The sequence below is a fragment of the Strix aluco genome, chromosome 12 (assembly GCF_031877795.1).
Source record: "Strix aluco isolate bStrAlu1 chromosome 12, bStrAlu1.hap1, whole genome shotgun sequence".
In the NCBI taxonomy this organism is placed as follows: domain Eukaryota; kingdom Metazoa; phylum Chordata; class Aves; order Strigiformes; family Strigidae; genus Strix; species Strix aluco.
In genome coordinates this window covers 26,722,519-26,853,957 of record NC_133942.1, presented here as the reverse complement: position 1 = coordinate 26,853,957, position 131,439 = coordinate 26,722,519, and the positions used below count along the sequence as shown (strand labels likewise).

The following is a 131,439-nucleotide window of genomic DNA, read 5'->3' as shown; positions in this document are numbered from 1 at the left end:
CAATACTCTTTTTGGACTAAATGCCTTACTCTCTAGTGACCCGCCCTGTTTACAAAAGAGCAATGAGGCAGAATAAATTAGGAACATTTAATGAAATCTGCTTCGGTCCAGTGGCTCCCTATAATGCAGTATAGACAACTGAGGCACTGAGTGACTATATGTCTCCAAAATGTTTAGCTTGAAAATGCATTATGAAGCCTTATAATATTATTTTCTACAGTCTTAAGACATGAAGTTGCTGAATCTCTCGAAGTATTGGGCCTCCTAGAGAAAAATATGACACTCTTAATCTCTTAAGCATCTTAAATGGTTTTATCAGATGTGATACTGACTTGACTAACGTGCTGTCTGGTTGATTTACAAGTATTTTCTGTCATTTGACTTGACAACAAAACCTTAGCCCAGATCTGGTAGATTATCTTGGCATGTGTTGTAGATGCTCAGTGCCTTGGTTTGTATCTGTCCTAAATCTTTTTTGCCTTGGTGGTAAATATGTTGAGGTCTGTCAGTACTGTTGTCTGCTGTGAATAGGACAGAGCTTTACAGATTGGGCAAATGGGCCACTTCTGTTACCCCATCAGTGTCCTTCCTTGCCTCAAGCTGGGACCTGATGCATGTTCCCTGCAGCTGTAGTCACCACCACCAGTTTCATCCCTTAACTACCCGGTTCACCCCCACCACCCAGTTTTAATCCTTAACCGCTTTTGCATGTCCTTTTACTCACCTTTCTCTACCTCTGCGTTCAAACACCACTCTGCCTTTAGCTGATTCAGAAAATGCTGGCCTGTGGAAAGCCACATAGCTGATGAATTATGAGATGACTGCATCTGTGCTGGTGCTGCACAAGCTGGGGTGAGCGCCTGTGCAGCAGCAGGCACGGTCTGTTGTAGCAGTACTACCCCTCCTGTGCTCCAGCACCTGCCTGTAGTGCAGGTCTGCACTTGCACAGACAGCTGGGACCTGCCTCTGGGAAGCCCCTGAAAATAGCCTGTGTATGGCAGTTTGAAAACCTTTACTCTACACCACTGCAAAACAAAGATATTATTCAGGACCTTAATTATCACAGCATGCTAGAGTATATGTTTATTATGTCTGTGAGAGAAGTCTCTCAGAATTATGTATACAGTGGAACTGGGGGAGGATGCTAGGGAGGCCATTCATTAGAGCAAGAATGAGATAAACCACTTCCTTTCTTCCAGGAAAATGAGAAATAAATACATTTATGAAAGCAATTTTTAGTTGTTTGTCCATAGCAGTTTTTTCTCTTATGCAGATGCAGGTCTCCCTCACAAAGTAGCATGCAGATACCTCTTAGTTTAGTCTCATAACAGGTGTGAAGGCATTAACGCTATTTTTCAGCTAACAATAGGGCAATAACATGTGAGAGACAGAAACCCCTACTCATTTGTCCAGGTCATGTTGCTTTTCTTATAATAATTTTCTGCCTTTACAGGGTGGAGAACTGACACAAATATGTATATTTTACTTTTGCTTTCTTCAGATTTTCTTCAATACTTTATAGAAATCATATGATTTAACTCCATTAATAAGCACTGTGATGATAAGTTAGACCAAAGGTCCTCCTCAGCTCTACAACCAGATTCAAGCAGATACTCTAAGAAAGTATAGAAGAACAGACTACGTAGGGGATGATTGCTCCCTTGGTAGATCCTTCCAGCTTTTGACAACCGGCAATTTAAAGTCACTGCTATACTTTGGAATCATTTTCAAATAGAAAAGGAGACAAATTTGAATTGTTTCTCCTTGTATTCAGAAAGAGGTTCTAAAGACTTTTCCCAAATCTAACAGATATGTATGTAGCATTACAAGAAAGACAGGTAAAATGTAAAGATAAACACCAAAAGCTTTAACTACTAACCCATGTGATCCATGCTCTGTGATACTGCCTTTTAGTCACATGCAATGGACCACCTGGTTGAACAATGGAAAGAAAATCTATGGTGATTACTGTTTTCTACTGATCTCCCTCACCTGGGCCCTGCTCCCAGAGTCATAATGGTAAGGATACTGGCAGTGCCACATATAAATATCGACAGCTGTGTCGTCTGAGGGGAGAAAATGCAGACATCCTTCGAAAATGGAAATTTTGTATAAGCAAGGAGCATAAAAAGAGAATAAACTCTATGGTATGAAATGTAGAACCACAACAGAGATGACCAAAAAGATTTTAAGATTTTTGCCAAGGCTGTGGAAGTAATAATATAAACTTTTTCAAATTCCATCACCAGAGGAGTCCTGCAAGAGAGTCAGGAGTCAGTAAAGCTATAGAGGATGGAAGTGTAGAAGAAGCATTCAAGGTGACTCACTCTGTAGCTAAAAAGCTGAAAGAATTATTTGCGTTGCTAAAGAACCAAACATTAGGTGGGCTGAGCATGAAGAGCTGTCCTAAAATTAATTATCAGTAGGAAAGACTTCAAGAGAAATTGATAAGTTAAACAGTAACTAATTGCTGGAGCTGTGAGCGTTTCCTCCAAGGGATTCAAATGTTCAGCTACTGAAGTGCTAGTGCCAGTGGGTTGTTTTTCTCTGAACCCGATCCTAATGCCAGCAAGATAGAACATAGGAAACATACCACTGATCCACTGGTCTTTCAAAAGAGTCCTCCAAGGGTCATCATGGGAACTACAAAACTGTCAATGTGACTTCTATGGCAGGAAAATCAGATGAAATGTTGTAAAGAATAAAATCAACTGACACACAGGTAAAGCTGATATTCTGTAGAAGTATCAAATGGATTCTGTTAAGGGACGTTATGTCTCACAAATCTATTGGCATTCTTTAAAGACATCAAAAAGCCCATTGATATTATTGTTCATGCTTGAACATGTGATCAGTGTAACCTTAGGTTGCAAGACTAAGACCCTTGGGACCCTTACCCCAAGGCAGTCTGGACAGAACTGTTTCTTCTCTTCACCTGGATTCAAGCAGAGCAGGAATTCACACAGTGTATATAACCTAAGCATTTTTATAGTAATCTTCACTCCTATAGAAATAGCAAAGTAGGGAATAATACACATAGCTCCCACAGTTTAAATCCCATGGGTAACAGTATATACTGTACTGAATTTTTAATAGCACATTATTCAGAGTATCACATAAATTGCTATTACTGATGTAATAAAACCTAAACCAACACAGCTGGAGAGACTAAGGCTATAAATACACCATATATTTTTTTTGTATTGTAATAATATGGGCCAAATTATTTTTAAGTCTAAATCTGATGATTTTAGTTGAATTAGACGAAGTCTGAATGTGTACATCTACTATAATTCGTGTCCCTGGTCAAATGCCTTTGCCTAATTTATATTTATATTTTCATACAGAAACCGCTCTATGGTCCTTAAAGGACATTCTCTGTTTTATGGATTGATCCTGCTGCTGGGGAACTCAAAGAAAAAAATTCAGGTGAGGAAGATCTGAACACACTGTAATTCAGCATTCTAAGCTTTTTGAGTACATAAGAAACCTATTTCTTTAGTTCTTGTGTTTTCTGATCATCCCTCTGTCTCTGCTGTAGCCCCTGGTGAAAAAGTGCTCACGGGGGCAAACATCAGCAACGTGCAGCTCAGGTCTAGCTGAGCCCACCTTGGAGGAGGGGCAGGGCACACAAGGTGACCCCTTGAGAAGTTCTTTCTTCTCTGTTTCTGTAATCTCAGTGTCCAGATAAAACATTTCAATCGAGATCAAAACCACACCACATATGTGTGTGTTTCAAGCTTTTGGTCAGTAATCTTTAAGGCCTGATTCAAAGCTTATTGAAGTCCACTGTTGCTGACACTGATTTCAAGGAAAATTAAATTGGACTTTCTGTAAAGTAGGATCCAAAACTTTTCTTTGTTCTTGACTGGCTGGGCACACCATTAGGCCTCAGAGCATAACTGATGTTACTATGCACACATATATATAATATATAGCTATATAATTGATGATAGTAAATTTTAAAATTTGCTGTTACGGACATGTCTGTATAATGTAGGCTCTGAGAGTTTCCAAGCCACTTTAATCTCTGCGATAGCCGTGCTGGCATAGTGGGGCACAGATAACATTCCACACCGAGGGGCTCTGTGACAGGACTGTCAGTGCTGGCAAAATGTGAAAGTGTTAGGGAAATGCCGTACGTGCACCAGTGTTATCTGCTGTGCTAGGCTGTGCCTCCTGAATGTGCTGGATGCAGTTCCAGTATAAGCTTATCTGGTAGGTTACAGTATGGGTAGATCTGACTTTCTGAATGAGTCCAGAAGAAGACTGTTTCAATACGAGAAGAATTTTGCTTTTAAGGAATAGATCAATTTAGTACAGACAAATGCTTTGTTGCAGCTAATTCCTTGGTCTTTTTTTTTTTTTTTTTTTTGCATATTGCCTTTTCTCAAACAGTTAATGCACCCGAGAAGTAAATGTAAGGGAAGACTGTTGACAGCATTTTCTTTTTAAAATAACTCTTTCCTCTTCTGAATTCTTTATAAAAAGCCTTCAAAATGGAAATCAAAATTTTAAATTCAGCTTTGCTGTTAAAACCAAAAGATATCTTGGTAAATATGCAGCATGAAGAAAACCTCCAAGCATATCCAATGGGCTTTGCAGTGATCTAAGCCCTATGTTTTCTTAACCTGAACGGTACACATTGTCAAAACCTTTCATCTTTCTACAGGGCACAGATTCCCCACAGCAGTAGACACCCTGAGCCTTATTATGGCTACCTGGAGACCTGAGCCTACCTAACTAAGAAAAGAGATTTAACATGAAAGCCAAAAATAATGACTGCACTGACACACAAAGGCCAAGTAGTGTGTTTGGCAAACAAATAAATGTAGCTAAATAGGACAGACAATTACTGGTTCTGAAACCTAATTACCATCAGGAAAGTGGCAGTTTCCTGCATGTGACTCACCAGCCCACCTATCTGCAGCTGTCTCCCGCTTGGCGCTTCCCCGAGGATGCCGTCCAGCCAGGCTTTGATTCTCTGTTGGAGAAGTGTTTTCTGTAAGAGCTGCTGTTCCTGGTGCTTTGCTCCCTCTCTCCCACAACAAGGGCATTTGTTTTGCCTCCATGCTCCAAACACTCATCCCTTGTCCTTAAATAGGTGAGGTGCCAGTCTGCCTGTTTTACTTTCTTTTCATTCCCTTTCATTCAGAATGATTCACATTTGAATGTCTAAATCCTCTGTCTTTCCAGAAACATAAGCTTTGCTTCTGGGATTCCTTTTACATATTAAATATTAACAATATAGATGATAAATTTATCTCAGGCTCCTGTATAAGAATATTGGATTTCCAGGTCCAGTTCCTTTGGTACTCCGCAATCAAGATTTTTTATGGAAAAAAGTTGTTCTAAGGTTCATAGCAGACGCTTTAGAGGGGGTACTTAGGAGCAGACCCAGGCAGCAATCTTTTGTTACTTCCATACGGTATCTATATTCATTAAGGTAATGAAGCTATTAATTGAATATGTAAGTTCAAGTAATTAAATACAAGAGTTATTTCTTTAGTTTAAAGGGTAATAATAAAAAATTTAAACTTGCAAACTAGATCACACATTTAGTGATGATAAATGTGATCTGGAAAGTGCAATATTCCAGTATGAATTAGTTAATTGCATCCATTCATTAGGTGATACACATTAGCAGAAGGTCAATCCATTTGAGGCTTGATTTGTTTTACAAATAATAAATTCAAACAGGTAAATTGAAGAGAATTTAAAAATGTAAAGGTTTTCTATATATTTAAATTCAGAATAGAATCCCTACAACCAGGAGCACACTGGCTGTATCTTCACAGTTCGCAGCACGGTTCTTTGCAGCGCTCCCGAGGCACTGCCGCTCACTGCCATGTGTGGGAGAAGATGGGTGCTGTTCTGCAGGGACGGGGCTAAGCCACCCCGCGGCTGCGTGCCGCTGGGCGTTGCTCTGCGCAGGGTGCTGACCAGCCGAGGAGCAGCTGGAGCTGGATGGTTTCAGGAAGGCTTCACACTAAAGGAGTGACACCTCAGGCTCACTCCACAACTGTCAAAAGCAGCTTTCTGCTCAACTCTAGTGAGGGACATGGTACATTCCAACTGTTGACTTAAACTATAATACTAATTTTTGAAACCAACCCAATTATAAAACAAGTCAAACACTGACAGTCTTTCCAAGCATGTACTGCTTTATCACTGTCACTGAATTATTTGTGTCTTACTTAAATCCTTAAATTCAAGTTTCAATTTAGGACCGCATTTACCATAGCATCAGTTAACAGTTCTACTGGGTATAAAATGGCCAATATCACAGGTAAAAAAACGGATCCATTTTACTCATTTTTAGTAAAAATTATGTTAAATCAAGTTTTCTTCATTAGCCATTCCTGGATTTTCAGTAATAAAAATGGTTGTTCTTAATATCAGCATTTATTTTATTTTTTATGTTAAACATAATGTAGAAATAAGGAAAATAAAAGTAGATTTTATTTTGTTTCTTTAGAATTTAAAATACATCCAGACTCATTCTTAAACAATTGTTAATAAGATTTATAATATTAAGACAGTTAATTCACTGGGATATTTGAAAAATTTCTGAAACAATATTTTATAGGATCATCACAGTATTGCGGGTGTTGCTTGATAGATAATATTGCTTAGGTGTATAACAATAATTTTACCTTATATGTATAAAATATCTTTGTCTGGAGCAAGGACTGATACCATCCTGCACACAATTCAAGGGCCATAATTCTTAAGAGATTTCAAACAGTAAGCCTCTTTCAAATGATCAGGCTTAGAGACATTTAGAGAATTGATTCAATTAACCTAGACGAAAAAAGTGCTATAATGTGTGATTTATGTTTGCAGATAAATTAAAATACAAGTATGTCCTGAAGAGCATTCGCTGCCATCATGGTCAGTAATGAAAATAGCAGGCAATTAAAATAGGACACCTGAGGCTGAGGCTTTTACTGTATATATCAGAAAATGAAGTTCAGACTTCATAAGTGGAAACCTGAGCTGAAAAATAACTTAGTGGAAGTTTCTGTTTGGTCCCTATTTTTCTTCCAAAAGTGATTTCTAAAGCAATAAGAAATAGGAAGGGACGTTTACTGAGGCAGGAGGCAAAGCCTACAGAGGAGCAGGCTCTCTCAGTCAATACTGAACTTGTATGACGAACCAGGGATATCCTTGCTAAATGGTAGCAGGACAGCTGAGAGAAATATATATAAAAAAGAACTTATGAGTCAGATTGAAATAATTTTGGGGCAGGTTTTGAAGTTGATCTTGAAATGAATCACTGGAAGTGTCTGACAGAATGATGTGATTCAGTTCCTTCATGTGTGTGACAAAGTGCTTAGAGTCTGGAGCTCACTAAGGACCATAAGAAATATTCACCGATTTGAAGTAGTAAGTACAAAGACCCCCGTGTTGTTGGAGTTGCTGTAGCCACTGCCCATTTCAGTGCTGTATCTGTACACCAGCTTTGGTACTGCTACTCTGCCCAAAATAGGTATTTGAGATACAAATAGTTCCACCCAGTCCTCTAGTTTTATGACTTCCTTTAGGCAATGGAGATGTAGTATAGAGCAGAAAAGTACCAGTACTCTGACTGAGCAACCCAGGAATGCCTTTATTACATTTGTATTGTCTTCAACTTCACAGCTCTGTCTTTTGCACCCTCTCTAGCTACCAAAGGTCTACCTTCCATCAGAGGCATTTGTAGAAGCAACATCTATGTCCTTGTCTATAAATAATATCAGTTGCTGGGGGTGGGTGGAGAAACTGAGACTTGTAAATGAAACAAAGGTATTTCTTCAAATTATACATTCAGATTGATCTAAATATAAAAATAAAATTCTTCAGGAATGATTTTGGTCTTGGCTACATACTAGCCTAAATTCTACCACTGAAGTAAGACACAGAGTCACTTGGTTGTTCTTCATTTTTTTGACATCCATTTCTTCACAAAGTGTGAAGACAGTAATATCTTTGTCATTACAATCTGAAACAGAACATATTTGTTTCCTGATTTGCTGTCTAAGTAGGAGTTTAATTAAAACCCATTCATGTGAGAGAAAATAAGCCAGTCTGACTTAATTGCCAGTTGATTTAGTATTTCCAATTCACAAAAAAACCCCAGAAAGTACATGACTGCAATAAGAATAAATGGTTTCTCTGCCGTGGGTAGGTGTTTAGGGACCGCAGAACTCAGCCTGAACCTAGGGTATTGTTTCTCTTCCTTCTCTTCTTGGCAATGTTGGACTCGCTTTTTTCTTTCACAAATTGATTAGTTTATTTCTGTATTCATTGTTATTACTGAGTTATTGTCCTAATGTCCAAGGCAATAAGGGTAGTAATCCCATGACTCAATTTGCTATCATAAAGTAGCCAGTGTAGTGCTGAATCATGGAAGCAGCTCAATTCATCAGTGTGTCCAGCATAGCGTTAAAGACCTTGCTCTTAATTCTGTTCTGCAAAGCTACTGCTGTACTTGATGAGAACCCACCCGTGGTCGTGGTGCTAAGGCCTACATCATTGTCTTCCCAGGTGGTGGAAAGGGAACTGCGGTTGGTCACTTGCTGTCAGGAGGAGCAACAGCGCGTGTCCGCCGTGTTCTTCCGGGAGCCGTCCGAGGCTGGCCGCGGAGCAGGAGCCTGCAGCGTGGTAAGTGCAGTGCCACTCTCCACCTGAGCAATGCCAGCAAGGCCTAGGTAGCAGTTAGTCTAAAGGTGGCCAGCTCAGAGTGCTTTTGCAAACTGAATTGCTTTTAGATGGAAGAGGAATAATGTGGTTTGTATGACAAGTAGCTGATGAAGGTCGCTTAAGCAGCTCCAGATTATGTGGGTTTGAACTGCATCTCCACATGCACTGGAATCCCTTCTCGTCAAAATCTCCTGAACTTTATTGACTTGATTTAATAACGGAACTGTTATACAGTTTCCTCATTCCCGAAACTTGTTTAAATGAAGTCCCTTTTTAAAGGAGCACATCCCCACTCTGATTTATTTTAAAACAGCTTTTAGAAGGTGTCATCCTTGTGATGAAGTGTTAGGTCTATGTTGCCAGTGTGCCATTAAAAATTGAATTTCTGACGTTTAAAAGTCTCACTCATCCCAAGTGTCACAGTTTGACAGCTCTGCATGTCACATTACAGCATAGTATTATGGATCCATTTCCTCTGTCAGGGGAAGAAAAAAAAAAGAGAAAAATGAGAGAAAGCAAAATCTGCAGTCTCCTTCTTCATCATTGAGCTGGAAATTTACAGAAATACGCATGTTACCTCTGAAGTGACCTAAATGTCACTCTGTATCTTGTGCTGCCTGTCTGTGCAGAAGCAACCTTTGTCCCACGTTCCTGAACAAACACTAAGAAAGTGCTGGGACAGTCTTTTCAATTGTCTGCAAACTTGTAAAACATGGAGCAAGGAATAACTATGGAATCAACAAATGGATATTGTAACAAAATCAAGACATGGCCAGATCCCCTTGTTTATTCTTGACTAGGTCACGTGGTATATTTCTTGCAGCTTTGTTTTGCCAACTTTAGACAGCTGTAGCTTTGGTGCCATTTCTCTGTTTATCTATCTGCAGTGCGATAACTTCAAAACATGACATCTGATCGGTTTCAAAATGTTGGGGGTGTTTGCATCAGTAAGCGGGACTATTGATTTTGTCTGAGTAACAAAAATGGCCTGGGCTTCCGACGTTTTCTGCCTAGACGTTTTGACCAGAGAGAGCACAGGGCTTTGCCCGTGAGTTTCTGATGTCTGTCAGCCCGGTGAGGGTGCGAGCTCCAGCCACCCGCTCTTTCATCCAGCAGCCCAGGACCGGTGGCCACTGCCCCTGCTGCTTGTTGTGCCCTGCTGAGGTTGGGCCAGTCAGTGGTGGATCTGGCTGGCCGGCCGCTGCCTGCATGGTGTGCCCAGCCTCTTGCATAACGTAGCCCCCCTCTGAGAGGACCCCCAGAAAAGGTTACAGCTGGGAACAGGTGCCTGTTACCTGAACAAATGATTCAGCCCTTTAGACCTCTTCCTCTTGCAAAGAGCTTTCAGGAGAGGAGAAGGCCCTAGCTGGGCTGACGGCCTTGCCGTGGCAGCGAGCACCTGCTCCTCCACACCGGTTTCTTTCCTCAGAGGAATTTGGAATGAGAGGAGCGCCTGGGTGCCCTCGCAGCACAAGCCCTGAGCCTCCGGGCTGCCGCCCGGGCTGGCCCTGCCTGCAGCAGCCCCGGGCCCGCCAGCGGCGGGAGGGGCCGCAGGGGCCGTGCCCCCACCACTGGAAGATGGAGGCTGTGGTGGAGGAAGGAGGAAAGGCGGGACTGCGCGGCCCAAAGGGACAAGGGAGCGCGTGTGGGACCTGGCGAGGGAGAAGCGAGGAAAGGGGTGCGGCGCTCTTCCATGAAGGGAGAGGAGGAACCCCGGCCATGCCGGAACCCCGCTTTGTGGAGGTGGCCCCCGCAGACCAAGGGGAAGGGCGCTCCAGTCCCACGGCAGCGCAGGCCCGAGGCGAGCGGGACAGGAGCGCGCGCAGCCTGGCGGAGAGCGGGGGCCTCGGCCGGGGCCTGAGCCCAGGAATGCTGCCGCGGCAGGGGGCACCCGCGCTGCCCGGCCCGGCCCCTGCGCGGGAACGGCCGGGGAACTCGGCGGCCATATCGTGGGGGAGAGGCTGCGGGAGCGCGGGGTGAGGTGAGGGGCGCGCGGGGCGCGCGCGGGCGGCGGGAGCCCCCTGGCGTAGCGGCGGGCGGCGGCGGGCGCGCGGCCGGCAGGGGGCAGCAGGCGGACGGGGATCGGGGATGGCGCCGCCGGGGCGGCAGGTAGGGGCGGGGGGGGGCGGTAGTTCCGCGCGTCCGTCACTGTCACCGGGGACGCGCAGCCACTTTGATGTCAGTTGCCGCAAAAATAAAAGCGAGGCGGTGCGGGGAGCACCAAAGCTCCGCAGAACGCCCGGCGGCTGCGAGGGAGCGCGCGTCCGGCGGGCGGGGGCGGTGGCAGCGGCCAGGTGCTGCGCGGAGCCCCGGGCCACGGCAGCGGGCGGCGCAGGGGAGGCGGCGGGAGCGGCCGGGGAGCGGCGACAGCCTCGCTGCCCCGGAGGCGGGAGCTTCGCCCTGGCCCAGCAGCAGCGCTGCACCGCGCCTCGGCCCGGGACCCGTGAGGGGCCGCCTGCCCGGCCGCCCCCGCCCCGCCCCGCGCCCGAGGGGCAGCCGGCCGCCCGGGGCCGCGCCGTGAGGCAATGCCGCTGGCGGGGCGCCCTTCCCCCGTCCGTGTGTGTGTCCCCCGCCCCACCAGGGCTTCCCGAGTGCGGCCCAGCCTCCGCCCGGCTCTGCCCGCCCCCCCCCCCCCCCCGCCGCGGCCGGGGGTCCCCAGGGGGTGGCGGGCCGGGGCTCCCCACGGGATGCCCCGGGCGGGGAGGCGCGGGGCCGGGGCTGGGCTCTCCCGGACGCGGCGCCTCCGCGCCGGCCCCCGCCCGGCACGCGGGAGTCGCGGGGGGAGCACGACAGCGTTAGTGACCCCAGTCACTGGGTTCCCCAGTCCCGCTCCTCGGGCGGGAGGCCGCGACCCGCGCCCGGGGGCTCCGTCCTCCCGCGGGGCGGGCAGGGGAATCCCCGCGCCCGGGACAGGACGCGGGGGCCGGGGGGGGGGGCCCGGCGGGGGCCTGCGGGGCGCCGCGGCTGCGCTGCGCGAGTGAGCGGGGCTGTGCCGCTATCGCCCTAGGTAGGACGGACCTGCCCCCCTGCCTCTGCCCCCATGTCCAATAAGAAGAGACCCGGCTTGACACCTGCCTATATACAGAGGACGGGAGCAACATCCTCAGCGCCGGGCTTTGAAGGGGGGTGGGGGGGGGAACCAGCCCAAAACACAACACAGCATCAGGTCAGAGCGGGGGGCTCGGTGGTACTATAAAACCCCCCCAAGACTATGACTTCCAGTAAAATTGAGATGCCAGGGGAGGTGAAGGCAGATCCTGCAGCTCTGATGGCATCTCTGCATCTGTTGCCTTCTCCCACTCTCAACCTTGAAATCAAATACACCAAGGTAAGTTGTGTTCGTTTGTTCTGGCAGGGAAATTCATGGCTTTCCCTCTAAAGGAGAGATTTTGCTTAAATCAGTTTCTTTCTGCCCTAACCAACTTGAGCGTAGAGATAAAAAACTACTAAAAGACTGCCTTGAATTTGTAATAAAGGAAACAGATTTTTACCTTGTAATCATCTGAAAAACCACAGGATAATAGAAAAGCAAATTACATCTGTTGGGACTGGCTTTGCCACTTCTCTTTAAACATAGTATTTTCTACAGAGCTCTTGGGGTTTATTTTCAGTGCAAAATCAGTGATTCTCGAATACATTTCAGTTGCTTTTGATGTACTTCAGAGGAAGTTACTATACATACCTGTATATCTCAATCAGAAAATAAAAATGTTTTCTTTCTTGAATTACCCTGTGTGCCCAAGGGACTCTTTTACAATTCCTGGAGGACTCTTTAATACTACCAGGTTGTTACAGCACTGGAACAGGTCTCTCGACTAACTTCCGTGATACTTGAATACACCCTTGAACAATATTGCAAGAGGGCATATTTTTTCTTGCTAGCCTTTAAGACTAATTTTCATAAAGAGGGGGTTAAGAACAAACCCGTTGGGTCAATATAGAAAAATCTGCTGGTTTTCTATGGTGTATTACATGACTAAGTTATTTTTGTTGATTAAAATGGGCTTTAAGCACAGTCATTTGTTTGTAAATGCAATTTGAATTTTTAAATTCGTTTATATACTTTGAATCTTTGCATCTTTAGTATCTTTACTTAAAGAATGTTTTCATTTCTGTTGGAGAAGTTTCAAATGTATTGTATGAACAGATCACAATGTGTCAGACTTTGTTTCTAATTACCAAGTAACTTAATAGGAAAATAAGCACATCAGTGCTGGAAAAAGGTGATAACATTTTTATCTACTGGAAATACAACTTCAGGAGCTTTAAAGCTGATAGGAAACTCATTTTGGCTGATGTAGTGTAATTTTTTCTTCCATATCATCACTTTAAAAGCTTTTCATCTTTTCTCTTTTTTAAGTGGGTGCCAAAACTAATTTGTCTTTAATTTGTTACAGCAATTCCATGTTCTAGAAGAATGTTTCAGAGGAAAGTCAACTATTTTAGATTTCATTACATTTTAATGCAAACTGCAATATGCAAATTAAAATATGCATGTGGTTTCTTGCATATAATTTCTCTGAAAGTAGTTTAAATAAATAAGGAATTTACTTATTTGATGTTGTGTGGTGTTACAGTTTGGGAGCAATCATGCTGTGCAAATAGTATTTGGCATGAATTTTGTTTATTGCTGGTTTCAGTGTAAAATATGCTTCTGGAGTGTTCTTACTTGAAAGTAGTATCACTGTCAGTTTGCATAAATGTTCTTGTGTTTCTCTGTTCTAAAACTAGATAATTGGTTCTAAAAATCTTTGAGAAAGATAACAGTCATCAGCAATCACATCTTCCTATCAGTGAGAATGTAAGCTGGATAGTAGCACTTAACAATTCAGAATACATAGTGCCATCATTTCAGAAATATGTCAGATGTTACACATTTTATACTAATGTAACAAGTAAAAGAAAGTTATTTTATTTCAATATTAAGCCAAAACCAATGGCCACATGTTTCTTCTAAGCTTCATTTTGAGATATCAGGTAACTCTTGGTTGCTTTTGAGAAATTTGGTTTAGGACAGGTATTGAATATTTCTCTTGGCATATCCTCTGTCTCTGTTTTTCTGTCTGTCTCGCTCTTCCCTCCTTTTTCTCTTTCTCTGCAGGAAATACAAGTGATTTATAGATAATTGGAGTCTTCAGCTTAGAGTCTTGTCTTGGGCAGGACTTTTATCCAGGATCCACTTTCCCACCTATTACAAAGAAAAACAATCAAAAATGAAATAATGGATTGTAACTTGATTCTTTCTTTTGGGGGAGTGGTCACTTCATGTCTTAATGACAAACAACTTCCATAAACAATAAATAACATTAGAGTAAAGCACTTTAGCAAAAAAAAAAAATCCAACAACCCCAAACCTTGTAAAATCAGACATCTGTAAGGATTCCTAGCAGCCTCTCTCCTGCTTGTTAGATGAGAATTTTAAATACAGAACCAGGATACAGGATTCCGGAACTCTTTATTACAGCTGTCTCTGAATATAAAATCTTAACCATTTGGGAGTTAATTCTTTATGAAAAATAGAGGTACCTGTGAACATTTAAGCTAAGTGAAGTAATTTTAAAATAATGTTTTGCCAATTAAATCTCACTTCTGGAGTTTTAAAATTGAGAAATGGACAGTTTGGTTAGGATAGAACATGTTAAAATTCCTGAACGAGATTTGTTAAAGCTTTGTAATATGTACTGGAAAAAAAGTATGTTTATTAATCATTAATCTTTAAAACACTACATTATCCTTGGATTTACTATGAAAGCTGCTGCCAAGAACATAGATAAAACAAATAATAGTCATGTAATTTTCATGTGTTTGATTATTTAGCAGAGTTATTGAAACCTGTCAACTATTCCTCTGGTAGGTTTACTGAAGTGAGGAGAAAACTGTGTGTTAAGTCCTTCCGATCTGTACACCTGATGTAGCACACAGAGGCAGTGTACTTTTTCATTGGTCAGAAAAAATATATTTAGTGATGAAAATTACATGATGCCATGTTTTTATGTAAGATGTGCAGGGGTATTGTGACTTCAATATTGGGAGTCAGCCTGTGCTTCTTTAAAAAAACAGCCATTAGAAAAATTTTTCCTAGCTTTTTAATACCTTGGCATGGTCTCTGTGAAAAATGAAGTGGTTTAGACATGTGTAATAAGAATCAGTGAATAGGATGTGAAGCAGACGTGAAGGTGAGTGTTCAAGCACATGGGGTTAAGTTTTTCTGTATGGCTGGCAAGTACTAAAGCTGCTGCATGCAAGATTATGTCTCCTTTCGTTGTAATGGCTCTTTAATTCTCTACTTCTTCACATTAACATTTGTGGAGGGATTGCTTCTGCAGAACAGGGGATCTTCCAGTATTGCATGGCATTAGGTTATTCTGCAGCCCTGTGGCACAGCAAGCCCCGCTCAGACCTGTCAGGAGCGTGCTGGCAGTGCTATGCTCTGTACGTAAGGGAGCATGTAGGTAGGTAGGATGGGGATCCAGCCCTCTCCCTGGCAACAAGTCATACTTCTACAAATGTCAACTTTATGCCAGAAACTCTCCCAGAATGGGCTGCTCCAGAAATATCAGATGTGTGAGATAGGCCGTAGCATGATGTCCAGTAAGGACAAGTTATTAGCATGTTTTGTACAGGAAGCACACCCCTGAGTTGATGGCTCTGAGAACCTGATCGCTTCTGAGGGTGATCAGAGGGTTCTCCTCTTGGTATGATATTGATGCCTCCCTCTTTCATGCTCTTATGAAACTCCATTCTCCCTCTGGGACTTGAGCATCTCCCAAGTACCTGACATGGAATCAGCCCAATGGATTGAGCCTTTGCAGCTCTCTCTGTTTGAGGGGCTAAAGGTGTTTCTACAGGAGGTGGCTATCCTTCCTTTGTTATGGCATAATCAAGTCTGCTTTACAAAGTATTTTCATGGTTTTAGAAAGTCATGCTGACTTTAAAAGACACCTTGGTATAAAATGAGGGCCCTAGGGTTCTGTCCTGTCCTAGCTCTGTTGCTACATCATGTAACTGAGTGAACGAACATTCTCAGTTTGCATCATGTTGGGGATGCTAATCGGGCTGGACGTTTTGAGTTTTGTTTCTTGCTTGCCAACTGATTTAAGTCTGAGAAAGAGTTGAAAAACTTTAGCATAAGGAAAAGTTGAAGAATTGTGGTTTTGAGAGCTTTGTATAAAGAGGTGCTCTAAAAGGGAGAAGTTACAGCACTGTGGCAGTGAAGAGATACAGAAATGTTTCTGTAGGAATAGCCTGTGAATTGGTTGACACCCATATTTTTTTGTCTTGTGTAAAAAGGTTTGCCTCTATTCTTACACCACAGGCTAAAACCAGGTCAGTTGCTAAACACAGACCAGGTAAACCACCCAGCACTGCCACAGAAAACTGTGTACAGCAGTTTGTGTTAAGTGTAGTCAAACTGCTTCTGGGTAGACAAGAACTAACAAATACATTTCAAATTCTCATATGATAAGCATTTGGGTTTGAAGTGTTTTGTTACTAAGTTTCTGTATTTTCGTTCCCATTGTGCTTTCTTGGCATTGCCCAGAAATGAATGCTGCAGAACACTATTACAAATTCTTTTCACCAAAATTTTCAGCACATGTTTTCCAGATAAAATTCTAGACTGACATTAAGTCAGGAGGCAGGAAATACATTTTATTTAGAATAATATGCAGAATCTTTGTTATTTTTTGAACTGAAGGCAAGCTTTGGCAAAACTCAGGTAAGTGGTGAATACATGCTATTTCCCACCTGTCTTTTCCTGAATGAGCCTGCTACTTTGATGCCTTCTGAAGTCAGATTCAGTGACTGATACTTGAAGAAATCAGCTAGCCTTCCAGTTAAAAAAGATGGGGCACAGAGAATTAGAGATGTTTGTGTAGCGAGACAAATAGAACAGCTACTTTTCCCCTTTGTGGAATGCTTCAGCATCTGATGCTGACGCTAGATACGTCCCTCTGTATCATCATAAATGAAGTCTTAGGGTATATGCTGTATTGAGATTCACTGTTGTTTAAATCTACAGTTTGAATTCTCTTTCAGTGTGTTCCATACTTTGTGGTTAGTATTATCATCAATCAACCCATATAGCAATTGCAAACTATTTATGCACTTGTTTCCAATTAACAGCCTGAATATAGGATTCTCTCTTTCCTCCCAAACCTTTAAGGTTTTCTGCACAAACCCAATTTACCCAGGTTTTGCATGAGGGATCAAGAAACAATTGTAGTCTTACGCATATCCAGGCCCCTGCCTTTGCTTACTCCAATACAGCTGCTATTACCACGTTAATTCAAGAGCATTAAAAATACAGAAACTACAAGGCTGAAACTGGCAATAACTAGATACCTACAGCAGATAACTACTGTATTACTGAATAGGTAACTGTTGTAGCAGTGACCTCTTAGTATGCTGAATTTTTAGGGAAAGACTGAATCTTCAGGGAAAATGTAAACTGGTTTAATGCATCAAGCTGTACAATACTTTATTGCTGGCTAGGGGGAAATTTTCTTCTCTTTGTCCAGTCTGTAATGTCAGATGATACACTGAAAGACAAGAGCTATGCAATTAGTGTTTTTTTAATCTTTGAAAAAATGTTTATGATTTCAAGTATTCCAATACAAAAGATGCATACATTTATTTGCACACCAAAACCAGAACGTGAGTAGTAATCGGAGCACTTGCCCAAGCTGAAGAGCAGCCAGATTCATATCTCTGCTCTGGAGCAAACAGAGCAGAAACTTGAATATGGATCCCTACTTTCTCATGGTGGATAGGTCCCAATTTTGGGTGCTATCCACCCTTGGCAATCATTGGAAAGAGTCTCACGTTCTCTCCTGTTGGATAATTCACTTGTAAATATTTATGAGGCCTGAGAGATACCAACTTGATAGCCCAGTGGGCAGGACACTCATGGAGGAAAAGTAGGATTCATGTCTTTGCTTCAAGAATGCTCATGCTGTTGGACAGAGCAAGGATTTGATCCAAGATGCTGTCTAGGCATTGACCTATTGAACGATTGAATTGGGGTAATGGGTCTTGAACACACACTTTCATTCTGAAAAAAAAAAAAAAATTCCTCTTTAATTCTCCATTCCATTCTGTCCTTCAGAAACATTTCCCACAGAAGTTCACCAATCCTGGTACATTTCCATATTAAATTTCTGTTTTGATGTATCCACATTTTCTGGTAAATCCCAACAGTCCAAAAATTCTTGATGACCTCTGCTCAGCTTGTCCCATCTCCCTCTCCATGCAAAGTTGTTCCCCACAGACCTTAATGGACTCTGCCAGTTTGAAGTTATTTGCTGCCATAAGCTGCTTTGTTCTTGGGAGCACCACACAATGGAACCACTGCATCTGTTTGTCTTCCCTTCTTTACAAAGCACATTAACGGTTGCCTTCCATAAGCTGTCCATAGACATTGCAAGTCATTGGGAACATACCAGCACCTAAAAGTAATTTGAACCCTTCCTTCCAAGAGGCTTTGCTTTGCATTTACTACCTTTGGCAAATTTCATCTACCCTTGAGTTTCCCCTCATGCATTTTAACTTCAGCCCTAGTGATATTTTCTTCAGTACTAATGAATATTTTAATGTGCAAACTATGTACCTTACTATTAATGATCTGCAAAAGCAGGTGAACCAAGATATCGATTGCTCGTCGCAGTAATGAAGGGGCACCTTGCTATTAACCTCTTTCCAGGGAGAATTATCCATTTATTTCCAGTCTTTTTATCTTATCTCTTAACCACTTTTTAATCCATGGCAGGACTTTATCTTTCACCATATGGTTACTAACTTTCCTTAATAGCCTTTTGCTAAGGACTTTATCATCAAAAGCCTTTTAAAAGTCTAAATAAATTATATCCACTGATTCATCTCAGCTCCTCATTTGACTAACTATCTTCCAAGGAATCTCACAGGTTTACAGAGATAAATGACAAAAGATGAGTTCAGTGGTCCATATCATAAATTCTTAGTCAGATCCTGCATAAAGTCACATTTCTTCTTTTACAGTTTTGCAGCTATCTTTTCTAAGACTGAACTGTAATATTTTGCTATGTATTTTTTGGAAAGTGTTTAATTCTCTCCACTGCTAAAAAAACCACTTCTTATGTTTGGTTTTTTTAAAGAGGAGAACTCACTCTCTGAAACAAGTAACCAAAACATCAACTTTAGTTCAACTGAAAGAACTGAGAGACAAAAAATGCATTTATACAGAGACAACATTGTAAGGAAGCTATGTAAATATGAGCACAGATGTGTAAAGGTTTGAAAAAGTCTTCAGAAAGTTGCAGTTCTATGCAGTCTTCTAATGAGGAATCCTCAGACAAGCGCTGGCATCCCTACACAAGCGCAAATAAGTGCATAAATAGCTATGGGAAGACTTACTACTAAGTATTATATGGAGAAAGATGAAGTCTAAAAAATGATTGCCATCTAAGGGCCCAATCATTCATTACTTGTGTGCTCACTCAAACGAACAGAGGAATTCCTGTTCAGACTGTGTACACCTAATTGTTTTTTCTCCAAAACACCAGTTCCGTATTTCAGAATTTGCCTAAAAACATACTTCTACTGACCAGCATTTTCTGTTACTTTTAATAGCAATCTGCCTTTGTGACATGAATGCAACACATCAATTTAAAGTTATGCAGTGTAACTAAGCTTCAGGAGCACTTCATTACTAGAAGTATGATACGTGAAGCCACATCAAAGCGTTGCTGCGATAGCATTGCTGAAATAGTCTCCAACTGACAAAAGAAAAAAAGGACTTCATTCTTGTTCACTTGAAGTCAGTTCCTTTCCCAGAGAGCCTAGTGAACTAGATTTTTACCTTATGACTTGAAACATAATACATTCCAGCTTTGTTGGACTGAAGTGGGAAAATACTTCAGAGCAGAGAACCATCCACATCAGATTCTGTGACCCAAATGAAAATGTTTAAGGTCAGCTCAATCTCAGTTGACCTTAGCTGGAGGTTAAAACACAAGGACCGCAGTGCCCACGAGAGTATATAGACCTTAATCTGTGAGGGATTCGTAGGTAATGAAGAGGTTGAATTGAACACAGAATCTAAAGGGGTGCCAGCAGGACAGCTGTGGAGAGGCCTAGAGCAGGTGGTGTGCTTACAGAAAGGATATACTTTGTTCATTTCCACACGGATTTCCAGTATGCCCCAAGTCAAAATAAGTGAGTTAAAAAAAATCCATTTGGAAAGTTACAAAGGCATAAGAAGTGTTGCACAGAACAGGCTGCTGCCTCTTTGCTGAACTCGGATGGGAAGAGGAGGCCAGGGAGACACTGTCCTTTTATCATGCTCTGTTCATCTAGCAATGGTGACACAAAAGCCCTTGGTTTTGACTCAGAAACTATCAGAAAGTGCCTTTCCCTACAGTATTCACACAGGTGAAGGCCTCACTCTGAAGTGAAACTGGTTTATTTGCAAAGCAGATCTATTTACTAATTCAGGTAAATACAGGTATTATTTTACTGTCATATAAAAGCTGATCTTATTCTCTTGTGACTAGGCCAGCACACCTTAAATTCGTCCTCAAGTGACTAGAGCTGGTCAAAACCTCAGGTCTACATTTCATCTGAAATAGGTCCCTCCAATGGGAAGGTCCCTCCAGGTCTGTGCTGTGGCATTGTTCTCTCATGCTTCCGTGGGAAAAACACCACTTAATACATCATCATCATCATCACACACACACACCCTCCCCCAGTATATCCTTAGTGGCTTTTGTGCAATTCCTGAAGCCTCAGCTTTTGAAAACTGGAAGAATTGAGATGCATTGGCATTTGGGATTTCTTTCAGGAACTTTATTTCAACTCTTTGCAGCACAGTTGGTACTGAAGCACCCTCATCTTGGACATGGCCTTTAAATGATCTTCAGTGTACTGCTGGTGTGAGATTTTTAGGAAAGATGATTCCCCAGAACAAGTATTTTACCTGTCATCTCCTAGTGTTCAAACTAGTGGCTCTGCTTTTCTCACTTTGGCCCTACAACACATGTTACATTTTGGCCAGAAATATAATCTACTTTGATATAGCCAAATTAAGATCCCCTCAAATGAGCAGCCACTTCTGGAAATATCTTCAGTCTCCCTTTTATACCTTTCATAGCCAGGTTGTTTTCGGAATCCGCTGACTCTCCCTATAAATAAATAAGCCTATATTTGCTTATTTATTTAACTTAGGCCTCTCTTGGCTGTTTTATTTGCGTTGCCTTTTTGGTATTTCTCTTCAGAATATTTAGTAGCAATTTTTGATTTTTATTTTGTGTTTTGCAGTCTTTTAAAGTTAGCACTTCGTTTCTTTTTTCGACCTACATCTCTTCTTCTATTCTTCCTGCTTAGCCACCCCATTTATTTTCTTGCCCGTGCTTCCCGTTTTTAGCCTTGGGAATGCAAATCGTCTTTGACTCTTTCACATTCTTAAGCCTCCATGCTGATTCTATGGATTTTAATTTCCTAGCTTCAAGCAGGGAGTTTCTAAGTTACTTCCTCTTTTAAAAAAAATCCGCTTCTTGAAGTTTAGTATCCCAGAGAGTAGGGCTTCTTCATGTGTTTCTCTCCTGCAATGAAGCTGAAATTATTTATGTGGTAACCATTTCTCAGGGGTTCAGACACAATTTTTAGTCCTTGACAGGACTATGTCAAATGTTGTTTAGATTAGGATACAGAAAACACTATATTCTCTAGACACTCTCTCAATGCAGCTCTCACTGAACTAATATGCAGTTACTTTTGCACCAGTCTTACTGCCTTCATGTTCTTTTTCCACTTCAGTGCCACTTCAATGTCACTTCAGTTGCTCTTATCCTGAAGTCAGTACTACACTCCTGCTAGTATCCCTCATGATCTACACTGCCTCTAATATCCATGGGTCTACGTTATGTCTTATGTTTCTCTTCCAAGAAATATCCGTGCAATTCCTTGCACGCAGAGCCACTCCCCCCTCTCTGCAGCCTGACTTGTCCTCCCTATGTAGCTTATGCCTAGAAATCATGGTATGCCTCAGATAATTCTCATCCCCTTATGCTCAAAAAATGCTAGTCTTCTTCCTCGCTGTGATACAGTCCACACTTAGATTTCTTATGCTGGTTTATAGGCACTTGTGCTTTTATTTCCTAACCATAAGATGACCTAGTGTGATCTAGTTAGTTGAAAAACCCTGTAAAGTCTTTTCAGCTCAGCCACTAAAGCACTTTCCATGACATTGCACCTCACTCCTATTTACCACTCTGCTATTGTAAAAGGTCCTTAAAATAGAAATTAGTTTTAAACTGGCTTTAAAACTTCTTTACACTGTCAAATTGATTTGAGAAGGCATTTATGTAACTGCCAGTTGCATACATAGATTTTTTTTTTTTTTTTAGGGAACCACTTCATTTTGTTGTTTGAGACATAGTTGGAGTTTATTTTAAATGTTCTTTGCATCCAGGCATAAAAGCACTGTCCTGATTACACTGAGTATTTTAAAAACTTACCAGTATACCGTAACATATGCATTTTACATTTGCTTATGTGGTTTTTTTTTCAGCTGTTACAGAAATAGTTTAAGTTTATTCTTAAGTAGTTAGAAGCTACCAAAAAATTACCACCTGCCTTTCCAAATCAAGGGGTTTATAATATTCTCTCCAGTTTCTTCAGTTGTGACTTAGTGTTGCAGCAGTGCTGTACCAGAATGGCCTGCACAGATCTCGAGAAGCATGCCCACGCCTTTTTCAGGACATCTGGCTAAGCCTTCACCCCCTTTTCCATCAGGCTTGATGTTTTGTTGGTCTTCCTCTTTTTGTCCTTCTCACTTTCTTTACCACAGCTACTTAACAGCCTTTTCTGTCTTTTCTGATGTCTCTAGGATGGTGTTTTCCTGAGAGGTGAGACTCAAGCTCTACTTTTTCACTTGTCCGTCTGAAATTGTGATATGAGACCAACACTAAATGGGTTAGCTGTGCTGCTGCTGACCTAGTCTTGGTGGTCCAACCCTTTGATAGTGATTTTAAAATCCATTTGTTACATTACTTAAAGACATTTTTAGCTAGCATCACTCAACTGCAAGTGTTAATATTCTGCTCCTTCCATCAAAGCATTAATTGATTCGGTCTCACTGTAAAACTGGTGACAAGGCTCCTTCACAGATGGGGGAGTTTAAATTTGTGGGAGTGTAACCATGACTAACTCAGACAGTAGGTCAGTGTCAGAGGCACGATCTCTTGCTCAACCAGCCAGACTACTAGAAGATAAAACCTCTTTTTCTGTACATACTATTCTGGGAAATGGAAATACGGATGAATTTCAGAACCAGTGTTTACATGTGGATGCACGTCTACAATTCTGTATGATATTAATTGCACACTTTTCTGTGCACTCACCTATACACGTGCACACAGTATAGATGAAAAGAGCTCTTCCTTTGTGCTCTTTGCCCATGTTCTGTGTCACTTTATCAGGAGTTGTCTCTGCTGTTACTCCTTTGAGTGTTGCCTGGGAGGCAGTGCCCTCCTTGCTGGAATATCTGCATAATGAGTAGTTCAAATGAAGCTGGAGCTTGCGGTGTCGCTCCCTTCTGTAGTTTTCTGTTAGGAGGAGGAGTATTTCCATTGGTGCAATGCAGTGGCAGTACTGGAAGTCCAGGTGGTTGTCTCTGGTATTGTTTCTATTCACTTTTCTAAGGCTTTGCTTTACTAAGGCGCTCCAACACGGAGGGAGAAGGAAAGCCCTGCTGTTTAGATGAACATGCCCAGCGGCTGGTGCAGCACAGCTCTTCCTCCCATCAGCCAAGACGATTGCTTTTAATGTTTGGATTCTAGCTGAAACACGAATGTGTTCATGCTCTTGCTCTCTGTCTCAGTTCATTTCTCTCCTTGAGGGAGCAACAGGACAAATCCTTGATAGCTTATTTCCTGGTTAGAAGCCTTTACCTGCTTTCCTAGAGTGGTTCCCTGGGACTGGGAACCTTTGTAGTGAGCTCTTCCAGCTGCTTGCCTAAATGGTCTTCAGGGAGACTAAAAGCACTGAACCTGGAATAACAACATTTGACTTCAGCTAGGTCCCATGAGAACTTAGTTATTACTTAATGGATTGAATTGGCGACGTAGCTTATACCAGATAACTGCCAAAGGTTGCATGAAATTAACCTTCACAAATGGCTGGTTATTGGTACACTCCTTGCAGAAAGCTGGGCATTGGGTGACATATGTTCACTGTAATTAATAGTGTTTTTCATACCTTTACATGCCAATAGTATTTGCTACGTCTGGGTGAAAAAATCTCTCAGATTAAAGTCTCGATGGTGATTTTAGCCATTTAGTGATCATGTGTCATTGTGTTCACTACACTGAGCATAAATCCTGTCTTGTAAACAGCAGGGAGACTAATGAGGTTTGCCTACATTCTGGTATCGTTACAAGGGGTTCCAGCAGAGAAAAAGGGAATTTGGTTAGAAAGGGGAAAAGAAACAGGTATTTTAAAGGAAATGAGGAAAAAAAAAATAATCTCAGGACTGCATATATGAACATTTGTTCTTAAGGAAGGCTTTTTATTGACAAGACTTATAACCTACCTTGCTCATTTAAAAAAACCTCTGTATAGTTAGGTTTTGTTTTTGCCTTAGTCCATGTTTTTAATGCTGCATGTTTGGCAAAAGTTGAGGGTCATGTTTTTAATTTACACACTCGAAGTTATTAGTCTGCTTCTATTTAAAGGTAAATAGAAGAGCTCATTTTTCATGCAGGCCTACATCTCCATACAGAGTAGCTTGCCAGTCATATATAAAAATGTTAAACTCTATTAACTATTGGCATTATTTTGCTATACCCTGAAGTGTTTTATTTGCTTGGGACTGTAATCAGCTCTTGCAAGAACGCTTCACATCCAATTTTAGTCTTAGCACCACAGTGTACTTTGGGGTGTAAATTTGTCAGGTATCCAAGCACAGCAGGATGCTTTGACAGTTTAAGCCCAGTTCTCCCCAATCAGCCTGATGAATAATAAAAATGTAGAATGACCCATTCCAGTTTTGTATATGCAAAGTCAATGGCTTATCAACAGAAAGAACTGGAGAAGTCAGAACTGAACTCTGAGGAAAGGGAATCTAGCTGAAGGTTTCTTCTCTCCAGAAAAAAAATTCTAAAGTAAATAAACCAGTATTTCCCAAGACCTACTATTGAAAAGAATTTCTAGCCTGAGAGATCTCATTGCAGCATTGAATGAGAGGAGAGGTGTTGGGTTCCTTTGCATCTTCTTGAAGAGCAAAAAGGGTTTATAAATCAGACTTCTGGGAATTGTTATCTCACAGCTTCTTCCAACAAACGCAACAATTTGTTTTAAAGGCTTTCACCAGAGATGTCATAAGTGGTAATCCCTATGTTGTAAGTGGGTGCTTAATGTGATTTAACTTAATGCTGACGATACAAAGCTATTCTCCCCCAAAGCCCGTTAAGAACATCCAATTTTCTGGTAGACTAACACTCCTGCTTACTAGCGTAGAGATAAGTGACTGTTTAACCAGGAAAATAAGGAATAGTTTCAAACTAAGGCCGCAAAACTGAGTGGCCACAAAACTGGTCTTTGTAAGTTCAGACTTTGAATGCAAATGTCACAAGCTGGATCTTTTTTTTTTTTTAGGAGTAGTTTGAATTTCTGTATGTACGGACATGCACATACAGGCACGTCCAGTCACCTTAATGAGCGTACAGGTGAATATCGTTATTGATGATATTAATAACATGGGTCTAGGTAGAAAAGGGACAGTGCAAGCATTTATGTAAATTAAATAAACTGATAAATACTGAGTTTTATTTCATGTCGTCCTAAAGTGCAGAAATTCTAACAGTTTATCCAAGCTAATGCCTCTCATACTGCATGCTTATTTGTGTGTTTGACTTTTTGTGGATTCTGTACGTACAGAATAACATGAGAGGAAATGTCCCTGGCATCATTTAGCAAAACATGCTAACAGTAATATTTGAAAATATTCAGGATGCAAAGTAGAAGTGAAGGCAAACTTTCCAGGAGCTTAACACTGCTCACTTGGGTCTAATATAGAGTTAGCACTTTGCAGGTCAGTGGCTCTGCTATTTGTCTCTGACCTAACAGATCTGGAGTTCTTCACATCAAAACCAAGTCTTGCTGAGCTGAGATCAAACGTGTTAAGGTAAGGATCTTGCCAGTGATTTATCGTGCCAGGGAGGGTGATCAGGCCATAAGGGGCCACTGCAAATGAAGTTGACATTCCAGCAATTTCTCATGTGTAGTTATAAGGTAATTTTCTCAGACAGAGCTTTTAAGTCAAAATAAATTTGCCCATTGTATTTTTCTGTGTTGCCTATAGTGTCTGAAATCCTAGTGCGAGTGTTTATTTGTGCAGCATAGCTAATTTCTAAGTAAGAACTTGCTCTTTGGTGATGAACATTTAAAATAGCAGTTACCTACAAGTGATGATCTGCTAGATTCTTTTAAATGGCAGAACATGTTTCCCATGTACAAATAAATAGATCACGCTGTTTTATGTCACACATAATAAGCACATAAGACTTGCAGTGCCACAGACGATGCAAAACACCAGAAAACTATACAGACTAATACTAGTCTTGTTTGTACAAACCCCTCCTCATTCCCACCTTTTCAAATGAGTGCTCGTGGAAGGGTTTCAGGATCAAGTTCTTAATAGCCACAACCTCATTAAAGCCCAGTGACAGCCCAATAATTGATTCTGTAAACAAATACTCCCTCCTCTCCACTCCCAATTTAACAGATTTGTAGAAATCTTTCATTATTTCATTTTTTAAGGTGCAATAAGCGACATCAAGGATCATACTCCATAAGAAACACTGCCATCTTTACCCAAATCATTCAGTGAGGGCTTTTCTTTGTTATTAGTGGAAATGTAGGGCATACTTAATTTTTCAGTCATCCTCACTTCAGAAACAATGTTTTTTGGTGCAGTTAAGCAACACAGTAAATGTTCTTCTCCAGCAATTAGAGAGCCCCACAAGTGAGAGGGTAGGTAAAGCTTAGGAGCTTAGTTTCTTAGGAATACATGAAATACTACCTGAGCTATGGGAAAGTGTTATTGCTCCTGTATTGTGCTACTAACAGCAGATAAATTCTTCATTAACTGAAACCAAGTAGAAATTACGTTGAGGAAAGCCTTTATGTGCTGTAAGTAAAGTTTCTTCCCACAGGTTTAATAAGGCAGCCAAAAGGAGTAAAATGTTTGTGGTGTGTATAGTTCAACAGACAATACAATCTTGTTTCTTGTCTTTAGATTAATTTTCTTGAACAACCAGGCGCAAAATAATCCCTTTAATGAGACTGAACTGAAATAACGGATGCTATATCAGCATGTGGCACAGTGAGAAACTAAAATAGAAAAGGGTATCATCACAGTTTGGCAGCCTGGGTTTTAGGCAGGAAATACTTGGCGGGGGGAGGAGGGAAGTAAGCATGCTACTGCATGTTGTTAAGACATTTAATCTTCTTAACTAATTACTCACACTTCCTAATTCAAAATCATACAAACAAAAACGTTTAGATAAGATGGGAGTTTTTTCAAATGGGTGCCCCCTACAGCTCAGAAAATAAACATGACAGGTTTCCCCTGTCTGATGTGCTGCCATTTGCAAAAGAACAGACCCAGCTCCCAGAAAGACAGAAGACTAATTAAGACAGGAACATAGGCAGGTCAAACATTTGGTGTGAGGGATTTGGGACAGGGGGGAGAAAAAATCATGTTACATTCCACTTTCACAGCAGACTGACAGGAAGCTTCAAGCCCTTTCTCTGATTCCATTTGCTGCTCAGAGACCCTGGATCCCCCCAGTTTCTCCTCCCAGTCACACCCATTTCCTAGCATACCATTCCCCAAACCTATACTAACTGTGAGCTGGCTCAGCAGGGGCCTCGCCATATCTACCTTTAAGCACCTAAACAAGGTGTCTAGATGAGTGGGCAGTGCAGCAGCCACTGAGAGACAGGCCCTCGGGTGTGACTGAGCACACCTGAGGTGGCGGGTGCTGCCCTAAGGAAGTGCTGCTCCCCCTCCTCCCACCCCACCAGGCCTGGAAAGAGACTGAGCTGCTGCATTCAATGCCACCATTAGGTGCTAGATCGTATGAATCCTCCTCCAGCTTATGTCTGCCACACTGAAGTCTGGCTTCATTAACACATGCTGAAATGTCAGTGAGACCTTGATGTATTCAACCTATTTTAAATACTTCGCTTCTGATCCTAAGTCCGCTGGTGTTAAGGACTGTTTTTGACTTTAGTAAGCTTGGCTCAGGCCTTGCTCCCTGGAAGTTACATCCAGAGAAGCTGAACTCTCTAGTCTTATCCAGACAGGTACCCTTGGCACAGGACTCAGGTTGTGTAAACATAATTCTACTAGATTTTGTTGTACTGCTGTGCTGACAGTGAAACTAGAGCAGCCTCATTCACTTCTTGTGCATTTTATTTCTGAGTCCACTTTTTTGATCTTACTGCTGTAGTATGTTTCTAAATGTTTAAAATTCTCCAGCCCTCTCAGTATACGCTGAAGTTTGGACTCTGGAGTTCTTAAGTGAAATTTCAAGCTTGGGTTTAAGAAGGAAACCCCCATTTATGGTAGACCATGTCTAAAAGCCATGATATTATCCTTCTAGTTCTGAGGTCCAAATGCATTTTAAAAAAACTCAAACACCCAAAACACACACAGCTTTAGAAAAGAGCTCTTCTTCCTTTTCAAATCTTTTTCTTTTTTTTTTTTTTTTTTTTTTTTTTTTGAGGTGGGGGGAGAGTGTGAGGTAAGGAGAGGGAAGGAGCCAGGACAATCCAGCAGCCAAAGAAGAAAAATAAAAATCAACATGTTCTGGTTTTGGTTGGCCCTTGCAGACCTCACAGACTCTAGAGCAGGTGTCAAGTTTCCAGTGAAACAGCTTTGTCTCCCAGTACAAACATCCCTCTGGAGGCTGTTGCCATTGCTGCCTTTTCATCAACTGGGGCCTGATTCAGCTCCCACTGAAACCAGTTGGATTTTTCTTTTTATTTTACTGTGGGTGGGATTGGACCTCTAGTGGCCGAAAACCAGCCACATCCACAGGAGCTTGCTTCCCAGAATTAAATTTAGTGCAAAGTTCAGGGCTACACACGTACAGTTCACTGCTACTCTTAAAACAATTACGGTTCCTCCACAGTTGAAAGGCATCTCGTTACAAGAACCAAAATCTGGGTAACTTCTGCAGGACTAACACTGCTCTGTGGTAATAACTATAAAGAACAACATGATAACCATTTCTGTTTGTATACTGAAGCCAGCCAGCCTGCCTTGATTTATGTAGGCGTATCGTTTGGAAGCGATGCAGTCCTTGGCGCTGCCCAACGAAAGGCTCATTCGCAGAGTGCCTTGAGGAGCAGGAGTCTGCACTGAGCATGGTTGGGGAGGTTGGCCTCAAAGTCTGGGGCTGATGATTTGTGAAGTGCCAGAAGGAGCAGTTCACCTGAAAAAATCCCCTTCTTAAAAATAAAATAAAATGGCACTGATGATCAATCGCTGGCCAGTCAGCAATCGGTCTGATGGGGCTGGCTTTTGCTTTCCTAGTGTCTACTTATAAACCAGGTTTTTGCTGATTCTGTAGCCAGCTGTTGGTTTCCAGTCACTCCCAGGAGTGCCCCGTGACACACTCTGGCTAGAATGTGAGAGATTTGTTGTATCAAGACAGCCATAAAAGTGAAGGAAAACAAAGCTTGAGAAAATAAACAAGCTGCACTTCTGATTGGCAATCCCTTCTACTTCATTCCCTTACGATTGTACTAATCGTTAGGACTCTTGAAACGTTTCCAAAGGAGAGGAAATGAAGTTGCCGAGATGGGAAAGGATATGAAATTTCCTGACCAGACTGAGGCACAGGTGCCCGGTATCTGTGATGTTATGCAGTATTTACCAAGGGAAATGCTGCTGCTGGAATTTTTGCATGCCTCTAAAATTGTTGTGTGTCCCCCCCCACCAAAAAAAAAATGCCATTATGTATTTCTTAATGCCTCCAGCTACGAGAAGATGTGAGGGCCCAACAGCTGTGATTCTTTTATAAAGTACTTTGGCATCTCATGCCCCCTCCCCCATCCTTGCAGATTTAACGTCAAAAGCTCTCTAAGGAGAGAGTCACATATGAAAAAAAGATCTTTGATGGAATGAAACTATAACCAGCTACTAAATCAATTGAGTTAGGAAATTCCCATTCCTTCCTCCATTCATCCAGAACCATATCTCCTGTGGGAAGCCATTATTATTTGGATGTTAAAATCCTCTTCCTGTACCAAAAAACATTTCTGGAGCTGCAACAGCACAAAAACATTGTTTATTAAATCCATGGGAAAATAATTCCACCTCCAACGAGCTGAATGCTAGGCCACTGTCTGTCCACTGGCTGAAGTTCTTACTTATACAGCTGGGGAGCCTGAAGAAAATGTCTGATGACATCATCACTAAGCAATATCAAATTAAGAATGTAGATCATCATTTCACTCACACATCATTTGAGAACATTTTCAAGAAAGGAAATGAAAAGTTACATTGTTGCCACCTGTGTTGATTACTCTTATGAATTAAAGGGGCCCAAATTACTTTTTTTTCTATATGTTTTAAGGGAAAACAATACAAAAAAGAGAGGCAGCGAGCATTCAGGAATCCCAGTGAATTTAAAAATCAGTTCAATTTTCCAAATCCAGGACTAGCCCCCGGTGAACATCAGAGGGAATCTGTAGTGCCACGAAACCAAATCTCATTCAACTACAAGCTGCAAAGGAGGGATTAGTTCTGTGCTGCCTTTTAATTAATTATATTTATACACACCCACCCACAAAGATATTTGTTTTGTACTTCCTCAGTGGTAAATAGCGATGAAAACACAAAATCCTATGTATTTTCTCCCTGCTCTAAATTTTGCTACTGCTGCATTGCAGATTAGATTGTTCAGCCTGGTTTTGTACACATCCCTTTCTCTTTGAATACTTATCACTCCAATTACCTGCATGGTTAGAAATGAACATTAAGTTGCTAATTATTAGTAAGCCAACTGGGACAGATGGCTACTTAAACAAGATATTGTAGTTGTTTATTTGCAAATCTTAATTTGCTTTGCTTTATGCTAAAAACATTTACTCTTGGCTTGATTTCAAAACTGATGAGCATCCAAAAATGCTATTGAACTCAGTGCATAATGCTTCTGAAACGCAGGTCTTATGCAAAATGCAATATATGATTTCCTTCCAACTACATGTCAGTAGAGTCTCAAAGTATTTTTATATGACAACTTTGAATTTTAATTTTCCTTTGTATACTTATTTTGTATGATCTGGTACGTCAAAGGCTCTGAACAGTCATGTGCCCTGTACGATGGGTCACACTGCTTCCTTGATTAGTCCTATGGAACTCTGTCAACACTGGCTGTATGTAATTAACCACAGGCAGAATTTGAACCTAGCAAATATGTGGTGGGACCATTATCTTACAAAGTTCTGTCAAAAGGTCTATAAGAACATGTGTGTGTGAGGAAGAGGTTATTGTCAGTACCAAGGGGGAGCTGCCTGTTCTTTTAGGAAAATGCCATGCCCTCTCCATCTTTCCTTTGGAAAGGAACGGAAATTATCAAGAGACCTTTATGATGATATCTCATGAGAACGATGACACTCCAAGGGCACATTCACAGGGGCAACCAGGAGCTTCCAACCACACCTACTGCACCGTGAGGCCTGTTTGAAACTTGCCCATCCCACACACGTACACACCTCACCCACCCGCTACCTCAGCTGCTGCCCTGGTCCGCGTGTTGCCTTAGGCGGCGTTGCTGGTGAACAAACAGTATTTTGTTTCCTCCTTAGACCATTGTACACCAACTACAGCCAGATTCCTCACTTAGAAGAGGCACTGTCTGTTTTTCAAGTTGGGTTTGTTCTTGGCCAAATCACTGTACTGACAGAGACAACAGGAAGGTTTGTGTTTTCTCCTCCTGCTCTGACATGACTGCAGTTATTGGCTCTACTGAGAGTAGATGGCAAACTGAATGTTCACATGTTCAAAAATTTTTCAAGTGTTCCCTTCTTCCCTTTCCATTTTGGCACAGTTTTGTTGATAGCACCCAACAGGCCAGATTATTTAACTACTCACAATACCGCATAGCAAATACATGACATACTATATACTTGTCCTTACTGCAAATCACAAAGGTAACACTAGGACTCAAACAAAAACAAATTACCTCAGTAACTCCTGGAAAACTCAAGTGGTTAATCAGTTACCTTTTATTTACATATATATGCTTAATGCTGAATTAAGTTGTAAAAACCAAAGGCTGATTTATAGCCCCAGTCAGCCTTAATTAACATTGATTCCAGGGGAATAGTAAACGTGAATAGCCTTCGCAATTGAGGTTGAACAATGAACTCACTGGGTGTTGTCCAATTTGTAGCATGATTTACATGGAAGCAAGCCCTTCTTTTTTCCAGGGTTACCCCTTTTTCATCTGGTGTTTAGGATGGGTTATATATAATCCATAGATAGGAACATTTGCTGTCAAATATTCTCCCTGATTTAGAGTTAGCCTTTACCATGGTCACTATAAATAAGGCAGAAAAAAACCCAATTTGAGGCTTTGCAGGGATTCCTTGTTCTTGCAATGTGTCATCGCTTGTCCATTTCATGGCATTTTTACGAAGTGGCCATAATGAAAGTCAGATTAAATGTACAGGATATATACGTTTAATCAACAGCCATTGGAGTCAGTAGTGCTGGAAGAGTTATAAAAGCCCCTGTGAATGCAAATTTATTGCAAAAGAATCTGCGTCTTGGTGGTAGGAATATCTGCTGAATGGTACTACCTGACACAGAACACCTAAAACTTTCAAAAGTGAATTATTTAAGTGTAAGGTTTTGCTTGTAAAGCCGCCAGCTGCTGGATTTCAAGACTTGAAACTGTTCCAAAATATGGGACTAGGTACTTTATTTGTGCACTAGAGTAAATACTCTGATTTTACTGCCAATTTAAATGTGCTCAGTTTACAGTAATGAGCTTGTATAGGCAATACCTTGTTTATAGAAAGTGGAACAGGAAGAAACTAACATTAACCATTAACAGTAGCAATTTCTCTTGCCTTCAACTCTAACTCTATGCCAAATAGATCCTTCCCGCGTCCTATCTGAAATATTTGCTATTACTGGTCTTTTTCTAAATCTGTGGGATAAATCGAGCATTCAATAAAATAATACACCTTATAGTTCAGCCAACTTGAATTGCAATGCTCTTTTGTAATTCCAAGGCACTATTTCTTATTCCTATGGTGAAATGTATTTTAAGAACAAATACGTGTCCTGTGTACTAGCAAACCTGATGATAGGTGCTCATCCCAGCAGAACGTAGTTAACATGTTTGTAACCTTTTTAGAAAAGAGCAGACCACTTCTGTAAGGGAAGAGTACTGAATTGCTGTTGCCTCCACTTCTCAGGTTCTTCTACTCAACCTAACTTTTATTCTTTCAAGGCAGATCACACGAGGAACCTATGTGTTTATGTACATACTGTAACTTTAAACAAACATCCTTACATCTCCTTTGGCCATCTGCTCCTGAAGCTGTGAAGCTGCAAAGCTTCCTCCCTTCCCCTCCCTTCTCAGTGCACCCCCCCACACTCTGGGCATGGAGTTAACTCCACTGAACTAACTCAATGGAAAGGATGACAGCAAAATCCTCCTTCCACACAGGTCTCAGATCTCAGAGTTTCTTTGTTTCACTTACAGTCTAAGAAGTGACAATGATACACCAAAGGGTTTCGGCTTATGGTGTTAGTCACTAGAGATCAAACTGGTGATTCTTGTATGATCTTGTTTTGGATGGGTTAGCTCCAAAATGTCCTAACGGGGACCAGTACTTCAGTTTGCAAAGCAGTGTAATCACTGAGCAGGAAGACAGCACCCACAGTCTGAGGAGCTTACAGTCCAAGAACATGAACACCTTCAAGATAAGTACCAGCGTGCAAAGAAAGCAATAGATGGGTAATGGTGAGGTAGGTCCTGGGTTCAGCTACCTCTGAAAACCAAAACAAAAAGGAGGGAAGGACAGACTGAAATGGATGGAAGGGCACACAGCAAAGTGGCTGAGGCTAGAGGCACAGGGAAGATGAGGAAACACAATGGCAGCCCATCAATAAAAGCAAAAGCATATGTAATTGTTGGTTTCTGTGCACAGCTATTATATCGCCAGGGTCTTTCCCAGGCAGGCACAGGTTCCTTCTGCCCATGTCCTCAGTCAGCCGGACATGAGTCAGCTCTGACCCAGAAGCTATGTCACTGCAGTTAGCGTGGTACTGAGCCTGAGCTAATAAGCCCTGCTGAGAGGAGCACAGCTACATGGCTCACTTTTGGCTTGGAGAACAGGTTGAGCAAGCTCATGTCTGGTAACAGAAAACTCTACAGACACGTCTTCACCTTCATGTGCAAGTATGAGTGTGCAGGCACACCAAGTCCTCACCGCGTTCCTTTATTTTACAGACACTTTATACCCTTTGGTGTTGCAGTTGTTCATCTTGAGCCTTCTGACTGTATTTTCTCTTGGCTGCTTTTTTTGCTAGAATAGAGTTGGATTTTTTTTCCCAGCTTAGTTTCTTCTCATCAATTTACGACTAGCTCTCTATGGTTTTCCTTCCTTCCTTAAAGATATGTTAAAGCTTTGGTGATTCTCTTTCCGTAAACACCCAGCATTTTGATGCTGATGCTTTGTTTGCCATCAGACAAGTTGTAAACACTTAAGTTAGAGTAAATTTTAAACTGGTTGGCAGGCTGGTGCCGCTATCCTCATTGTACTATTCCAAGAGTAAAAAATCATCAGCTGATCTATAATCATATCATACTATTCTTTGACTAGAAGAGACAAGTATTACATTCCATTCATTTCCACATGAAAAACATGTAAATTTTTTGTCCTGGTGTTGCCACATCAAACTTTGCTATAAAGAAAACAGACAAAAAAGGAGCCAACAACCTGATGTCATTTAAGCAAAGTCCTTACACATGAGCTGTCTTCCATTGTCTCCCTGAGCTCATCTGGCTGACCTGAGCCATGTACCAGTACAAAGGTAACAGCTTCTTTATTGCATGGTAGTAAGACAGCAGAAAGGGAAGACTAAAAAGGTGGTAAAGTACTACTCTGGCCAAGTTGTTTTGATGTTTAGTCTGCCTAATCAGTGGGACAGATTTTTGTGCCAGCGTCTGTGGTGGTTCTGTGAGAAAACTGGACCGATACCATTATATCATTCTTTCTTCTTCTCTAGCCATGATCTAAAAAGATAGGCCAGTTCCTACCACCTGAGTATCTCTGAGTGGAACTGAGCCTCAGGAATCTTTCAGAGTCCCTTGGCTTCCCACTCATCCACAGTTGTAGGTTCTGTATGGGGTGTGGGGCTTTGCTTTGCTGCAACCAGAGAAAGGTCCCTGTCTCTATAAACACAACTTAACCCCTCATGCAAAAAAGGGTGGTGAACATTCCTTCTATCTAGGGGTGAACTCCTGCCTCCACTGAAGTCAGTGGTAGAATTCCCATTGATTTTAATGGTTGGACTAGATGATCTTCAAGGTCCTTTCCAACCTAGTTGATTCTGTGATTCTGTGATTCTTAGAAAGGTTTCAAGGACAGGAAGAGTCTGAATACCTGTAAAACCTTTCACTCAGTCATTTTCCTAGAGTGACTTCTTTCATATTTGCTAATAAATAGTTGCATCCTGTTCTTGAAAGTCATTCAGTAGAAAATAACTGGCATGTATGCAGCTACCAGTAAAAATCTACTTTAAATAAACTCATTTGTCATTACCTCTCTCAAGACAGCTGTTGTCAGCACCATTAAAATTCAAATTTGGTTTGCCCATGACAATTAAAATGATGTCAACACTGAAAATTTAACAATTTCCATTGTTCCAAGCAGATAAGCAAGTTAATTCTGTGCTGCAACCCATCACTGTAGCTATAATCAACTGACTGTGTATTGAAGAACTGTGATGTTTGAGATTATTCAGCCTTGACTGGGTTGTATCAGTGACCAAATGTTTACTTACTGAATTGAATGATTACTTCTTGTCTTGTCTCCAGCAGTTTCAAGGCTTTTTCTCTGATATTTTAGTTTATTTGTTACAGTTTTTGAACCAAATTTGAACGTCAAACAAGTTATTTAGAGCTTGATGTTGCTTCTATAGTGACACTGACACAGAACACAGAAAGACATCAGGGACTGACCCTTAGCCTGAACTCTTGAAAACTGTAATACATTACTGTTTCTTCATGCAGGAGGACTGATGACTTTTTTTCCTTTCTAGATTTTCATCAATAATGAGTGGCAAAATTCTGAAAGTGGGAGAATATTCCCAGTATATAATCCAGCAACAGGAGAGCAGATCTGTGAGATCCAGGAAGCTGACAAGGTAATGCATCCTGTGAATGGGTAGAAATGTATAAACAGATCAAAGCAACAGGTCCAGAATAGCACTGTTGGACAGTTCTTTTACTAATCACAGTTCCAAACCCCGTCATGTGACTAAGGTTGTACCAACAGCAAATTTCATAAGCCTGGTAATGCTATTTACCTCAGTGCCTTTGGTTTTTTTTTCTTCCTTCTTGACAGGTTGATACGGACAAAGCAGTGAGGGCAGCTCGACTTGCTTTTTCTCTAGGTTCAGTCTGGAGGAGAATGGATGCATCGGAAAGAGGCCATCTTTTGGATAAGCTGGCAGACTTGGTCGAAAGAGACAGGGCAATTCTTGCTGTAAGTGGCACATGAAAATCAACAGTCAAATCACATGACAGTTTTACATTCTGAGAGCAAATTAGTTCATAAATGTGTTAATATGAATTATATTTGAAAACTACACTCAGCTCGATGGCTAAAATGGCTGACTGTCTACTTAAGATCTGATCCAAAGCTTGTAAAAGTCAACAAGAGTCTTCCAGTTGACTCAAATGAGCTTTAAATTGGATATCAGACAGATGAATGGGTGTGCACACATGTGTATGCCTCTTCTGCACGCTTTTAACTATTCTAAAATAAAAAATGGAAGACTGAGTGATTTGTGCAGATATTAATGAAAGGGCAGGTGAAATGCTTACTGACACTCAACTGGTAACATGAATTTTGGGTACTGCACTATTTTGTTCATGTATGAAGTCATCTAAACAGTGGCATTGTTAATGTTGTTTTCCACATGTCAAGTGCTTTGAACTAAGCTGGTGAACATCTTAATTCCAGCTTTGTCAACACTTAAATCATCTTACCACCAGTGTATACTGTAAAATCGCCACAGGGAGAAGGAAGTGCACAGCAAATCAAGTTTACTCTGCCTGTCATTTGATTTTTATTTCTAGAGCCAAGTTCTTTACTGAATTGCACTGCAGGCGATGCCATTAATTGCTCTTGGGGATATAAGTCAGTGCAGAATTAGGCCTCCATTCTTCTCTATAGAAACTCATTTGATGGTTGGTGTGCTACACATGGGCGTACTTTGCCCATTCTTAACGAGTTCTATTAGACAGCTATTGAGAATGAGTTAAGCTACTCAACATCTTAGGATATTTTATTGGATTCTTTTTGCTAAATGATCTTAGGAACCCCTAAGAGGATAGCTTATAAGATACTTTAAAAAATAGGAATATTAACTCAAAATAAGGACATTAGCTTGTTAATTTATGAGCTTCCCTAGAGGAGAGTTTGTTTATTTGATGGCAATAAATAAACTGGCTGTACAGTATAGATATCTCAGACCTCAGCAGGAGTCTTGGCAGCCATATAGAGAAATTTTTATATTCACATCAATTATATAAAGAGGGATATGTCCATTCTTCTCTTTATGGATTCAGATCATTAATACGGGGTTACAAGGAGCCCCTTCTCAGCTGTTATCATTAACATAACAGAACCTAGTTTGACAGGCATTTTTATCTTGGCTCCTGATTAAAGCAATTTAGCATTTATATATCTGGACCAAGCACAGTGGCTATTAGGTCCAAAATACACATAGGCACATGTACATGCATGTGGATACACACACAAACCCACAAGACAGACAGACACACAGACATAAACACACACGCACGCACACATTCTTAAAATCATAGTCATTCCAGAATATTCCAGAAGGAACCAGATTTTTTTAATGGAAAATGCTTTTTGTTCACATTTGTAAAAAGAAGTAACAAAGGGGATCAGATACTTGTTCTGAACCTTCTGAGTTAAGACTATGCCAAAGGTTAGTCTTCATTAAAATCTTTGTCGTGATTGAAGAGCTATTAAGACAGTGAATACTTAAGTACAATAGTCTAAAAATGCTACTGTGCTTACATCTCTTTATTTTTCTTGTCCTCTAGACTATGGAATCACTGAACAGTGGCAAACCTTTCTTGCAAGCTTTCTATGTAGATCTTCAGGGAGTCATAAAAACCCTGAGGTATTATGCCGGTTGGGCAGACAAAATCCATGGAATGACCATTCCTGTAGGTAAGGGGGATCAAAGCACAGGTATGCACCTAAACCTTCTCATGGCCAAATGGATTAATAGATTACAGCTTCATGAAAGGTAGAAGAGAACCTTGTTTTGGCCTTATAGTGTGTAGTATGTTGCTGAAGCAGATGTTTGAAAGTCAGCAAGGGCTGGACTAGATGAACCTGCTATTGTTTTGCCCTGCATGCACATCCCAAAGAGTGTTTTGTTTCTTTTGCATGTGTCCATCTGAGAAGGAGATAGCCCAATCCCTACATTTAAATATTGTTACACGTAGAAAAATGAATGCGGTATAATCCTGCCAAATACCTTGGAACACATGAAAATACTGTTATCTGCCTCTTTAAGAAATGGTATGCTTACTTATATATCTTGTTTATATGTCTTCCTACTGCCTATGCAAATCATTTTACTTGGGACTAAGAACACTGGATCCAAATTCATTTCTACTTCGAGAGAGTTTGTAATGTTACTATAGAGAACTCCACATATGTATCGGATATATTTTGTTCTATATGCTTCTTCAAATTATTCAGTGGGATGAGTTCTATATTGTATGTATGAAATAAATCTTCATACATGCTAGGAAATCAGTTATTCTGTTCTTGTATTTTGCTAAAGAGATAAGAAAAAATACTTACCATTATTTTTATTTAACAAGTCTCTTCCTCCTGTCCCTCCCTCCCAGCTGTTTAACAAATACAGGCTGCATTTTCTGTTGCGAATATATTCATTTGCCCTCTGGACTAGATGTACTGACAGCTATAATTATGCAAAAAGGCACATGATAGCAAAGAATGATTTTATGCAGGTGCAGTTGTTAAGATAAATATACTCATCTTTTACCTGATTTATTTTGTATCTTTGGAAAAACAGTAAGGAAAACCAACATTTATTCTATGGATTCTTTTTGGCTTCCCGGTGCACACTGTTCATTGCGCGTGCATGTTTATTACACTTTAACTGAAGGAGACCAGGAAGGCACACTCACAAATAAATGAATTTTGCTGTTGCCCATCTATTTCCATAAAATGACTTTATGTAACATGATATCTACAGTACACTAGCTTGCCTCTGTACAGCAAAGCCCCAAACTATCAAAGTCAGGCAAGCAGATGAAAATGTGGCCCCAGAATTTTCAGGAGGAAAACAGATCATGTAACTCTTACTGCAGCATTACTCATCATGGTGTTTCAGCTTATTAAAACTGCAGTGTGTACTGACTGACGTTTATCATCACTAGTATATTTTCACCAAAGAAATGACAATATTAATACTGCAGGCGTAGACTCTCATGTAAGGACTTTTGAAGATTTCCACAGTGATTTAGGCTGAGATTCATAAATCCTGGATTTGCTGCTTGCACTTCACATCTAAACATGCAAAAGTGCAGCGCATGCCATAAATTCATATATTCAGCAAATTTCCTGTGCCCTGATCTCTTTCTCCCTGGTCAGTGAATGCCTCCTTCTCCCTCGTTAGCCCCGCAGGTACACAGAATTTAGATCAGTCACCAAAAGGCATTGCCAGCTTAAGGAGAATAAATATTCTCTGCTTATTCTTGTCCTCAAGTAGTGTTTGAGATGAAAACCCTGATTTTTTTTCAGTGAGGTGGGCTACGCTGGGGGAGAGGAAGGCACATTTTCAGCATGCCTTCCTAAATGCAGACTTCAGTGCTAACAAACACAGTTATCAGTAGCGTAGAATCGTAAGTCCATTCACAGATTTGCAGGGTATCAGTTAGTTCTTCCTCTTGGTTTAACACTCCTCTGTATTCCTCTAGTTTCACACCATAAATTTGTCATTCTCATAAAGCTATTTTAGAGCAAGGCCAGTGTTAAACAATGGTGCTCTTTACATTCACTTAAACCATCAGCTCATCAAAGGAAACCAAACAAGACAACAAAACCAAAATAAAAACCCTATTAAATCTCCTTCTCTTTCTGTTCAGTGTGATAATAAATCTGAAACCTCCTAATCTTTCATCTGGTCTTGCTGAGTTTTTCTTCTCCTCTAAAATAAAAACAGGCAAGCGATAGACAAGTCGAAGAAGAACAGTGCGTTTTACAGTCACATTCCTTTTGGTCCCAGAGCTGCTAAAACCTTCAGACTGCCCTTTGCTTGATCCCACGTGTAAAGCCTTGATCATTCAAATTAAAACAGAATGAGGCTAGACTAGAAACTGTTAAACTAATAAACTGAATGCAAGCAATCAACATATGATACACAGCTTAAAGAACCAACTCGGCTCTCACCCACTTCTTTGCTGTGTCCTGCTATATGAGGCATGTGACTGTATTTTGATTGTTATGCAAATAAAATATCCGGGATGGAGACTCCTGATGGAAATCTGAGCAGACACATCTGTGGAAGGTATTGCTGTCCCAAAGTGAGATCCCTGGATAAATGGGGCTTTCTTTCTGATTAAAAAATAAAAATCTTTGGGCCAGGTGCTAAGTAGCTGCAAATTGATCTGGCTCTATTAGTATCAGTGAGGACTGAAGAATGCCAGTTTACATCAGCTGAGAATATTAAAAAAAAACTTTTACGACAAATTTTTAGACTGGATGTGGGATCAGACTGTCAGATCCCTCTCAGGCAATATTCTTCTGGCTGCCAGCTAGTAGAAGGGAAAGAGTCACAATAATCAGCAATAGCATCTTGGAGTAAGTGTCATTAGCATGACATATAAACTAATCTTAAATTCTAAAATGTTTTAAAAGTCTTTTTAATTTCTGAGGATGGGGGACCTTTCTATGCTATTGTTCAGAAAAACTGATTCACTTCATCAATCTTGAGTTATTTTGCCATGGTAACAGCTTATTTTATGTTATGGACAAGGCAGCTCTTAGATATATCTTTGGCCTGTCCAGAGGCATCTGAAGCTTCTAAATAACTTCAAGTCACATATGCTCACAAAGATATTGTTAGGATGCAACCTCAAAAATCCCACCTTAACAGTAAGCCTGTGGATGATGAACTTTGGAAGTAGGTGTCAAAAAGGGCAGCTGTCTGGAGTCTAGTGAAAGAAAGCAGGGCAAGCAACTCTGCATGGGAAGTATTGCTCTGTGGAAAGAACGTTCTGCCTACGTTTGGTAGAATTAACCACCATTTGTCTGACTTGGCAAGCAGGTTCAGGTTATCTATAACTTTATGTTATGAAGCACGCAGACATGTGGTGATGATTATGCAGTGGCAATCTAAAGTCAGACAGTGCTAACGTAACTGTGTTACTGCTATGTTGTCACCAACCTTCTGGCTGAGAATCCACCTCTCACAGTACTACTGAGTACAAGCTGGTATTTTTAGCTGACTCCTGGGTGCCTCTTGAGCACTTAGACAGTTTTGCCTGTATATACTTCTCTGTATTTTGACTTCTACTTTACCTCTGTCTGGTCTGATGATTCTTCCTATGGTCTGTGAACCACTGCTAGCATCTGTGGAAGATAACCTAGAAAATCAAACTGATCAGCTCAATTTGTGAAACAAATATTCTCATCTCCACTGGGCAGTTGCTAAGCCTCTAGAGATCAGAACAGTGCGATGACATTTTGTCAATGCAGAGCAAACCCACTGAGCAACTATTTTCTTCCTCCTTTTCTTGATGTGAATCTCTTTTCTCTCTCTCCCTCCCTCCTTTATTTCCTCTGTTCTGCCCCTTGTCTTAGTTGCAGACTATTGTTACCTGTCTCATAATTATTCTGTATCTGGACCCCAGCTGATGCATTAGCTACTCTAGCTCAGGTTTCTACTGAGCAAATCCTGTAAAGTAGATGTACAGAAATAAGCAGACCTGAAAATAAGTTATTTCTAATCAAATTCAAGTTGAAGTCTTTACTTAAACCCAAGAAGCTTTATGGATTAACCCATTTATTGTTACCAGATGTATAGTACAGGACATTGCAGCAGGTTCCCAAAAGGCACTCTCCGTGGGGAAGTTAGGTCTTGCCCCGATACTGAACAAGGCTGGCGGCAGCTCCGGACCGAATGGGGCAGAGGCCACAGCTGCTCGCAAACCACGTGAAGGAAGGCACATACCCCTGCATTGGACAGTGACAATGGGAGCAGAAGCACTGTAATCCCCCCTCCTCTTTATTCCCTTCCTCCGTCTGACCATTTCCTATCCTGGTAAATCATCTCCTGTGATTGAGCCTAGGTAACCTTCTCATCATTCTCACATACTTAGTTGAAATGCTTTTTCTAAGAGATTCAAGTTTTTCTAGATGACCAAGCACTACAGGCCAAGGGGCACATTCAGGTCATGCCTTTAGCATAGCCCTTCCCTCAGCTGTAGCCTCACTGAAAAACATTTGACCTAAACTCAGAGGTGGTTTGAGCCTGGACTAGTTTATACGGCCACAAGACTCAATTTAGGTACAAAAGTGCAAAGGATCTACTTTGCACAGATGCAAGCCAAGCACACTAACAGAGCTGATAGACAATACCTTAACGGGTCCCCATACAACGCAGGTCATTTTCCTGCCCTTTATCAACTGGGAAGAAGCCTACATCACATCACAGCATGTCTAACCTCAGCATGTACTGCCAGACCACAGGCAAGGGCTGAAGGAGCAACAACCGTGCAGCTTTGTGAAAGAGCATGAACTCCCTCAGCCCTCATGACAGTCACTTATACCAGCTGTGCAAAATGAGCCAGCACAGAGAGCTGCTGCTCTGAGCAGGCCAGGCCATCTGAAAGGTTCACACAGACCACAGGCCTGACCCCACCTTGCCGATGTGTTTATTTCATGACCTGACTCAGGCTGCCCTGAGCTCAACAGTGCTTTAGTTAAGGACTGCAGATCCAGTGCAGCACTCACTTTAACTAATGGTACCTCTCGCCCCTGGAGTTTTTTGCCATTTTTGTTCATCAGAACCTTAAAAATAATTACCAGATCAGAGAGTTATTTAAGTAATTCCCTTTAGCCTCATACCATTCACACCTGCTGCTTGTGAATAGGCAGTCTGCCTTTCCTGCATCTTTATTGTTAGGATCTTAGTCCATATTCTTATTTCTGTCAAAAGTCCAGTGAGAAAAGCCCATAATTTCCAAGTTCTCAGTGACCTGGTCCTTTAATTTATTTATTCACTTCTGCCTTGCCCAAAAGGTTTGTGAAAACTTCTCTTGTTCTCTGTTGTCTTGTCTTCTAGTTGCATCCAACTCTTCCTTGTAAGCTTAAACTGCCTGCCTGTTTAGCTCGAGGCCATTTCTGATACAGGCCTTGTTCTAGAAGTCAGCACTCAGAGCATGGCTCTAGGATGACCCCTGTATTCTCCTTAGTGTTGTCTTCTGCAGTAAATCATGCTCAATTACACGTCAGTCACAGGCTTCACCTCTTCACTCCACATGTACAGTTTGTGGTATATAATTCCATTACTTCAAACTGCCCGTGACCTCAGTGGAAGATGAGTGAGATGTATGTTACTCTACCATCCCGCATCTGCTTGTATATGTACCTTTATATTGCTGTTCCAGTCGTGCCTTTCAAGAAATTGCCTTTGTGACTTTTCCTTTGCTTCTCTCACCCCGAAATCAGCAGAGACAGTAAGTGGCTTCCTTGCTACTGCCCTTTTTTGTAGAGCTTGTCCGCTTTCCCAGCAAACAAAGCAGGTTACTTTCTGATGGGATGCCTGCTTCCTTTGTTCTACAGAAAGAACAGCTAGGTTGCTCCTGAACCTAGGTTTCCCATGCTGGCTCATGAAAAAACATTTCCATGACTTCTTTATTTCTTTTACTGCCATCAAAGGCTGATCCTTAGAGCTTTTTTTCCCCCTCTATTTTTTTTTTTTGTTCTGCCAAGTCAAACTGCACTTGAGAGTAACCATGCTCATCTGTTTCAGATGGAGATTATTTTACGTTTACAAGACACGAACCCATCGGAGTGTGTGGACAGATCATCCCTGTGAGTATCTCTACTAGCGCTTTCTATTTATTTTCATTTGAACCAGCTCTCTTTAAAGACACATAAAACATGGTCCTCAGCTATGTGTGTTTTCCATTACGAAAAAAGCTGAGCTCATATTGTTGACATATCTTTAACAGCCTCCCTGCAAATGCTTATTTGAACATGCTAATAGGGTTTAGGCTCTGTTATTAGGAGTTAAGTTCTCAAGTCATAGAATTCTCATGATTAAAACAAGCAAAGCAAAACACAGTGTTAATATGCTGTCAGTGGTTATGGATGTTCACACAACTTATGGAAAATTGATGCTTTGCTGTGGTAGTCTTTTTATTTATTTAGTTTTTACTGTGATTTAACAGGCTCCTCAGTTCCTGGGAGAATGTGATGCATTTTAATTCCATTCTTTCCTGCTATTTCTTTTACAAGGCTGGAGGAGAAAAGGAAACTCCAGGAGACATATCATTACAATTAACATTGTGTAGCTAATAAAAGACATGACATGTTTGTTTTATTTGTTATGAGAGAGAAACACAGCATTTCATCAAATCTAATACTCCCCCTCACCCCAATATACATCCTTGAAGTACTCTTGCTGAACACTGCATGGGAATTACACTGAGAAGCTAACTTTTTCAGAAGAACCAGTTAACCAGCTTTGGCAGAAATTGCAATGGGAGGCTCACATATAGCTATTAAAATATTGTGTGGAAGCTTTTTTCCTTGACAAAGCACTGGGGAACTAATCAGGACATTCTCTGAAATTTTTGTTGATGTTGGTTTTTTATTTTGTTCATGTTAACCACAAAGCCACTAAACAGCAACATGCAGCAATTCCGTTAAAAGAGGAGCAGCCAGAAAAGATTACTTTAACAATGTTAAGCCCTTTTTCCCTATTTATATTTGGTGTTATTTCATGTCTTTGTTAGGGGGTGGCTATTGTGTTTGGTACTCCATAGAAACTCAGAGAAACATGCAAACGACTCCGAGTCTGTGGCTACACCCATCCTGCAAACACCTATGCACTCTCCTAACTTGACTCAACAGTGATCCTTATGAATGAGGGATTCCACAGCTCTGTCCCCATTCTTCAGCCAAGCACTTGCATAAGCATTTGCAAAACGACAACCCCAACATCTAACCCCAAAGTTGCTGGACATCTCTTAGGCTTGTCTCATTGAGCTTAACTGACAGATCTGTTGAAGAAACTTGGCCATGGGCTGAAGATCAGGCCAAAAGCTGGATTTATTTAGTTTAGATTTGTAAAACTCTTTGTTCAGGGTACCCAGCCATCTACCATAATTGTTCATTCTTCCCCCAACTTTGTTCTTCAAAACTTCAACATGGCTGTCATACGCATCTATTCTAACACTGCTGCTAAGCTCTTACATTATTTTCCCCACAGCTACCAGTCACGGAGTACAACCCCTGGGCTGCTGCATGCACTTAGCCATTACACTAGCAAATATGTTATTACAGAAATAAAATTAAACAGCAAGCCTAACACTAAACTCCTCATCCTCTTTCACATCCTAGCTTCCATCAAAACATAGGCTCTTTGGCAGCTCTGTAGCATAAACAGGGCTATATACTGCCCTATAAAACTCCTCAGAGCTCTCCTTGCAATACCATTAGAAGTGCAGGCTGTCAGCACACTGTTGGCCCTATAGCTCCCCTCCCAGGTTTATATACTGGAGATGGAATTAAAACATCACTTTGTCTCTGAAGTTTATAAACAACTGAGGGAGTAAAAAATTGGGTGTTCAGTGAAGGAAAGACAGTTGTGTATTTTTCCAAGCTAGCCAGGGGCTAGAGAGATGTCTGTGAGAGTGGCAGCTGATATGCATCAGGCAGTAATATGTTCTGGCCAGTGGCTGACTCTTTGTGACTGATATTTTCTACTTTCTTTCCAAAGGAGATTATTATATGCATTTATAAGAGTGATTGTGCAAATGCAGCTATTTTATTACTCTGGCATTTCCACTGAAACCAGTGGGACTATCCACTTAACCTGTTAGGATCAGGTCTTGATGCAGAAAGGCCTGTTACTCTTTATCCACAATTTGTGCATCAAACTAATATAATTCGCTACATCTTCTGCTGCAGATAAATGAAGTTGAAATTAATGATAATACAAAATTTTGTATCAGCAAAGTGTGTTTCTCAACTTGTTTTTTACTATTCTTTTAATGTCTTCCATATAAATTCCTCAGTAATAAGTTTTCAAGAAAATGCAATGCTTTGAGCAAGCATTGACATTTATGGGGTTTTTTGTTGTAATCCCATCAACTAAGGATTATATAATTTTGAGTAGAGATTTTATATTTTAAGATTTATTCAGGGATAGGAAATTTACATCCAAAAATGCTTCAGCATGAACAGACAGTTCTTTCCAAATGTATGAGAAGCAGGAACTATTTGTCAGGGGGAATTAAAATGCCAATTGTAAAACAGTAAATGAAATAGAAGTTGTGACTAAAAAAATTAACAGATACCAGAAGATTCTTTTATGAAGACTGTGGGTGGGGCTGTATTTCTTTGAACAGAAGAGAAAGAACTAAAAGGTCACTATCGTCACTTTCTTAATGGCAGTAATTAAAAAAAAATCCTTGCTTTGTGCTGGGAAAGATTTATGTTGAGGATCAGCCTGAGAAGTAAGTGAGGTAGCAGCTTGACATCTTGAAAACAAAACACCACTGCAATATTTTTCCATCTATCAACTTTTATTTTTTCCTACAGTGGAACTTCCCCCTGCTGATGTTTGCATGGAAGATTGCTCCAGCTCTGTGCTGTGGCAATACAGTAGTTATTAAACCAGCAGAACAAACACCACTCAGCGCTCTCTATATGGGAGCCCTCATCAAGGAGGTAAGAATAATTGACAGGAATAGTATCTCTGTCTCTCCTTGTGGGGAGAGAACTACTAGCACATGCCTGGTTTAACGTGCTCTGTCAGTTTTCATAAATCACGCTTCCTTCATTCATTCATTCATTCATTCATTCCTATTTTGACAGGCTGGCTTTCCACCAGGAGTTGTCAATATTTTGCCAGGATTTGGTCCAATTGTTGGTGCCGCCATAGCATCTCATGTTGGCATTGATAAAATTGCTTTTACTGGATCCACTGAGGTAAGAGGATTCACGGATATGTTACTGTAAAATGCGAGTAAATACTTAGGGAGATAGCATTAAGTCCTGGTGCTACATTTCTCACTGTCACTGAGTAAAAGAGCTACATCTAAATAACAGTGGTCTGTCCTTCCCAGCTGAACTTAACGTGCCGCAGTACTTCCAAAGCAGAAATGGCTCCTCCAGCCCCTGCTGTGCTCGGCACCTCAGCACAGGAGATATGCCTGGAAAAATATTGCTGGGATTTCCTGTGGGCTTATGAGGATGTGAATCACATGCAAGTAGGCAGAACATCCCGTGTATATCGCAGCACACATAAATTCTGCTTTAGCATCTATAATTTGTGTATCTTGGTGTACTTGGGGAAAAAGGGAGAAGAAAGGGGCAAACTGGGGCAAATGTACTTCAAATTTGATGCTGCATTCAAGTATATTGAGGAGGAAGAGGAGGTCTAAAAACGAAAAAGTGCAGGGAGAAAAGGAGATTGTCCAAGGTGCCTGTTCCCAAAATGATGGAAAGAAGCTGGCCAGAAGATGAAGGGAGTCAGTTGTCTGCTGGATGCAAAAATGTCTTGCTATGAGTCTGTGACAGAATCATAGAATCATTTAGGTTGGAAAATACTGAGTCCAATGGTTACCCTAGCACTGCCAAGTGCACCACTAAACCACGTCACTAAGCATCACATCTACACATCTTTTAAATACCTCCAGGGTTGGTGACTCCACGCCTTCCCTGGGCAGCCAGTTCCAATGCTTGACAACCCTTCTGGTGAAGAAGTATCTCCTAATATCCGGTCTAAACCTCCTCTGGCACAACGTCAGGCCGTTTGCTCTTGTCCTAGCACTTGTTAATTGGGAGAAGAGATCGACATCCACCTTGCTACAGTCTCCTTTCAGGTAGTTGTAAAGAGCAGTAAGGTCTCCCCTCAGCCTCCTTGTCTCCAGACTAAGGCCCCCCAGTTCCCTCAGCCGCTCCCCATCAGACCTGTGCTCCAGACCCTGCACCAGTTTCATTGCCCTTCTCTGGACACGTTCCAGCCCCTCAATGTCTTTCTTGTAGTGAGAGGCCCAAACTGAACCCAGTATTTGAGGTGAGGCCTCACCAGTGCTGAGGACAAGGGGATGATCTCTTCCCTGTCCCTGCTGGCCACACTATTCCTGATACAAGCCAGGATGCTGTTAGCCTTCTCAGCCACCTGGGCACACTGCTGACATTCAGCCAGCTGACCAACACCGCCAGGTCCTTTTCCGCTGGGCAGCTTTCCAGCCACTCTCCCCAAGCCTGTAGTGTCACATGGGGTTGTTGTGACCCAAGTGCAGGACCCAGCACTGACCCTTGTTGAACCTGATAATGAAGATGTTATAGAGGAGGTTTGGTCTGAAGACAAAGGCTGTAATCTACAGAAAGAGTAATGAACGCCTCAAAACTCAAATCGTGTCTTGCTCTCAAATATGTGTGGAGCTGGTTGTTATCAGGATTGGGGTGGGGATGATAGAGGTACTCCAGACTGAAGTCACAGAAGAAGGGGCCTTATCTCATCGTCTAAAGGCAGACAGAGAGGAATCTCAGTGGGAGTTTCAGGGCTGATTATATTTAGAGAGTGCTAAACCCGGTCCGTTTCAATTCAAAATGTGACAAACTATTGTATGGAGGGAGCTAAACCCCAGGGATCCAGTCTCTCTTTGATATGTTTGACTCCCACTCGTGGCAGTGGGAGGCTTTATGCATCCCAGGGATACTGCTCTTCACAGTGAGTCAATTTGTTTTTGATTTGAGTGGATAAATTCACTGACCAAGCAGCCCTACTAGATATGTGTGGGTATCTCCCTGGTGGGCCCAGAGATTGCAGAGACCAGCTCAATTACTTAAAATAAATGACTCCTGTGGAATTATCCTGTAATCAAGTTTGGAAGTCACCATACACAAGCCTAAATTACCAGTAAAATGTAGCTACAGTCATATGCTTAATTTGCACACACAGTTGTTTTGCAATTACTATATGCCTGTACATGAATTTTTTATGGCAATTTTAGATTATAATATACACAGGCTAAATTCTAAGTCAATGGCAACATCAGATTTCAGATTATTCTGTGGAATTACTCCAGTCATTACATCTCCTGTAACCAATTTATATTAGCATCCTGGAATATTGAAAACTTTAATATGAGCTGATTACCCCCCATAAATTAAGTTGAAACAATTGTTTTCAGAAAGATATGTGGTCTCTGTTTAAGATAAATATTCTATTATACAGGATGTTGCACTGTTTGGAGGAGGAAAAATACAGATGGGTTAGGTTTCAAAGTTGTCTTTTGTAGCCAAAATAAATTTTTATTGTAGTTCCAGACAGCTTTAGTTTTAATAGGCGTTTAAACTCAAAAAGCTGTGGGTTTTATACTAACTCAGTGCCTACCTTTAAAAGTCTTACCAATAGGAAGTGAAAAGCATTACAGAGATGAAAAAGCAATTCTCTAAGAACCTAAAGCAAGAACAGATGGAACGTTTTAATGCAGAGTTAGTGTAAACTATTCCATATTGTTTCTGATTTCCTGTAACACTGAATTTTTGTAACAGCAAGTCAACATTGTAATATTTTAAACACAATGCTGTGGTATGAGCTGTACTATAGAGTCTTTGACTTCTCCAAAACAGATTTCAATTTCTACTGAAATAATAATGGAAATATTTTGTCTCTCTGGTCTTGTCTGAGGCATGTCAACTGTACACTCCAGTGATGTGGATTTCCGCTAGCCATCAGATATGTAAATACCACCATATTGACTTCCATTCCCCCCATTTCATCCAGGTGCTAGTTAAGGCAGTTAATACTTTCAACTGAGCAAGCTGATGATAAAACCTATCAGTACAAAAGCAAAGAGCTTCAAGTTCAGATGTTCAAAGCACAGGTTTTTCTCAAGTTTTCACCTTGAGGTTCTATACCTTTGAAGTATATACTTATGGCTATTTCCTGCAAAGTTTTTTAAAAGGCAGAAAACAGGCTGCTCTCCCTACAGCAAATTTAAAGCTAATGTTTTCCAAAATTTGTAGAACCCAATCCATAGAACTAATGAGCCAAAAGGCCAAGTTCATGACCTTAACTCAATAAAGCCTGACATAGCTACACCAAAGATCCATCCAGCCAAGCACCTTATCTTGCAACATGACCAGTAACAGATGCTTATAGAAGAAGAGAGAATGTGTAGAGTGAACCTTCCCTTGCTGTAGCCTCACAGCTTCTGGCAATCAACAATTTCAGGACTTCCTGAGCCCAAAGGTGTATGTGGACAGTTGTATTTAATAGCAACTAATGGCCTTGTCATCCATGCATTAGTCCAGTACTTCTTCAAACTCCTGACTATGTGAGGCCTCAAACCCATGCCTATGCCACGACAACACATAAATGACTTCTAATTTATGATACCGATTTCTAATTTATGATGCTGGTCCAGTTTGCACTCTCTATTTCGTTCCTGTTTCTTAGATTCTCTAGTGCTTTGAAAATTGTTTTAAGTACTACTGTTTATTTTTCACACCCCCCTCCCAAATAATATGTGAAAAATCATGAAGAGCTTTTTCTGTGGTACCATCACTGTTTGATTCCACTTCTCTCCCTCTTTCCTTCTGACCCCTCCTTTTAGGGGTTAGCTCATGCACATTAAAAGAGTAGTCTGCCAACATTTTCATCCCTTAGCCTGCCGGCTTCTTATGAAACACCCTCCCCTGGATCACCTCCTCTCCCAGTCCCCTACTGCATGGCTCTCAAAACTCTTCCCTCTACAGCTCACTAGGAAGGGTTCTGCAGACACCCAGCAGGCTATGAATTTCACTTTGACAACTGTCACACTGAAAGAAAGAAAACCATACTCAGTATGAAAGCAAGCCTAAAAATATTGTGCCTTCTTAGATTCCAGCAGCTTTCTTGGCTTCTCTGCTTGCTTTGGTTCATACACTTCAGCAGCTTGTTTGGTATGGGCATTTTAACAAAAGTGTTTATTTTTACTATGTTGTTTTTAGTGAACCAGGGCTAATCCATGATCCTCCTTAATGACAGCGATCTCCTCTCAGGCTTCACTGACACGTTTTTTCCTCATCTTCCAGAATCAGATTAAACTGCCAAAACCAATCTTTCTTCCAGCCAATCTGACCATGTCAACACTTGCTCCTATCCCTTTCCCAGCTTCCCTTGAAAGCCCATAATCAATTTAAACATCTCATTATTGTCTTACTGTATTTCTCCTTGATCTTTCTGGTCCCTAGCAGTAGGGTGAAACTCTCACTCACAGGACTTTGGGAGTGGTTCTGTAAAGCTCAGCTATCTCCCACACTATCCCAGTTGTTCACTATACATGCCTTTCCCTTCTACTCTGCCCCTCTCTGCCTCAGCTTCTTCACTGTTCCATGTATTCCTGTCTATTTGAGTTCCTTTAAAAAAATTAGTAGCAACAATTTAATTAAAATAAAACTCATTTATATTTTCTGAGTTTAAGAACAGATCCAAACTCAGGATGTCTAGCTTACGCATGTCTGCTGTTGGGCTGCAGAGCTCAGAAGTACAGGGGAGGGTATAAAAGTCTCTTCTCTTCCCCAGATAAATGAACAGTGGACCTTATTTATTTCCAAGACAAGTGCTGATGAGGGGACAATTTTTAAACATAGCAGAAATGCAGAGAGGTTCTTCATATTACCCTCTTATTTTCTGAAAGAACTTTTGCTAAGTAGCAAGGGTGAGAGTCCTTCAAATAGCAGAGAAGAGCAGCCATCAGAAGCTGCTTTACTCTTCATTTGCCTCTATTTCCACTCAAATCTGTGAATTCAATTCCAGGCTTTGCAAATGCAGCCATTTGGACTCCTGTGAGCTCTCTGGCCATGTCTATGTGTGCTCCATCTGAACAGGAACTGTGTACCTGCAAGTTCCTGGTGCACATGGAGTAGTTGGGTGCAGTATGTTCTGGGCTTAAGAGTAGAGATGATTATGGAAAGCAAGAAGTTACACATTTAAAAATATGTGCATTTAAAGCACTGGCTGGATTAAAAATTGTATTTTGCTTGTTGCAAAAATTTAATGAGTTCTAATAACTTCTGTTCAAAAACAAATGTGTTACCTCCAAATCAGAGTGGCTTAGAACTCTCTCCAGTTGTTAAACGCTCTCAAGATGAGAATTATAGATAGCACACAAAACATTTGAAGCCCTAGCCAACAAGAAATGTATCCTAAGTGGCTGGTTTCCACTTTGTTCAAACTATGACCCATTAAAATGCAGACAGATTAAAGATAGGATTCAGGTCTGTGTTCATGCAGTTCTGTAGAGTAACCCAAATAAATATCCAACAAATTGGTTTGGATGCCTGTGTAAACAAAAGGTCTATAAACAACTGCAATAAACGCCAACAAAAGAGTCTGCATTTTGCTTGGCAGAATGTTTTCTTTATGCACTTAGATTAACAAACCATGATCTCATCATTAGTCAACAAGATACTAGAGAGACCATCAAAGCAAACTACAGGAGAGTCAAGATTGATTCATGCCAAACAAATGTTTGTAGCTAACAGCTGTATTACCACTGATTCTAATTTACTCAGCAGGATTCTCCTTTCATTTCGGAAGTGAGATGAATGTCACAATGCATGATGTAGACAGAATGTCTACCTACTGCACGAACAATGAGTTGTGTTAGCTCTCCTGGATCACACAATCTCTTACTGGTTTTGGGTATCATGAAGAATTACACCCTGGCATTTTCTACTTTAGCAACAAGAATCCTAAAGGTGATTTGACCTGTTCTGAGGAGTCTGTTAGTCTACCATGCTACACATATGCCCTGTTCAATACAGGGGGGACTTAGGAAGGCAACATTATAATTCCTTCCTGCTTCTGCTGAATCTTTTTGATCGTATCTTGGACAGCTTGTGCCTCCTGAATGAAAAGTAGCTGTTTCCCTTTCCCTTCCTTGGTGTTTTTGGTAGAATTTAGGCAGCTGTCCTTGGACAACTGTTGTGTCTCTTTGCCTATAAAAGATACATGCCAAAAGGATTCACCTTCTTAAAACTGAAACAAATAGGGTGGTGTATCAGCCCTGTCAAAGTTAACAAGAGTTTAGCCACGGACTTCCATGGGGCCAGGATTTAACCCAAGGAACAAATGAGCCATTTAGAGTTTAGGATTCTCTCCGGGAATTTCTGTTTGGGATTGCCTTTTTACTTGTGCTGCACTATTCGCTATGCTGTTTTCAGGGCAGCTCCTCACACAGGGCATTGCACTATCAAATAAAACTGCTCTTCTTCATGTCAGTATTTCAAAATTCACTTGTTTTTGCTGGAGACACACCCTGAACATGCCATGCAGTCCTAAAATGTTTCTCTGAAAGATTCTGCATACAATCTGAAATTTTAAAAAAATCAGACAGACTAAGTAAGCAGCAGGATGGATTTGAAGGTTTTGCCAAAACACTGACATCTAATGCCTCAATAGCTGGAGAAAACTGCAATTCCAAAAAAGACAGAACATTTCTGTCTGATCACACCATCTCCCCAAACCTTAATCAATCTCTTGTAACTTAAAACACTTGCTGTTCTCCAGATATTCTCTTAATATCCCGAGAAGTGTATAAATAGCAAAGCTGGGCAGCCCGGTTACTTAAAACGCCTAAGGAACTGAAGATGTATGTCTCCTCTGTCAATTTTTGCACTGTTCATGGAATCTTTTAATCTATGTAGCTTCCTGTGCAGGCTTACCTTCACAGTCTTGTCTGTGGCACTGTGCAAGAAAATGACCCGCTGTTCAGCTAAACTGCTGTTCCCCTACATTCAGGTGTTCCCTAATGACTTAACCTGTGTCTGTGATCAAAGAAAGGTTCAGAGCAGAGGAGAAGCCAGACACTCTGACAGAGCTGTAGAGGAAGTATCACAAACCGTGGAGGTTTGCTTTTGACTCATGAGACTTCTGGTGCTTTAACAGTAACAGGCAAACCCACCTGTACCATTTAGAAACATTGATTTCTGCCTGAAACCAGAAAACTAAGAGAACATGAAAGGCAACAGACTTTTCTGAATTTCTGCACAAAGTATTTAAAATGTGACTGCATAAGCCTTCTCTTGAAAGAGACATTAAAATTCCAAACACAGAAGGCATAAATAAGCAACAGTCAAATGTTTTCTATCATGATACACTCTCAATGCCTAACGTCAGACAGTTCACAGTCCAGAAACAGACCCTTCCAGGACTATTTTTCAAATAGCATTTTTGCACCCGGGTGCCACAAAATGCTTCTTTAATCTTTGTTGTTGTTGTTGTTCTGAATAACAAATTGTTTTCTTTGAGATGGGCCAAATTATATCTGCCTCACCCTCCACACAGCTTACAAGGTTATGGTACTTCACAAGCTATCCAGGGATACTCCTGGTATCAATCTTGAAGCCTATTCAAAACAAGGATGGGGAGTCAGGGCTTTCTTTGCCAACATTCCTGCTGAATAATTGCACAGCTCCATTATCTGTGGGGGAGTCCTCTCTTCCAGTGTTCCCTCACAAGGCTGTACTGCCTGTTGGGAGCTCACAGAGCTGGGAGACACCACAGGAAGCATGTACTGAAAGACCAGACAGATTGCAGCACTATCACTTATCCCTTTCATGCTGTCTTGCTCCATAAAGAGAGGGTCAGTCACAAAAGCTGCCTTTGTCACTAAATAATCACAGTACTGGTGCCTTCCCTGAGACTTTTATCAACCTGTAAGTGCATAGGGCACAACAGGAGCACAGTCCACAAAAAATGCTGAGCAGCATGAACCCCACCATCCTGATGTCTACACTGATTTCTAACGGGAAGGACACAGTGAAGCTGTCTGTTAAGTTTGTACTTGGAAACTTGACAACAACCTCCCTGTACGAAAAATACTCTGGACCATACTTTTCCAAATTAACACCATTGTCTCCAAGCCCTTTGGACTTTAATATTTGCCATATACATAATATTTGGACTTGCATATTTGCCAATCACTTGTTTGCATAGAATCCTTTCAAAATCTTTACTCACATGGACAAAAGAGTTTTGACATTAAAGTGGTAGAATGGAAGGCAGAGAGATGGTGGGCTGGACACGTTGCTCTGGCCTCCTTGGTCTGTTCTGCTCTTAGTCAATTTTTGAGGGGAAATAGGTGGTTGTTGTTCTTTGAGAGAGGGAGGTTCAAGGCAGTGAGGGTGTGAATGGCATTGGCTGGCACTAGCTATAAACACAGCACTCTCACTGGTTTCCAGTGTACATTTTCAGCACAGTTTGAGAGACCAGAATTTCCAGATGACGTGCTCAATGTATGTGGTGGGGGTGGAGGGCAGAAAGGGTCCTTCTTTTTCATGTTCACTTCTGGCTGTCAGTCAAACATAGCAATAAAATCAGCTCCAATTAAGGGGATATGCAAGGAATTTGATGATAATGTCAACACTCCATTCCATCAATACTGGGGTAAAGAAACTAATTTAAATTTTTTTTTTTTAAAAGGAAATAACCTCAGTCACACTCGACTGTAGTATCTCCAGATAAACAGTTAATCACAAAGGTACATAAAGTGGTTGACAATTCCTCCATTATCCTGTGGGGGTTTTGCTTTGTTTTTTCTGTGGGGGCCCTGGTTTCTGTTTCATTGGCTTTCTGATTACTCCAGTGCTGACTTAACTTTCACCAGCAGACTGCCTTCAGTTCGCTAAGAGGCTTAGCTTCTCATCCATTAACCCCTTACTGCAGGGAATCTCACTCACCTGACCTTAGAAATAGAAAACAGCTAGAGAGACCAGAGTACTATGTGGAGAAAGAAGTCCAGCTCTGGACTCACTCCTATCTCACTTCATGTCTAACTTCCTGTGTGACCTTAAAACATGTCCCAGTTAAAAGAAAGCACTTACCAAGGTTCTCAAGCTTCTCAATATTCAATAGACACTTCTAATCCTGTGTTTTACCATGGAGGGACCTAAATCTACCTGTGATTACTTCCTTAGCTGCAAGAGAGGCATGGTTACACTGCAACAGTATAAAATCTGATCTATTTTGGATTCACTGATCCAGGGAGGGGAGAATTTCCAGGGAGCACAGCTGCCTCTCCCAACTATACTGACGTGGAAACACATCAAATACGTAACTGTCATGTTCCTTGGCAAGATCTGCAATTTGCGGCTGCTCCAGCCAACCCCACAATTTACAGAGACATTTTGGAGGTGCTTTTGACCTCCTCAACCCATATCAAGATTATCTGGGATGGTGCTTTTGTAACTTCTTGCTCTACTTGGTATTCTGCTATGCGCTATTAATCCTGCAGAAAAGGCTGATTATTTCATCAGAATTTGACATATTCTGGATCATGATTTCATGGTCAGATTACTTAAACCTTTGGGCACTGAAAACTGTATTTTGAGAACAAATGCCCTCCTACAAACCGGCTGGCTAGCAGTTTAGTAACTATAAGTAGTAAGAGTGAAATAAATTCTAAAAGCAGTCATCATCTGGGGTAACTAACACCTGGACTATATAAAGAATTATGACAGCAGTTATTAATAATGCATAGTAATAAGCTTAATACATACTTAATACATACTCAGATATCAGATCTATTTTTTTCACTAAAAAATATATAACTAAACCTCTTAATAATAGTTCACCCTGTGAACATGCCACTAGTTTGGATGGAAGCAATTCTAGTTACACCAATTTTGGATTTTTAATTCAGCCCTCGTAAAGCACCCTCAAAGAAAGCCTCAAGCTGTTTTAGCATAGATACAAACAGGTGAGGCGTACAAACGTTTTGTGCTGTGCCTTATCCCCTCTCAATTTCTAGAAAAAAAACCTGAAAAGTTGTCCACTGCTGATGAGAATCTGTTTGGATTGAAGAACCTGTTGGATTATTTAGAGCTCTGTTCTAGTGATAGCCGACATTGGCTGTTAAAGTGAACTGTATGACTGCATTCCCTCTACAATGTGTCTCCATTTCCTTTCAGGTTGGGAAGCTGATCCAAGAAGCAGCTGGAAGGAGTAATTTGAAGAGAGTTACACTGGAGCTGGGTGGGAAAAGCCCAAACATTATTTTTGCAGATGCTGATTGTAAGTCAGCACTTCCATATTTTTCTTAAAAACATGGTTGTATGGTGTCTTTTTTTTTTTTTTTCATTTTAGGGCATATCTTTCATACAAAGTGAAATGGATCAATATAGCTGCATCTAATCATGCTTAATCTTACAGAAGCAGACTAAGGTGTGATTTTTTTTATAAAAAGACAACATTTGAACCCACAGATTCAAAGACAAGAAGAAAACAGAAAAAAAGTTATAAGCAAGCATATAGAAACAGTGTGAGTCATGGTCATGGTCCCATACACATTTGTCATCCTAAACTCTTCAGCAAGGTGGTTTAGTGCTTTAAATTTGGAAATTTTGTGATTTTTTGCTTCACAGTAATTACAAAAAGGGAGGGCTTTAATTTACACTTGAGTTGCTGATCTAGTCAGTGCAGTATTCCTTTGTTAAACTGTTTTGTTAGTATCTGTAAATGGTGATTATTCCATTTTTTAAATTTTCACAATTGAAGAATTGTGTATTGAAATATCCTCATTGCCACTGTCAGCAGGGAGCTGAAGATTTTGGCAGCTGGATGATATTGTGCAGCTGAGATTTTTGGCACCTGAGAAGGTACAGGACAGCCATTTAGGGTAGGGTAAAAACACAAACTGGAAGTTTCTGCCTAAATGATCAGCAATGAAATAGTTAAAAATGTTGATATCTAAATTGTCAGCAGGAGGTTTTGAAGTTAACACCCCATTAAGATGAATGGGACAGTTCACACCTTGCTTTGAGCTATTGTTTCAGGCTGTGTGCAGGGACACTGTACCCAATGCATTTTCTGAGAACTTTGTAACCCAAATAAATAGACATATAAGGATTTGGTCTTTTAATTTAAAAGGGGAAAGTGAACAGAAGAATGATTCTGAATAGCATGAATTACAAGAGTTGGTTACAATCCGATATTCATTTTCAAAACTTATCAATGTCTGAAAGACTAGGGACAGCTTGAGAACTTTCAGCAGCTTTTCTACATAGAAATGTTTTATCAAGTTGAGGGTCTAAATTACAGCCACAGCCATCCTGGTAAACTAAAAAGGCTGCTGTCAGCTGGAACCAGATGCAGATGTTACAGCCTTCTACCCCAGTTACTCCTCTCCATCTCCCACCAGAAATCACCACTCAGACTGGATCACCTGAACACTTCTAGCAGAGTAATAGATGCTGGGGGCAGGTCTGTGCTATGGCCTTCCACAGGGGCAGGACAAAAGCTCCTTGCTGCCACACAGAGCTGTAGTTTATCTGTGACTTGCTGTATCTGCCAAATAAGGTTGAACACCTGGGGAGAAGTTGCAGGCAACAGGGGAATAACAGGCCACAGAGTAGAGCACAGTCTTCATCAGGACTGTGTGTTACACAGTGTATCACACTAAAGCTCTCTGGTCTTCCCATAATTACAACCACCAGCACTTGACCTGAGATACAGACTTCAAAGCTCTGATTTTTTAAGCACAGCAATTTGCTTAGTATTCCAAAGCAGCTGTTTGTTACATTTGAGGAACACTGTGTGCCAAAAGTTAGCAGAAAGCATGACAAAGCTGTTGAAAGTTTGTGCACCTAAAAACCAGAGAATTGTTAGAGCCCTTCATGGTGAAAAATTGTGTTAGCAATAAAGGAAGAAACATCAGTTGATCAGTTCTATCCACTAGTGTTTTCAATCTCCATGGAGCTGCCTGGGAGAATTTGAATATGGTCCAGGGAACACCCTATATCATTTTTTTTCAAGACCACGCTGAGGGCAGAATAAGGCATTTCTATTAGACGGAGTTGTCTAGAATGTGCTGAATGTAAAGCACTGTTACTTTGTTTATTCCATAAAAGATGATACTTTAAGCAATATTGCAAAGTGCTACAGCTGATAACAGAGGTACTACAGCGCTGCAGGGCATCACTGTTTAAGGATGAATTCAATATTCTTGTCTAGTCGGCTCTTACACCCAGTGGGAGAATTTAGCTCTGAATGTCTAAACATGGCTGGATCCTCTCTCCTGCTTGGATAGGGGATGTGTTAGCTGTATCTCCAAGGAAGTTAGAGTAGAAATCAAGGTTTGATTGTTCTATAATTGACCTATATTTTTAACGCCTTAGTCACCTGTATAGGCCAAGAAGATGTTTCTCTCTTGCAGAAAACTAATCTGGCTTTTTGGGAAGGATAGGTCTTGCCATTATCAAAGTCAGATTCTCTCAAGTACTTGGTTGGCTGTAATTCTCACATATGCAGTATTAAACCAAGTGCAAACTTGGGATCACAGACAAATTTTCCCCTCCTCTACTGACCCCAGTCAGACAGACTTCTATAATGTGGGGGCACAAATCACCTCCTAGGGTCTCTTTAAGAGTTTTAGTTTAAAAATTACATGGCATAGAAGACATCAGTGAAGTTGTTCTTGCATACTCTACTCCTACAGACTGCTAAAGCACTGTCTTGGTTTAATTTTTGCAGTGGGATATTAAGCAATATTTTGTGGCTTTTGTCATGAGATGGCATGTGGAATGTATTACCTATGGACCCTTCGTTACCTAGATGATGCCTGAAGTGCCAAGTGGTCCCATGCAATCCAGTGTTTCTGAAAGAGACAGATGGTCCTAATATCCCTCTAGTATAGCTGTGTCCAGGCTGGAATAAAGGGAAAAACTCAACTTTAGACATGTTTAAAAACTATGTATTTTCACAGGGATTATGACACAAAATTAATCATCTTCATTTATGACCCCACACAACAATAGCATGATTTGATTTGGTATCTGCTTTGGTTTTTTTTAACCAAATCCTAGTCCTGCTTTGAAGTTTTGGGAGTGTGGCACCTATGTAATAGACGTGGCACTGGTGCAACAGCAGATGTGTCTATGATGTGTCAGAGCAACATATGCTGTCTTGATTTTTTAGTGGACTATGCTGTGGAACAAGCTCACCAAGGGGTCTTCTTCAATCAAGGTCAATGCTGCACTGCAGGCTCACGGATTTATGTGGAAGAATCAATCTATGAAGAGTTTGTTAGAAGAAGTGTAGAACGTGCGAAGAGGAGAGTTGTGGGGAGTCCTTTTGACCCAACTACAGAACAAGGACCACAGGTAAAGGAATAGTGCTTTGGCTCTACAGCCCAGGAGGTGCCTGGAAGCATTTAAACTCTACTAGGACAGAGGTCAGTCGGTGCATACTCACTCACACAGTCCAGGGTAGCTGACATGATAAACATTTTAAAGACTAAAGTTCTAAAGGAGTAGGTAATCTGTGCAGCTCAGGGGTGTTTCTTGTTAAGTAAAAACTCTCAGTTTTTACTTAAAATAAAAATAAAATAAAAAATGTCAGTAAGTTTGCTTCCCAGCTTTAACAGAAAGATTCTGATCTTCAGCCCCCCCAAGATACAGCTGTAAACTGTGAGCAGCTCTCAAAAGTCTCTGTGGGCACTTACTTTCAAAAATTGTCTACAACCATAACTGTGCTTGTAGACCACTAGAGACACAGGAATTCTAAACAAGAGATGGTCACAATTAGAAATAGGTCTTTAGAAAATGTTCTTAATAACCAGCTGGGCTTATACCATTTTCAGGAAGTTAACCTTAGACAAAAAATAATGATCTGCTTTGCTTATAAACCAGACTGCTTAGTAAGAATGTGGGTTGACCCACATACATAGGGGGACACATCCTTAAGAAGACTGAGTCCTAGGTTCCAGTCAGCAGCTATTTGTAGATCTCTGGCATCTCCAGCTCAGAGAGTAGTGAATATAAGCATGAGTCTACTCACTGGGACGTGACTTGCCTAAAAAACCAATTTCGACTTGATTGTCAAGTGCACAGTTTGCAAGTCAAATGGTTTCTTCTCTCTTTCAGATTGATAAAAAACAATACAACAAGATCTTGGAACTGATTCAAAGCGGCATTACTGAAGGAGCAAAACTCGAATGTGGGGGTAAAGGGCTAGGAAGGAAGGGCTTCTTCATTGAACCTACAGTGTTTTCCAATGTAACAGATGACATGCGGATTGCCAAGGAGGAGGTATTCACACACATGGGCATTTTAGAATGTCCTAATTTTAAATCATGTTTACTTCCTGAGACAAAAGCTTTAGAGTGAAAATCACCACTACCTTTAAAAAAAAAAAAAGAGCAAAATCTTTTCAGAACTCCTTATGCACACAGCAACTGATGACATCAGTTGGGTTATGAAGCTCAATTTTTGTCATTGGCTGTAAAGTCTCAGATGTGAAAGAAAAGATAAGGGAAGAATGGATGAGTTCCACTGAGGCAACTGCTTCGGGAAATTCATGCAGTTTTATAGACAGCTATCTATCACTATTAAATGTTGCTGTGGGAATTTATAAAGAGTGCAACAGGAGACAGAAGACAATTAAAAAAGAAGAATAAAAGAGGAATAAAATGCCTCTGAGCGGGCTGCTTTAATAATTAATGATTAATCTTTGTTGCAGATTTTTGGGCCTGTTCAAGAAATACTGAGATTTAAAACCATGGATGAAGTTATAGAGAGAGCCAACAATTCTGATTTTGGGCTGGTAGCTGCTGTCTTTACAAATGACATAAACAAGGCCCTGACAGTCTCTTCAGCAATGCAGGCTGGGACGGTCTGGTAAGGCAGAAGTTATCACACTCCTACTTTTGGAGATAAAGAGTTTGACTCACTATCATGGCACCTCAGTTTTGCACCCTGTGTCTGAAAAAATGTTTATCTAGACCATCCTAGTAGTGAATCGCTAACCAAGATATGGAACAGCTGTAGGGAGCTGTGACTGCTCACTGTGGGTGAATGCTATTGAAAACTGGGAAGCGCCTTGCTTCCCATTCGCATGGCAGCCACACTGCTGAATGGCATTACTGAAAACAAACAAAGCAGAGTATAACTGATCCTTTCTGTGGAGCAGAATCCTGTGAGGTTTCTGCTTAAAGGCACAAAGAATCATGTACTTTCTACAACATTAAGGAACTAAGGGGACACATCTTCTCTCTAGTCCTTAGGAACAGGTAATGCCACTTCTAGAGTTTAATAGCTTGCAATTTGGTATGTCAAGCCTGGGTAAACTAAAGATCCACAACAAATCAGGGAGAAAAAGGACAAATTCAAATCTAACAGCTCTGTGTTATAAACTGACACTGAGGTTTGTAAGACAATTAACAGCTCCTTACGAAAGCTGCATCCAGTGCCCTTCTCCAGTCCTCACAGGCCAAATCCCATTCTCCTTATGAGTAAGGAGCAGAATGTTGGTTTTGTGGCATAAATCCCTCATTTCTTTTCAACACAAGTCAAGTTTGGTATTAGTAAGAGGTATACAGTGACCTTAGCTCCAGAAGTTTCAGTCTCTCCCCAAGTTGTCCAAAGGTCTCTCTGACAGTGCAGTTGGACTTAATGCCTCTTCCTGTTACAGGATAAATTGCTACAATGCCTTAAATGCCCAAAGCCCTTTTGGAGGATTCAAAATGTCTGGCAATGGGAGAGAGATGTAAGTATTACCCTGCTGCCTTCTAAACTGTTTTCAGCTCTACAACATTAGTGAATCCTTCCATGAAAATTAAGATCAGGAAATATTCCCATCTGAGGATAAGATGACTGATAAGCGTTGCCAGTTCTAAATGAAGTTGATTTACATGGCAAGACCATTTTCTTTTCCTTTTTTTTTTTTTTTTTTGACATAGCAGAATAAATTACTGGAACTCCCTTCTTATTCTGAAAGGACTAAAAATTTCAATTTTTCTGAACTTGTAACGTGTTTTCTGAGAGTTTTTCTTAGCCACATTAACCAGCACTTTTGCAGAAAGATTCTCTTTTTGGTACTGCTGTGTACTTGTTGACTGATTTGGTGTACTTGTTTCAAAGTTGTTTTGCCGTATATTTTGCCTCTCTTGCTATTTTTTTGCTTTTTTTACTTTTTCCTACATTTATTAATATAGATGCATCTGAATTTTATTTAAATGTTATCTATCTGTTTCAGATTTATAAACAATGTTAAATGAAATCAGGCCCAGAGCAGGATAGACAAATGTGTTTACATCCCTTTCAAAAAATCACCTTCCATTACAAAGCTTTCTGTCCTTTCTTAATCCATTTAGAACTAAGTGCCAAGTATTTTGAAATGGAACTCCATGCTCAAATACTGTCCCATGTACCTAATTTAAAATCTGACCAGTTTTTAATTCGCATTACAATTACAAGGAAGTTTAGCAATTGCATCAGCCCCAGATTGGTTACGCATACAAAGGATTCAATTAATTTCTGTGCAGGAGGCACGTATACCAGATATGTCTCACCTAAGCTTTCAAAATAGCTTATGGCTAATGGCAAACTCAGCAGTAAAACTAAAGTAAGGTCAAACTCTTTAAAACTTTAAATATGTTTAAGTATACAACTTGATCTATAAAATAAGCTCTATGTAGTCTGAAATATTTTCCCTCATTAGGGAGTACTTTGAATAACACATTCATACTATTCTCCACATTCATGAGTTATGAGGTGATCTCACACTGGCATAAATATGTCAGCTCATCTAACTCTTATCATTGTGAAAATATTCTAAAACTACTAAGCTCGATAGAGCACATGAGTAACTTGACACCCAAGAGTGACCCCACTGACTTCAGGGAGGTTAACTGTGCAAGCAAAATATTCACATATTGATATCGTAGAGTTTTTGAAAGGGGGGGGAGACCAGGCAGCACCCCAGCTCCCATGGAAAAATCCATGGTAGTTGTACACTTGATTCCCATCTACAGCTTTGAAAACATTCATCATAAACAGTAAATGTTTGTAATAGTAATAATCTCTATCTCACAAAGATGCCTGAAAAACCTACTTATGAGTAATTATTCAACTCCTTTCAGAACCTCTTTGACCAGATATCACTTTCTAATTCACCTTAGATCTCTGTTTTAAGGGATACATTTTACAGCAAAAATAATATTGAGTCAGGCAATTAAAGAACAACAAAAAAAGAGAAAATGTCCATACATATGTGTGTGTCATTGCTAAGCTAATAGTATGTTACAACCAGACCATAATTATGCCACTGTGCTATCTGTGCTAGCACTGTATTATCTGGAACTTGTTCTGTTCCTGTATTTAAATTCACAGATTTTTATCACACATGGGGAAAAAAATGAACACAGAAAGTTGAGATCTGCTATACTGACTTTGCACTCCCACAAAACATAGCAGGGTATGTCCATACCAGTAGAGAACCAGAACTCATTTACACAATACAACTGATTCCTGTTTATATTAAGGCTACTTACAATATTCTTGGAGTCTAAAAAAGGAGTCTAAAAGGGGGATTTTTTTACATTTACACTTCCTTAAAGCTTCTTATCACTACCTGAGTGGTGTAAAATTTAACTCCTGTAACTAAAAAAACAAGTGACTCATCCCAAATAGCCACATGTGGCCATTTTATATTAGAGTCCCCAAAAATGCTGGTCTCTGTCCAAATGTTTTCAAGGGAAGGAGGTGCTAGTGTACTTCAGAACTAGCCTTTAATGTCACAGGAATTATTATGGTCTGGATAGCTCCGAGATACAGCAGTGCATTCCCAAAAAGAAGTGCAAGCAGGAGAACAGCTTGGAGTTATAATTCTTTTCCTTATCTTTTTTCTCTTGGTCTGAGGGAGGGAAGAGAGTATGTAATACTTCTTTTGAAGAGTGATTTGTTCCACTGCCCTCACACCTACACAACCAAGGGATAGCACCATGCAGACTTGACCTGCGGGCTCCTTCCTTTTCACAGACACAACCCTTGTTCTCATCCTGACACCAAACTGCAATCCCAGAAGACCCACAGTGGCCATAGAACAGGATGTTACTGCTCCCTACTTTCCTGTATTAGGTTGTAGGGACAAGCGAGCCCTTTAATTGAACACACACTGACTCTTCTGCTCTGAATGTCTGGAATAATCCATCTTCCTATTCAGCAAGAGCAACTTTCTAACTTTTGAAAAATACTTGCCTTAGCATTCATTACAGTTGTCCACTTCCAAACTTTAAGCCAGAAAACAAACACGTAAGGCCCTGAAGCCTTGAGCTGAAGAAACAGACAATAAATATATCTAATTTTGTTCACCAGACTGGCAGTTGGAACATACATAAAGGCACTGGATGCTCTGTTGGCTACATTATCTATTGACTTGGAAAAATCTGTCCAACAGGTGTTTGGAGCCAAGCCGCAGCCCTGATGAATCAAGCAGAAACTTTCACACAGAGAGACTTACTAGCATTAGTTATTGGGCTCCATGTGGCTCCTGGTGACAGCTTCCACTGAGCCATAAGGTCCTGTGGCTCAGCTGAGTCTGATAAATAGCTGAAGTTTTTGGTCATTCTTTGGAGACAAATCTACCACTTTCTAATGAAAGCTGAGGGTGGTCCAAATCAATGGGGACCTTTCACATGTCAAAAAATCTTTACCAGCATATTTCCTTGCATGTACTTAAATTCTGGTAGATCTTCAAATGCGTACTGAATCATCAGTCTGAGTTAAACATCAACCACTATATCCCATGTAAGGCTCACCAAGCCAACAGGTACATCAGAAAGTTTTCAAAACTGCAGGTGGAATGAAATGGGCTGGTAAATATCCTGGTATTTCTGCCCAAATGAATATTTCGGCATAATATAATACAATAATAACATAATATATCGCCGATATTATGTTTGGTGTAAAATTTACAGTGTAGTGGTAAATATGAAGTAGGCTATGCAATGCTGGGGGCATACAGAGGGGTTTTATTGCTTTGAACAGTGAACACTCCATTCTGAAAGCAACACTTGTTAGAAAGAGGTTCTGGGGAATTCCCCTGAAATATTCTTTATGGTGCAGTTGGCATTAAATTCTGCACAGGAGGATCCAGGGGGAAGGCAGCGTCAAATAGTAAACATGCTAACATGATACGCATGTCAGCACTTTTTAGATTTTAATATAAGTAAGAGAGCAGTATTGTAGATGTTTTAGGGGTGGGGATAAGAATTCAACCAAGAAACAAATGTCTGTAAGAGCTTGTGCAAAAGAAGCCTCGTATGAGTTCATACAGAAGAGATACTCTACTTCCAGCCTTGGACTGTACCTGTTCGGAGGTGGGGACATTGCTTTACCTACACAGCATCCAGCAGACATACTAGAACTTAACTAACGACTTGACAAGAACTCCATTACTCCAAATATTTGCACAGCAAAATGCACATACCTATACTTCCAAGAAGGCAGGCAGAACTCCCCAAAAGCCGTGCGATATCCACTCTAAACCTCAGCAGCCTAAGAGATGAGCCAGGCTGGAGCTGACTACAACAAAATCTACACAGCATTCAGAAACACCCATTTCTTAAGCATTATTTATCCAAAGCAGAACATGTTCCCCTCAGAGCCATGTGTCAGATGACTAGGACCTAGAAAGTGGCTAGCTTCTAGCAGTATAGAGGATCTTATGGAAGATGCTGTGCTAGGACAAAAAGAGGTCTTCTATGTAAATCTAGTGGAAAACTGAGGAAGCTGAATACTCTTTCACAGTATGTGCAAATGCTGATTTCTGCTGCTGGATATTTTGTCAGAGAAAAAAGATCAGTGGGTTAGGAGTCAAGTTCATCTTTATCCAGGGTTGCGAGTAGGTCATTTTCCATAGTACATAGCTGGGACCTTCTCTTTCTTGAGTGCAAATATAAGCAGTAATTTCACTGGCCAGTGGTGTAGGTCTTGGTGTTTGGACATTTTCAAGGTCTGGAAAGGACAGAGGACATCAATTCACTCCTAACAGTTCCATCAACTGACAGTGAGTATTTTTGGGTTTAATGTCATTCTGTATCTCCTTATCAAATGCTGGAACCATCCATTGTACTTTTGACCTTAACTGAAACTTCACCTTCAGGTTTTCTGAAAGATGGCATGAAAGGAAAGCCTGTACAAAATCACAGTACAACAGAAACCTATGCTGAGAATTTTAGGTTATATCTTAACCTCATCAAGGAATCACTTTGCAGGTTTTTGCTCGATAAAAGAATTAATGTCTGGTGTAAGCTGATGCTCCAATTTGTTTTTTAGGGGCGAATGTGGATTGAGAGAATATTCTGAAGTTAAAACTGTGACAATAAAGATCCCTCAGAAGAACTCCTAAAATGACGAAGGACCACGCTGTGCACACGAGCACATGATGCCACCCTCTCTATTCCTTATGGAGACCAGCACTCAGGAATAAAAAGTGTTACACAATATATATTTAAGAAATTAAGTTGCAACATATATACTGGGCACATAACTGCATACGTAATGCAAACCAACTCTGCATGTTTTCATAAAACTCTCCTGAGAATCATTACATCTTTATAAAACAAATCATAACAAGAGATACAATGGCTATTGGGCATCATTTAGTAATGGTTCTAGCTATAAAACTGTTAAATGCAAATGCATGCACACACACATTTATCTCTCCTTTAAATAAACATAAGTCTTACTGCTTTCAGGTTGCCTTCTCAAACAGACCTGCCTTGTACCGACATTCTAGTTTCAATCAGGGCTTTACAAGCCAGATTTTACCCCAAATGCTAGCAATGAACAACATAAACAAGTATCATTGATGGTCCTTAAAAATAAAAGACTCTGAACAGTAACAAGCCAAAAACTGGTATATTGGCAACTTTCCAATTAGCATGCTCACATAAAGAGGTCAAACTGGGGAGGGAATCAAACCATTACATGGACAATGAAATTGAAATACTTATCAGTGAGATTTGGCTTTCATGACCCACAGCAATTTGTTTTTCAAAGTTTATTTTCATAATTACTTTATGTCTTGTTATAAGCAAAAATCCTCCCTCACTTACAGGAACTTGAAAGGTTTTACCTGCCTGCCAAAAGAGCATGGCGAAACAGGGTGGGAGGGTGTTAAGGAGAACAGGAACAGATCCCAAGGCTTCACAGAATATTTCAGCTTTCACCGCTTGTCTAGTTTTGTTGTTGTTACTGTTGTTGTTTCCACCTTTTTTCTTTTTTTGAACAAGTATATGAACACGCAGACGCCATTTATTTGTCTGCTATTAAACTTCCTGTGATTACACTGGGAATTGTAAGTATTTGTTACAGCAGGAAGAACCCAGTAAAAGCCCACGGGACAAGCAAGTAAGCTTGACTTTATTCTCTTACTAAATGATGGCTTGCCATCCTCACCATGCTTGTGAGCCACAGGTGAGCTTACTGGCTCGTTCTGACTTTTCAATTATGTCTGTTCTTTTTTTGGCCCAGGACAAAAATATAAGCAAGTTCCTTTAGAAGTGAGGTGTTTAAAACCCGTCACATTATTACCTGCTGCCTACAGAGTCTCTTCCAACTTGTAACTAACAAACTAAACACCACCTCTTTCTTTCCATCTGCAGAGCTTGATTCCCCAGATTTTTTTTAAAGAGGATTCATTTTAAGTTTTAACTTAGAATTAAGAAAATTTATTTTTAAAGTACAGTAAATCATCTACACTGTGTAGCTACATTATCTGGGGTGTAAGGACAGAATTATAGCCTCAGGCGTAACAGTTTTCCTAGCTGCAGAGTCTATACTACAAACTGTTGAAAACTCCAGACCTGATCAGCAAATCATTTCTGCACGTTCTTAACTTCCTTTACTCTCTGAGGGATTCCTCTTAGATTTGAAGTTGTGTGTGTCCTTAAACATACTGCTGGATCAGGACAAGAGTACGCAGCACTTCGTAGTGTGGTGGCCCTCAATATTTTGTATTTCTAACTCATGTGCAACTCTGTACATGTTTTTAAAGCAATATGTATACATGATGATATTCAGAAATGACAGTACATTCACAGACATGGAGATGAATCAAAATATTCCTGAGCTGTTAAATGCAAATGCCATATACTTCAACTGTCGTGTATGTCAGAGTGAAGAAAAACAAAATACAGCAAATAAGAGATTAGTTATCTTTTAAACTGCAATATAAAATGTGAATAAGGAGATTTTACTTCTTTTCTCCTATTTACTTAAAAAAGAAACTTCTGTGCTAACAGCATTTACACCGTGTACTCTTTTGTATTCTTTTTGTGTATTTTGTATGTCTGTGCTTTATTCCCAGTACATTCAGGTAAATAATAGAGAGTTGCCATTTTTTTTCAACCCTCTCACTGCAGCTCCATTTGATGTACATGGATTTGTGAAATCCTTTTTTAAATGTACCATCTGCATGGATCCAACAAAACATTTTTCCAGTCCCTGCAGCTTTTTGTTACAGTTTTTAATCATGTATATAGTTATATGTTATTAAAAAAGTAAAAGGATATTTTCTATGAAGTTTTTTCCATTAAAAAGGTTTAGAGAAAGACTTTAGACTGTGAGACTCCTTTATTGTTGACAGAGCTATAAAAATATTAAAAAAAATATTTTCTTAGCAAAAGATCTGCTCTCACAGTAGCTTTATTTTCATTTGCAAAAGTGAATGAAGTAAAAGGCCAATTACATTTTCTGGAATATTATTGCAGCTGTATGAAAAACACTTGTGAATTGCAGATCTAGGTCATAGCCAAAGTTCATCCTCACCCTCATGGTCATAAAGTTTAGCTATTGGGGAAGGTCTGAAATCATCAGAACCAGTGGGGCACCCCTGCAAACTGCTGCATCACAGCTTGAGTTTTGGATAACGTTTAAAAAAATCATGATGCTTTTTCTTTCTCTAGTAGATGAGTCACAGAGATGATTAAATTAACACTCAGATCTTTTATGGAGTGATATTCTACTTGTCTTTAATCTCAAAATGCTAAAACAGGGAAAGGACAGACTGAATGTTATTTGACAGCCAGTAAAATTTACATGGCCAGGTACTATACAACTGTCCCTCAAGCAATCCCTTTATTCCAGGGTTCCTTTCATTGCCAGGAACAGCATTCCTCTTTTGAAATGGTCCCTGTTTAGATAAAGTAACTGCTCAGTTAATAAGGCCAAGCTACTTCATTGTATGGCAAGCAATGGTTATACCTCAGTGTCACAGAATAATACTGTTGGTTTAATCAACACTACAGGCAATCACAATAGATAAAGTAACTTCACTAAAACAGATGGGATAAAAGAGAATAAAAATAATAGGAGTGAAATTGCATTCTCGGAAATTAATACTGTTCCTGAAAGTCTGGGATATCAGGAATACATTAAGCAGAGTTTCATTTCTATTTAACTAGTGGCATGGACAACACTCTGTCATGGGGCTGTGAGTGGACAATTAGCACCTGCCATATTCTCTGTCTCTCTGACCTGTTTGCAACCTGCCTCACCACTCCAAGCCATCACATAGGCACAAGCAATGGAGTGCTTTTCTGAAAGCAAAATGAATGAAGGAAGGTTGTTCTGGAGCCCACTGAAAACAAGCCATGTTGTCATCTAATGAAACGAGCAAAGTTCAGTCCATAGTAAATAAGCACTCTGTGGAAAGTAAATGTATCAATAAATGTGTGTGCAAGTGTGGTAAAGGGAGACTTCGGAAATAATTGCGTGTTTCTTCTGGGAAAAGGATGCGAAGAAAGGCAAAAAGAATTTCGGTTCTGTGGCCTTCAGACAAAGCAATGGATATTGATACTACCAGAATAGCATTCACGCATTTATCAGTGCCCTGTTACAAAGAACAATCCTTCTCTTCCTCCCCACAGAGGCCAGGATGGAAAAGCTTGCCTTACATATGCAGAGGCACTGTGTACAGTGCCCTCTTATTTCTCAGTTCTGTCCTGGAAAGAAGAGAACCCATAATAACATTGAATTCAGGGCACCAATTTAGCTAGAGAGGAAGCCAAAGACAAGCAATACACCATACTGTTTAGTTATGGCTCTCTGCATGGTCACACCTAGAGCTCTGGAGAGCTACATTCACAACCACCTTACATTTGCATCCATACATCTCCATCATGCATGCTAAGTCCATCAACACAGGAAGTTATTTTTCTCATAACAACTTCATACCACAATGACTGATATTCACAGTGCTGTATCTGTCAGGAAGCAGGAAAAGCCTCTGTGGCTATTAGATGCCATCAGCATTCCCAACCCATTCAAAGGGACTTCTCTCAGTACATTAGACAACAGCTGCATAAAACGCATCTTTCTTCCTCGTCCTCATTAAACACATAGTTAATTCTTTCTGTATCTTTACTGTGTCTTTTGTGTCCACTGACAGCACGCAGGTATCAGGGAACTATGCATGGCTCTGCCAAAAAGCTCAGGAACTTCTGAAGCCAAGTGGGGGACTTTAGCATGAAGTTGGGCCATTTATAAGGATAGATTAGGCTGATGTGAGAATAGTCATATAATTTCATATGACTAAAACGTGGCTAGAAAATGGCACTTCCAGGGCTTGGGGTCCCACTTTCTTCTTCCACACAGCACAATGTGGAGTGCTGGGATGCTGGTTTCAATAAGCACTTGCCTAATTTTTCTCAGAGGACTGGAACTGACACACTGGAATTCAAGGTTAACACAAGCAACAGATTATTGCAGCTGGCTGCAGTGCAAGTTCAGTCATTTTAGTGGTGAAGAGCAGGTTAAGCTGTCTGTGTAGCCACAGCTGCTACACTGGGGTAGAGCTCAGCGCCAAGTGCTTCGTTACCTAAGATTAAGGCCCAGAGGCTGTGCACACACGTATGACTGAGAATCTGTCCCAAAGACTGAACAGAGGTGTAAGGGTGACTTGCCTCTTGGTACAACTGGGATAAGTCACCAGAGCTGTTGCATAATGTCCCTAAAGCCCTTAGCTTACTGTTAGAGTGGGAGAAAAAGCACATCTACACACCCCTGGTTCATAAGAATGGTTAATTCTAAAACAGTTCAGCCAGCTGCGTTTAAATCCTGAACCCTCACTAAAAGCCAGCCTCATTCCCCTAGCACAGGTACTCCAGAGCCCAGTTGCACCATGAAGGCCACAACTATTTTTTTTTGATATCAAGAATTTAAATCCACTCAAGCCACTACTGAAAAGAGGGACAGCACCCGTGATCCATTGCTTCTCTATGGTGAGCATTTGCACTGTTACTTTTCATGGGTTTATAGGATGAGTTTCACCAAACAGCAGAGGCTGTCCTGTACTGTGGACAGCACATACATTTTTGGCTATGCCTGCAGGGCCAGGAAGCACTCCTTTTATTTCATTTAATTCATTATTTATTATAATTTATTAAATGCATTATTAGTATTTATTTCATAATTTCACCTGATTTCAGGTGACATTTATAAACACATTATGGAGGACCCTTGCCATCAGCTGTAATGCCCTGAAGACTCCAATGCCCAGGAAGGCTGGGACGTCTGCTGGGACAATTGCCTTGAGGACTGATGAGGTCTGCATTACCAGCATGGTCCCCAATGCATTACTGTCACCATTCCTTGTATTGTCATTTAATCCTAGTAGCTAACATCAAATCCTGCAATTTCAGGCTGGTTTTGAGGTGATTTTATCAGCCTGGAGCCTCTTGATGAGACCTGCTACATAAACCTGGATTGTGCAACCACAACAGCAACAGACTGTAAGAAAAGCTCCAGCTGCAGAGGTTGCCAAGGAGGCTGTGCACACAGCAGGCTGAAGTAACCCAAAAGGGTGCTTGTGAAATGTTTGTGCTGCTGGCAGGCAGCACATTGCCAGGACAGATCACACATCATGCATTTGCACATCAAATGAAGCTGCACTGGTCTGAGAGCATGGGAAAGGCCTGTCTTGAACGGCATGTGTCCTACTTCCTAAACATGTATATTTTACACTTTACACTTGGTTATTGGCCAGATTGAAAGTACCGCAAGTTCCCCAAAGCTTGTCGTTTCGCCTTTGAAGTAGAACTGTTTGGATAATGTTTCCTTTGGCAATTTATCTATGTAACAAAGCAGGAACTTAGCTGCACTGGCCTCTCAACAATCCACCACTAGCTTTTGTCAGAGTATTCATGTGTTTGTGTATATGCACTCACACACAATTTGATCATTTTTCATGACCTTGCTTAGCCCCTCTCCTTCTCCCTTATGGTTCCTCATGATGAGGGTGGTGTAACTTGTGCTAATATTAACTCACTTCATTTTGGGGTTTTTCCCTGCTCTTTGTATGCCTGGCTGAGTTTCCTACAGCAGCTTAATTAGCAAGATATTTGTGTGCAGCTCATTCCTGCTGCTGAACAAAAAGAAAATGTTTGCACTGCTTCCCCTGGCAAAAGGGCTCCAGCTCATGGTCCACTGGTTTTCTCAGACTCTCCTGGGACCACAAGATGGGACATAGAGCAGGATCTCTTGTGAAGTTTCTGCTGTTTCCTGCTTTCCATTGGTCCAACACCTCTCCCACAGTCTTTGGCACTTGACAGCCAATCTCAAAGCACAGTCAGTGCCTGGCAAGAGAAGCCTCCTTTTAGTTTTTAATTTTGAACTTCACAAACACTCGGGTTTTTGGGAAGGATGCTGAATGGAAAGGTACTCCTTGCTCCTACCAAGAAACTGCAGATTAAGGACAATGGCTAAAGCATTCCCCTTGTATCTGATGGTCCTGCCACTAGTCAGAACTCTCAGCTCATTCATTCACCATGGGAGTGTGGCTCTCACTCAGAGCTGGCTAGTAAGATGCCCTATCCCCAGGCTGTGCAGCTAGGAGGACCAAGCAGACAGCCTTTATTCAAATCAAGCATTCCAGAAAGTCCAGAAAAGTCATCAAATACTCTGCAGCCTTATTGTTCCAGCATCATGTACATATTCTCTGTTAAATACAACCTGGCTGTGAAATTAAGGAAAAAAACCACATTGCCTTCAAAGAAATGGGCATTCGTAGAGCTACCAATCTGCGGTTCCTGAGTAGCCCAGAGCTCCTGAGCAGTACAAGGAAAGCTCCTACACAACAATGTTGCATTGCACCAGGATTGTCTTACCACAGGGGCTGTCACGTTGGATGTATGGGAGGAGACAAATCTAGTGAGGCCGCTGAGAGCACTATGTCCCTTCCATCCTGACATGAAACTAAACTGGAGCAATGGTCTCTTTTTTGAGCATCTGTCCCATGTTTCTCCACACTGCACACCTTAAGCCACAGGGAGCTACTGCTAGAGAGCTCCTGGGGACTGCTAAATTGGCCAGGCCTCTGATCACTTCAATATATACAGAACCACCTACTCCCATAACTGAAATTGCAGCAAAACCCAGTGCAATTCCTGCTCTCTCTTTGCTGCAGCCCTGCCTCTCCAGCAGTCTTCCTCTTGCAGCATTTGCCTTCCAAGGACAAACACAATTTGCCAGACATTTATGGGAAAAAATGCCCAGGAAATGCCACTGGTACAACACAAGTTTCCTTAGGGAATGCAAAACATTTGACCCTCTCCACAATTCCCATTAGCTTCCCCTTTGTGAACCTCTCTGATGCCACCATTTCAGATTGCTCTAGTGGGAAAATGGCTGCAGCCTACAGCTGCCCAATGCCTTTCAAAAAGACCCAGAAAGATGCTCTCATCTCCTGCATCTGTAGTGACTTCATAGCCAAGGCTCTGAGACAAATGTTTTAAGTTAATTTCATATTCCATTATAACAGACAAAAAATACGATGACAAAATCACCACAGATACTGTTTCTCCATGTTTCAAATCACCTTGCAGCTCTTTCCTATGAAAATGTCAAACCTGTTTTCTTCCCTGTAGCAAACTGCACATGTATTATAGAAGGGCTGGTGCAAAGCTCTGCTAAAAGACAGGGTTGCTGGTTGATTTCTATTTTAAAAACACATAAAACATCCTGAGCTCTTTCTCAAGGTTTTGGCAAAGAGGCTCTTTTAACTAACTGTGTTCTTAGGTAGAACAGCAACAAATGGCTCAATGATTTGTTTTTACAATGTCCTCTCTGGGAAGACTAATTACCAGCTAGCCTTCTAGCGTGCAGTTTCAAACATTTGGGGCCTCATTCTTTTTCAGGCAAAATTCATACAACAGACTGCAGAATCTGCCTGGGTGGGGGCATTTTGCTTAAAGTTTCTAAAAGCTTTAGGATTATGGGCTGGCCAAGAGATTTCATGATGCTTCTAGAATTTTGAAAAATGAAGTAGGAAAAGACCACACTTTCCTCTGTATTACTATTTGTCTCTTTGGGGTAGTAACATAGTCACCCAACCAAAGTCACTGTAAATGCTGTTTTCAGCTGGTTTGTACACAAAGCTCAGAAAAACAAAGGTAGATTTCATACATGAAATCTGTGTTCAGCAGCAAGAACCACCAGCAGATTCTGCCTGACAAAGGAAAACAAACTTGAGGGGCTTCTTCCAATTTGTTTTCTTTTTCTACAAAGTTTCAGGACAATCAACTTTTCCTCCTCATTATTCTCCCTACTGGACTTCTTTCTTCCTTAATTCCTACTCCTCTTGATGCCTCTCTAAAGGTTCTGGCTGAGGGAAAGCACTGAATGTTTAACTACTGCGCATATAGTCTCTGCTAGTATTTTCCAGCTTTGCCATTAAACACTGGGCAGGGCCGGGCAGTAGCTTCTCATTAGAGCACGTTCCTGGGTGATTTAGACTGTAGAACCAAGGTAGCCAACCTAACTGACTTTCCAGACTCAGTCACGGCAGCCAGTGTTCAGTAAGTCATTACTAGTCTCATCTGCACCAGCCTATCTTAACCAGTCCAACATGCCTTTTTTTCCCAATTATAGATACCAACCTTTACAGCAAATAATTTTGTAATCTATTTTTATTGGGAAATTAAGCAGCAGCAAAGTACTATATGTTCAGAACTCATTGTTCAAACATGTTTTATAACCTTTAAAATAAAAAATAAACAACCACAAAGACTTGCTAGATTTCTATCCATAGTCGAGTATTTCCCTGCTTTGAATGTTATTAAAGCTCTGGAAGATGTGCTTGCTTGTATCTGAGCAACTGCAGATGCTGCTGAAAAACTGATAAACCAGGATGAAGTTTACTGAAGGGAAGGGATAGTGGGAGTGGGTGGTTTAAATGGGCTTTCACTTCCTCTTTTCCCCACAGTCCTTAGCACACCTCATAACGCCTCATGCCTCACTCCCAATCATGCACTTGATCGTGTCTCCTGCACGGCTCCTCCTCTACAACCTTCTGCAATTGTCCTTTAAGTGGCATTATTTTAGAAATCCAAATGGAAATGTTCCTCTGTGTATAAGAAATCAAGCTACATAAACTTTACACAATATTCAGGATTTTCAGAATCCATACAGAATTCAAAACCATGAATTTGCTTATTTATGTCAGGGATGTTCAAGAAGGTCAGACCTGGAAAGAAACTTGTCCTCTCTTCATGGGACTGCAAATATGGCCACTTCCTATGGAATATATTTACAACACAAATAGGCTCTGAATGGTCTACAAACCAAAGTTACAAGAACTGAGGGAGTTAGTTACAAGGTAAGCATCCATTTTGAAACTGTTCTAATAAAATCAAGTTATTTCAGCTGCAATGGCCTGCAGGGACAACAATATCTGCTTTCTTTTGCATCATCTTTGTCAATCCCCCTTCATGGCACAAAAAAAGAAAAAGGTGTTAATTGATCACCTGACTAGTTGTATGCAGTCAATCAAAACCATGGCCCCACTGTCCTCTTCAAACATCATAGACTTGGTCAAGGCCTCAAAAGTTTTAAAAGTAAAATGAAAAGCCAGGAAAAAAGAAAATTATTATTATTACCATTTTGCAGACAAGGAGCTGCTTGAGAGAAACAAATGCAGCAATTTATCCCAAGATTACAGGGGAAAATCTGCTGCAAAGGCTAGGACCAAGCACAGATCTTCCGACTCCCAGCACAGTGACCTACTTGGGACTGGCTTCTTCCTGTGCTGTTTCTTGCATATAAACACTATAATTATACTATTGTGAATGAAAAGTTAATACATGCAAACATATATACAGAGAACCGATGAGACTCTTACAGAAGAATTCTGTTTGTCTAAAGATTTGTAGGAGTAGAATTTAAATACTTTTCACTTCTGACAAACTGAGCTGGGAAAAGCCCTTGAAATTCTTTGGAAATAATGATGTTTTAAGACCTTGGGTAGGGGGTCTGATTTTTCTTGTTACAAATAGCCACACCAGCCATTCATTTCTACATATTTAGACTCAGTGCAGGATCTCTCAGCTAATAAATAATACCATCAACTTTCACCAGGGCTTGACCATAGACAAATGAGCTTTTCAGCACTTGTATCAGTTTACTGTGGTTTTGGCGTGTTGTTTCCTGTTTCTCCACAGTCAAGTGGCAAGCTCCATACTTAAGATATGCCTGCAAGTTGTTTATTTATTTATTGATTTACACACACACACACACGTGCTCAGGCTGCTGGTTTTTCATTTGGATGCATACAGTTCAATCCCCTGCATTCCCTTTCTCTCCCCAATCCTGCATTTGCTCCCCACAATAGGAGATGAGTTTGCAGAGGACCTCAGCATTGTTCATCCCTGCTAAATTCACTGGGAACTGACAGTGTTCAGGACCTCTGAAAACCTAGGGTATATAGATATTTAGGTATCTATGAGGCTTTAACTCAAGGAGGTTAAGTCATCAGTTTGTGGCTGGCTGTGCTTAACACCAATTTGTAGTTGCCTGACTAAAAACCTTTGAAAAGTTGAGTCTAGAGATGGACCACTACATGAGATTTGTAACAGAGGTCCAGCCAGCACAAGCAGTGGCATACAGGTTAGAGCTCTAGGTTGAGATGATCTGTTCTTGGACTCTGTTGACCCTGTTGACTAGATCTCTTAAGACAGCAATGGGAGATTAGACCCACAGAACAGGTGTCAGCACCTCCAGAATAGACATATCAACAGGGTGAGATCCACCCTGCCCAGGTTCCTAATTTAGGAATCTTATTTGAACATTACATCCTTACCTACATTAATTCAAACTATATTCAGTGCTTCATTTTTTAAACTCAAAACTATTGATGATTTGATGGCAAAGTTACGTAACTATGTATGCAACGTACTGGGTTACCCTCAGGGAATCCTCATTAGAGCCTCTTACTAACTCTGTTGTTAAATCCTGAGGATTCTAAACATCAAAGTGCTGATATACAACTGCACTGTAACATAGGCACAACAATGTCTTGAGAATGTCAAAACTAAAACAAACCAACAAAACAACTAAAATGCATGCTTTTAAGTAAAAGAAAGCTATGATTTTAGAAAAACATATAGAGAGAAAACACTTCAGCAGAAACACTAGAAGTTCGTTTTGGGTTCTTGATAATCACCATCCTAAATGCCAATGATTTTGTAAACTGATCAGATAATTAATGATGATACACTTTGTCCTAAACTCTTGCCACTTATTCTTTTGGTTCCTTATTCACCTAAGCACTTACATAGTGTGATTTATGCCAGCCTGTATGTTATTTTTCCTCTTTTATTACTCATCTCAGTACTCTTTTTTGCTGTTTAATACTGAACAAACTGCATATAGTCATACTAGCTGCTTACTCTTAGCTCCTGGTATTTTCTTTTTACAGTGCAATTACTGTGCAACACCATCCTAGAAGGTACCAGGTACTACAGACAATTCAGCTGCCTTCACAACTACAATAGTATGTTTGAGCCAGTGCAAACAAGTGATGCAATGCAAGCTGTGTTCTTCCCAAGGGTGGAGAGCAGCCCCCAGCCAGACTCTGAACTTGTTTCTTCCCAAGGAGAACAACTTGCAAGGTCACTTTTGAACCCTTACTTCCCATGGGGTGGCCACAGTCCACTCAGCAGAGCTAAGGGCAAAGAAAATTAACCTCTGAACTATCTTTGCTCATATACAGAGTGCATGAACTAGCAAACAGCAATACCTAACACTAATTAATTGCAGCTTCACTTGCAAGGACTGAAAGATTCTCCTAAATAATCTGAAAAGGTATATGACTAGTACTGAATTCTTGTGACTTTATTTGGAAGCTTAAATTAGATGGTAGCATATTGTTGCATGTCATGTATAATTTCCAAATGCATGATCCTCAATTATTTTCTTAATGTTTCTGTAAGAGTTGCTGGTGATTCCCACCCAAAGCTGTCATTCAGAAACTGGTTTAACTAGAAGAAAACACCATCTAAACAGGTATAACTTCTATACTTTTTGCTTTCTAAAGCATTGCGGAAACAGAGAACACTAGAATATATTAATTAGTGTAACAAAGGATTTGACAGGATCAGTACTATAACAATTCTTTAGTTATTAATCAGGTTTATTTATATGACCATCATTGTTTGACCACCTAATATCTACATTTGTTATTCTGATGTACATAAATAGCATTTTTAAAATTATGATTCTCTTCTTTAAGCGGCCAAAATACGTATCTCTGAGTTGGCCCCTAATGGGATTTTGACTTTTAGCAGTTCTTCAAAATAGTGAGGATTTTAATAATAGATTCCACAAATAAAAGTCAATCTGTATTTCAAATATATAACTAGACATGAGCAGAAAAGCATTTAAAAGAAGGTATAAAATTCAGATGCTTAGAAATAGTTTTAACTTCTGCAAAATGTTGAACATCTCTGAACTCTCATCAAGGCTTAATTCCTGTTCATTCCCCTGCTTTGCTCCCATTCTGTATCTGTTTCATAGTTCAGTGCACCAGATAATTTTTTCTGTCATGACTGTCTTAGTCCAGCTGACTCTGGTTAGTAATCTCTTCTTGTGGCAGCCCAACCCATTCTTCACACCGAAGAATGGTGATAAGCAACCAGACTTAAATGCCAGACCAATATTCTTTCTGATCTTTTCAGACATTACTTGCTTGTAACATAGAACAAAACATTTTCATACCAGCCTTTTGCAATTAAATCAAGATTCTTACCTAATACCCTTAAGAACCTCAAAAACCTTATAATCTTTTGCCCTAAATGTGTACACACAAATGTAAAATAAAAAATTCCAAACCAGAATACATCACTGCACATACAAATAGACATGAGAATACACACACAAAACAGATGCTCGTTACACTGTATTACCGGAAGGTTCTCAGACTGTATATGGTCTGGAATAGTCTGCAGGGAGACTTTTATACCACCTACAAAACATCACTGCTGTGAGATTTTCTAGCATGTTCCAAGCAGATAAACACCTTCTGCAGTATTATAAAGGGCCATGCTTGGGGCAGCTTGGACTGGAATGGACTGAAATTGTGCAGCTACTATACACAATAAAAATAACAAGTTTTCTTGCACAGTGTGATATGACCTACTTAAAATTTAGTCTTAATGCCCATGGCATTCCATAGCATCTATAGGAATGATGAACCAAAGGTCAGACCTTCCAGCAGGTGACATCTGACATCTGTTGTCCCAATGATATGTTCCACAACAAATAAGGGCATAACACTAAAGAAAACATGTGACATTGGTAAAGAAAAACAAAACAAAACAAAAAAACACAGGAGGGAGAAAAGACAAGAAAAGACATCAAATTTTTTTTGAGCAGGGCAGAACAAATGTTTGACTGAAAAGCTTCAGGTCCAGCTGGGAGAAGGCCAAGACTAATTTAACCTTTGGTCAAATGGTTGGGAGTTAGCTAGTTTCCTTTTTCCTCTTACATCACTCCCAGAGATTTCGACAAAAATAATATGGCCCCGATTACATGACATTACAGGCTCTCATAATGCACTGGGGAGGATAGTGTTGAAACCCCTTGGAGACAAATTAATCCCAGCAAAGCAACAGCTGTAAGATTGCTACAAACAGGGAAAACAACTACAGTGTTTGCATCATGTACTTATATGATTTTAATATAACTTATTAAGGGAACTGGATTAAAGGATTTTTTTTAACAAGTCGGACAGCCTTGTATCATCATGAAAATACCAGTTGTTGGGTGACATGCAGTTGCTTTTAAGGCATTTAACCATTCGGTATAATCTTTTAAAAAGATAAAGCAGACCCAGGTATAAGATGATTTATCTTGCTTTCAGAAAACGTATGCAGTCAGAGAACCCGTGATCTACAGGGTTTTTCAAAATATGCTGGAACAGATCACCACTTCTGTCACCTTCTGCCTCACAGAGCCCCTGTGACTGATCTGGTGTCAAGCACCTGCCCCGCCGGCCTGCCCTGCGGCCTGGAGTCCCCTGCGCCCTGGCACACTGTTCAGGAACCGCCGCCAGAGCCCCCTGGGGGCCCAGCGCAGAAAGCTGCTTCAGTCTTAGCATGTTAAAAAAAATAAAATTCCCTACTCGAAGAAAACACAACCCTCCTGTCCCCTGCCTTCCAGTTACTCTATATCCACACCCCTTTTTTAGTACTCTTACCAATCTGACCTGGTATCAAACACCTGGTGTTCTCCTTTGCTACAAAACCATTCTGGTTGTAGCACACACACTTATTTTGAAAAAACACAAACTGACCTTCTCAGATTTTGGGCGCCCGCAGCCCCGTGCTGCCAGTGAGCCAAGGTGAAGCTCAGTCACCCGTGCCTAGCCTGGCCGAGGCCTTCCTCTGCCATGGGGGAGCCACCCCCTGAGGTCACGTGTGCTCCAGGCCCACTAAAGGGCCTCCGGAGAGCAGTCAAGTGACATTTCAGTTGGGCCGGATTGCAAAGGATGGTCTCAACGCTTGCCGTGTTCCTCACCCACCCACACCACCTGCTTCCTGAGCACTGCATTAAACCCCAAGTGTGAGCCTCACGCACCAAGGCAATGGCACTGGGCGGGGGTGACGCCTCCAGCACTGGAAGGACACAGGATGGGTGAAAGGCAGGTTTACCTGGGCTGGTTTTGGACACAGCCAGCAGACGAAGAGAAGCGCTGCAAGGCCACCCTGGCTGCCCACAGGCTGGCTGGCCAGGACAGCCCTTGCTGCCACCACGCTCCCCAGAGCCCGCCTGAGCCAGTCCCATGCCTGAGCCAGGCCTACGCCTGCCCCGCAGCCACACACGGGGAACAGCCGACGGAGGAGAGGGGAGTGGGGCAGCCTCGGCCTTGTGGTGCTGCCAGACCAGTGGCCAGGCCCCAGCACCCCCTCACTCTGTGTGTGGGGAACATTCTGGAACCTTCGCCACCATCCCTCACTGCCAGGGCCACAGCAGGAAGACACAGCCGCCGGTCCAGCACCACGAGCTCGCCAGCCATGGCTTCATCGTCAGCCACACCAAGAAGTGTTACCTGTCCTTGCACCCCAGCCATGGTGGCAGAAAGCCCTGGTGTAGCCCTGCCCTCCTCGTGTTGCTTCTCCCAGTGGCCACAGCAGCTCTGGAGCAAGCAGCTGAACGGTGCCCGTGCAGGAAAGACTTCAACGAAATACAGTGCTTTCTTGTGATAAAGCAGTCAAGACTACCTCCCTAAGTTTATAGCAGCTGGTGGAAAGCTGTGCAGTAAGTGAGAAGTGTGGAGACCTCTACATGCGCTATGAGGAGAGAGGGAGATGATTTTTTTCCAAACTGAGAAAATATGCTCGTATGGAGGAGTATTTTTAGGTGTTTTGTGTTGCTACTTTGAGAACAGGAGCTGGTTGGGTTTTATTTTCCCTTACTTGGTTTGGATTGCATTTCTGCCTTCCAGTTTGGAGGAGTAAATATAGATGTTCATGGTAACTGTGAAATATGAAAATACATTAGTTTTTAAGAACTGGTTTTATATATGGTAAGCTTAATTTTATCATTAACTGGTGATTGCAATTTCTAATGCTTTTTTTAATAAGATTGCAGCTAATAATGTCATGACTATATCAAATAGTATATAATATCACAAATATTGCTGTGAAATTTAGTGCATATTGCAACTTACAAATTTCATGAAAGGCATAAAGCAGTTTCATGAAAATTTGCATTGCATCTGAATAAAACACCATTTTTCACTTAAAATTATTCAGGTGAGACAAGATATTACTGGATATGCTGTTATGTTCCCATATGTGTTTACCCATTTTATATGTATACTTCATGAAAATGTATCGATTTCATGATAGATTTTAGGAATACATTACAGGAACTATACCTTGATAAATGCTGTATCATTACATTGTATGTAATCCATAGGGGTTTAAAAATGTGAAAATCCACAGGAGTTTAAAAAACATACTTTTTTTCTTACGGAAATTTTAACATAATATAATAAAATGTGCAAACTTGACAACAAGTAATTAATAAAACCAGTGAAAGTTTGCACACTGTGTTGAAAGCTCAACACTACCCACAAACTTTAAAACTGCAAATGTATATGCTTCTGGCTGTGCAGTCTTCACTTCAGGTTTGGGTTGGGCTGCTGCCCATCTGAGGGCTGCCACGGTGTGCCAGAGACCAGAGTTTTCCCCAACAGCTTGGGCAAGTCCCTAAACTCTGCAGTTTCCAATAGCCTCTGCTGTGTTGGAGGGGGCAGAGGAGGCTGCGGGGGCGGCACGTGGAGCACGCTGCCCCCACAACACCTGAGATGCATCCAGCTGTCTTTGTGGAGAGGATGAAGAGGACTGAAAGAGTATGTTATCTGTTGCTGGATAATTCCCATTAACACTGTTCACAAAGTCAGGGCACTGCTCTACTGCGAAATCAGAATGACAGAGGGTGCTTCCAGGCCACGTACACTGCCACGTGTGTAGTGAACACGTAGGTGTCTGCTGTGCCTTCCTGGGAATGAGGCTCTGGCAGTCAGGTGCTGCCCAGGGGCCACCGCCATGGCCTGGCAGGCAGAGCCTTCCTATATTTAGTGAGGACAGAAAAGTGAGCCTGTTGGGGGGGACATGTTGTTTACAGGAGGTCAGATAAGCAGTTACGTGTGTTCTTGTGGAGAGCATAGCTGTCACTTCTTAAGAGATGCAAAGTACGTCTCAAAGACAAGGGTCTCCACTGCTATGCAAGGTATGCTTTGATGTTATTCCTCCGAATGATCTTTCAAGATCTACTGAATTGGAAAGGCATCTCTACATGTGGTGGAAGAAACAATAAGAAGATCTCAAGTAACAAGGCCATAATATAGTGTTTTCCTTGAAACGTAATTGTTCTGCATGTATGGAAAGATATACAAGTCTGCTGGGAAATAAATGAAGTTTTGCAAGGATCATTCCAAACCTAGAAAGGAAGAATGCTCTTGCTTCATGGATGCCTTATTAATCTATACATTTTCATGTATTTTCTAAAGGAAGTTTACAGTCTATGTAAAGAGTATGGCCTGTGCCAGGAAAAAAAAAGGCAAAAAAATCTAATGATGAGCAATACTATAGAATGTGCATCTAGGAACTACAGGTATGACTTACAGAGTTATGCCATCTTTTCAGTCCTACATTATGAGAGCTGTAATCTCAAGCAGGCACTAAGTAAATGAGACAAGCTCATTTAAATGTGGCCCACAGTGCAATAATTACAGCTTTTTTGGCCTGAAACTTATCCTAGTACCATGCTACTGTGAAGGGTATGATCTTGGCTATCCATCAGCATCTAAACAAATAAGGACCATTTAATCAGCTCTGCTCTAGAACGGCAAGTAGAGACCGGCCTGTTTTGGTAAACAATAAGGTAAAGGCATGCAGGATAGTAACAAGTAGACTAAAATAACCTGCAGCATAACAGGCAGTCTACATGAACGTCAACCCACACCACTCCGAAAATTCAGTTTTCAAACAGGACACTAGAATACGCACACTGTCCTACCACCCATTAGCATGCAAAAATAGTTACTTGAAGAAAACCAGGGATCAATAACCCATGGCACTCATGGCCAAAAAAAAGTCAGCACATGGATCAATTCTGAATACCATGTAGGAAAGCTAGTGTGTGGCTGAGAGCTGAAAGTTACAGGAAGAGAGGTATCCATGGAAAGTAGCAGCTTCCAGCTTCCACTGAGTTCAGCTCTCTGTGGAGTCACCATACCACCCATCAGCTGGCCTGTCTGGAAATCAGCAGGAACTGGAAGTGCTGCCTTGCCAGAAGAAAGGTGTTGTGATTATCTCTGATCTACTTGAATATTTCACCTCTGACTTCAGAAGAAAATACCCAGTTTGGCACTGGACACCAAAATAGGGTACTGGCCACTCATAAAATGTTGCTGACCCTGGCAGTATAACACGCTGTTAAGCCGTTCCTCGACCTAATGGAATAATTTTGGTAAAGTTGCTTGTTAAAAATATTGGGGCCATACTTTCCTAGTAATTGCATGAAAAAACTCTTAGTGTTGTTTAGAGGATAGCCTTGTAAGGGGAAACTAATCATCATAGTGAATTTAGAGGAGCAATGAGACTAGAGTTTGTGGCACTGTTATATTTCTGCCTTATTAATGATTTTAATATGGAAAAAAAACCCCGCCTCCTAGGACTGACTGATCAAGATCTGTTGGGTGAAGGAAGGGGGAGATAGCTGAGGTTGCTCTCCTGAGTCTCTGCAGTAAAAGCCCTTTGTATGATCCTGCTTTTAAAAGGACATTCTAAAAAATTAAAAAGTCTACAGAAGTCAGTATGCAGCCTCACTGTATATGAATGCACACACGTGTATACATGCATATTACTGAAAGCTATATTTCTACTTAACCTCTGAATATGAGAGCCATGCTGATAGGCAGACTTCTCAAATGTCTTCCATTTCATGGTACACTGTTATGGTGGGAAGTTATTGACATCAGAAAGGAAGAATAATGAAACTGAGGTCACAGAGTTATTTACACTGGCGGGTGGATCCCACAGCATTCCTGTATGATTCGATTGTTTTGATGACCCTCTTTTTGGGATTCTGTCACACATTACATCTGATATTTGGATCTTGGTAAGTTGAAAGGGACACCGAGAGGTTTGTTTGGTTACTGTTACCAGTGAGTTAACACAAGGTTAAAAAGCTTGTCCCTGTTCAAGCCAATGGCACAATTCCCAATGACTTCAGGAAATTTCCAAACTCCCTGCCCCCAAGTGCTACCAAGCCAAACAGAAGAAGGAGCCATGTAGATACCAAGCTGAGCAAGGGACACCCAGAGAACACCCAGGAAACACCCACAGAAATCTGACTGAATTATTGAGGGGCGGAAAGAGAAGGAATAGTCAGCGGTATGCAAGTTCCTTTAAAAGGCAAGCTTTATTTTAAATTTTGCTGTTGAAAAGGAAATTTGGGAATTATTGCCTTAAGGGCTTTTGTTTAGAGTTGGGAACTGACAGTCCACTGCTACAGAAACCAGTAAAAGAAATAGAGCACAAAAAGCCATGTTTAGATCATAAGCAGAAATCTCATAAACGCCCCAGTCCTGAGATGAGCCTTCCCTCCTGTTTTCAGACCATTACTGTAAAGCTGTTAACCTTCACAGATACTGTACCACAGTCTGGCCAGGAGGAATTAAAAACACAGGCCACAGTGATTGGAAAACACAGACTAGTGACACATTAGCAGCAAGGACGTGTAAGCATGGCTGTGAATAACATGGCTCTGATCCTAGTGCAGAAGCTAAGGGCTTCATTACATTTAATTACTTCCGGCTTTAAATCAAGGCCTGCTTCAAAATGAGGGTGGCTGCTATTAAACTAAATTACTTTCCCCGCAAGCTCGTATGGAAAAGTACAGTACCAAAGGAAGACAGCTTCTATTAAAAGCAGTACGGTAAAGGTGCTGCTGCCAATCTAGAGATGGTTTGTAACTGGGAGCAGCTCATAAATGAAGTTTTATATGGTATCTGTCTTTAATACTTTATGAGGGAGAAACCTTTCTATTTGGCTCGGTTCCTTTCTGCCTGTTTCTTTTTGCTGCTCATTGTGCCGCTCTGAACTGCTATCTAACAACCTTTCCTAATGCAGAAGTTCCATATCAGCACACCGATTCTTTTTGCTGTGGGTTTCTGCTCTCGCAGGGTGGTTATAGGGAGTGACAGTGCGATACGCGGCAACACGAGCCTTCCCAGAAACAAAGTGCACTCTGAGATGCGGGCAGGTTTGCATGGCCGTGTGTTTGAGCATAGATTTCAAACGTAAACATATTAAGCGATAGAAGAAACTCTCTCCCACAAAGGTCACAACACTTACATCCTGACCTACCCGGATGACAGGCTCAATTAGTACTGATTAAAAAAGCAGTAAGAAGCAGAACAACAGCAACAGCCATCAATAAAATAATCTGCTGTGGGATACACTAGATTCCTACTGGACAAGCTGAAATGACAATGAGGGATGGGCCACTCAAATCAAACCAAATACAAACTGAATGAGAATGTACCAAATCTTCTGACAGATTTTTTTAATCCCTGTTGTGTTTCTGGCTCTCACTCATATTCAGCATCTGCTCTCTATCCTTGATCACTATCCGAATATTTGTTCCATGCACTTAATTTCATTCTCTTTCATTTTACAGCCTGCATGGTTCATTTGTTCATTCTTTGATTTGCCCCCACATTTTCTCAGTTTTTCATCTCTCTCTGTTTTTTTTTCCCTGTCTCCTGGCTTTATTGTCTCTTTCTCTCTCTTTTTTTGCCTCAGCCTATACAGCCCTAAATTTCCCTTCCCTATTTCCCTATTGCCTTCCTGTCACCATTTGTTTTCTATCACCCTGCTTTTCTGCTGGCTGATGTTGGAAATATTTCAGGAATTTCTAATTCATAGTGCCATGAGAACTGTTATCTTTGCATTTTCACTAGTGAAAGTGCTCTCGCACGGTGAGGACAAAGACGGGGCAAGCCTGAGACAGAGAAGCTTCGGATGGACTCTTCCCTGAGCCCACTTTGCCTCCAGAGTGGTACGCTCCAGTGTGGAATGTGCGAGAGGAAGCTGGGTCCGTGGGGAGTGTGCGGGCTGGGGGCAGGGAATGTGTATTGAGAAACCTCAAATTCCACACAACAGAAATGAGTACAGGAGAAACTGAAATGCAAGAGAGAAGCAGGATGAGGGACCAGCTGGAGAAGGGTGGGGGGGAAAGCAGGAAAAAAAATACACCCACCACCACCACACCCTAGCCTTCAAGTTTTTCTTCCATGCAGGTGCAGATGAGCAGCAGTACCAGGCCTTGCTAATTTTCACTTGCTCAGAGTAGTAATACCATGAAAGCCTCAGACCTCAATCTATCCATTATTTCTTTCTCTGAGCAGGGTTAGGGGTCACCCTTAAAATAACAACTGCAAACGAAAGGCAATTACATGGAATAAAAAATGATCAGTGACCAAAAGAGCCAGCCAATGCATGAACTGCTGGTGGCTTGTCATTGTAGTATGACAATATGCCAACTCAAAGTCACCACAGAGAGAAAAATAAATAAATGGGTGACTGTATTCCAGTATCTAGAGATGTCTCAGGAAAAGACCATCATAGGTTAAACCACCTACTTTGTTATTGCTTCTGCTGCTCCTGCTATTGTTATTTGTATTCTGGTATCACCAAGAGGCCTCAACCAAGATTGAGGCCGTTGTGTTAGGCACAAGATAAATATGCACAGGAAGAGAAAGTTCCTGTTTTGAAAACTTAAAGCTTAATGGATAAGATGAGCAAGAAGTTGAGGAAAAACAGAGATAAAGAGACGTGAAATGAGTCAAACCGAGTCACAGCAGGTCAGTCAGAGAGCTCCTATCCTATGTTTTATAGTTGCAAGTAGTTGAATAGGAAGAAACTGGGAATATTGTGTACACTATTATGTTTATTGTTTAGAAATGTAAGAATTCCACAGGCTCTTCCATCCACAGTGATGGAAGCCTCCTCTGTATATGGAGATAAAAGTCAGGTCATGTTCGCTAGGTTGGTCCTTCACATGCCCACCATACTGTCTTGCCATGAGAAACATACATGATATTCATTACCATTTACAGATCATGTGTAGATGGTGATGAGATCAGGATAGGTTCAGCTAATACAGAATTATCTTTGTCTTGTTTAATTATATTCCTTCTTTCATTAAATTTCTGCGCTGGCTTTAATTAAGCTCTCACAGTCTCAAGACCTGCCAAAACTGTCATGCTGTTACAGAAAAGGTGATCTCAATCACTAGGTAGGACTCAAGAGCTCCTTGGACTCTGAGGTCATCTCTGCTTCAACTCACATTCTCCAAATATTACTGCAAACAGTCTACTAAAATACTACCCTCTGCATTTCAGCTGCAGCTGAAATTCAAATAGTAAAGTAAGCTAGCAGCTAGTAAAGGGAAGACACATGCCTATGCAATGCAACAGCAGTTGTTATGCCAAACAGCAGCAGCACAGCATCATGCTCAAAGCCAGTGTTTTAAAATCCTCAGAAACATTTTACTGAAGTGCTACAACCTGCTAATGTAAGATAGTGCAGAGATGTCCCTAACTGCTAATTGCAGACTACAGACATACCAGAATGGGGCTCATGGAAGAAGTACTGCCTGTCACCACCATCTATGTTTTTCAGAACTTCAGACCTTAAAAAAGTTGCAGAATCACCCCAGTGCTAATCCAGTAACAGCAGCTACTCCCAAGACTTCAGGATGGATGCACTGTGGCTGGTAACACTGCAAGACACTCATAAGGTAATTAACGTAATGTTTGTTCACACTGGGTCAACGGGACACAGTGGTACCGTGTTTGAGAGATGGCTATCTATTAAACTGACAAGTATTGAAAAGACTTTCAGCATGAGTCACTACTATCAAACAACATTTCTCCCCTAAAGAATAGAGAAGAGCAAGCAAGAGAATGTCTGTAATGATTACCTTTCCCTACTAAAAAGGCTTTTCCTTGTCAAGATCCCAGACAAGTACCCCTGAGCTGACCAGCTGCCAGTACCAGTCAGAGAGTCTTCAAGCACCATGCAAGCTCCAGGCAGAAGACCTCTGACTATGGCAGAGAACCCATTAGTCTTTGTCCTCATGATTTCCCCTGAAATTCTATTAACTGGTTAGCAATGGCTGACAGTTACTGCAGCAGTGATTGACTCCCGTCTTCAAAACATAAACCAAAGTAGCATGTTTATCAAAAGCTGTTGAACAGTTTAAGATGGCCAATTGGAAATGAAACAAGGATTTACAAAACCCTGACATGGGGAATGAGCAGAGTTTTCTGAAACTGTGACAGAAACAAGCAAGGGGAGGTACTTCCATCGAGTGTGCCCCTCAGAATGATGTGTTCCTGAGCACCTATTTCAAAACTATTTGGGTCCAACCTATAAAGATTAAAACACAATAATACCCAGCAGAAATCAGGTGAGAAAACAATTAGGGCAAGGCAGAGAAGGTCAGTAATTTTGGCCTATTTAAAGCACTTAGAAAACAGAGGTGGTCCTTTATTCTCCATAGTCCTCAAGCATGTCACCATAAAATCTCTTAAGGTGAATGATCAAATTGAAGGTACTTAAGAAGCCTCTTCTCAGGTTCTGTTCTAAATATTTTAACTTCATTTGTAATCATTAAACACTGGTGGCCTCAGGATGCAAAAAAATAGAGAGGGAAAGTCAGGAGAGGAGTCAGATATGAATCAAAAGACTACAAAAATACTTCATCATTACTTTCTAAGCTTTTGAAAACATGAACCAACTCTGTTGAAAATATCAGAATGGAACTGCTACTTAGATGGTGTTTAAAATATGGCATAGCTAAAGCAGATGTGGACACACCAGACAAACAGAAACTTACAGCAAAGTATCTGTGGTTTATTGTGGATCACAAACTGAATGCAACTCAACCATGTCATGCTGTTGCAAAAAAATGTAAACACAAGAGTGCAGAAACAGAAGCACAAGCAAGAAGACATGTTTACAGTTACAGGTTGGAGATAGCAAAAAAATGAGGCTGACCAGTGATTCTGAAAGCACGATCACAGAAAGACTCCATGAACTAGAGGCATACTGCCCAGTGAAAACACTCTAGAAAGTGATGGGGGGTGGGAATGTTAGGAACAGTAACAACCTCTGGACATGTAAAAGGCTCTACAAAAAGGACTGGAAGAGTCTGACCTCCATAAATTTAAACTGTGGCAATGGAAATTCAGATTAGACATTAGGAAAAAATCCTTCTAATGTTAAAATATTATACAGGACTAAATCACCTGAAAAACTGTGGTGTCTTCATCACTGGACACCTTTAAGAATAGTTAAGCACTTGTTGGGAATGACTGAGGTAAACTGCATCACTCCTTTGGGCAAGGAGATAGACTGGATGCTTTGTTCAGCATAGTAATTTTTCACATTTTTCATTGTAATTGGTCAGTCACCTCGTACACCTTATATAGAACTCCCTTCTCTGGACAGGGAAATAACATTAGACTTCTGGTAATGCCCCAGTTGCCAGACATTCAAATTAGAGAATGGGTTTGAAAGAGCCAAAAAGAGAAGTTATTGACATGGTTTGAATGGTAATCTGGAGTCTAAAAAACAGAAAATCAACTCAACACTGAAAGACAGATTGCATTTAGGGGTGTCCTCAAATCACTTCTTATACTGAGAAATCACAGCCATCTTCTGTGCAACCAACACAGTTTTGAAATAGTGAGGCCACCTTCATGTTAGCTCAGGTATTATCTATTTTTATGTTGTCTGATGCAAAATTAATCTTGACTTTTCCTGTGGAGAAGAGAGGGGAAGGGCTGTCTCCACAAGGCTTATGGGCAAAAACAAGAAAAAGAGGTTGACAGGATTTTTAAACTAATGCTCTTGATCACCTCTCATGTTAGATTCAAAACATTATCTTCCTTGTTCAACATGTCAATCTGTTTGACTTTTGTAACAAAAATATAGTCAGACCTGTGCATATTTCATTTCAGAAAAGTCATTGTTTTGAAACATCTGTTTGGAAGTGTTAAGGTTCTGCTGAAAAACCTCACACAGATGTGGGCAGCATGCCATATTCTGAACAACAATAGAATCTCCAAACATCCTTCCAGGACATCCTTAAATAAAATTCCCAAAGAAGAATGAAATCAAAGGTTTTTAACCAAAATTTTGTTTTGCTAAGCTGCACATGGAACCATATCTGTCCAGCTGCATGGAAGACCAAGTCACCTGCCACTTTCTGGCAGTGCCATGCCTTGGATTACTGTATTTAGTTCCATTAACATGGTTCTACAGTATATTTTCCACTACCCCATGTCTACTGATCCCTAGCCCATTAGGTAAAGGAGAAGAAAAAGGGAGAAAAAACGCCACAGAACTCAGAGCAGTATGTTTTTCTTATTTCTTCCCTTTTTGCCACTATAGTACCCTGTATGCTGAATATTTGCCAGGATTCTCCACCCAAACTTATTGCTCTCAATTCTCCCATATTTTTCAACACTTCTCTTGGGATTCTCATCCCATTGTTTCTTTCAATTTTCATTTTCTTTTCTCTTTTTTCTCTCCAGCTTTCTTCACTTTTCCCCCTATTTTCCACAGTCCCTCTCACCCCTGCAGGAAAGAAAAAAAAAAAAGGAATGAAATGAACTGCATTTTAACAATCAGAATAACAGTGAAACAATGCTCTTGAGATCCCATCTGTTGCCAACACATCTCCCAAGACAGCAAATGATGGGCATTCCTGGCTAAATAAAGAGAATTTCCCACACCCATTAAAGATCTACACAGCAAAGACTGTTGCTTAAGTATTTACTTTTTATGGCATACAAGAAAACTACCTGGAATTGTAAATACCAATGACATATTGTTCACATCTCTACCAAACATGTGGTCAGTGGCCATATGGATAACTTCTGGGTGTGAAATGTCCTTTCTCTTTTTTACAGTGCTGCAATATGCTTGTGCCAGAAGCTTTTTTAAAAGTTTAATTGCATAATTCTACCTCCAGTGGGTGAAATTAAATTCTATTTACAAACAAAACCCACATCCCTTCCTACCCCAAAAATCTACCAAAGCAAATTGTGACTCAGTTCTTACATCCCACCAAATAAAGAGTTGTTTTTTTTTTTTTTTTAATTCATTCAAACCTTCTCTGATTAGGATTTCACAATTCTTGATCTAAAACAACTACATTTATGCATACCATTCGTATCCTCCATCTAATTCACAAAGAATAGGAGTGATTTAGAACATGATTGCCTTGGATTTCTGGGCTGGACTTATCAAAAACATCAACACTGGCATAACATTTCTCAAAGTTATATAGTTTACTAAGGACTTAAATGGGAATATAGTGAAGCTATAGCAGAGCATCTTTAAAGTGCCATTTCTCATTAACTTGCTAATGAACTTCTCCATTAAAAAAGGAAAAGTGACAGACTTTTTAAGAGATATTGTGCAAGTTCTTAAGAATTTTCTGGGGAGTTGCTTTGACATCCCTACTGTTTCAGTTTAAGGTCTGCACTCTAGAGAAATGCAATTTCCATATGGTTAAGCAAATGTTTCTCACCAGCATATCTCCAAGCCCAAGTTATTTTGTATCTCCTTTTTCATTAGAGTCATATCCCAGATGGTGCTTCACAACAATAGGTGTTACTGTGAAAATACTGAGGCTTCAGAAATGTGAAACCACAAGAGAAAATCTGAGACAAAGATGGAAAGAAAATGGTGTAAATGAATATTGCTTTATTTGCATCAGTGCTGAAAGACTTTTTGAAAATGGGTGGAAATCCACGATCCAGAGGAATGAAAGGAGGAAAAGACAAATATGGAAGAGTTTAAGAGTAGATAACAGGTCTCTATTAGCGGAGCAGAGGAAAGAAGAGAGAAATAGATGTCCATGCAGAAGGCTGGAATGATCCCAAGACAATTTTAAAATCAAGCAATGCTTTTTTTGAACCAGCTTGTGAGTTGAGTGGGGAACCATTGGTGTTGTTTGAGGATGTGGGCGATGTGGTTATGCTCTCCTGCATATGAGAGAATGTAGACAGTGCTGCTCTGCACAAGCTAGAATTTGAAGCAGGGGAAGCATGGAAAGCCACCTAGAAAGAACTGCATTAGGAAAGGTGGGAAGACAAAACCAACCACAGGTAGGAGTAAGGCTAAAGCAAATCTGAACACCGGCATACATGTTTGGTGTGGTGGAGGTATGACAGATGCTGAGAGTAGGAATTCATTCAGAGTTCAAACAGAAGGCCAAATTTGTAGGTAGTGGAAGTAATCAGAACATCTGAGCAGAGAAGAGAGGCAGATGACACGGAGTCATGTTGAGGAAGTTGCTCTGATTTTGAGAGATATTTAGCTGAAGAAATTAGCCAGAAGATATTTATTGAAAGCTCTGAACAGATTTACGGTTGAACCTAATTAGGATGAAAACAGTGCCACTAAAGCCATGACAATCTAAGGCACAGTTCATAGGCAAGGGTAACATCTTTTATTATATGTAACTGATGTAGACCTCATTGATGTAATTGAAAAATAATCTTTCAAATAGAGAATTCCCTCTTCATATCCCATACAAAATACAACACAGTCAATGTTTTGGAATAAGAATAAAGAAAAGATATCTGAGAGACAGAAAATAGTGGAAAATACAGAGACCTAGACAGTATAAAGGCACATATCTTAGCAGAGAGCATTATCATCATATGCAGAAGAGGAAGGGGCGACAGCTGTCTGGATGATGTACATAAAATCTGGGAAAGAGGAGGACAGCTGAAACAGTTCAGAAGGGTGACTGTATTTGAAAGCAGAATATATACACTATCATTATATTCCATGTAACAAAACCCTTAATTGAAAATTATGGAGGATAAAAAGATGATCGGTTCCAAACTATAATGTATCTCTCCAGCCTGAGCACAGACATCTCTGGAAGCTCAGGATTTGATGCTTACATGGAGAAAATGTTATCTCCAAAGAATGTTCTCTCTCCAGTGACACAATATCACAGGTTATTGCTGATTTGATTATCTGGTGCCATGATAAACTATTTGGAAATAGTCTTTCAAGAAGTAATATAAAATCTAGCTCTGCCTACATATAATATGCTGGTACTGCTAATCCGTTACTCAGCAAGTGCACAGTTGTATTGCACAAACTGCTTGTGTCTCTCTATGTATTTAAGTAACCATAGCTAGAAGTAAAAAGTCTGAGTTTCCTCATATGAGGAGGAAACAGGGAAAGCATGTCAGGAGGAAATGGTCACACCTGTTTAGCAATGCCTGACTGATAAAATGGTGTGAACACATTTGTAAATGAGCTAAAATGCCTGAAGGATTTCACATTGTGGTTACATTTATGCTTCCTTGTCATTCTAGCAAAGTAACAGTCTCTCACATTTCCAACATACTGCCATAAAGAGGCAGGAAGCACATGCAACAGGTACAGCTTCATACTCCTTCCCAGTTGGAATTTGTTAAATCACTTTTTGCCTTTTCCATTCCATGTCCCCTTTCACATATTCATCTTGTGGTCTGTTCCCTTATCTGGCTGTGGTTGTGGAACGGATTTGTACCTCGCTGCACATGCAAATACTCAAGTCTCATATGCAAATCAAGGACAGTGGACATTTTCCTACTGTTTGTTGAGTGGAGAGAGTAAGAATAGACTCTGAAAACAATTCTGAAGGATTATAAATAGTGTCTGCTTCTGTTCTGTATGATAGAACTCAAGTCAGCAAGAACCAGTTAGCCTTACGCCTTCCGTCTCTCTTCCCCCTGTGAGATAAAGAAATCCACAACAAATTTGCTACTTGAAAAAAGAAGAGGATGTAAAGAGCACAATGCTCTCCCAGATGATGAGGGCTGAATTCATAGCCTCTACTCTTTAGCAACAGTGATTATTAATACTACCTCAATTATGCTTGATGATGATGAAGATATAATTAACATGAAGATCCGTTATGTTTTATTGATGTTAAGTGTATGTTGATTATAAATGGGACAGGATGTATTTACTTGAGCTTCATTCTTTGAGGAAGGTTGTGAAATCAGAGTCCAATCCTGCACTGAGAATAAAACCTGCACCTTTTATAATTGTAATAGTATCCAGATGTGCCTCTGTAACATGGATGCAGGTGGTGAAAGCAGTAAACCCGTACGGAGCAGATGTGCTCTTAGCACAGGTGGGACTTGCTCCCAGTGCTACAGTGAATTTTGCACTCACTGACGTAACAAAAGAAGAGTCCAGAAGATACAAAAGTGTTGTAAAAAAGTGATGCAAAAATGTAAAAAACTGTTTCAATTTTGGTGGCAAACCTTGACTGTTGGGATTTCAGGAAGTCTAGCAAGCCAAACAAACATGGCTTTTTAAAATTCAAACTACAAAAATCCAAAGAGGCCAGGTAACTGATGAAAAGCTATGAGCAACTGAGCATGCTCAGGTACAGAAATCCTGGAGGGTGCAGTACTTCACACTTTGTGGGATGTGTGTAATATGCATCAGCTGCAGATTGTTTCCGCCTCATGCCACCACATAAATAATCACAACTACTGTGTTTTGACTGTATATTAATTACCTAACTGACACTTGAGAATTACTGCTCTTTAGTGTTCTGTTGTGGTAGATTAAGAAGACTGATTTGACTTTTTCACCAAGCCGGGCTAACCATTTAGACTGCATCTAAATAAATCTAACAAGTCTTCACTGTCGTGTAGAACAGACTCTGAAATTTTACGTAAAGGCTGAACACTACTTGTACTTCTCTGCCATTATGTAACACATACTCCCAGAATACACACACCAATTAGGCCCTATCTGTGCTAGGTGTCGAACCAATCTATACCAGTCTAAACAAGGATAATCTGTGCCCCAAAAGTACATACACTGAAAGACGGTCAATTGGATAGGGAGAGACAAGATTCACTTAGAAAATGAGAATATAATCATCACCTCGACAGCACCCCTATGGGCTACTCACTGGCATGTTTTCTGTGGACATATAAGCAAGGGAAAGTATCAGAGAGGGTGTAGAATGGAAGGAATGAGACAGTGTTGTGGATGTTTGTGGAGTGCCTGCCAAGCGTAGGAGGCAGCATCAGAGTATATTCAACAGATGATGTTATTAGGGATCTAGACAGAATTTGTCCTCTGGATACAGAAAGGCTAGGCTCCGAGAGACTGAAAGTGAAATCTGAGATAGTTAGAAAGTCGGAACCACTTGAGAGATGTCCTGGCTTACCTGGAGGATAAGAAAGGAGCCACACAGCTGCACTCTGAGTGGATCTGAATGGTGCAAGACTATGGGTGTCAGAAACATCACATAGTAAATTAGCAGAAGAAAACATCACATAGTAAATGAGCATGGAAAAAAACATCACATAGTAAATTAGCATGGTATGCCAGTATGGTGACCTTGGCTTGAAAAACCCTCTCAATAAACTGCAATAGCTTGGTCACCAATGCACAGATTTATGTTGGGTTAGTTTTCATTATCTCCAAGTCATTATTTATACTAGATGCCCAGGGACACCACCCAAAATAGGTGCTTTATAGACAAATAATAAAGAGCCTGGTTCTTATCCCAGAGAGCTTGCAGTCTAGACAAAAACATCTCTGCTATTTGTAATCATATCAAGCTGAATCTGGCTGTTCACATTTGGAGCCCAGATGAGAATAAGATTTCTGAGGCATGCCCCATGACTACTTCCCCTCTGTGAGTTGAGTAATCAAGTTATAAACCATACCATGATGGGCTTGGCAATTAAACATTCTCTAGCTCATCTGAAGAGATTGCTATGGTAACAATTTCTATACCAGCTCTATTGTTGGTTGCATTTTTTCTACCCTTCTTCTTTATTTAGCAACAGTCATTCTTTATCTTCTCTTTAACCATACAAGGTGGTTATCCTGATAGCAGCAGACATACGTAGTCTCAGAATATTGCTATATAAGGAAAATGTTATGGCTATGATACATCTGGATCAAAGAGATAAAGATACCACATACCTAAATTGTGATATTAATTCCCTGTATGAATGAGAAGCTTTATGAGGGTATGCTGAAAAAATTAACAGTGAGACAACACGATACCTCATTAAGCTACCTCTGGACAAGTACTGTGGGAGACAATCACAGGACAGCAGTGTTCTTCCAGACTCCAGCTGCATAGTTGTTTTGACACTGATAGGATCTAATAGCTTGATGGCTGCAAGATATCTACAATGGCTGCAGTGCACTGTAGCCATATCTGAATTAGCTTTAAATTAGCTAACAGGAATACCAACACCAGGTCTAAAGTTAGCTGCTTTAAAACTTTCAAACTTGGGCCATACACTAAGATTCATCCTGCTCACAGACAAAGGAAACCATCTGTTTTTCTACCACCAGCAGAAGTCAGTCTCACAAGAGGAAGGTCTATGCCATTGTGAAAAGTTTGGAGGGTTTTTTTAAAGCCCATTATGGGGCAAAACAGACAGCTGTAGTGACTTGGCTGTTTCTCCTCTTTCATACTTTTGGGTTAAGAGGAAGGACAGATAAGAAAACAGTTTGGAGTTCCAGAAAAGTGAGATGATCCAAGAAGAAACAGACAACTGGGAAAAGGCAAAAATTGCTCTGCTTTAAGATCTGTGAATGGGCAGAACTGTGCAGAGATAACTATTATGAAGGAAGGGAGAAGAGGAAATGACTATTTGATAAAAGACTCCCACCTGTTCTAAGCCTCAACAAATTCTCTCTCCCAAAAGAATCAGTCCCTGTGGAAGGTAAGGACATTTTCTGCCTCTATCTTTGTACATAGTATAGTTGATACAGTCTGGATATGACAAGTCACACACCACTGAAGAAAATGGATTGTCAAGATTCAATTCATTCATGTGTAACAGCATGCAAATTTGTAATAGGAGTGCTTGCAACAGCAGTGCACTGAGTTGCAAGAACACAAACACCACTGCTGCATCATGAAAATAAAGGCTTGCCAAATCTCAGATGATTCCGTTAATTATAGCTGACTACAACACTTGAAAAGTCACTGAAATTCTATCCCAGAAAATCAGTTTTCCAGTAGCATAAATACCTAGGTCCTAACCATGTGAAAGACTACAGCTAGTAATTCTGGTCACGTTTTAGTATTTTCACCAATAAGGCAGACACACAAGGCAGAAGGATGTGAAAATCTCAGGATAAAAGTAATCTGTGGCTTAATAAATATACAAAGAGTCCCAATACAGGTTTGGTTTAACTTGGGACAATTAATTATTACAGTGCAAAACATGAGACAGTTTGGTTCAAGAATTCTGGGAGTCAGAGTTGGCATTAGTGAGGTACAACAGATAGACTTATTTTTCATGTTATAATCATACATAGGAAACAGCATATTTACTGGACTTTTGTTTTCATCATGGCTAGACATGACCTCTGTTGCAATGCAAGATATTTATTTTAAAACTTTATCACAAGTACCCTCCAAGTCCTTTTTTTTTTTCCTAAACTAAAGCAACAACCGAGCAGAGTAGATCTATTTTTCTACTCTCAGTAGGATCTCAGCAGTAACAAAAATCACCTATTCCACTAATTTTTTGAGTGAGTTGCAGCTCAGTGTGAATGTGAACGTATGCAATATGAGGGAAACATAGAACAATGGTAATGCAACTTGACCTGTGTCCTGATGCCAAAAGAAAATTACAGCATTTCTTACCCTTGTTACTGCATTGATATGACTGCCTGCCTAAAATAAGCACTAAAAGCAGAGCACATAGACACTGATTCTGTTCTTTCTATCCAGAGAGATAAAAATTATCTAAAGGATATGAATCTTGCAGGAATTTTATGAGCTTGAGTATTGCTTCATTTCACATCTGTATTCCAGAATGATTTTGGTTATGTTTATAGCCAAAGCTTCAGGTACTGCCTGCTGCCTTCTATGGAGGATGATGCCTTTGTGTCACTGCACCTGTTGTGAATTTTGCTTTTACTGTTTGGGGGTAAGGGATTGTTTTTAACACTCAGTTGGCTCCATGTCAACAATACCCAATGAAATCTTGGGGAAATGTAGGGAAGACACTAAGAAAAAGACTATGGTGAGAGTGGAGAATACCTAAAGGGATGTGTTCAGATGTATGTGCTTCTTCCAGTTGTTCCACCTCTGGCTCTTTAGTGTTGCCACCTACCCCTCTCTTTATCATTTATCTTTCACATGCGCTTTTTCAGTTACAGCTGCTGTTACTCCCCATAAAAGGTACATTAATAAAATGGAAATGCCAAATCCCTGCTCTCTTCTGACTGATGTGCATTTTGCAGAACATAAACAGCTGGAGTATTAAGCTCTGTGTTCTCAATTATATGTGGCTGGGAGATGAGGGAGTGAGGGGAAAACCACCCTAAATTTACTGTTTAGTTTTTATACATAGAAGAATCTAGGGAAACAATTAAAATGGTCTTAGCTGTGGCGTGTAAGAGCTGATACCCATTGTGCAATATGCAGTTATTACTGAGTAAAGGTCACAGTGTCAAATAACACCACATTACCACATTCCTCGATATTGTAAGTATGGCTGACATACAGGGCAATATTTGTCAGTATATCTTTATTTAAGCAATTTACACCAGGGATATGTTTGGTCAAAAGTGAATTAGCATCAGTTCTGAGGACTCCTTAGAGCAACTTCTGAAATAACAACCTTTTCACACAGGTAATTACTTTATATCAAATTGAAATGTAAGTGAGATATAAGCTTCTCTCAGGAGAACCCAGATACTAAAGTAGTCAAATCATTAACAATCAAATTCTTTCCTTACTGCAACATACATGGGATTTCAATTTAAGGAAGAAATGAATGTTTCCTTATGGACTCTGTTATGCTTGTACCATATGATGCATCTACGGTTTTCATAAAAGAAAGTATCATGATGTCAGTAAGAATCTCAATGCTGTTAAACCATTTAGAGAAATGTCAGTGATTGTCAAAGACAGAGCAGGGTTTCTATGCTGTTCTCTCAGTCAATCTCGCCTTACTAAAAGAGTGGACCTTCTCCAGGGGCATTTTCCTGGTAGTACCTCCAAAGCTGTTGGCCTGCTCATCTTCCCTTCCCTCATGCTCTTCTGTGGGGCATAGACTGCAGATTATCATTTTCCCTTCCTGCCATCAGCTGCCCTCTTGTGAGCAGCACCTTATGCCACCCTGAGCATTTGGTAGGAAGAGGGATGCACAGTATCAGAGGTGGCGAACAATGGGACAAAGTCCACTTCCCACTGCTACCATCTTCCCCTTGCCAGAGCATGGCACCCGTGAAAGGTTGACAGCAAAGACACAATGGGGCTTCACTCTGCTGAGCAGGACCAGTCTGGGTGCCACACAGAGCATGGCACCTGGCTGGGCACAAAACTACTACCACAGAATCAGCATCTAATAACTGTTTTTTCTTTGGTTCTGCTTGTATTGAGAATCACTACATTATCCTGTTGGTCCATTTCAGACATCACTTCTGAGCTAATAGCCAAAAGACAATGCTAATAATTTGCTGTTCAGAGAAATTATTTACAGGAAGGTAGCACTGGCATGGAGCACAAAGCTCAAGCTGAAATGTTGCATTTCTAGTGTATTTACATTGACACTGTGTTTTCAAGCAGTTTGTGCAGTTTGTGCATTTTATGAGAGTGAGAAGAATTCATCACAGTATCTCTCCCAAATTAATAAATATTTTTGTTTGCTTTGAAAATAAAAACATTGGTGTACTCCATTTAATAGTTTAAAGCACTTTGTATTTTATATCACAATGTTAGGAAAAATAAGAAGTTTCTTGAAGAGTCCTGCTTGGGAAAGGGCTCTGTCCTATGCTCTCAACTTCTCCGAGCACAATAAACTCTTCAGCAATGCCTTCAAAGCTCTTTCTATTTCTCACTCTCAATATTTCCTATACCAATATTTCCTGTAACCAGACCTTCTTCAGGAACTCTTCTTTTACTATGACAGAACTGCTTGTACACTACTTGGTTTCTTCCTAATAAATGCCACCTCTCGTGTTGACGGTCTCAGCTTCTCATTTCTCCCTGTTTTTTACCACATGCAACACCAACTACCTCTCCTACTATTCACTGTCAAAACTGACATGCCATTGCTTCAGGCTAGAGATCTTCAAATCCACTGTCCTCAAAGCCAAAGATATCCTCCCTAGCAAAAAGGTAAAAGTACAACAAAATCTCTTGCAAAACACTTCACAAATAAACTCTCATTCACATCCATCTTTTATTAAAACACAAAATCTAGCACAGTCAAACTTACTTCTACTCCACAGCCCTACTTCTGGACAAGTCTCAAGTTGTTTTTTCCCCTTCCTGGTTAATACTTGTGAAGGAAAAGTACTGATTTCTTTGTAGCTTTAATTAGAAGTTTCTGACTTCATCCCTTTCCTATAAATCTGAAGTAAATAAAAGCAATAGCTGACATATCTTTCTAATGCTGCTATAATTCAAAATACCCTCCACTTACACCCTTTTCATGTCTTACAACACTAAGCACTAAATGCGGTGGTGTTTATTTTCATTTCTTGTTTGTTTTGTAGCTAAACACAGAATTTCATAAAAGATCCATTTTACTGATCTTTTCACCTAAATAGCGCATCTGAAAATCTATATTAAAGATAAGCCCCAGTTCCAGATAGCACCTTAACCTTATATAAAATACAGTTTAAATGCAGGCTAAGGTGCTTCCATTAAACAACAAGCTCCTTTCTTGTATGGGGGCTAAAGTTTGTTAGGCGTAACTGAACTGCAGCTCTAATACACTTTTGTTATCCAGAGGCCTAATTCATTACTATTATGTACAAAAACAGCATTAAAGCTTTTATATGAAGAGTTTGGGAATACTTATTAGAACCAGAAACAGTGGATCCTAGAAATTTCTGTAGAGAGTACATTTGCTGTAGCACAAGTGATAAAGCTATTACCAACAGCCAAGTTTCCTTCCAGCTTTTCATTTCTGAGTAATTTCTGCAATGAAGACAGAAGTGTAATAGACATGAAGGAATGTGGCAATCCATTTGTTTTATTTCTATGAAATTATTGCTGATTGCAGGTTTGGAGGATGTGTGGGTGAAGTTTGCTGATTTATTTCAGTTTGGTCAGGAATGCTTTTCTAAAACACCTTTAACCTTTTTCTTCCAAACAGTTAATTTGGGTCACTACTTTTGCACTGAAGCTTTGATTGTTAGAGGAAATACTTCTGCATACTTTTGCTCTGCTGTAAGAGAGGCAATATGTTGTGGGCCATATGCCAACAGATTTTAACCACAAACTTAGGGAAAGGAGACAGATTAGATTGTGGTGGTCTAATAATCAGGGTTTCTCAGTATTCTTTTCTTGCTAGGAGCAAGTATTCACCACTAAAGTGGTTCTATGTCATACAGACGGTGTATCCATAGTAATAGGGCAAACTAAACCCCCTCAGCTGCATTCCTCTATTCTCTGATAAGCATTCTATAATAATTTTATCACAGAACAACTTCTTTAAAGTGTCCAGCCAAATAATATACTTTAAGATCTTCAGTGAGTTCTGAACTATTTTTCAGCTGTCTGCATGCAAGAATCTTATTCAATAGAGGGAGGTATTAAACAAAGACCTGGAGATTTATGATGATGAGGAAAAGCCTAACTTCTACTCAAACATTTACAAACACTGTTCCTTTTAAAAGTTGGTGGTCAAGAAACAAAGAGAAACAAGATCTATTTGGTCACAGCATCTATCTGTCTGCCATCGCATGTAGTCTCCATTGTCTCCAGTAGCAAACTTTCTAGTTGTTTGAGCAATCTAGCTTTAACCACCTAAGACATAGATCAAATAGATGCTCCACCAACTCTCTAAGGAGACTACTCAACCATTTAATAAATCTCCGTGATACTTTCCTGATACTAGTGGTTAAAGTCTTCCCTTTCTGTGAAACAGTCAGGAATTGTGTGCTCTTATGCTGTGCATTCTTTTATTCCATCCCTTACTCCTTAGCAGCTGGTGGTGCCAGAGCAGGATCAGTTGAGTGGTGACTCACCCAGCTGCATCTGGGCCTATCCAGATCTGAGAGTGTGTGAATGCCCTGGTGAAGAAAATGTATTAACACAGTGGGTGTTCTAGGGAGCTGTGAAGGCAGGGTGAGCCACGCACCACATAGGTGGGAACTCAGGAGCTTTTAAAATACATAGCAGGCTAGCCAGATGCACGGTTTTTGTAATACAACAGCTAGGGAGTGACAATCCTCTCCTCTGCTGACCCTGTGACACACACATACTGCAAAACTGACTCCTTCCATATTCCATCTTTACTTGAAGCATGAACATGCAAGCGAAAAGAGTCTGCTGTCAGGGTGCTGCAGCCAATAGCACAAAGTAAGTTGTTTCTTAGGCAATGCAATAGACAACAGGCAGAACATGAACCCATAAAACTGCTGATGCATCTTTAGATAGAGGGAGCGTTAGTAACTACTGACACCCATTTTATATCCTAATGGCTGAAATTTCTAATAAGGATGCTGCTTCTTTCAGTGTTAGTTTTGTTTGGTTTTTTAAAACATTTTTCAAGTTCATAGAGACTTGATTTTGTAATTTTAATTGCTTAGAGGATCTTAAATGAATGCACAGAAGCAGCAGCAGCACACTAAAGGCTTTAATATTTAATAACTTCCTATATAAATGAAACGTTTAGGGTTTATACCCATGTTTCCTGTAACCATGTTAGTGCAGTGCTGAACCCATGCTAAAAATCTCCTGATTAAGCCTGAAACTGATTGCAGAACAGGAATCCATGCAGAGTGTCTTTTCCTCAGAACTCATCATCTCAGTGCCTCTGCTGTGTAGAAAACGGAATTTGTTACTAAGGAATGAGTCTCAGGAACTTGCAAAAGGAACCTCTTTCTCCTGAGAAAGAATGAGTAAATGATGGGCACCCACAAGACAGTAACTTCAGCTTTTGCTTAACATGCCCATAACAAACGCATGCAGGACTAACTGGGGAGGCAGCTTGCTGCAGGGGGAGGCAGAGAGGGAAATGTAGAGCTAGCAAGACAAATAACTTACATCAGCTTCCCACCTTAAAAAAAAAATCATGTCACAATTTAAGTTTCTATGTGAAAAGTAGCCCTGTAATGCTGGCACATGAAAAGGATGGTTGGAGAGCTCTGTCCTGCAAATTAAGTAATTTTCTACCCAATTCATAATCTCGAGGGTTACCTCAGGAGCAGAAGCGAAAAGCAATGGTAGTTTCTTGCTCCACTTAAGGGGACTTGAAGTATGAATTTCTGACAGTCACTTAACTTCTCTGTCTCTAATTACTCCCATTCAGACACCCTCATTTGATGACACAAATATATATAATACAGATAGTGCACAGATTATATACAAATATATGTAATACAGATGGTCATAGATGTAACTAAGTATGAGTAAGTGGTCTCAAACTAACAAACATAGTAGATAATTAGGTTATAGTCTCCTCAAGAGATACTACCATCACTAATGCATTTAGGTTGGCATTAAGTATATGGAACTCAACTGAACACACTGGATCCCACATTCAAAGGGATCCCCAGGGATCAGCTTTCCATAGGATCAGACACACTGCTTCACATTTAACTGTCACCATCCTATCTTTGTTTACCTCTATTGAAAGTCACCCTTGCATAGATTCTTTTCAGGAGAGGAGGCATGAAGAATAGACATCTCATCAAGGATTAAAGTGGTATTGCTGCTTTGCTTTTAAAAAAGGTAGAGGATAAATCTGAATAGCTAAAAATGAGCAAGCCTTTCTTCCATACTGAGCAAGCGATTTGACACTGTAAGAGCCAACAGAATGGTGTGCACAGGTAAAAATGATAGAAGGAAGAACAAGCTGACTCTTGTAAATAGAAATCAAACCAAAAACTTTTCACAGAACACTAGAAAAGACTATTTAGGACTCTCCGCTGTTATGTGAAAAGAGAAAAGATCCCTTCCTTTAAAAGGAAGCAAAAAGAAGAGATCAAATTGTCATTTTATACCACAAATTGCAGCAGAAATTGGTCCCCAACAGCTGGGACCAGTAGCGTTCAACCTATTCCAAATTATGCAGAAAATTGAGAGAATGGTAAGATGGCACAGAGTTCAGGATAAACAAAATTAAAAATAACTATGAAGAGCTGAAAAAAGTGTTTGTGACATGACACTAAATGTGCAAATAAAAATAACAGAAGTTCAGTCTTGATAAATGCAAGGAAATGCAAAAAAGTTAAAACCAACCTTAATTATACATGTTAATAAATAGAATCTATATTAGCTATTACCTCTCAGTAAAGAGGTCTCTCAGTCACTGTTTTTCAAAACCTGTTCATATCAACTCAATGCTCAGTAAGAATTAAAGAAAATGGATTGGTAATAGTCATCAGGAACAAAAGTGAGAACAAAACCAGGATCATCATACCTCAGAAAGTATTACATGTGCAGCCTAAATGGACAATGTTGCCAACAGGCCAGCCATCTGTTAAGTAGTTACACAGATTACTGTAGAAATGTGCATTAACTTATGAAGATAACATATTATGATGGAGAAAGAAATTATTGGTCTGTAATGATGGAAATTATCCATGCTGGCAAAATAACACCTTTGACTATTCTACCACTTCATCCTTTTAGGCACAACACTGTAACCTGAGGGAAACAGAGTCCCAGCAAAATATTCTGTACACTTTCACCCCAAATGAGAGCTACTGCATAAACGGGTAGGTTTATTGAGCCATTTGGAGCATGAAGTGATTATGAAAAAAATGATTTGGTAGGTGTAGTAGGTTCATTTTATTGCATTCCAGAAGAGGATAATGTCAATCACCATTTCAGTGCAAAAATGAACAATTTCTCTAGCCATTCTTGCCTGCTTGCTTTACTGAACAGCGGTAGAGACATGTGAAAGGGCCAATGAGGATATGCTTTTCTGCAGTCGTCACTGTTTGGTAACTCCTACCCCTAAAGCAAAGATATAACTATATATTCAGCTTCTTATTCCTTCCATCCCTTCCACACATAATTTTACCCTTGACAAAGCTTTGCTGTGGACAAATGGTGCCTTCCAGACCTCCTCAGAACATCAGTCTAAGTGAGTGTATTTTGCTATCAGTGTTTAGCATATTGATTAACTTGGTTTTAGATAAAAGCTGTGAAGGAGAAGATGCTTATTTCTTCTGTTCCTCAGCAGGGATCTCAGCAGTTTCTCATCACCTCCAGACTATATGCTGAATAGAGGTGTGGGGCCAAGTTATGCAAACATGAACAGCTGTGCTTGGTGTAGCCAGCAACCCAAGCAACACATCATCTCAGCTCTGCCCTCCAGGTATGTTATTTACTTTTAGTGGGATAAACATCAGAAAGAAAAAGCTTATGGGAGAACTATACAACTCAGTAGGAAATATTATCCTATTAGTTCATTGTTCTTCCACTATCCTGTAGAGTAGATACTAATAATATTCCACCTAGACTATTTACCAAAAACCATGCAAAACCTACAAGGAGAAATGAGGTTCAACTTGTCATTCTCTAATATATGTAGGTTTTCAAAAGACATTTTTAGAAAAATATATGGATTCTACTCCTACCCAATTCTAAAGACTCTACAGAAAGGAATGGGAAATCCAGGATTCAGAACGATTCAAAATATCATTCAGGAATAACAATTTCTAGTTTCATTTCTCATTTTGGTAGACATGGCCCTGCTTTCCAGTCTTTACCACAGTTACAGTCCTGGTAACCCACTCCCCAGGAGTTTTTGAAAGATTAGGCAACTTAACAGCCTTATGAAGAAGGACTCACACCATTTCCTGTTCTTCAGCATTAAACACTTACAGCATTTTTCAAGCATTTTTAACATAAAACCTGAAAAATTGTTTTTCTCTGTGGAAAAAGACTCTACCCTGCTACTCACATGAATCTCTGAAACAGTTTTGTTGTGTCATTTATCAGCCAAGTACTGTTTGAGGTCAAAGAGCACATACGTATTCATACAGCCAACTGCTGGATTTCGAGATCACTCTGGAGCCCCTTCCGTGCTGACCCAACTGCGATGTGTCTGCCCTGCAACAGCAATGCATGATTGCCGTCTGGGGTAACTTGCCAAGAGTGGCTCTCATCAAACTACTCTGGCACAACAGCAGTGAAACCATGAGAAGACAGACCACCAGCTTGATGCTATGTGGGGGCCCAGAGCATTATGCAGGCTTTCTCAGGCTTAGCTGGAATTTGTCTGGAGCTTCAGTTCATGCTGTTGGCTATGACAGATTGTATCTTGTTGGGAGAAGACTGCAATGACAGGGGAGGACATACCAGAAAATGAATTACAGAAGCTGCTGCAGATCACTACATCGTGAAAGCTCTCCTGCTGGCAGGAGTATTCCTCACAGTTAGTAATGAAGCAGAGTGTTTCAGAACCCAACTCTCCAGTCCTTCCCTGATACACTGAGATATGGCAGTGTAGATTCTAATGGGATTATAAGAAGTAAAGCAACAAAGCAAACCCAAGCTGCGTCCCCCGACTCAAAGCTTGGTGTTTGTTTCATAAGATGACGTAAAAACAGAAGCACAAAGTGTTCTCCTTAAAAGCTAGGATACAGCTGAGCAGCACTTTCTATCAAATTCAGGTACCATGGGAACAAGGCCATGGAGTATGTGTTGCAGATCCATATGGTCTAACACTTTCATTTCTTCTCATGAAAGAAGTGATTTTTTTAATGCCACTGGAATAATGAAGAATAGTTGCAATCTCAGGGTTGACAACTTCTCTTCAGTGTCATGCTGCTTTTAAGTTAACATCTTTAGAAGAAATGCAGGCACAGTCATATCCTCAGCAAGCACATGAAAGAATATCACCAGAGAACCAGAAGTTTGCTAACTAAACACATGGTTCAGAAGCTGACCATTTGCTTGCAAGCATATGTAACATTTGTTTAAATTCCCGTGCTATTGAGATGATTAACAAATAAGCTTATTCGCCCTGCTTTTTTCCCATGTCCTAACAGCTCTGGTAATAAATAATCCTTTACAAAGGTTAAAAAGAAATTCCCCAAACTCTTATGGAAATCTGTTGAATCTCAATAATTGGAGACTCTAATTTGAAAGGCATCATATCAAAACAGGACAAGTTGTATTGATTATAGTTGCTTAAAAGATATATGCCCAGGAATAGCCATTTTGGAAACTAGCCCATCTTTTTCTTCAGCTTTTTACATCTGGTGTCATAATGAAAATTCAAAAAAATTGACTCCATACCGACAGTCCAGAATGTGGTCAAGCAACATATGAACAAACACACAAACGTTATCCGACACCATCACATCACGCATTAAAAACAGTTAAAACCAAACGTACTGGGTCTTTTTCCAGTAGCCTAATATTCATTTAATCCAAGTTAATGACTGAAACATACTGAGAGACAATTGTTTCCCTTTACTATTTCATATTCATACAAAATTTTTGGAGTGTAGACATGCAATCTACTAGAGATTCTTCCTCATTTGCCCATCAAAACACTAGCTCCCTGATGTAGCAGAAGATATCTATTACTATTGCACTTTTTAAAGAATAAAGAAAACCATGTAAACTGCAGCTGGCATATGCAATCCAATCTGCTACAGGCAAAACAGCAGTGTTTACCTACCCTATATTTAAATTGTGCTTGTATGTCTGCACCTGCATGAATTCTACCCATATATATACTAAGTGCTTTTTATGAAACTTTTGTTTTTCTTTTGAATTCTCTGTATGATCCAACTCAGATCTATCTGTCCACAAAAATATCTCATGCTGTTAATCAGAGGCTGTATCAGGATCTTTGTACTATGGGCAGGTTTTACAGGCATCAGTACTTGTGGAAAGCATGTTGCCTTTGGATCTGTCAGTGTTCTGATAAACCACAATAAACTTTAATCAAAAATATCATGAGAGGAAAAAGGCCTGCAAATTGAATTTGGGTTTTTCTTTGTAATTTACATGGCTTGTAAGTGGAATGTATGGATTATCTTCAGGCATTTTAAATATACTGAGAAGTAACATCAGTGAAAATCCTCCAGTTGGAGTTGTTGATGTTCTGATCAAAATTTTTATGTTTTCAACCATGATCACTGAAACAAATTGGATTCTTAGGAAATGTACATTATACATTTTCTAAAAAGTCAGGACCCCGCAACATATTTTGAAAGACTCACTCAAGAACTGAAGCAGAGAAAGCCACAATTGTTTCTGGAAGGCCTGATCATGAGTTCTTGGGGTAAGAGAGCACAGAGTAACTTGACACTCATTCTAGTCACTTGGAGCTTGGAAAAGTTTTAAAAGACATATATAAAGATCAGTTTAAGAATGGATTGAAAAACATAAATACTTCAAATGGATTTTTAAATTTTCAAAATTATTTTGATGTCAAAGCAAATAATTTTTCATTTACTTTTAATCATTCATTTAAAATCTGTATTAAAAATTATACTGACATTTGGTTTTTATACTCCTATTTCTCTCTATCCTTTTTCTTTTTGCTTTTGAAAAAAACAAAGAGAAAAGCAGGGAGGACAAAACGTGGAAAATGCTTCTGTCTGCTGGTACTGTTCTACAGAAGAGAAAATACCTACATGCAATTCACTGAGAGAGAGATGTGTATGCACACAGCTGTCCCAAGAGCTACACTTTATACATACAGTTGCTTGAAGATGGAAAATCTCCAGTCAAAACACTGTAAACCGTTGAGATTTATGTTATCTCTGCAGATAATTATCCCATGTGATGAATTTATCTATTTGTCTGTAGACTGAACCATAACCTTGTACCTAACTAGCTAAAAATCAAAGTTCTGCCAGGGTTTATTTGACTTCATTAGCAATGCAATTAGGGCATGGTACTTTGCGAAGGCAACAGCTTACAGTTTGGCTAGTGTCATATCCACTTTCATCTGGTTTGGGAGGGTCAGCTTTCAGAACAGACTAGTTCTAGACTCAAACCACCTGATCATTTCTGCTACTTTATGCAATTTACCTTCCAAAACATGAAACCACACAGTACCCACATACAACTTCAATATTGCTTGAGAAATTTTTATTCCCAAAGTAACTCATACTGATACCTCACTTCCTGTTGGGATCAGAAAGTAAATAAAGCCATACAACTCACAATCATCATCAGCTTTGCTATGTCATTGCCAAGAGAAATACTTAGACATTACAAACCCTTCACAGAAATGCTCCTTGTAAGACTTCAAGCATCTGTCCCAGCAACACTGCTTTGTCTGTCAGGAGTTTTTGTTGAGGAGCAACTCTGGAATGAATATATTTTCTCCTGTGCCACAAGAAAATAATTTTCTCAAGCTTATTTTTCCCATCAGTAATTTGGACCTAATCTTCAAAAATCTTTCATGGATACATACAAAGCAGAACAGATTCTGTACAGAGAGATACTTGTCAACAGGAATACTTGTAAGTAAAGGATCCTTTACTATAAAGTCATCCAGTTCAACACTAGATACCACAAGCACCATGTATTTGAATTTCCTCCATATTTAATATTTTTTAAAAAATAAAAATATCTGAAGGACAGAGGCTTCTCCTTCACAATGCTAACAAATTCTATCACTGGACATGTCAGGTTGTTGAGAAGAAACTGCAGAACCCAGCTCATGCATTACTAAGCCATTTGTTTTGTTAACTACCTGTCAATGTTGCAAAGTGATAATCTAGCTGAGGTACATGAATTCACAGCCTTCTTGAATCAACACTGTGCTTCCCCCACCCTGAACTTCTAAAGACAGAGTTCAAAAGAAAAAGTCAAGTTCATTTTCATATGTTGAAACTCGCAGTAATTAACAACCCTTAGTTAAACAGAAAGGGATTTATTCCTGACTTGTCAGTTTGTCAATATATTTGAGCAACTAAATAATTGAACTGATGTGTCTGTCCGTAACACTAAATCTGAAACCCCACATTAAGATAAAAGTTATTCCTTTAAATGGGATGTGGTCTGAAACACATTTCACCATCCCTATTAGTATTTTCCAAAATGTTATTCAAAAAGGAAAAGGTATATCTACATAACAAAGCAGCTAAGTTAGTAAAATGGAGAACACAACTGATAAATTCAGTGTTCTGCTCAGCCGTTAATAAATTCTATCATTTTATGCAGTACTGTAGCACATTTACTAAGTAAAGCAGCAAAGATTCCCCCTCCTTACTAGGTGTTGCAAAAGCAACAGCATAACATTCTTGCATTTTCAAATTTGAGCCCAAAGGTAACAACACATGTTATCAAGCATTCCATCATTCTAATGGCAGACCACTGGGAATTAAGATAATTTATAAATGCTTTGCTTTGTAAGCAATCATCGTTACTCTGATGTGTTTGCCCAAGAATTAACACAAATTATTCCCAAAGTACTTTTTTTTGAGGTATAGTGTCTTTTGGAATACTCCAGCTAGCACCAGAGAAGATCTTCAAACACTGTCACAGCAGATATATCTCAAGCTGCGGCAGTGATGTTGCTGTTAACTGTGGTGAGCAAGGCAGCACTCCCGGAATGAAGCAGAACACTTTATCAGATGAAATGATAGAGCTGGGAAGGACGGACAATATTTCAAGCATGTAGGTCAATCTATTGATGTGATATCCAACTGCCTCACTGATATTTTTCAGCAGCGTGCCAGTGGAACTAAACATCTCTTTTAGCTACAAAAAAGATGACTTGAGAATTTTGCTATTTTACCAAATATGTGTGTCTAAGGCAAATCTTTGAAATAAGAAAGTTTTCACTTCTCGGTAGAGTGTGTGTCATTTAGGCTCCTTATCTGTCAGATGTGCTGCAGTTCTGGTATTTCACCACACTTTCTGTTCGATTAACCCTTCTTTGTCTCATGTCTCCATTCATTTTTTTTCCACATATCTTAAGTGACTTTTCTGTTCTAAAAAGGCTATTTCTGCATCTTTGTAGCATGAGTGGCATTCCTCACAGAGCCCTTTAAGAAGCAGAACTCTAGGCAATAACATTGCTTTCTCCTTTCAGAGAGGCAATACAACTGTAGAAATGCAGGTTTAGAATTGAGAATGCTCGTTCTTTACATAAATGGCCTTGGAAAACACCTTATATCCGATCTCACGGACATGATGAACAGGATGAGAGTTCAAGGGTGCAAAAAGTCAACCTGAGTGCTGTTATTCCAGTGCCAAGAGATATAGAAGTCAGCAGTCTTGTTCTGGCCGCAGCTGATTCAAGTAAAGAGGTTACTGGTCCCAGCTGCTTCCCAGCATATCCAGGATCCCTGTCCCACTACTTGCTTCCTAATCTAGTTCAATTAAAATTACTAGGTTAGCATAAACACTTTAAACATAAATGCATAACTTTTTTCTCAGATAGTCTAGAGAGCATTTACACACAAAGTTATCGTGGCAGATCTCTAGGGAGTGGGAAAAGAAACAGAAGAGAGCCCCTGGGCAGTAACCTGTTCACCCTGCAAAGCTGCAATCAGAACAGAATGTGTGGCTTTATTGTATCTTCACATTATAGTTCCCTAGACAGTACTGAGCATTGTTTCCTTTGTCCATAGAAACAATGGCATGTATAACTCCACACAAAAAAGTTATTTGCAGAAGTTACTTGACAGTATTGTATTAATCTGACAGAGTTGGGGGTAGCAATTAAATTGTGGAATCAACAGAAAAGCACAATGAGTGCATGCAATGTGTATGTGGATATGACAAACAAGCTAAGGGAAGGTCAAGTTGAATAAGTACCAAAGGACACCAGAGGGATTGTAATGGAGATTCTCCAGAGAGAACTGAGCTGGCATGAGCCTGACAACAGCTAATTCCCTAAGGGAAGAACCCTGGGCAAGTCTGCAAAGCTGGCAGGTCCTCAGGAGAGATGGCCTTCTTGTAATCAGAGCATTCACCACAAGAAATATTTGGTCAATGCCACCAACATCTGAATGCCTGGACTAGAGGGAAGATGTTGAGAGAGAAGGAAGAATACTTGTAGAAAGCATAGTCTCTTGTTTAAAGAAATGTGGGAATAAAGGAACTGCAAATTCTGAACAGGTAAAGAAAGCTGAGGAAGAATTCAGGGAGCAGTTTTAATTTCTTTTCAGTGCAACAGTTCAACAAGCACTGAAGATCCTGTATCATTAGTACGGCCTAAGCAATGTCATCCATCCATATGTCAAAGGATGAGAGCATCTGGTTTAGAAGGGGCAGTGCTGTCATTCTGCCAAAATATTTGTTTCTGCAGTTATAACTAAAAGTCTGAAGAGACCCTAGATGAAGTCCCTCTCTGTAGTCAATGCCGTGAAGTAAAACTTTAAAGCCCAAAAGACTGCCTGCTGGCCTGTGCAGGACAGGCCTGCTGGAGCAGCACAGGAGAGGGGTCATAGCGCACAAGAGCCTTTCTGGGATCATCCGGGCCAGCACAACCTGCAGCAGCCCAGAATACAAGATGCTCTGGAGGAAAGCTCTCTGCCCCCAGCCTGCCTCCAGCTGATTACAGTATCCATGAAGATGACTGCTTCGAGCACTTTTTTGCTGTCCCCACTAGTTATTTGCCTTGAAAATAAGAAATACCTTTTTTTCCCCCTTTTGAATTAAGAACAAAATCAAACAGCATAATCAAGTTAGAAATAAATTCCAACTTATTCTGTTACTCTAGCCATACAAACCCTCTGCAGGATATTGAGTTACACAATAGCCTCAACCAACAAAAAATAACTTACAGGCATTACATCATCCGATCAGACCCAGAGGCAACAGCATTGTTACCTAACAACTTCAGACAGCTGACTAACCACTTCTTGTAGGGTGTCACTTACGCCACACCCGCCCTGTTCATAACTATGTTGTTGACAGCACAACGCAGCAAGAGAAAAGCATACTACCCCCCACATACACACCGCCTGTATACACACTACTGCTACTACCAGAATGATGAGTTTAATTGTCACGAACTCAGCTAGAAGTCTTAGAAACCTTCAGTAAATAAATAAAATAAACAAGCACTGCAACATAATGGCACATCTGGGCTTGTTACAAGATGGTATAGTGAAATTTTAAACTCCTTCATGTTATGTCACTTGTTTGGGGAAACAGGGTTTTAGGAGGAGCAGTGAAGACCTTTATGAAGGGAGCTGTTCACCCTTGACACAATGCCACTTTGAGATTCAAGAATCACACTACGGAAAAGGGTCTTTTCTTACAAAAAACTTGTTTAATTCAATTTCCCTCACATCTTTAAAGATGCACATTTCATCATTATGTACATTACCGGTGCTGAGGAGTTCAAAGTGATTTTTCAGTTTGACACAGAACTGATAATGCATACTTTCCATACAACCTCTCCTTTCCATATGCCTGCTGGAAATTGTTTTTCATTGTTCATAAATCCAAGGCGTGTTTACACTGGAATACAGGAAAAGCTAAAGGAGAATGCTAGTGTGTAAGCCATAGTGGCTTTTTTTGGCTTTTGCTGTGAAGTGATAAATGATTCTTGGTCCCCCATGGGTTAGAGGGCACCAAACTTCAAATAACTACAACATCCGATAACAAAGTTTTTCTCCATCATTTGCAATCAAAACACCGAGAACACAGCCCTCTGGACCTCTCATCCTTCATGTTCAATTGTAAATCCTGATTAAATAGCTTGCAGGTGTCAGGATTAGAGTATATTCATTGGGAGCCTAAACATAGCACCAGCTGGGTTCCTCATTTGCCAGTTGTAGTTGCTTCTTTGTTTTGAAACTGTTGACAGTACAACTAAAAATATTCCTTTGGGTAGTGACGGAGTTAAATAACAAGCAGGATGAGTAAGAGAACAGCTGTAGATATTTTTCTGTGTTTAACATACCTGCCTTGTTGATTTATAGTAAGCCCTCCATATAATGTACATTCTGTGTAATCCAAAACATTTAACCTTTCGAGCTGGGGCTGTGATAAAGCTATCAAACACAGGAAAGGGTCTTGACAAGTCCTGTATTACCAACCTTTTCCTCAAAGGAAAAGTGAAATATAGTTTCACCTCACTTTTAGTATACAACAACAAGCAGTATTATGCCTTATCAGTTGCTACCAACTAAACTGTATGCCAGACATCTACATAAACAGCAGCATGGAGATGGAGTAGACAAGACATAACTTTGGCAAGTTCTCAAAACCTTGCTCTAGTTACTGTCCAGTTGGTTTGAGCATGGCTTTCTTGAAGGGAAGAGAAGTTCAGCTCTTCTTTTAAAAACAGAACCAATGTGAGTAAGCGTTTAAAGAACAGAGAGGCCGTTTTCACAATTAGTCCTTTGCACAAAGGCAAGCAACCACTGCCAGCATGCAAGACCATCAGTTCGAATTCAAATTCCTTTTATTATGATTTTATAGTGCAAGGGTACTCCACTGCTAGTACTGTTGTCTTAAGATGTAACTCCAGGGTTGCATCTCATTTCTATAATTAAAGAATTTCTATTGGTTTTGCTATTCTGTCCAAAGCCATGTTCTCTTTGGAATTAAGTTCTGGCTACTTAAAAATCCCTAAAGTTTTCAAATAGTTATTCATTTTGACTTCCTGTCCCAAACTCTTGAGTAAAACATTACTATGTTGTAATCCCAAAGGCCACTTCATTTCAGTGGGCAGTGAACCAAGTCATACAGAATAGATGTAAAGAGAGAGACATATGTGATCAAAAGACATTACTACTTTCCCTATAAAAGAACAGAAGAAAAAATCTGAAAAATTTAACAGTCTTTTTATTACATGGCACTGAAGCAAAAAAAAAATTTTGAGTGTTTCAGATAATCAGTCCAAGATAAGCTTAAACAAAATATTGACTACTTTACACATCTGTATTTATGAGGGGGAGGATCATGAGTAGACATGGGCCAAATGGTCCCAAAGCAATTTGCACAGTAGTGAGGCACTCACCTCACTCATGACTAATTGAACTCACTTTTCCCAACATCAGGTCTCAGGAGAAATTCAAAACACACTATAGCGTCTATCTTTAATACTGAGATTTTAACAAGTCAGCTTGCAATGCTGCTAGAATTTTAAAGGCAAGTTCTTCCCAGTAAATAATATAATGAGAAAACATCGGCACTTAAGAGGATGCCACAGGGTTAATGCCAGGTTTTAAAAGACTTCAAAATGGATTTTACCCAGTTCACATGTCAGGAGGCACAGCACGGAATCAATTTACAGCAGGAGCCAAAGATCACAAATTTTAGGGGAGCCTGGGGACTGATTCCCCCAATCGGTGCCGTGGGGTGCACAGATGAAAGAGCAAACTTGTTTTTTTTCTTTAATGGTGACAGCATATTCTGAAATTACGCACAGCAGGCAGGAGAAACCTGCATAGATTTCAAAAGATACTGCAGGTCTGTGTGCTGAAGCACACATTTAAGATTCTAGTTAATGTGCTAGCCTTTCACCTCTGGAGGCCTGGGCTCAGATTTATCTAAGGTAAAATGAAGGAGAATTTGGGACTTCTATCTTCTTAACCCTTATTGGCCTTTAGTCCACATCACAGACGTACAAACCAGTTATCAACTTTGGATCAAACTCTACTTACTTTTACTATTCTGAAGTCAACCTGAAGCAATTCATCTAAATGCTAATAACACAGTTCTGTGCTTCCACCAATTTAAACTGGACTTGCTGAATGAAAAGCCAAATTCTGTTCTTGTTTATATCAATGGAAACCTGGACCTGTACCAGTATTCAGGGCAACCACACAGAGAAATTAGGTATAAGACATGAGAGAACAAGACACCTACCCAGACTGGAAAGCAGACTTTTTTCAGGCCCAGAATATTTGCTCAGAACCTGCTTGGAAGATACCATATTCTCTATTTTTCTTGTCATGCACAAATGCTGTGTAAGTATGCCTTCTAAAAATGTGTGCATACATTTGCCTTTTACTACTAATGCTGTTCTAGGTAGAACTAGAGTTGATGTGCCAGTCAGTTTCAAACACACCAAGATAATCCTTTGTCCTGAAAGTGTAGAGGATTACAAAGAAAACAAAGAACTCTCAAAAAATCCCCTAAAAAGTAGCTATTTACATGGAGACTACCCTGACAGAGTGGTAATCTAGCATCCGTCCACTGAAAAAATGAGTTCTTAAAACTGGGAAAGAGCTCAGAAGACCTGCTGTATTATCCAGATCTGCAATTTTTAAGGCTTCTATAGGATTGGTCCCACATAGTCGTATTTCCAAGTGTTTCTCTGAATCTCATTTCAGAATTTCCAGGCAACAAAGTACTCACCACTTCTGCAGTCCAGCTCCTCTTACTTTTAAGACTTTTCTTCCCCATGCATTCATTCTGTCTCCCAATTTTCATTCTACTCACGTGAATCAAATCATTTACATGAAACCTTTCCTTTCTAGAACTATCAACTATAAATCCAAGGTTATATCTAACTCCGTGTACTTTTATGTCGATACTTAGTATGTACAAGATCTATGTTTCAAGGATTTGCACTACATAGGGTATATCATGAGTGGGTGCATTACACAGTACTTTTTATCTAGCAGAGCCATTGCTCTTGAAGCATACTCTGAGGATAATAACATCTTTAGCCTTATGTTCAACAGAAAGCTAGTCTGCATTCATAGATCCCATATACAGAGTTTTCTCTCTCACATCCTCTGCGTTGTCAGATCTGTCAGCTGAAGCAACCACACCCAGCCTTTAAGCTGACCAATCTGTACCCTGTATCAAGGCCAAACGAACCTTTATTGCACTCAGGTACTTACCAGAGAAAGGTACAGTACTGAGTTTAGTTCCATGCTGATGCAGGTGAGGCTATGTACAAAACCCACTGGTCCTGTATATAAATTCAGTCCTTAAAAAGTCATCTTGAACCTTCACCATCCTTTCTGGCAACAGTATGCTCATTATTTTCTGCTAGTATTGGCAGCATTTGTTGCAGGCTAACAATTTTTCTGTTAACAAGCTTCCTAAGGACAGTCATAACTTCTTGTAGGATATGACATTCATGAAAAGACATATAGCTTTTTGTTTGTTTGTTTTAAAACACAAGGTCATTTTAGGCAGAAGTTTACCATTCCATTTGTCTTATTTACTTTATTTTTATGATGAGCATAACAACCACAGTAACTCATACTCACCATTGCATTTATATACGAAAATGTACTTTCTTCTCAGTGCATCTGGTTGCAGTTTCCCTCCAAAACAGATTTAGCCATCAAATTCTGTCTATTAAAAAAAGTATCTCTTTACACTTTACAGCTTTAAAGTCTTCATCGTCTCCAGAGTGGCAGAAAGAGCTATGAATGATTATTTTTTAAAAATATCTAAATAGCTTTGCTTAAACTGATGGGGGGGGGGGGGGGGGGTGGAATTGAATTTCCTCTGCAACCATTACTTTAAGTTCCTCTGAAATTTAACTTTAAACAATGCAGGTAGAGTTAAGCCTAAAAATACCTCAACAATATTCTTTCACAGAATCACAGAATCATTCAGGTTGGAAAAAGACCCTTGGGATCATCGAGTCCAACCATCAGCCCTACTCTATAAAGTTCTCCCCTACACCACATCCCCCAACATCTCATCCAAACCACCTTGGTTTTGTATGGTCCCAAACCATACACTTTCCACCTTGGTTGCAGAAATATGTTGTAGGAAAACATGACAATCACCATTTCTTTTTACTCATCAGGAATGTTCCCCTTTTCCATGAAGGACCTTTGAGTAAATTCTGTTGATAATGAACTTATGAAGCCCTCAGCAGGTTGAGAGACTGTTATTAGAACCATTTTTATAACCACCAAGCAAGGAAACAGTGCAAACTTCCCAAGCTACAGCTTAGAAGATGACAACCTGAGCCACACTGCACAGCAGTCTGGTCAGAACGTACAGAAAACAGAAGCTTTCTCTTTATAGGTTTCCTGCAGGTACGAACAATCAAATAACTTGAATGTCATCTCCTATGATCAGATACAATATATGTTCATTCATTCCAACAAAGCTGAAGTGATGTACCTGAGACATTACTTTGTAACCAGAGTAAAATAACCTGAAGCTTTTCTTCAATACAGTTCTATGCCTATATATGGAGAAATATATTTCCCCAAATGGCAATGTCTTCATTCTGTTCTAATTCAATAACTGAGGATAGAAACTATGTGAAAAATATGAATAAATTTTATCTTAATTGTTGTTTTAACTTTGTTTCCTTATTGACATAAATAAAGTGTGTAACATACTCTTTCCTGGAAAGACAAGTAATCTGATCTGTTCTTACTGAACTTCATGCATATAATATATGCAAGTTGTGTGTGTATACGTGTAAACAGAGAGAAATTTAAAAAACCCTGCATGTCTTATATAAGCAGTTAGTTAAACAAAACATTTCCTGATTTGAAGTTTAGATTTGATCATTAAAATACTGTCAGAGCCATGAAGGTGATTTCAGGCAGCTTAAGTACGATGGACAGTCTTGTGTCCAGAGTTGTCTAGATTTTTTTGTCAAAAATTAGTTGGAATAAATCTTGATCTATCCATAGAGGCTAGAACAATGGTATTGCAAGATAAATTACGGAACGACCTTCAACTCAACTGATTTTAAAGGGGACTTTGCTTGGTTTCTAGCAAACAGAGAAATTAGCCTGAAGCATGGCCACCACAAGCAAAGAATAAAGGCATTAATTTAACTTTAAACACTTGAATGGGGATTTTGAGATTCCTAATGAACCTGTTGCTCCTCTTCTATCATTCATCTTGAAGATACATTCATTTTTCTCATGGATGATACTCAACACCACCTGTGACAGTATTTTAGCACATGCAGATTTAGTATTAACCACATGCAGATGATAAATCTGTGTAAGACACCTAGCAATATGCACCCTGCATTCCATGCCTTACAATTTGCACCTCACTTTTGTACCCAAACCACAACAGCGTTGTTCGTTGAAACTAAAGTATGTTAGCAGAAAACGGCATCCAGTAAAAGATGCATCATCAAAAAAAAAAAAAAAAAAAAAAAAAAATCAAACAGTGGCCTATAAGTGGTACTGCTTGTAACTGTTAGGTTATCACTCATTTATTATGCTAGCTAAAGCAAGAAAACTGGAAAACTGTGAATCGGTTTTTCATGGCAAATAGCACTCAACAGAGGTCAAAATGACTATTCGACAGGAATCTAAAAAAAGCTACCAGAAATGCTAATTTATACATTTTAGAAAGTATTTGGCATGGTACAAACTGTAGTTTAATACCAACAAAAAAACCACCTTGCATAAAAAAAGGATGATTTTTCAGCATACATTTTCATAGAGCATATGAATTCCATAAACTTTTATTCATTAAGTAAAATTTGAGATCAAGACATACAGACTGAAATTAATACAGCTGTCTTGGTGACATACATCAGTTTAGGTTTTTGTCTTAAACAGGTAAATTATTCCCAACCAATACAGGTAATTATTTTCAGAATAATTATTTTCTGAATGACTTCCTGCCATATGTTCTACAAATTCTGCTTCAGTACTCCTGAATGTTTCCTAAAAGATGATGGAACTCCTGCAAATTCTTCCCAGTCATAAAAAACAACCCTCCTATACAATCTCAAATACAATACATCAGCAAGAACTAATTATGAAATGATGTTTCACAGAACTTTATGCCTGATCTACCATTAAGTATTTTCATCAAATAAGATGGCTAATTTTACTCTAAGTAATAAAAAGCTCTTTCATGTAGTATAATTCAAAATGACCACATTTTTCAGCAAATGAAACGACATGTTGTCAATGAAATTTAAGCAACCTCAGGAGTACCATAGAGGTTTGACTAAATAATGATCAGATGAAAAATTAGTTGGTTAAGTCTTACCAAGGATGTCCACACATTAGAGTTAAGTCTGCACTGAAATGCTGCATAAACATATACTTCTTTAGGGTTTCTTTTTTTCTTTTTTCCTTTTTTTTAAAGTGAGTGTTTTTCATTTGGAGATTATATCATGAACAGATGTAGGATAATGTTAATAGTCCCTTCTGGAAACATTAATCACAAGGTTTTACTTATTATTTGGTGTCAGCATTTAAAAGTTAAAGCATTTCCAGAACTGTCACCATTGAAATATTCCTTTTGCTTAAAGCTAAATTACGAAACAGTAATTTATTTTACAGTCCCAGCATCTTTTTTTAAGGTATATATAAGAAAGAAAATGGCAGGCAATGCCCTGTTCTCATGGCAACAGTGTAGACTGACAGTAGTAAGCCTGTTTCTACTTTAGGAAGAGGACTGAAAACCCAACTCTACCAAACTTTTTAGATGTTTGAGCAAATTTAAGTCTCCACAAAAGAGATTTTGGTTGTCAGCATGATACTAACATGATGCTTTCAAAGGTGGATTTCCCATTCCCAGCTCACCGAGCAAACATTAACCAGAATCAAAATAAAAGCAGGCTAGGACCTTGTTACCAAAGAGACCTCAACCTTTTGTCCACATATATTACCACACGTAGGGCATTATGCAGGTGAAAGAGACTGCTGCTACTTCAAAACACTCTTATTTGCAGAAATGTTCCACTAACTATATTCAAAACACCTAAGAAAGTAACCAAAATGAGTCCCTATCCTTCTATTCCCAGGTAATGACATTGTTGGTTACTTCAGTGTCCTGGAACTCAGGAACGCTGCATTATTCTTCCAGTTCAAGATTTGCTATGTATCACCCTGGACAGGTTCAGCAAAGAGCTTACATGCACTTTTGTATTTATGCTCTTGAAAAAAAAATAAAAATATGCAAGTCTGTCCTTAAAGCATCAGTGAAAGGTAATCAAACACAGCAGCACAGTCTCAACATCCCCAAAATCATTCTCCGTTCACATTTGACCAAGGTGAAAGTTATTAACGGCTTCACGTGAGATTTACTTAAGGTTTTAAAGCAAGCAGATAAGAGAAAGACTATACACTCATTTAAACAGTGCTATAGTTGTCAGCATTTAGAGGCCAAGAACTTTTCCTATAACATACTCCATCACCTCCTCCCTTTTAGAATATATAGAATGAACATCAAATAAACGCCTCCCAGAGATGCCCATCTCACTGGCTCTAGGATTGCACTGGCTCTAGAAATGAACCGCCTTCAACTAAGCACCAAGTTTTCAGAGTGTTCAAGGGATGTGAAATGAATCCCAAGGACCATTTAGCTATTCTCACATCTTTAGTTCTGAAATTTCAGCCTTAATCCTCCTCTGTCTAACTCCACTAACTGGTCCTTTAGATCTTGTTCAGCACCTCTGGAGAACAACAGCAAAGGGCTAAACTAAAGATGGAACTGCTTTGCTTCCATGTTTAGTGAAAGAGACCACATCTTGCAGTCTGTACAGGAAAGGGGCTTAAGCCTGCTCCCTGGCAAACTGATTCTCTATTTAGTTTCCACAGTATAATTTTCAAAAACATCCATGTGAAAATGCAAGCACGTGCACCAAGGATTATTTTGACACATGGTATCCATCATTTGGATTTACTAATTTTCCAAAATAAACTGTTTTGTCAGTTTCCCTGTGCATGTGGATTTTTGAGTAAAGGCAATGTGTAACATTACCAGACACATTCATGCACTGACCTTTCACAAAACCGAAACTGTTAGTAAAGCTAGGGTGGTGGGAAGCACTCCATTTTCATTTTAGTCACAAGACTAAAACACCCAGATTTGAAAAGAGAAGCTGACAGGTACTAGCTTGTGGCCTAACTCTGCTATGACACATGACTGATCTGATTGAGGATGCAGCATTAACAAAGTTACTTGCACCACAAAATTCTATAAGTAGACCCATTCACAAAATTTATCTGCATGTGACATGCACAACACAAATAAGATGTCACAAGCCATGTGACAGACCTATGCAAGTAACTAACTAACTACAGCTTATTTCTAGATCTAACTGCAGAGGCTTCCTTTACTTTGGCGCAGGTATTGCCGCAGCACACGCTCACAGAGCCAAGTTTTGTGTATTCCTTCCCATTCCCATAATCACAGTTTAAACCCTACTTCTACACAATATCCCCTATTACTTCCCATTCACAGGGTATTTACACTCCTTCAGTTTATTGACAGGCTGAATTCTTCCTTACAAGATTTATTTTTTTTAAATGTTTTGTATTTCCACTTAAATACTACACTGGGTTTGAATGTATTTAGAAACCAAAATTCCAGCCTTTATATATAACCACCCAGCAGCTATGGGACTCCATGAAACTTAGCCATGGAAAGAGGAGTTACCAGTGCAAGTCACTAAAAGCTGCAGCACGCTCCCCTACCCGGCTGGAAAACAACACAGCTACAATTCCTCACTTCACTTGAGTCTCCCTTCCGGAAAGTGTTTATACCACTGCACGCTTTTCCAAGTGAATTTGCATGAGATCAGTTTATATGCATTCTACTTTGATCAAACCATGGCTCACATTTTTACACAAATGCTTTTTCAGCACTCATGCATGCTGTCTCATGAAATTGGCCTCTATCTGAAAGAGCTCACAATAACACAGGTTTTTAAGCTGCACTATCTGAATTTTAAATACAGTGAGTTAAAACTAACTTTTCTTCAGTTCAGACTGGTCTTCTAGGTGGAAGAAGCTTACACAGTCAGATGCTCTATCCTTCTTTCCACCTGTCATTAAATTTTGAACCCATTCACTCTTTTCAACTAAATGCAATGAAGGCAAAACAGCTATAACACCAAGATTTGTTTTGTTACGCCAGCCTTGTTCCTTCCTTCACTTCCACCAAAGGCAGGAAGAAGTATCAAGGAAGCAACAGCAGTCACCATCTTCAAAGCACCAGAGAACAGCAGATCTGTTTCATTAGGTCTCTGTTCCCCAAATCAACCTTAACTTCCCACTTCTCGCTCAGATCCGGCCCAGGTCCTGTCCTCCTCAAGGCAGTGAAATCTAGTTTTGACTGCAATGCTGAAAAGTCTTTAACTGGCAGTGGGTAATCCTGGTACGCCTCCATGAATTATATTAGCACAGTAAAAATTCCTGCTTTGTGGACTTTTAACTTCCCTTTTCCTATCGCTTCAGTGTTCAGAACAGCCAAAACACTCTGAGGGTCTGAAAACACATCTCCTTTGTCTCAGCATCTGGGCACCCAACTCCAGATAACAACACTGGAACTGTCAGGAATCATCAGCAATTTAAGTCCATGTTTACAAAGTACTTTTGAAAACATGGTTACAGACAAAACAGTAACACTGAGCAACTTTTAACTAAGAATCTTTCACAAAACTAAGTGAAAACTTTACACAGCCCTTGTGGTGTGGTCTGGAGCTGCATGAATTTAGGAACTGCAGTGGCTGCATGACCTGAGCTGTGCCCAGCCATTGCTACTGGAGATCTTCTAATCCCATACCTTATTCCAGCTTCCAACTCAAATTCTTCTGGAAGATGTAAAGGAATACCTCTCCTCCCTGTCTCCCTCCCCTCACTTCCCTGCCCTGTATAAAAATCCACATATTCCAAAATCCCAGACAAAAAAACAAAGGGGGAATAATCAATTTATCTTCTTACACATATCTATATAGAAATAATGAAACAATCCTTAAACTGTGTAAGCAGTCGTTGCAGCAGAAGGAAATTCATTCTGGAAGGACACAGAACTTCCCACCCACACAGCCCCAGAGTGTGCCCGTCAAGGACATCTGACTTTGTACCTATTGTGTTACATGACTCAGTAATGGGGGTTAGTGTTTTCAGTTTCCAGTTTCTGGCAGGATCCCCAAAGTAATTTTCAATTAAAAGGTTAAATGCTGGTACTTGTCAAATGTGAAGACATACAGTGCCGTAACAATGTGAAATAGCTTCCTTACAATTAAATAATTTCATCAGGTATTTAAGTAGGGGTTGCAAATATTATGCCTTTGGGTAACTTGAAGAAATACCCAAATGAAGTGCAATCATTTTCTGTCACTACTGTGTCTCAAGTGGAATACAAGCTTGGCCTTCAAATCCTTTCAACAGAATGATTCAAATACATGTAGGTCCAACAAACATTTGAATATCTTTGTTTACATTAATAGCCTGTTTTTGTTAAATTAGCCATGTTGTTAAAAAAAAGTTTTTGTTTCCAGTGCTAGTCTGTTTTCTTCCCCCCAAGTATGTAACCTAGCCATAAATGAAGAAATAGTGATACTTCCAGATAATCACACAAAGAATCAAGGGCATTGACTAAAAAGAGGCAGTACTGAAAAAATTAACCCACCCCCAGGTTAACCTTCCTCTAATCAAACTGTTAAGTAGTAGAATTATTTCTCTTTTATAGGTTCACAGAAAAAGGCTCGGGAAACAGAACACACCTGAAATAAGGAAAACACAATAAATTATAGATAACTTCTGGGAATTGAAGGTTCATTCTTATGAGCAAACTCAAGATCAAGACTTTCCTAATCTTCAAGACATATATGACTGGGCCTCTAATTATTATATCTAATTTGATTGAGGAGTAAGAATTAGGAAAATATACAAAAGTATATTTAGCCAGAATTCTGAAGCAGTCTGAGCCTGTGGCTAAGGCTCTGGCCTGGATTCAGAGGATGAACTAACAAGACCTGCAGAAGTTTCCCTGGTTCTAATACTCTTGCAAGCACTTAACTTCTATGTGCTTGCGTTTCCTCAAGTGTAAAGGGAAAATAATGGTGCTTATTCTAATTTGAAATATACTTAGACTTCTGTTGATGAAAACATTTCACAGTTATTTTTAATTCAATTCATTTTCAAATCTTTTAAGTAAAATAATATTCTCAAATGCTGCTCCTGTTACATTAGGAGGTCAATGCAAAGATCCTATGCCTGGATCATTGTTTGAAGTGTTGCAGGATGTTAAAAAAGTGTGCGATTAAAGCTTTGACTCAACAAAATCCTACAAATTAACTCAATGCAAGTGATGGGATTATCCTTGTATTTAAAATTAAGCATATACACAATTTATGTGTTTCAACGCAGAAGTTCAGCTTGGCTGCAAGAAACATAACTGCATACAGAAACAAAGCAAGAATAAGCCTTAATTCTCCTGTGCAGATGTAGGTGACACCCCCCCCCCCTCTCCTAGCCTTGTAACTTGTCCTCCATTCATCAGCTGGTGTGTTTATTTTTGCTGTATGTGATGTGACTAGCAGAACTTAGGCAATGAAAACTTTTTAATCAAGTGAAGATCTTTGGAAGAAAAAAGAGGACCTGCTCCACTTCTCAGAATGCAAGGTCAAGAGTTATATACACACATTTAGAGCCCGGTTTCATTTAGTTAAGTTTTCAACTAAGAAAAGGAAACATTTCTTCATGCAACCTGTGAAACCCACTGCCACATAGAGTTACTGAAATAAATAATGCTTTGGCAGTAACAGAAACAGAACTAGATATTACCATTAATAATTTATGTACTTATGCAATGATAACTCTGTATCAGATCACACAGCCCACATGAGTAAACCAGAGAGAGGTTACTTCCATCTGACGCAGAGCACTACTCTAACCCCCAGACAAAGCATTGCAGAAATGTGCTTTTATGCACTCACCTACCACCAGAATATAAAGGTTTTCAACCAGTAGAGAGAAGAGCAGTCCTGTATTTCAGTATCTAGAACACAGAATCAGAAATCAGTCTCTTACATCAGTTGTCCCTCCAGACTCACGTTGTAAGATGGGAGTGCAGTAAAGACTAACAAAACTTGGAGTGAAACATACATTTCTATGGAGCAAGAGAGGTGGGAAGGTAGCAGAGTTCTTTGAAGGATTAACTCAGCTCACCTCAATTTTATCAACTTCTGTGAAGGGCATTATCTTACACTTATTGCAGAACAAAGACACAAAACTGAAAACAATCTTACCTCTGTTAAACATTACCCCAGAGACAGGCCTTCTCAAAACCTCTGAGCTCTTTCTTTGTACTCCTGGGAAATGCCCTGGGCAACCATGGGATATGTGGTCTTGATTTTAAAGTGGTAGCACCATTTTTTAGTGATGGAAATGAGAAATTACTTATTCCTACACTCCAAGGAATAAATAGGAAAATAGGGAGAAAAGAGAAAACTACATATTTGTTCCTGATTTGTTATTTATTTTCCTTATTTCCCTTCATTCTTTCTCTATAGAGGCAGAATATGCTCATTTCCTTTCCACTTTCCAGGCCTGGTAAGAGAAATACAGTCAGTTTACAAGAGGCTTAGAAGACAAAAAAGTCATGGGAGAATGAAGGAATGAAGCTACATCAGCAGAGGGGACAATACCTGAAACTTAAAGGAGACAGGGCAGTGAAGGTGCCCGCATGGCTTCACCAGTGCAAGGCACAGGTGTAGACCAAACATTGTGCTGTCTTTAAAATGATGAAAGGAAACTAGACAAAACTATAGGTAGCCTTTTCTATTCTGCCTCTATTACTTCCTAGGTATGTCCAAGACTACTTTTTATTTTTATTTTTTTAAGCAAAACCAAAAATCATAGTTGGTTTCTTTCTCCCTTCCAGTGGAACAGTAAGCTTGCTTTGTCCATGGCCCCTGCCACACAGCCACAGTGCCTCTGCCTCCTTCCAGCCTCAAAGTTCCTTCCAGGATGATAGCCACGGGCAGAAGCTTCAGCACGCGCCTGGTGAGGGCGCTCTCTATGCCGCTGCAATAAATTTGGCAACTGGAGGTGGATTATAATGTCCGTCAAACACAAAGTTATCTGCATTCCTCACAGACTGCTAGGAAGTTACCTGAAAGCTGGGAGGTTACCTGAAAGCTCAGTTATATATGTAGCGATACATATACCTCAAATGTCTGTCGTTCCATGGTGACTACTTCTGTGTGTGCTCTTACAGACCACTAACTGCCATGAGTTAGCTTGGCCTTCTCTCCTCTACCTGTAACTGCATCATGAAGTTCCTCTTATGGCAGAACAAGAGCAAAGACAGTTAACACAGCACACTATATGCACTGTGGTTTCCCTTGCATTTGTACCTCAATAGTAACTTATTTCTGTACCTGCCTGTCCTTAAGCAATGTGAAGTACACCAGCAGCTGCCAAACTGAAGATAAAGCTATGTTTCCTTACATTGTTTTGTCAGACCATTCCAAAATAAGAGAGAATACCACCAGTGTCAGGAGAAAAAGCTGGGGAAAGAAAGAACCAAGTAAACTTGAGAGAATGAGAGAAAGGGGGAAAATAGGAACTATTAAAGTCTGTAGTCATCAGGAGTTTGGGTCTGATCAGAGAGAGAGGGAGAGAGTGGGAGAGAAAGGGAAGATGAAGCTTAGGAAAGAAAGAGTAGTTTAGCAACAATATTTGACAAGACCAAAAATGAGATTTAAAAAGAAAGACTCAAGTAAGGATATTTTTTGGGCTTAGTAAGGTAACTCTTCCAGAACACTGGGTTAGATTTAGAGCTTTTGGATTAAAATAGTTTTATTGGAGTTAAGAGCAGAGTCAGCTTTTTAGCTCAGAAGGAAATTTCCATTCAGGAAATTCATAATCACAGCCTTCAGTACCAATCAAGAGGAGAAGATGGGATTGTTTTCATTTTTTTAAAATTGCACAGGAAGTCAGTAGAAGGAAGGGCTGATTACTCCACATAGGTATAAACTGTGGGGTGCATCAGCCATAACAGCACTACGGCCACGCTTTGTTCTAAACCATCAATAAAGAAGCCACAGTTAACGATGAGGTCACATTCAAAACTGCTAAATTCTTTATGGCCTTTCCATGTCATAGGACTACAGCACTAGAAAAGCATTTTTATAAGCTAGCCTGCGACTGCTTTATCAAGCCGTTCAAAATAATTTAGTTATTATTTTATACAGATGGCTACAGCTTTCTCATTAAGATACAATCAACTTACATTAATTTAAAAATAAGTTTTAAAGTTATAGCCAGATTTATCAAACTCTCATTCTGTTTTCACATGTATAGATTCCACTCACCTATTTTGCCAGGTTCAGATCATTTAGTTCCATATCCAGTCAAACTTGATTCCTTCTGGGAAGCCTAACCAACTGTATATTTAGCTCTCTGGATTTATTTTCTCAACGGCTGTGCTACTTACTTTTAATTCTTCTACTGCAATGTCCATTTGCTAGAGTACTGAAATTCAGTGAATTGACCATTACCTTTAAGCACCAAAGGTAAGATACAAAGTTAAGCCCAACAGAGGATGAAATACAGCCTTAAGGAAACCAGCAATGACAAATTTTAACTCAGCATCAGAAATTAGATGGGTTCTGGTGTTTGCATCTTGAAAAAGAAATAGTAGAATTAGAGAATACAGAGAGAGCACATCTAAAGTAATTAATGGTTTGCAGCTGTTGACTTACAAGGAGAGACCAAAAAGTCTAGGATTTATTAATCTGGAGAGACTGATAAAGGGGGAATACAATCAGGATGCCCAAAATTATGAAGGAAGTGTGAAAAATTAATGTAGAAATTTTATTCACAAAAATCCTGCAATTTTGGGGCTGATAGGAGGCACTGAATGAACACATAATACAAACCAGATGAAGTACCCTTTACACAGTGGGCAGTACACTTCCTGCTCTTGCTGCCACAGGAGGTGGCAAGGACAAAGTGTACTAGCAGGTTCAGAAAGGGATGACACAAATTCATGGAAAATAGGTCCATAAGTGGATAATATACAGTGATTATTGGTGAGCTGTACACACTGATACCCCTCTATAACAACTGCAGATGCTGGGGAGTCTAAGGAGAAGGGACCCCAGCAGGGGCTAGGCTCATGTGCATTCCCTACAGAGTGTCTCCTGTTGCAACTGTTGGAGCCACAGCCCTCCTTGGATCCAGTAAGACATTTCTTATCTTCTTATTTAGATGACCTTAAAAAAATAGTCACTTTATTGAACCATTCACTATGGAAATGTTGCCTAACCTATGTACCAGAAACTTCAAGACAGCTGCACACAGGTCAGATTATTTGTGAAATATGCAGCCAAATTAGGATTCTAGAGGAGCTGTGTGGAAATGTCAGAACGCATTAACCTGCATTGTATATAGACTAGGAATGCATAAATAAAAGAATGGTATTTCTGTATTTCATTTGGAAGATCTGATCAACAGTGTTACTCATATTTATTGGGAGTACAGTGCACTGGTATATAGATACATGAAGAGTTTTTCACAATTCAGTAATTGTCCCAACTGCAGAAGTCAAAAAAATAAAAGCTTCACATGGAAAACTATTACTGTGTCAAACCAGTATGCAAACTTTGAGACTGTGGGTTCCACAAGTTGCTTTTTTTGAGACATAACAGTGAGAAAAACATCACCATCCTTCCTGTGAGTAATGAGCATAGCAAATTCCTTGAACAAAAGCCCTTCTTTCAAGAGAAGTTTTCCTAAAACCACAAGAAGCATAGAAATATATATTAAGTAATGCATCTTAAATTTTTCAGGATATATTACAAACACAGCTGCGCAAATGTTAGCTTATGAAAAAAAGAATTTTAGCCAATTAGCACGTGAATCATCATTTAAAAGCCCCTTCAGTGTCATTTTTTGTTTCAGTTAGAAGAACTTAAATTTCAGTTGCAAC

General features: G+C 40.1%; 1 protein-coding gene and 1 long non-coding RNA gene across 2 annotated transcripts; one reads left to right on the top strand and one right to left on the bottom strand.

Moving 5' to 3' along the window:
- The first annotated feature begins 11,613 nt into the window (after positions 1-11,613).
- Positions 11,614-69,625, top strand: ALDH1A2 (aldehyde dehydrogenase 1 family member A2). The gene is made up of 13 exons (XM_074837438.1): positions 11,614-12,013; positions 36,017-36,121; positions 36,322-36,462; positions 38,058-38,187; positions 44,033-44,094; positions 46,831-46,959; positions 47,107-47,220; positions 57,202-57,304; positions 60,206-60,390; positions 61,153-61,317; positions 61,748-61,905; positions 62,699-62,773; positions 67,345-69,625. The coding sequence occupies exons 1-13, from the start codon at positions 11,897-11,899 to the stop codon at positions 67,415-67,417; spliced, it is 1,557 nt and encodes a 518-aa protein (XP_074693539.1). The 5' UTR covers positions 11,614-11,896; the 3' UTR covers positions 67,418-69,625.
- Positions 13,577-127,500, bottom strand: LOC141928759 (uncharacterized). The gene is made up of 3 exons (XR_012624860.1): positions 127,439-127,500; positions 36,284-36,460; positions 13,577-13,873 (listed from the first exon to the last, which is right to left on the bottom strand). It is a non-coding gene; the product is annotated as an uncharacterized LOC141928759 (long non-coding RNA).
- Between the last annotated feature and the right edge of the window lie 3,939 nt (positions 127,501-131,439).

What these genes read in the sequence shown, in the direction of transcription:
- ALDH1A2 (XM_074837438.1), top strand. Translation starts at nt 11,897, where the DNA reads ATGACTTCCAGTAAAATTGAGATGCCAGGGGAGGTGAAGGCAGATCCT. An exon ending in TGGAATGACCATTCCTGTAG is followed by an intron (nt 38,188 to 44,032) that starts GTAAGGGGGATC and finishes CATCTGTTTCAG; the next exon opens with ATGGAGATTATTTTACGTTT. An exon ending in TATTTTTGCAGATGCTGATT is followed by an intron (nt 57,305 to 60,205) that starts GTAAGTCAGCAC and finishes TTGATTTTTTAG; the next exon opens with TGGACTATGCTGTGGAACAA.